Below are 144,179 nucleotides of genomic sequence, written 5' to 3'. Positions count from 1 at the left end.
CTGCCCTATTTTATGTTTGCAGTATAAGAAGTGCCCCAGGCCTCTACTGGGTTCTCGCCCTTCGAACCACTATATGGCAGACATCCACGTGGTCTGTTGGACATAGCCAAAGAGGAGTGGGAGCAACAACCCACGCCATATAAAAGTGTTGTTGAATATGTCACCCAGATGCAGGAACGTATGGAAACCGTGTTGCCGCTGGTAAAGGAACACATGGGGGCAGCTCAGCGAGCTCAAAGTCGGGTGTATAATCGCCAGGCTCAGGTCCGGATCTTTAACCTGGGAGATCGGGTTTTGGTTCTGGTACCGACAGTGGACAGTAAGTTACTGGCTAGGTGGCAGGGACTCGAAAAGGTTGGAGAAGTAAACTACAAGGTACACCAGCCAGGGCGGCGGAAGCCGAAGCAGGTGTACCATGTGAATTTACTCAAACCGTGGAAGGATAGGGAGACCAGTACTGACGATAGCCCGCGGCCGAGTTTTCTAGGGGGAGAGGTTCCAGCCCCTAAGTCTGATGTAAGGGAAGCGGTTGCCACAGTGAAGATTGCTGACTGCCTCTCCTCTAAACAGACTCAGGAGGCCAGGCAGTTCGTCAGCAGAAACACGGATGTGTTCTCAGACCTCCGTGGACACACTTCCATAATCCAGCATGACATTGTCACTGAGCCTCAGGCCAAAATCCGGATGAAACCATACCGGGTACCCGAGGCTCGGCGACAGGCCATCTCTGAGGAAGTACAACTAATGCTGCAACTAGACGTCATGGAAGAGTCTAGAAGTGAGTGGGCCAGCCCTATAGTACTGATATCCAAACCGGACGGGACGTTGTGTCTCTGTAACGATTTTCGAAAATTAAACGAGGTATCTAAGTTTGACGCGTATCCCATGCCCCAGGTAGACGAGCTGATTGAGAGGTTAGGACAAGCCCGGTACTTTTCTGTTTTGGACCTCTCAAAAGGGTACTGGCAGGTACCCTTAACGGAGGCTGCCAAAGACAAAACGTCTTCATCACACCGGAGGGGCTGTACCAGTATAAGGTGTTACCCTTTGGTCTGCCTGGCGCCCCCGCCACTTTCCAAAGGCTAATGGACATTGTGCTGTGACCACATCGTCGGTACGTTTCAGCTTACCTGGACGATATTGTCATCCACAATGCAGACTGGGAAAGTCGCCTGCCCAAAGTGCAGGCTGTAGTAGACTCCCTTCGAAAAGCTGGACTAACTGCTAACCCAAAAAAATGCGCTATAGGGTAAGCGGAGACAAAATACCTGGGGTATGTCATTGGGAACGGAGTGATCAAACCCCAAGTAAACAAAATAGAGGCGGTAAGAAATTGGCCCCGACCTGTCACCACTAAACAAGTAAAGTCGTTCCTACATTAGATTTGTTCCCCACTTTGCCACGATAGCCGTGCCCTTGACACAGCTCTTGAAGTGACAAAAATCAGTGGTGGTTTGCTGGGATGAGCGGGCGTAAAAGGCTTTTTCCACTTTGAAGTCGGCCCTGTGCGGGTCACCGGTTTTGGTGATGCCCAACTTCAATAGGGAGTTATGGTACAGACAGATGCCTCCAAAGTAGGCCTCGGTGCTGTACTCTCTCAGGAAGTCAATGGGGAGGAGCATCCCGTTGTCTTGTTAAGCCGCAAGCTCACCCCGCCGAAACCAGGTATAGTATAGTGGAGAGAGAGTGCCTGGCTATCAAGTGGGCACTCGAGTCTCTCCGCTACTATTTGTTGGGGAGAAAGTTCTGCCTGGTGACTGACCACTCCCCTCTCAAGTGGATGAGCCAGGCCAAAGAGATGAATGACCGAGTCACCAGATGGTTCTTGTCCTTACAGAACTTTAAGTTCTCCGTGGAACACAGGGCAGGCTAGTTGCAGGGAAACGCGGATGCCCTGTCCCGGATATACTGTATGGCAGGTGTTCACCCCCTCAGGGGTACCTGGAATCATCGTGGATGGAAGGTATGTGTCAGCGAGGTTCCTGGCCTCAGTGAAGTAAGAGCCAGTATTTTATGTGTCAGCAGCAGCTATTGCTAATTGACACCTTGAGAGTTAGCATGGCTGTCATAGCTGATCCGGGACGGATCTTACTGGGAGTAGTCAAAGTGATGGGTGGGTGACTATTCCCCATGTTCCAGGCCGGTTTTTGCCAGGCATAAAAATGCTAGGTGTGTGCATTTACCTCCCTCTGACAGTGGAGCTCAGGAGTCTGTGTGCTGTGAACTGTGCTGGGATTTTGTCATGGTCTTACCTTGTCCTCATGGTGGCAGCCATTTTGGACATGTGCTGACTGCAGTCTCTTATAACCTCTGAGTGCATCATCACTTGCCTGCTGCCTGGGCGTCGCACAGTGATGAGGTGGCAACACCTGACTAAATAAGTCTGCTCAGGCTTCAGGTTCATTGCCCTTGTGTTTTGTGCTCCAAGGTGCATCTCTGGCAGTCTAAGCTCCTTGTGTGTTTCTGTGTATGATCCGGCCTTGCTGACGTTTCTTCTGGCTCTCGACCACACATTAGCAGATGTACCCACTTTGGATCTGACCCCGGCTTGGGCGACTACCCGCTCTGGACCTGACCCTGGCTTGGATGACCACCCGCTTTGGACTTCACTGACTTCTTCCTAACCTCGCTGTCCCTGATTAATGTTTATTTATGTTCCTTTAAATAAACAACTTTATTTTACCTGCGTTTGCATGTGGTCTTCCTGATTTCGTTGCTCTCGGACAAGGCCTTGGCCTGGGCGAATCCCATATGGGAGAACGATAAACCTGTGATACCCGAGTTTTGTTGCCTCCTTTCGTAGGGTATTCGATGTACCTGCTCGTTCTGTATCTGCTGCAAAGCAGCTCCTGTCCATTCAACAGGGCATACGAACCGTAGCTGAATATGTAATTGAATTCCGTACCCTGGCTGCAGAGGTGGGTTGGAATAATGCACTGGTGGCTGCCGTCACGCATGGTCTCTCTGATGCATTGATGGACGAGGTTGCGGCTAAGGATCTCCCTGATGAGCTTGAGTCTCTCGTTTCCTTCCTGATTTTGATCGATACCAGGCTCAGGGAGAGGCCTTCGTAGGCCTCCTACCAGATTGGCTCCTACGTTTTCTTTCCCATCCATTCCTCCCTCACCTCCTGGGGATGGTGTATCTGGCAGTGAACCTATGCAGCTGGGATTCACTCGCCTTTCTGGGGCTGAGGGCCTTTAGGAGGAGGGAGTGTCGGTGCCTGTATTGCGGTCTCAGTGGGCATTTCCTGAAGTCATGTCCGACCCGTCCAGGAAACGCTCGCACCTAAGGTCCTGTCGGGGGCAGATCTTGGGTGGAGTTTCCTCGTCCCCGGCTTCAAGTAAAGATAAACCGCTGATCACAGTTGTCCTCTCCTGGAGAGGGGGCACAGCCATTGCTGCAAATTCCATACCCCTGCAGCCTCGTGTTACTCCACTGGCCATCGAGGCCATTGATGGGAGACCTCTGCGACTGGCGCAGGTTACCCACGAGACTGTTCCAGTCGATATGGCGATTGGGGCTGTTCACAGGGAATCTGCCTGTTTTCAGGTTATTTCATCCCCGCACTGCTCCGTAGTTTTGGGGTTCACTTGGCTTCAGCGGCACAATCCGACCTTTGATTGGCAGTCGGCCGAGATCCTCTCTTGGTCTCCACAGTGTGGAGCTGTTTGAATTAATGGGCCTGTTAAGGTACTTGGTCCCTCCTCGGATTCTGTGTTTCCTCCTGAATATCTTGAGTATCTGGATATATTTGACAAGATGCGCGCTGGTGCCCTTCCTCCTCATCGTCCCTATGATTGTGCTGTAGATTTGCAACCCGATGCCATTCTCCCTCGGGGCAGGGTTTATCCTCTTTCCGTTGCAGAGAATAAGGCGATGGAGGAGTACGTTGCGTACGCGCTTTTCCGGGGACACATTCGCAAGTCCACTTCTCCAGCGGGGCAAGTTGAGACCTTGCATCGACTATAGGGGTCTCAATCGCTTCACTGTCAAGAATGCATACCCGATTCCGTTGCTTACCGAATTGTTCGACCACCTCAAGGGAGCAACGGTCTTTATCAAGCTTGACCTAAGGGCAGCATATACCCTCCAAAGGATCAGGGAGGGTAATGAGTGGAAGACCGCGTTTAACACCAGAATTGGTCATTATAAATATCTGGTTGTGCCTTTTGGCTTGTGCAATGCGCCCTCTGTCTTCCAGGAGTTCATTAATGATGTCTTTCGTGATATGTTGCAGCAATGTGTGGTGGTCTATCAGACTCCATTGAATCACACTACCTGGATGTCAGACGGGTGCTTCAACAGTTGTGTAGGAATAGGCTGTTGTGGAAATTTTATTAGGATGTGTATTTAATATATTGTGTATTGTCATAATGTCTCTCAGTGTCAGGGTAAACCATTGGAGTGAATATCTGCCCGTGTATGTCCTGTCACAGCTGCTGGGCGCAGAGGTCTCCGTCGGCAAATGGTCCATGTGCTAAGCACTGGGCTGTGGGCCGGGGGAGACTGATGTGTTCAGCAGAGCAGTGTTTTGTTGGCTGAAGTATGGACGCCGGCTAGGGCCCCGCGCAAGACGTGGATTTATTGGCTTGGCGTGGATGCATTTGTTAAGAGAACAATATATAAAAGAAACGTGCGTTTGTTGTCTCTAGTGCGCCTGATCAGCCGCTGGAGATAATGACGTTGTCCTGTAAATAAACATGCATGAGGATCATAGTAATTTTATCTGGCATTGATCACTGAGCAAGGCTGGATAAAATTAGCTCCAGTGGTAATGGTAGGTTATAGTATACATGTGTTTGTTAGCTAGCTAGGTTATTCTAAATGATGGTGTCTTGTCTTCCTATGTCATCACTTCCTGTATGTCATCACTTCCTGTATCCTTGTCTTGGGCCAGCCCCTTTTACGCCTTTTGTTAGTAAATAAAAGACACAGACTGAGCAGGGCGGAGAGGAATTGCTCAGCAAGAATTCATTCAATATGGTAACACCTGGGTCTTGCTCTGACTGCGGCTGAGGGAAGAGAGATTTACCTATTTCTTTACACAAAGTTTGATGAGAGCGGATTACAACTATTAATATTTCTATAACAGTTTGGCGAGCTTGGAAGGATTCAACAGATTTTTTTCTCTGCACAGCAGGTAAAAGGGAGGGAATAGTAGACTGTAGTTTTATCTGCTGTGTCAGAGAAAATTTCTGCTTGTTAAAAGAACATTTTTCGCTCTATTTGTGTAAGGATAAGGTAAGAGTTTTTCCGTTGTGTAGTTTTTGGTGGATCTGAGTTGATTGTACAGAGATTGTATGATGAGATAGTGTGCTGAGCAGTACAGGGTATTGTGTTTTTTTGTAACTTCTTAACTTTTATGTTACTGTGATTTTGTAAGAGGCAATTTTATAGAGGTTTATAGAGGCAGCAATTGATTTTAGTGTTTGTACATTAGAGACAGCATTTAGAGAGTATTTTTATATTGTTAACCTGTAAATCACCCACAGAGTGGAGGTTTTGCTCTGGTTTCGGGGGTAAGGAACAGGAAATATAGAAACAGTTTCTATGGCTGGATTTTGTAGACACTATCTTGATTTCCTTTGTGTGATGACCATGTGCTTGTCGGCCATCTTTATGACCATGTGCTCTGTCGGCCATCTTAGATAGTTCGCTATGGAAAGCGATTTGATTGTTTTTGCAACCTTTCTATGTACAGTTTGATTTTGTTTTGATAAGTTTTGTGCTGGATATCAGTGGAGTGTTCGGTTATGGTATAGCGCAGTGACCAGTCTGATACAGGAATCATTCTGTGAATATTAGTGGCAGTTTAGCAGTGAAATCTTCCTATAGTTGATGATTCTGCTTAATGTTTGTATATATGTGGCTGTTACACTGAATTGTAGACTTGTTTGGCATAATTAATACGGGTATTACAGTGAAGAAAGGAGGTGCTCGGTACCAGTGTTTTGTTTTCTTGTGCAATGGAAAGTATTTTTAAAGAAGTAGCAAAGTTGAAGGACACGGTGGCCATTCTTCAGGCTATGCAGGGATCTACTGATCCATGTCTGCAGGCTCAGAATTGTGTAGCAAACCTGATCGGTATCAAAAAATGGCGCAAAAGGAAAGACAAGTATGCTCTGATTTTTGCTGCTGGGTGGATAGCGGATAAATATCAGGAGCCTTGTAGGCTGAAGCTGAGTTTGGAAGGAGAAGTGGAAGATTTAAAAGTGGAAATTGTTAAATTGAGAACTCTTGTCCAGCAGGCAGCTGAAGCTAGCGCTAATTATGAATGTACTGTGAGGTATAATACTGAGCTGCGCAAGGAAAATGAATGTTTATCTGAAAGTCTGACGCATGCACAGGGTGCTGTAAGGGAATTGTCAGAGTCATTGAAGCAACCGTTAGAGAGTAATGTGTCTAGGATTAGAGGCAATGTATGGGCTGTAAGCATGGAGGAGTCTGAGGACTGTGGTTCAGATAGTGGAACCAACTCAGGAATGGAGATGGACAATGTGTCTGACCCTGGAGTTGGAAGTGTTAACACAAGGCCAGAAGATTCCTCAGATGAGTCCGTGGTAAGTGGACTCAATACAGATAGTAGTGTGGGATCTAGTCATGCTAGGATGGTTAATGTTGTGCGCCAAGTCAAATCGCCATGTGCCCAGACAAGGTATTGTGCAGGGAGGCGAGCTATCCTTTGTTTTGCATGCAGGGAATACGGGCACATTGCACGATATTGTGACGTTGCTAATGGCAACAGACACAGGTATGTTAAGTACCCCAGAACTACACCTAGAAGTGAAGTGGTTTATTCAGCAAGGTGGGGTAATGGTCCCAGACATGCTTCTTTGCAAAGGCAGAGAACCCAGGGACAGCCAAGGTCTTTGATCAATGAAGCAGATTTTAAATCACAATATGAACGGTTAAAATGTGAAAATGTGAAGCTCAGAGAGGAAAGAGATCGGTTCAGTAGAGTTTCTAATTTTTGTGTGCCAAAGAAGGGTACATTAAGGTCTTTGTAAACCATTTTAACTCTTAAGACCTAATTTGAATAGAATCCCTTCCCCTAGGAAAAAACGGTTTTGGGACCTTGTAATGTTAAATCCTGCTTCTCTGGTAAAATGAATCTGAAGCTGTTTGGGGCTGGGCAAATTAACATTTCAATGACTGGGCGGGTAGAAATTCTCCTGTACGGTTTCAGGGGAACCCTCCAAGACATTGATTTGTTAATTCAGTCCTATACAATTGTATGTGTTCCTAAGGGTTTAGGTTTTGTATTTGAGTTTTGGGTTTTAAGTTAAAATTAACTTTTTACTGAATCTCAATGTATGTAACAAGACTGTCTTTAACTGAAGACAGGTCTTCTTCTACTAATCCATTTTTATTTTGTAGGTTTTTATTGAAGTTTCTTTCAGTTTTTCCTTTTTCATATTTTGGCATCTTTTTCGGTTTCATTTTCAGTTATTTTTGTTTGGGTATTTCTTTGATTATTTTACATTTACATTTTTCTTCTTTTACTAATCCATTTTTATTTTTTAGTCTATTGTAAATTCTTTCCTTTTTCATATTTTGGCGCTTTTTTCTTTCTTTCCCTCTCTCTTCTCTGTAGATTTGGTTAGGAGTACTGGGGGTCTCATGATATTGTGTGTGAACTACTGTCTGAATTCAAGGGTTGCTGCTGAGCGAGAGGTTTTTGATCAGTCACTGCAAAAAGGACTTTGTGTGCTGTTCAGCTTGACTATATAGAATCATATCGGCAAAGGAAAATGAGTTGATGAGCTTTTTTCTTTTAAGGAGACAAGGTGATATATATCACCCGGGCATACCAATAGCTGTGTGAGTAACCCTATTCCCCACAGGAGTACTGTGTGTTTGTTTCCTGTGCACCCCTCGTCCCCACAGAAGGTACTGTGTGTTCTCTGTGCACCCCTTTTTCCACTCCAGGTCAATTGGAAGCCCTATCCTGTGGTCAGGTCACTATTCAGAGCCAAAACCGAGGCTGGTATATCTCATTAGGAGACTCAGAGGGCCGCCGTGTGTCGGCGAGAGCCCTTTTCCTCACACTGATTACTCCTTTTCCTGAGGTCTAACTAGGGTGAACGGAGTCCGTGTGTCGGTGCCAGAAACCCTAGGGCAACTCAGAGGCGAACGAAGGGGAGTAGTAGCTGTCCAAGCGTGTGTCGCAGGGCAGTCCTAGTGTAGGTCGCATGACAATTCCTTCCGTAGGTCGTGGGAAACTGTATGATGGACGCATCTACTTTTAGAAGGCTCGAGCATGAGTTTAGGGAAATTTAGGGAACAGAAGGGTACCACTTCTGACTATAGGACAGCCAAGCAGTACATGAAATCCATCTATGGAGGAGGAGTTGTTAAGCCCCTCAAAGATTGGCACCAAGGGACTGTAGGTTCAGAGTGGACCATCCCAAAGAAGGGACCTTTGAGGTCTAGATTGGGAAAAAGTTTGTCCGTAAATTCCCCACTAGACTCCAAAGCCATGGTTTCCTCCAGAAAGCAGAACTGTGGCTGCACGAATCCATCGATCTCCAGCAACAGGCCCAGACAGTGCGAACTAACACTGTCATGTACTCCCGTCCCGCTAAGACTGCAGAGTCCAAGAGAAGCGCTTTTCTCTTTCTCTTCTCTCTCTCTCTATCTCTCCCTTTCTCTCTCATCCCTCCCTCATCTCTCCATCTAACCTTGAGACGATGCACCATGTTTAATCCAGCTTCTCTTTGTCCTGGTTTTAAGGACGATGAGAAGGGGGGAAAGTGGTGCAGAAAACAACGATCTTCAAACTTTCTAACTTCTGAAATGTCAATTAATTTCTAACCTAGTAGGGAATTACGTCGAGAACCATCACGACTGCCTTTTCCCTTTTCTTTGACGGTACTTGGGTCAGATTTTTGAAAAGAAGGTTAAAATCACGGCCGATCCATGGCCTGAATGTTCCGCTGTAACCCTTTTATTCCATCAGGTATGCCCCCAGGCAGCCCCACGGGTTATCACCCGATGTCCACCACCGGGTTCGGGAGTTTCTCCCGGACCCAGACTCAATAACCAGTGTTCATTCTAGTCAACCAGGTGATTGGGTCGTGCTAAAGAAACATCCGAGGACGGAACTAGAGCCGAGATATCTTGGGCCATTCCAGGTGCTGCTGATGACGCCAACCTCTCTGAAGTTCGAGGGACGAGACAACTGGATCCACACCGGTCACTGCAAGAAGCTGCTCAACTAAGTCAAAGAATGCAGAGTATCACTTTTGTTTATTTGTTACAAGGAGGCATTTGTTGATAGAGGGTAATATCAGCTATAGGTTTAATATTAGCTCTGGCTCCTGCTCCTCGCTTGTTAATCCTGTATGGGTGTCCGGGCAGCTAGGCGGCCCGTAGTTGTGGGATCCTCCAGTTGTGAGGAAAGTATACAGTTATGCGTGGCTAGCAGACACCATTGACAAGGGTCAGGCCCATACTGACAAGAGCAGGGCAGAGGCGGAGCTATGACTAGTGAGGGTTAGAATCCTTTTTAAAGCTTTGGGAGGTCTTGGGGCTCACTGGTTTTCCATTGGATCCGGGCGAAAGGAAATAGGACATATACTTATGTTTTTTTGTTTCCATTCCTTCTATACGCCGGAGTGAGATGTTCCTGATGTCTAATCGACTGAGTTACTGAAGCCCGAACAGACAAGACGCCCTGAAGACCAAACCATGGACCAGATGCAGAGGATCCCAAACCAGCCGGCGACCAACGCGAAACGCCACCTCCTAAGTCACCTCCCGAAGAAAAGAAGCTACGTGTCAAGATTGACTTTCTGTTTTCCATCATCTGTTTTGTTTTATGGATTCAGGACTTTTCGTAGACAAGACAGTTTTTTTTCAAAGAAGAAGATCGAGATTCGTCGAGGGACACTGGGGAGCATATAACAAAGAGGAGGGACTGTTGTAGGTCTCCGTCGGCGAATGGTCCATGTGCTAAGCACTGGGCTGTGGGCCGGGGGAGACTGATGTGTTCAGCAGAGCAGTGTTTTGTTGGCTGATGTATGGACGCCGGCTAGGGCCCCCGCGCAAGACGTGGATTTATTGGCTTGTCGTGGATGCATTTGTTAAGAGAACAATATATAAAAGGAACGTGCGTTTGTTGTCTCTAGTGCGCCTGATCAGCCGCTGGAGATAATGACGTTGTCCTGTAAATAAACATGCATGAGGATCATAGTAATTTTATCTGGCATTGATCACTGAGAAAGGCTGGATAAAATTAGCTCCAGTGGTAATGGTAGGTTATAGTATACATGTACAAAGAAAAGAACACAAATGCAATAGCACTCTGCAACCAGCACTCCGCCCTGCCTCCATGCTGGATGTTGAATGAGGCATTGGTGTACATTTTGGCCAAAGCGTAATAAGCCACTCACCACGTCAAGGTCGCCTCTATGAGTGGTCCCTAACACTAGTTCCTACCTGTTTATGGGCCATGACAGCCACACAAAGTCCAGGGAGCGCAGGTACAGCATGAACGCCAGGCACACTCTGCTTTTAACCCGTCCGGTGCCGTTACAGCTTTCATCGGATCCAGGGATGCAAGTACCAACATGCATGCTGAGCCCACTATATACTTCTCCTGGATCCAAATAGCTACTGGTAGGCCCTGTAGAAGTAGACTCAGTTTTATACTGACTTTAAAACCAGCCTCCAGGGCAGACTAGCTGGTCAGGTGTGCATGACTGCATGGAGATCGCCACGACTCCAATATATACTACAAAGAAAAAATGTGGGGGATTCAGTCAGCACAACCCTATATGCAGGTGCACATCGCTATGGCGAAATACATATACAAAGAAAAGAACACAAATGCAATAGCACTCTGCAACCAGCACTCCGCCCTGCCTCCATGCTGGATGTTGAATGAGGCATTGGTGTACATTTTGGCCAAAGAGTAATAAGCCACTCACCACGTCAAGGTCGCCTCTGAGTGGTCCCTAACACTAGTTCCTACCTGTTTATGGGCCATGACAGCCACACAAAGTCCAGGGAGCGCAGGTACAGCATGAACGCCAGGCACACTCTGCTTTTAACCCCGTCCGGTGCCGTTACAGCTTTCATCGGACCCAGGGATGCAAGTACCAACATAACGGCACCGGACGGTGTTAAAAGCAGAGTGTGCTTTTTAGTATATATTGGAGGCGTGGCGATCTCCATGCAGTCATGCACACCTGACCAGCTAGTCTGCCCTGGAGGCTGGTTTTAAAGTCAGTATAAAACTGAGTCTACTTCTACAGGGCCTACCAGTAGCCATTTGGCTCCAGGAGAAGTATATAGTGGGCTCAGCATGCATGTTGGTACTTGCATCCCTGGATCCGATGAAAGCTGTAACGGCACCGGACGGGGTTAAAAGCAGAGTGTGCCTGGCGTTCATGCTGTACCTGCGCTCCCTGGACTTTGTGTGGCTGTCATGGCCCATAAACAGGTAGGAACTAGTGTTAGGGACCACTCATAGAGGCGACCTTGACGTGGTGAGTGGCTTATTACTCTTTGGCCAAAATGTACACCAATGCCTCATTCAACATTCAGCATGGAGGCAGGGCGGAGTGCTGGTTGCAGAGTGCTATTGCATTTGTGTTCTTTTCTTTGTATATGTATTTCGCCATAGCGATGTGCACCTGCATATAGGGTTGTGCTGACTGAATCTCCCACATTTTTTTCTTTATAGTATACATGTGTTTGTTAGCTAGCTAGGTTATTCTAAATGATGGTGTCTTGTCTTCCTATGTCATCACTTCCTGTATGTCATCACTTACTGTATCCTTGTCTTGGGCCAGCCCCTTTTACACATTTTGTTAGTAAATAAAAGACACAGACTGAGCAGGGCGGGGAGGAATTGCTCAGCAAGAATTTAATATGGTAACACCTGGGTCTGGCTCTGACTGCGGCTGAGGGAAGAGAGATTCACCTATTTCTTTACACAAAGTTTGATACGAGCAGATTAAAACTATTAATATTTCTACAACAAGGCTTTTCTGTAAGCTTGAGAAATGTGAATTTTACCTGTCTCAGGTTGCTTTCTTGGGCTATATCATTTCTGCTGAAGGGTTCTCCATGGACCCTCAGAAGGTTTCGGCAGTTCTGCAACGGCCTCGCGGCAGTGGTCTCCGTTCCATTCAGCGCTTCCTTGGGTTTGCCAACTATTATCGGAAATTTATCAGGAACTTTTCCGCATTGGTCAAACCCATCTCAGATCTGACTAAGAAGGGCAGCGATCCCCACAATTAGACGCCTGCTGCTTCCCAGGCTTTTGAGGGCCTCAAATCTGCTTTCGCTTTGGCTCAGATTCTGTCTCATCCAAATCCTGGTTTGCCCTTTTTCCTAGAGGTGGATGCGTCTGAGACAGGAGTCGGCGCCCTCCTGTCGCAGCGTCGGACACCAGATGGACCCTTGCTTCCTTGTGGGTTCTACTCTAAGAAGCTGTCTCCAGCAGAATGCAATTATGAGATTGGAGACAGAGAGCTCTTGGCTATCATCCTGGCTCTCAAAGAGTGGAGATACTTGCTCAAAGGTTCTGCGGTTCCGGTTCTCATTCTCACCGACCATAATAATCTGACGTATCTCTCGGAGGCCAAGAGGCTTACACCCTGTCAGAAGGTTTCGGCAGTTCTGCAACGGCCTCGCGGCAGTGGTCTCCGTTCCATTCAGCGCTTCCTTGGGTTTGCCAACTATTATCGGAAATTTATCAGGAACTTTTCCGCATTGGTCAAACCCATCTCAGATCTGACTAAGAAGGGCAGCGATCCCCACAATTAGACGCCTGCTGCTTCCCAGGCTTTTGAGGGCCTCAAATCTGCTTTCGCTTTGGCTCAGATTCTGTCTCATCCAAATCCTGGTTTGCCCTTTTTCCTAGAGGTGGATGCGTCTGAGACAGGAGTCGGCGCCCTCCTGTCGCAGCGTCGGACACCAGATGGACCCTTGCTTCCTTGTGGGTTCTACTCTAAGAAGCTGTCTCCAGCAGAATGCAATTATGAGATTGGAGACAGAGAGCTCTTGGCTATCATCCTGGCTCTCAAAGAGTGGAGATACTTGCTCGAAGGTTCTGCGGTTCCGGTTCTCATTCTCACCGACCATAATAATCTGACGTATCTCTCGGAGGCCAAGAGGCTTACACCCTGTCAGGATAGATGGACCTTATTCTTGTCTCGTTTAAACTATGTAGTCTCCTATTTGCCCGGCTCCAAAAATGTTAAGGCTGATGCCTTGTCTCGACAGTATTCTAAGTTGTACAGGGAGCACTCCGTGCTGACGCCAGTCATACCTTCCGATCATATCCTGGCTGCTATCCACACCAACTTGACCTCTCCTCTTGGGGGAACAGATCTTGGCTGCTCAGTCCAATGCACCCACGGTGAGACCTGCTGGCAAATGTTTTGTGCCTGAGGGGTTGCGCATCAAGCTGCTGCGCACGTACCACAATTCAAGGACTGCCGGTCATCCTGGTAAGAACCAGATTTTCTGGGCTGTTTCCCATCAGTTCTGGTGGCTGTCTCTCCACACTGTTGTTGCCGCATATGTGGCTGCGTGTTCTGTCTGTGCGCAGAACAAATCTTCCCGCCGCCTACCCTTGGGTCTACTGCATCCCATTCCCAATGGGGAGCGTCCCTGGTCTCACCTGGCCATGGACTTTATTGTGGAACTTCATTCATCCCGAGGTTACATGGTTATCCTCATGGTTGTCGATTGGTTCTCCAAGATGTGCCACTGTGTACCGTTTAAGAAGCTGCCTACCGCTCATGAGCTGGACATCGGTGTTTGCCAGGGAAATCTTCCGTTTACACGAGTTGCCTAAGGAGCTTGTCTCAGACCGCGGGACCCAGTTTGTCTCTAGGTTCTGGTGTGCCTTTTGTTCTCAGTTGGGTGTTCACCTCTCCTTCTCCTCAGCCTACCATCCGCAGTCTAATGGTGCTGCTGAGCGTTCCAACAAAGCCCTGGAGCAATTTCTCCGCTGCTATATCTCTGACCATCATGACAATTGGGTTGATCTGCTGCCCTAGGCGGAGTTTGCGAGGAACTCTGCCATCAACTCATCCTCCGGAATGTCTCAGTTTATGGCGAATTTGCCACAGGACATTCCGGCTGTGCAGGATCATCTTTGTGCCCTCCGTTCCTCTTGGGTGCAGATTCAAAAGTCGTTACGGGTTTCTGCTCAGCGTCAGAAGCTCCAGGCTGACTGGAGGCGTTTGCCTGCTCCTTCGTACTGAGTTGGGGAGAGGGTGTGGTTATCGACTCGTAATCGCAACCTCTAGGTGCCTGCTCCGAAACTGGACTGCCGTTTTGTTGGACCTTTTCGCATCCTCTGTAAGGTGAACCCAGTTACTTATGCCCTTGACCTTCCTCCTGGCATGCATATCTCCATCTTCCACGAGTCGCCTATAAAGCCACTGGTTTGCAATCGTTATACCGCCTCACTACCTCGCCCTCGTCACCTTCCTGTGGGCAATCATGAGAAGTATCAGATTAGCAGCATCCTGGATTCTCATCTGCTCCGAGGTTGAGTCCAATTCCTGGTTCACTGGAGAGGTTATGGTCCTGAGGAGTGCTCCTGGGTTTCCTCTGCTGATGTTTGGGCGCCCGCCCTTCTCCGTGCTTTTCCATGCTCGCTTTCCGCAGAAACCGTTTTTGCTCTGCGGAGGAGGGGCCATTGAGGGGAGAGTACTGTCAAGGTCTTACCTTGTCCTCATGGTGGCAGCCATTTTGGACATGTGCTGACTGCAGTCTCTTATAACTTCTGAGTGCATCATCACTTGCCTGCTGCCTAGGCGTCGCACAGTTATGATGTGGCAAGACCTGACTAAATAAGTCTGCTCAGGCTTCAGGTTCATTGCCCTTGCGTTTGTGCTCCAAGGTGCATCTCTGGCAGTGTGAGCTTCTTGTGTGTTCCTGTGTATAATCCGTCCTGGCTGACGTTTCCTCTGGATCTCGACCCCGCATCGGCAGACGTAACCGGTTTGGATCTGACCCCGGCTTGGACAACTACCTGCTTTGGACCTGACCCTGACTTGGACGACCACCCGCTTTGGACCTGATTCCGGCTTGGACCACTACCTGCATTGGACTTCACTGGCTTCTTCCTAACCTCGCTGTCCCTGATTAATGTTTATTTATGTTCCTTTAAATAAACGACTTTATTTTACCTGCATTTGAATGTGGTCTGGTTTCCTGGCTCCTGTGACATATTTGAGGTTTTAGCTGGGCTGGAGGACTCAGGACCCTCTAAAGGCGAACAGGCCGCATATGGACTTGATGAGGCTGAACTGCTAATGGTGTGAATTAACACCTAGGAGAAAAGGTGACTTTTATTGTTTATGGACTTTGCTTGTGCGTGAACAAACACCAAGCCACCTGCGTTTTGTGATACAGCTTATCTGCATTTTGTTATACACCAATGTGTGAATAAACGCCGCTGTTTGATTCAAGAACTGTGTACTTCGCCTCTATACTGCATCCGCTAGTCCTAACTATCACAGCGAATCCCCCCAGAACCCTTACAAGTGCCAAAATAAATAACCACAGGTAACAATACTTTCTCTTTGACCACCTTGGGGAGAACCCTATCCTTCTGGGCATCAGGATGCGGAGATCTCCTGGAGGGAGGGATTTTAGGATATTGCCGTAACCAGTGATCCGATTCTCCGCAATAAAAGCAGGCATCCCTCTGACGTCTTTGATCCCTCATGGTCATTCCGAGCTGCATGGGTGTCACGACTGTGACTGATCCAGACAGGTCTGGGAGGAGAAGGTCGCAGCGACTTGCTACTCGCGATAGCTTGTGAGTTTGCTCCGTGGTTCAGGGTATGTCATCTGGGTTTTGCCTTGTGAACCTTTTTGTCCTGACTGGGAGTTTGTAGGCATCCTTCTCAGGTGAGCCCTGTCTGCCACTCCCAGCTACTATATTAGTTTCACTTTCCCTTGCAGTCATTGCCAGATATAGTCCTTACTTCCAGTTCTATTCTGACCTTTGAAGGAGATCGTTTGATGGTGTTGCTGTGGAGCTCTTGTCCGGCGTGGACGGTCGTGATTGGGATCGCCTTCTCTGCTCGTGACTGGATAAGTCTATCTCTGATATAGTTTGTTTGTTGCTGTCTTCCCCTGCTGTTCTCCTAGACATGAGTGATGGTGACTAGTGCTCCCATCGGCCTTTCCCCACTCCAGGCTTTAGGGTGACTGAGGGTTTAGGCATCCTGCTTGCCGCACGGGTTCACACCCCGTCTAGGGTATCAGGGCAGACAGGTGCCAGCTTAGGGTTAGTCAGGGGTGGCCATACGATTCCTATCCGTAGATAAGGGTTCCCCTTCCCCTCCGTCTGGTGCGACACGACTGCTGCTGGGGTAGCGGTCGTGACAGTATATCTGGCCTTTTAAAAAAAAAAAAAGTGACATTTCTTTTTTTTTTTTTGGTTTGCTGTTTTGCTTTTTTTTTTATTTTTCTGTTCCACTATGGATCCGGTTACGGTTTTGGCGAAACAATTACCGGGATTATCCCTTGAAGTGGCAGGATTAAAAGCAACAGTGCTGCAGCAGCAGCAGCCATCCTTGGGTTGCACCGTTGCTACGGGAAACCAAGGTACTCCTGAGCCAAAAGTGGCTTTACCTGATAGGTTCTCAGGAGGGAGAGACCAATTTGTAACCTTCAGAGAAGCTTGCAAATTGTTCTTCAGGTTACGCCCTAGATCCTCCGGCGGTGAGGAACAACGGGTGGGTATTGTAATTTCTCTCCTGCAAGGAGATCCGCAGGCTTGGGCTTTCTTCCTACCATCAGACTCTCTGGCCTTACGATCAGTGGAGGAGTTTTTTAAAAGCCCTGGGTCTCGTATATGATGACCCGGACAGGGTCTCACTGGCTGAGTCTAAGCTACGTGGACTTCGGCAGGAGAACCGGTCTGCTGAACTATATTGTTCCGAATTCCGTAGGTGGGCTACTGATACGTTATGGAACGACTCGGCCCTTAGGAGTCAGTTCTGCCAGGGGTTGTCTGAAAAATTAAAAGACGCGCTGGCGGTATACGAGGTCCCTGGGTCTCTGGAGGCTGCTATGTCTCTGTCCATAAGAATCGACAGACGACTCAGGGAGAGACTATTAAATTTTACGGAGGCCTCTATAGGGCAGGGATCGGTTTGTTATGATCCAGTCGAACCAATGCAAATAGGGGGCGCCACTAGACGGGTGAATCCTCCTAAGTTCCGCTGTAGGTCAGAGGTTTGTTTTCGTTGTGGGGGGAGGGGTCATTTTGTAAAGGTTTGTCCCTCAGAACCCAAGAGACCACAAACAAAGGAGCCGCCGGGAAATCTAGAGTCCCCAGATTGTGCGGAGGATAACAGTCTGGGCGTATTCGTTTCCTCCATACGCATGTCTCAGTTTTTGTTGTCCGCTACCGTTGAGGCGGGCAATAAGACTGAGATCTGTTCCGTCTTTTTGGACAGTGGGGCGGGGGTCAACTTGGTGGATTCACGGTTTGCTCAGGCTCTGGGTTTTACTCCAGAACCGATACGCAGAACTATTCCTGTTTTTGCCATCGACTCCTCCCCTCTTACTCAGAAAGAGTTAACTCAGATCATTCATAATATCCATCTGCAGGTAGGGGACCTCCATAAAGAGCATATCTCGTGTTATGTCCTGGACGGTCTTCCGGCTCCTATGGTATTGGGGCTTCCCTGGCTGGTGACTCACAATCCAGTGGTGGATTGGCAGGCCGGGGAGATTGTGGAGTGGAGTGAACATTGTGAGGACAACTGCTTGAGTAGTAGGTGCTCTACACTCTCTGTAACATCTTTACCTGCCTTTCTGTCAGATTTTATGGATGTGTTCTCTGAGAAGGGTTGTCAGGGGTTACCACCTCATCGTCCATATGATTGCCCGATTAATCTACTACCTGGGGCCAAACTACCTAAAACCCGGTTATACAATCTTTCCGGCCCGGAGAGGAAGGCTATGAAAGATTATATTTCGGAGAGTTTGGCTAAGGGACACATCAGACCCTCTTCTTCACCTGTGGCTGCAGGGTTCTTTTTCGTTAAAAAGAAAGATGGGGGCCTACGTCCTTGCCTGGATTTCCGGGAATTAAACCGGATAACTATCCGAGATCCCTATCCTCTTCCTCTCATTTCCGACCTCTTTAATCAGGTTGCTGGTGCTAAATGGTTCTCCAAAATGGATCTCAGAGGAGCCTATAACCTGGTTCGCATCAAAGAGGGGGATGAGTGAAAGACGGCTTTTAATACTCCGGACGGGCATTATGAAAATCTGGTCATGCCATTTGGTCTTACTAATGCGCCTGCGGTATTCCAACATTTTGTCAACGATATTTTTAGTCACCTTATCGGGAGATTTGTTGTGATATATCTTGATGACATCCTGGTCTATTCCCCGGATCTGGATACACATAAGATCCATGTGAGACAAGTACTGCAGATATTAAGGGCCAACAAATTGTTTGCTAAGTTAGAAAAATGTGTGTTCGCCGTAAAAGAACTGCCATTTCTGGGGTATGTGTTGTCAGATTCAGGTTTCCGCATGGATCCAGAGAAAGTCCGGGCGATTATAGACTGGGATCTGCCTGAGAACCTGAAGGCATTGCAACGCTTCCTGGGGTTTGCCAATTTTTATAGAAAGTTTATAAAAAACTATTCCTTGGTGGTCAAACCACTGACGGACATGACCCGAAAGGGATCCGATTTTTCCAAATGGTCACATGCAGCCAAAACTGCCTTTGCATCTCTGAAGGAGAGATTCACCTCGGCCCCTATTCTCGTACAGCCAGATGTCTCGCTTCCTTTTATTGTAGAGGTTGACGCATCAGAGGTGGGGGTGGGAGCGGTACTATCTCAGGGCCCGTCCCCTGGTGAATGGCGTCCGTGTGCTTTCTTTTCGAAGAAATTGTCTACTGCAGAAAGGAACTATGATATTGGCAACAGGGAACTTTTGGCTATTAAGTTGGCTTTTGAGGAGTGGCGTCATTTTTTGGAGGGGGCGGTTCATCCCGTCACGGTGATTACTGATCACAAAAACTTATTATATCTGGAGTCTGCTAAACGTCTCACCCCTAGACAGGCTCGGTGGTCGTTATTTTTTACTAGGTTTAATTTTGTAATAACCTATCGCCCGGTGGCAAAAAATACTAAGGCGGATGCATTGTCTCGAAGTTTTCCTGGAGGGGGTGATGTTGAGGTACCAGAGCCCATTTTGCAAAAGGGGGTGGTGGTCTCTGCATTACACTCAGGTTTGGAGGGGAGGGTGTTGGAAGCTCAGTGGGACGCCCCGGCCTCCTGCCCCTCGGGTAAACTGTTTGTGCCAGAAAATTTACGACTGGAGATACTAAAAGAACACCATAACTCCACACTGGCAGGACACCCAGGTAGTAGGGCAACCTCTGAGTTAGTGTCTCGTCGGTTCTGGTGGCCTAAATGGCGCCAGGAGGTGTTGAATTTTGTGTCTGCATGTGCTACCTGTGCTCGTTTTAAGGTAGATCATACTCGTCCGGCAGGGCGTCTTTTACCTCTGGCCATCCCCAACAGGCCTTGGACGCACCTGTCAATGGATTTCATTACGGATCTACCAGTATCAGCGGGGAAGACTGTTATCCTTGTAGTTGTTGACAGATTCAGTAAAATGGTGCACTTTATTGCTCTTGCCGCATTGCCTAATGCTAACACACTGGCTCAGGTTTTTATTGACCACATCGTGAAGCTTCACGGGGTCCCTTCCGATATTGTTTCGGATCGTGGTACCCAATTCGTTTCTAAATTTTGGAAAGCTTTTTGTTCTCGTTTAGGGGTTCATCTGTCGTTTTCTTCATCTTTCCATCCACAGTCCAACGGTCAGACTGAACGTACCAATCAAAACCTAGAGACATATTTGAGATGCTTTGTTTCCGAAAATCAGGAGGAATGGTCATCTTATTTACCGTTAGCCGAGTTTGCCATTAATAATCGTCGTCAAGAATCCACCGATAAGTCACCATTTTTTGGTGCGTATGGTTTCCATCCTCAGTTTTGCACGTTTAGTGAGGGGGGGCCGTCTGGGATTCCCGAGGAGGAACGATTTGCGTCTTCACTTTCTTCAGTATGGCAGAGTGTGCAAGAAAGTTTGAAGAGAATTGGTGGTAGATACAAACGTGCGTCTGATAGGAAGCGCTCTGAAGGTCTGGACCTTGGGGTGAATGACTTGGTGTGGTTGTCTACCAGAAATATCAAGTTGAAGGTTCCCTCGTGGAAATTAGGTCCGAGATTTATTGGTCCTTATAGGGTAATTAAGATTATTAACCCGGTGGCTTTTCGTCTGGAGCTACCTCAGACTCTAAGGATCCATAATGTCTTCCACAGATCTCTGCTTAAGAGATATGTAGAACCTCCTGAACCATTGCCACTACCGCCTCCACCGGTGGTTGTTGATGGCAGTCTTGAGTTTCAGGTAGAAAAAATTGTTGATTCACGATATGTTCGCCGCTCTCTTCAGTACCTGGTGCACTGGAAAGGTTATGGTTCCGAAGAGAGAATGTGGTGTTCCAGCATCAGAGATAAAAGCGGACAGACTCATTCGGGCTTTTCATAGCTCCCATCCGGAGAGGCCTGGTCTTGAGGGTCCAGGGGCCCCTCGTAGAAAGGGGGGTACTGTCACGACTGTGACTGATCCAGACAGGTCTGGGAGGAGAAGGTCGCAGCGACTTGCTACTCGCGATAGCTTGTGAGTTTGCTCCGTGGTTCAGGGTATGTCATCTGGGTTTTGCCTTGTGAACCTTTTTGTCCTGACTGGGAGTTTGTAGGCATCCTTCTCAGGTGAGCCCTGTCTGCCACTCCCAGCTACTATATTAGTTTCACTTTCCCTTGCAGTCATTGCCAGATATAGTCCTTACTTCCAGTTCTTTTCTGACCTTTGAAGGAGATCGTTTGATGGTGTTGCTGTGGAGCTCTTGTCCGGCGTGGACGGTCGTGATTGGGATCGCCTTCTCTGCTCGTGACTGGATAAGTCTATCTCTGATATAGTTTGTTTGTTGCTGTCTTCCCCTGCTGTTCTCCTAGACATGAGTGATGGTGACTAGTGCTCCCATCGGCCTTTCCCCACTCTAGGCTTTAGGGTGACTGAGGGTTTAGGCATCCTGCTTGCCGCACGGGTTCACACCCCGTCTAGGGTATCAGGGCAGACAGGTGCCAGCTTAGGGTTAGTCAGGGGTGGCCATACGATTCCTATCCGTAGATAAGGGTTCCCCTTCCCCTCCGTCTGGTGCGACACGACTGCTGCTGGGGTAGCGGTCGTGACAATGGGCTCTTCTAGACGATCCTCCAATTTGACTCTCAATGGTGAGGAGTCAGGTTTAGCTACCACCTGTGGAAACGTCAGTTGTTCTCTTTGTATTTCCCTTATTCATCGGTCTAGTCTAACAGCTAAAGTCATAGTCTGTTCTAAGGTGTCGGGGACGGGATAACTGACCAACATATCCTTCAAGTCTTCAGAGAGCCCTACCCTGAACTGACATTTAAGCGCTGGATCGTTACAGCCAGAGAAAACGCACCATTTCCAGAATTTAGTGCAGTATTCCTCCACAGGTCTGTCTCTCTGGCTAACAGACTTTAATTGAGACTCTGCGACAGCCGACCTATTGGGTTCATCATAGAGTACACTTAAAGCCTGAAAAAATGCTTAGACAGTAGCTAGGCAAGGGGAATCCGTGGGAAGCGAGTAAGCCCATTTTTGTGGGTCTCCTTGCAACAAAGAGACAATAATGCCTACTCTTTGTTTTTCGGAACCCGATGATTGTGGGCGTAGACGAAAATAAAGCTTACAGCTCTCCTTAAATGTCCAAAACTGCCTCCAATCCCCAGAAAAACGATCTGGCAACTTAACATGAGGTTCAAGATTCTGAGAGGAGGAGGCCGCTATAGGTGGGGTCTGAAGCAACTCCTGCTGCTGTAGCCTCTCTGCCATTTCCTGCACCATTTGGGTGAGATTATGTACCTGATCCATAAGGAGTCGCATAGGGTCCATGGTTTAGGTAAGGCCTGTGATTCTATCACAAAAAGGTAGGGATAAGTGCAGCCCTAAACTCCACCCACTCCTCTATCCCTACCTACTTGCACGGTCCATCCTAATTGACGGGGTACAACTGGGTGGCAGTCCCTAGCTTACGTACGTGCAGGGGCCTAAAGGAAGGAAATAACGAGGGAAGAAAACAAAAGACAAAGACAGAACAAACAGAAGCACAAAGTTTCCCAGGCTGGGGAAGTACCACAACAGGAACAACTGGAAGCCGAGGTCAAGAGGCAGGAGGTAACACAGGCACAAAGAGGTAGTACAAAATCGAAGTCAATACAAGCCGAGGTCAGGAACCAAGAGATTGCATCAGTACAAGGGGTAACACCAGGTCAAGGTCAAATACAAGCCGAAGTCAAACAAAGTCACACATGCAGAGAATGCTAGTGAGGTAACAAGACCAATCACAGGCAACCTGTGTTACCTGTTCAAATAGGTCTAATTGATGGTTCACGTGACGTGGCCAGCATCACGTGACCCATGTCCAGCAGATCTAAACCCCTGAGCGCCGACTCATTGCCATCGGCGCTCAGTTCCCCCCCTGCTTATTGTCTGGGGGATGAAGGACTCCGGCCACGCTGTGGAGGTGTGCGCGGCCGGTGTCCTCCCTACCTCCTTGTTACTATGGAGATGAGGACGCCGGCCACGTCCTCGCTCCCTTCTCAGGGATGGGATGCCTGTGGCTCTGCAGGGAGCGATCACGTTGCCGGCTCCCCTTTACAGGTGCGTCTCAATGAATACTTATTTATTTTACTCCCTTATATAGCGCTGACATATTCCGCAGCACTTTACAGACATTAGCATCACTTGCTGTCCCCAATGGCGCTCACAATCTAAGGTCCCTTTCAGTATGTCTTTGGAGTGTGGGAGGAAACCGGAGAACCTGGAGGAAACCCACGCAGACACGGGGAGAACATACAAACTCCATGCAGATGTTGTCCAAGGTCATGTCAAAAAGTGAAACTCATATATTACTGTATATAGATCAGGGATCAGCAACCTTCGGCACTCCAGCTATTGTAAAACTACAACTCCCAGCGTGCTCTTTCCACCTGTGTTTAGAGAGCAGCCAAGCAAGTGTGCATGCTGGGAGATGTAGTTTCACCACAGCTGGAGTGCCGGAGGTTGCTGACCCCTGATATAGATTCATTACACACAGAGTGATCAATTTCAAGCGTTTATTTATTTTAATGTTGATGATTATGGCTTACAGATAATTAAACCCAAAAATCAGTATCTCAGAAAATTAGAATATTATACAAGTAACATAGTACATAACATAAGGCCGAAAAAAGACATTTGTCCATCCAGTTCGGCCTGTTATCCTGCAAGTTGATCCAGAGGAAGGCAAAAAAAACCTGAGGTAGAAGCCAATTTTCCTCACTTTAGGGGAATAAAAAATTCCTTCCCGACTCCAATCAGAATATCTCCCTGGATCATCTATATCCTGTAATATTATTACACTTCAGAAATACATCCAGGCCCCATCCATACAAGACAAATAAAAAATTATTTTTTAATACAGAAATGTTGGCCTACTGGAAAGTATGCACTCAGTAGTTGGTTGTGGCTTCTTTTGCATGAATTACTGCATTAATGAATGAATCATAAATGACTCCATGTCACGCCGCATCAATGCGGCGTGGCATGGAGGTGATGAGTCTGTGGCACTGCTGAGATGTTATGGAAGCCTGGGTTGCTTTGATAGTGGCCTTCAGCTGATCTGTATTGTTGTGTCTGTTGTCTCTCACTTTCTATAGATTCTCTGTGGTGTTTAGGTCAGGAGAGTTTGCTGGCTAATCAAGCACAGTGATACTGTGGTTATAAAAAACGGTATTGGTACTTTTGGCAGTGTCGGCAGGTGTTAAGAAAATGAAATTAGCATCTCTATAAAGCTTATCAGTAAAGGGAAGCATGAAGTGCTGTAAAATTTCCTGGTAGACGGCTGCACTGACTTTGGACTTTATATAACTCAGTGGGCCAACACCAGCAGATGACATAGCTCCCCAAACCATCACCAACTATGGAAACTTCACACTGGACCACAAGCAACTTGGATTTCGAATCTCCACTCTTCCTCCATACTTTGGGACCTTGATTTCAAAAATTTAATGTAAATTTTACTTTCCTGAAAACAGGAATCTGGACCAATGAGCAACAGTCCAGTCCTTTTTCTCCTTAGCCCAGGTAAGACGCTTCTGGGTCATGAGTGGCTTGACACAAGGCATGTGACAGTTGAAGCCCATGTCCTGGACACATCTGTGTGGTGGCTCTTGAACCACTGAATCCAGCCGCAGTGCACTCCTTGTGAATCTGCCCCAAATTCTTAAATAGCCTTTTCTTGACAAATCTCTCAAGGCTGCGGTTATCCCTGTTGCTTGTGCACCTTTTTCTGCCAAACTTTTATCTTCTACCTAACTTTCCATTAATATGCTTGGATACAGCACCCCGTGAACAGCCAGCTTTTTTTTTAGTGGTCTTTGAGGGCGTCAATGACTGTCTTCTGGATAACTGTCAAGTCAGCAGTCTTTCCTATGATTGTGTATAGCCAGACTGAAGGACCATTTAGGCTGAGATCACACGGGCGTGACGGATTTGTTCAGGATGCGTCCCGGGTGTACTGCGGCAAACCCGTGCGAGTAGGTACCCAATTTCAGTCCGTTTTGACTGCGATTGCGTTCTGTTGTTCAGTTTTTATTGCACGGGTGCAATGCGTTTTGCACGCGCGTGATAAAAACCTGAATGTGGTACCCAGACCCGAACCTCTTCACTAAAGTTCAGGTTTGGGTTCGGTGGTGTGTATATGTATTTATTTTCCCTTATAACATGGTTATAAAGGAAAATAATAGCATTCTTTAATACAGAATGCTTAGTAGAAGGTCAATTGAGGGTTAAAAAAGAAAAACCTCCTCACCTCCTCCAATTGATCGCGTAGCTGCCGGTCTCCTGTTCTTTCTTCAGGACCTGTCAAAGGACCTGTGGTGACGTCACTGAGATCATCACATGGTCCATCACCACGGTGATGGACCATGTGATTGTACCATGTGATGTGATGTCACCACAGGTCCTTTAGCTGGCAGCTCATGATTAAAGAAGTAAGAAGAGATCGGCAACAACGCGATCAAGAGGAGGAGGTGAGTTAATTTTTTTTACATTTTTTAACCCTCAATTGACCTTCTACTATGCATTCACCTCACGCATTGCACCCGCGCGGAAATCTCACCCGTATGAACTCAGCCTTAGGCAACGCAACGCAGGCCCCATAGAAGTGAATGGGGCTGAGTGAAAATAGCAAGCATCCGCAATCAAGTGCGGATGCGGTGCGATTTTCACACATTATTTCACTGTATTATTTTCCCTTATAACATGGTTATAAGGGAAAATAATAGCATTCTTTAATACAGAATGCTTAGTAGGTGGTCAATTGAGGGTTAAAAAATAAAAAATAATTAACTCACCTTCTCCTCTTGATCGCGTAGCTGCCGGTCTCTTCTTACTTCTTTAATCATGAGCTGCCGGCTAAAGGACATGTGGTGACGTCAGATCACATGGTCCAATCACATGATCCATCACCGTGGTGGTCCCATTCGTTTCTATGGAGCTGTGAAAAAAAACTGATAGTCCTCCGTTTTTTCTCCACGTCCTTGATCCGTGATTCCAGTCCATCAAAAAAATATAACCTGTCCTATTCTTGTCAGTGGAAAATGGAGGACGGACCCATTCAAGTCAATGGGTCCGTCAAAAAAAACGGATGCACAACTGTTATGTCATCCGTGTCCGTTTTTTTCTACAAGACCTTGGTGCAATAAAATTACACTTTTCATTAACCTTCCTTTTTTTCCCCTGTCAGACAAAAAAAGGAAGGCACAAGGAAACACAACTGAAGCAAAATCGGACACGGACCACTGAAGCCAAATCACTGACAGTGAAAAAACACTGTCGTGTGCATAAGGCCAAAGATAAATAATTTCAGAACTTTTTCCACCTTTAATGTGACCTATAAACTGTACAATTGAAAAAAAAAACTGAAATATTTTAGGTGGAGGGAAGAAAACAAAAAAAAACTAAAATAATGTGGTTGCATAAGTGTGCACACCCTCTTATAACTGGAGATGTAGCTGTGTTCAGAATTAAGCAATCACATTCAAAATCCTGTTAAATAGGAGGCAGCATACACCTGTCATTTAAAGTGCCTCAGATTAACCCTAAATAAGTTCAGCTGCTCTAGTTGGTCTTTCCTGAAATTTTCTTAGTTGCATCTAACAGCAAAAGCCATGGTCCACAGAGAGCTTCCAAAGCATCAGAGGGATCTCATTGTTAGGCCTCATGCACACGACCGTTGTGTGCATCCGTGGCAGTTGTGCCGCTTTCCGTTTTTTTTTCGCGGACCCATTGACTTTCAATGAGTCCGTGGAAAAATCGGAAAATGCACCGTTTTGCAGCCGCATCCGTGATCCGTGTTTCCTGTCCGTCAAAAAAATATGACCTGTCCTATTTTTTTGACGAACAACAGTTCACGGACCCATTCAAGTCAATGGGTCCGTGAAAGAACACGGATGCACACAAGATTGGCATCCGCGTCCGTGATCCGTGGCCGTAGGTTACTTTTTATACAGACGGATCCGAAGATCCGTCTGCATAAAAGCTTTTTCAGAGATGAGTTTTCACTTCGTGAAAACTCAAATCCGACAGTATATTCTAACACAGAGGCGTTCCCATAGTGATGGGGACGCTTCTAGTTAGAATATACTGAGAACTGTGTACATGACTGCCCCCTGCTGCCTGGCAGGTGCTGCCAGGCAGCAGGGGGCAGGCCGCCCCCTCTGTAGTTAACACATTGGTGGCCAGTGCGGCCGCCCCCCCCCCCCCCTCCCTCGTAGTTAACTCATTGGTGGCTAGTGGGCCCCCCTCCCCCGTAGTTAACTCTTTGTTGTCCAGTACGGCCGGCCCCCCCTCCCTCCCCTGTAGTTAACTCGTTGGTGGCCAGTGGGCCCCCCTCCCTCCCCTGTAGTTAACTCTTTGTTGTGCAGTGCGGCCGGCCCCCCTCCCTCCCCTGTAGTTAACTCGTTGGTGGCCAATGGGGGGGGGGTCTGCCCCCTGCTGCTTGGCAGCACCTGCCAGGCAGCAGTCATGTACACAGTTCTTTTAGTATATTCTAACCTGAAGCGTCCCCATCACCATGGGAATGCCTCTGTGTTAGAATATACTGTCGGATTTGAGTTTCACGATCTAACTCATAACCGACAGTATATTCTAACATAGAGGCGTTCCCATGGTGATGGGGATGCTTCAAGTTAAAATATACCATCGGATTGGAGAAAACTCTGATCCGATGGTATAAAAGGGACTCCTGACTTTACATTGAAAGTCAATGGGGGACGGATCTGTTTGCAATTGCACCATATTGTGTCAACGTCAAACGGATCCGTCCCCATTGACTTGCATTGTAATTCAGGACGGATCCGTTTGGCTCCGCACGGCCTGGCGGACACCAAAACGACTTTTTTTTCATGTCTGTGGGTCCTCCAAAAATCAAGGAAGACCCACGGGCGAAAAAACGGTCACGGATCACGGACCTACGGACCCTGTTTTTGCGGACCGTAAAAAAAACGGTCGTGTGCATGAGGCCTTAAAAGGTATCAGTCAGGAGAAGGGTACAAAAGAATTTCCAAGGCATTAGATATACTATGGAACACAGTGAAGACAGTCATCATCAAGTGGAGAAAATATGGCACAACAGTGACATTACCAAGAACTAGACGTCCCTCCAGAATCGATGAAAAGACGAGAAGAAAACTGGTCTATGAGGCTACCAAGAGGCCTACAGCAACATTAAAGGAGCTGCAGGAATATCTGGTAAGTACTGGCTGTGTGGTACATGTGACAGCAATCTCCCGTATTCTTCATATGTCTGGGTTATGGGGTAGAGTGGCAAGACAAAAGCCTTTTCTTACAAAGAAAAACATCCAAGTCAGGCTACATTTTGCAAAAACACATCTGAAGTCTCCCAAAAGCATGTGGGAAAAGGTTATGGTCTGATGAAACCAAGGTTGAACTTTTTGGCCATAATTCCAAAAGATATGTTTGGCGCAAAAACAACACTGCACATCACCAAAAGAACACCATACCCACAGTGAAGCATGGTGGTGGCAGCATCATGCCAAGGGGCTGTTTTTCTTCAGCTGGAACTGGGGCCTTAGTTAAGCTAGAGGGAATTATGAACAGTTCCAAATACCAGTCAATATTGTCACAAAACCTTCAGGCTTCTGCTAGAAAGCTGAACATGAAAAAGAACTTCATCTTTCAGCATGACAACGACCCAAAGCATACATCCAAATCAACAAAGGAATGGCTTCACCAGAAGAAGATTAAAGTTTTGGAATGGCCCAGCCCTGAATCCAATTGAAAATCTGTGGGGTGATCTGAAGAGGGCTGTGCACAGGAGATGCCCTCGCAATCTGACAGATTTGGAGTGTTTTTGCAAAGAAGAGTGGGCAAATATTGCCAAGTCAAAATGTGCCATGCTGATAGACTCATACCCAAAAAGACTGAGTGCTGTAATAAAATCAAAAGGTGCTTTAACAAAGTATTAGTTTAAGGATGTGCACACTTATGCAACCATATTATTTTATTTTTATATTTTTTCTTCCCTCTACCTAAAAGATTTCAGTTTGTTTTTTAATTGAGTTGTACAGTTTATAGGTCACATTAAAGGTGGAAAAAGTTCTGAAATGATTTAACTTTGTCTCATTTTCTTACAGCACAGAAACCTGACATTTTAACAGGGGTGTGTAGACTTTTTATATCCACTGTATCTGTATTTTGCAGATCCGTGGTTTGTGCACTGAAGTACAGACATGGGCATGTGCATGAGGCCTCAAATGACCATGGTCAAGATGGTCAGTGGATCATCCATGAAGGATCTGTGTTTGATCAGTGTGTCATTTTTTTGCCCTCCGTGTTCCACAGACACTGCCAGGCTGACAATACATTTCTGGCACATCTCCTACCAATAGCCAGTAGAAACGACAGACAAAACATACATGCTATCCATGTTGTGTCTGTGGTTTTCACGAACCCATAGACTATAATGTGCATGAGGGTTCCGTAATCAGGGACAAATATAGGGCTTGTTTCTTTGGTATCACCATGGACCCACATCTGTGGAAAACCACTGATGTGTGAATGCACAGAATAAAGTCAATAGACACGTGAACAGTCCTTGGAGACTGGTTGCCGCAGACGGCTGCAGAGCAATTCAACTTGAATGGATCCGTGATCCGTCTGCACCGTAAAAAAAAAGAACATGTTCTATTTTTTGCAGTGCCGAGGCAAGGAGAAAAACCCCACTGTGGGGTTCCGTGCCTCAGTTCCGCACCGCTCTTTCCAGATTGTGAACCCATTCAAGTGAACGGGTCCGCATCCGTAATACGATGTGCACACGGCCGGTGCCCGTATATTACGGCCGTGTGTATGAGGCCTAAAGGGTGTATTTAAATGTAGCTTGGTGCGATTAAAACTGTATGAAAGAAGGTTTATTTTCCAGCATGTTGTAAGGGGTGGGTTTCAGCGCAGATTTGGTGCTGAAAACCGTGTCAAATCTGTGCTGAAACGGCCTCCAAATTTTTTCAAAAGGAGGCCGCACCACAGTTCATGCTGCTAAGGATGGTTTTCCAGACAGAGACTGGGGCGCAGTTACCCCATTGTCCCCTCACATAGCCGCAACGCTGGAGCTAAACCCAGAGTGGGTACAAGCTCCATACAGAATGATAATCTGCAGCATATCCGCTAAGTGTGAACACATCCTACAGGTGAAGTATAAGGGTTCGGCTACACAGCAACAGCAAGACGGAGAATAGTCGAGCGACACAAAAATATACGTGACTTCTCTGCAACTTGCTGTTGCACCACCATTTTATAACTGTGGGACTTAGGCCCCCGTTTCATGGACGTGTGCTGTCCACATTTCCCAGACAGCACACGTACCCATTGATTTAAATGTGTCTGTTCAAACATCAGTATTTTTGTACTGAGCGTGGGTCAGTAAAAAAAAAAACACGGAGACATGCACTACTTTGGCCTATGAGGCGGACCATTGAAGTCTATGGGTCCATGAAAATCACAGACACAACACGGATGGCATCTGTGGTGCGTCCGATTTTCATGGAATACAGATAGGAAATGCTTTTGAAATTCATTTTCAGCTGAGCAACATCCGTGGATTACGGATGACACACGGAGGGTTAAAACAGAAACACAGACCATCCACAGATCCTTCACGAATTAAATAAGGAATGTACGTAATACTGACACGGAAATGTGAACGAGACCTTACATTAAAAGGGTTAGCCGAATCTAGAAATGCCCCCCCCATATGCCCAGGCCCCTCACACTGATTCTACTTAACTGGCTCCCCGCACCTCTGCCGCTGCTTCTCCCTGTGCGTGGATGAAAACATCTAGTGTCGGGGACGAGCCTCCCTAGCGTTACCACCTGCCCCCTCCCCCCCGACACTGGATCAGGGACCAGGAGCAACGCGGAGAGCCAGGTATGTATATTGTATGTGAGGAACCTAGGCAACATGGTGGCTCAGTGGTTAGCACTGGTGCCTTGCAGCGCTGGGATCCTAGGTTCGAATCCGACCAAGGACAACATCTGCCTGGAGTTTGCATGTTCTCCCCGTGTTTGCTTGGGTTTCTTCCGGGTACTCTGGTTTCCTCCCACACTCCAAAGACATTTTGATAGGGAACTTATTGTGAGCCCCATGGGGGACAGTTGAATGCTAATGTCTGTAAAGTGCTACGGAATATAGTAGTGCTATATAAGTGCATAAAATATGGGGGGTTCATTTCCATGCTCGGATAAAAGTCGTGCAATGCAAAATTCAACATGTTTGTCGCATTGACAAACATTATGTGGATTTTCACACGACAAGTGTTTCTGCTGTAAAAAGGGGCAGCATGGTGGCTCAGTGGTTAGCACTGGTGCCTTGCAGAACTGGGGTCCTAGGTTTGAATCCGACCAAGGACAACATCTACGTGGTTTGTATGTTCTCCCCATGTTTGTGACAGTTTCCTCCCACACTCCAAAGACATACTGGTAGGGTCCTTAGATTGTGAGCCCCATTGGGGGACAGTGTGATGCCAATGTCTGTAACACGCTGCGGAATATAGTAGTGCTATATAAGTGAGCAAACTAAATAAAAATAAATAAATAAAAAAAACACAACCGATCCTATTAGCTGCACCTCAACCGCTGTGTGTTTTAAAATAATTGCTAATTGAGCACAATAAATAAATAAATAAATATATAAGTTTAAAAACAACCTATTAGACTTGCTGGCCTTTTCAGTCTGCAGTGCGAGGACCTAAGCTCAGCCAGTGCACTGCTAACCGCACAAGCCCCTGAGTCAGCTCTGCACTGAAAAGACACAGGCATCACATTACACCAGCCCACTTGATTTGAAACCCTGCCAAGGTAGGTGAAAGACCTCATAAATATGCAAAGCAGGAAGTTTTCGCCTGGCATATTCATGTAAATCCGCCATGACTGGCAGCTGATCACATTCCTAGAACAATGGTCTGCCTCTGGAAAGTTTCAGCTCTTGTCACCAGAATGGAGGATTTTTTTTTTTTTTGTGTTTCTTTTTGCACTTTTTTTTCTCTCTCTCTCTCTAGGTGGAGGGGGCTGATCCACATTGTTGATCTTCACCACTTCCCAGGGAGAGAAGGGAGGGGCAGGGGGAGGGTTTTCACAACTCACTACCATGGCCATTTTGTTTGTGGGCAGCATGCTATTATCTTGCCAGTAAGTGAAAACTAAGCTTGGTGCACCATATCCTTTAGATTTGACCCCAGGAGCAGGTTAGTGTTCCAATCCAGAGGGAAAGGTAAGTCAGCATTCCCTTCTCAACACGGCTCATGTATCAAATAATAAACAATGCCTGATCAGATATTGTTACATTGTAACAACTTGTCTCTTTTTCCCCCCCTCCTCCATGATGACATCACTGCAATCTGATTAAATGGTGGAAGTGTGATTGATTCAGGCGTTATGTCAACAGATCAATCTGCTGGGTCAGATCGTATCGTGAACAAAGGTTGTGAGCACAGTAGGTGCCATAGTTTGGCTTTCACATGAAAGCAGGTTGGTGTTCGTATGATAGGAGTTTTAAAATGGCACACTGCCTTTTTTCCAGGCTGCAGAAGGAGGAGGAGGGGGGAGGAGGAGGAGGATAGTGCAGACTGGAGGGACACTGCCCTCCCATCCAATCACAATCCGCCTGTTTGCCATTGCAAAGTTGTTAACCCCAGAGTCTTGTGGTTATGCCTCTGCTTCTATAATCTTCTTTGGCTTTTTTTTTTTTTCTTCTTCTTCTTACAAAGCTTGAAGATTGAGGAAGAAAACCCCTGTGTAATCAGACATCATGGAACTAAGTAGGACTTCTCGCCTGCCTTGCCATTTCGAGACGTTTGAAAAGCCATCTGCTGCTTGGAAATTGTTTGATAGAACCCAGGTCATCATCATCTTCTTATATTGTTTTAATAATTTCTCCCGATGGCTTCTCGCCGCCTGGCAAAGAGGTGAGTTCATCGTGAATTTTAATTCAAGTTCTCGCCAAACTGTTAGTAAAAAGTGGGTGGGTGGGTGTCCTAGGAAAATATATATATATTTTTTTTTTACTGTATACTTTTTGTAACTCCCACAATGCAGATTGTTATATTGTGTTGATAAACAGCGACGTCTTGTTACATTGTGTATATCTTCCATTAGCGTGGGGACATAGTGCTGTTATACAATGTACCTGTATTTTTCATATTTTATTTCTTTAAACCTTCATCCTGTGGAAATATTACACCCATGTCTGTAAATATCGACTAACCTTTTTAATATTAGACTATTCTGCAGCCTACACCATAATACAGCACATAAAAACCTTCTTCAACCTTGGGTCTATATAGATATAACATCTACTTTTTATTTCTAAATGAACGTATCAACAGATTAATACATTTTCTGCTGGGCACGTCTGCTGTATGTACATAGCGTTAAATGATCTGAATCGTTTGTTCAATGCAAAGTGGAAGGAAGGAGGAGACAGTGACACAAGAGGTTTATTATATTCTAAGTTATGGCTGGTACTAAATGGTGGCTGTTCTTATTTGTGAAGATCAACTCCCTCTATGGCGATGACTGGGTGTAGAATGACACTGGAGGGGGATGATATATTAATATATACTCCCCTCTAGGCCTGATTGTTATTGAGCCGGAGACATTTAGGAATATATTGTAGGTTTTTAATGTTGCTTTTTGTAATAATTTTTTTTTGCACACGGTGGGAGTTTTTTTTTTTTAATACATTGATCTGTGTTGGTGGCGCTGTGGTGCTCTTAACCAATTTTATATGTCAGTTACACTAAGAGAAAGGGTAGAGAGGTGGGGCAAGGCTTGATCTGCTCCGTGTACATTATGTGCTAAAGATATGTCATTGTGTCTTCGGAAATAACCATAGAAAGTACCGGTATATACATTATATTTCCTATTAATGATTGCATTTTTGTAAAAAATAAAATAAAATTATCTGCGGATTCTAATACAAAACCTGATCTAATCGGTATTTCTGTCCAGACAATGCTAGGACAACGAGAACAGTCTGGTCCATTTTGTAGCTCGCCATTACGGGCTAGGTCAAGTGATTTGATATAAATGTGTATATATAATATATATATTTCACATTTTATTGTCTAGTTGTACTATGTTTCTATAAATGCTGAGTGTATATATATGATAATAAAAAATAGGACGCTTTCTTTAGAAAGTGCTCTGATGTAAAGTGCCTTTCAAAAAGTTCTCACTTTGTGTGGGTATAAGTGGCTATTGGTGGAAAATTCCAGCAAAAGGCAAAAAAAAAAAAAAAAGTTTTTTTTTTTTTTGGGCTTTTTTGAAAAGCTACATGGCTAATCTGTCTGGTGAGCCCTCCCCTCAATGAACAGGCAGGCAAAGGCATCAGCTTTTTTTTAAAATAAAAGTTGCACATATCTAATGCTGGGGACAAAGCACCCAAATCCCTAGTTATTTGCATCGTTCAGTTTTATACATACATTATGTGTGTGTGTATATATACTATATGTGTGTGTGTGTATTTGGTGCACTGCAGGTTTCCTTTATTCAAAAAACACTGAAGCACGATGTGATATATTAAACTGCATTTTTTTTTTTGTATTATGCCCCCTCCCCCTTCTGCTGACAAAATGGCTGTTCATTTAATTGGAATCCTCTATGTGAGAGTCCTCTACCCAGCGTAATCCTCAGATTAATTTGAGACATGCGGAGGACTGGAAAACACTGGTGTTTTGTAGCTTTTGGGAAATTAGATTGCGTATTTTTCGTTAATCGCTCGCTAATTTAAAATCACTGGTGATTAATTCCAAGAAAAAAAAAATCGACCACATGTTCACGAATTCTATCTATCATCTATCTTCACTGCAAAGATACAAATGTTTTAATTTTAAATTTGAAAAAAAAACTGGCATCTACTGATCGAAGCTTGACAACCATACACACGACACACATGTTGGTTCAACTCTGGTTCATCCAACTTTCTAAAGTGTATGGGGATCTCCTAACTTTCCTCGAGGCAAAAGAGGGACTTGCATGGTGGATTTCAAGATGTCTCGGCTCTCCTCCAAGCACAGGGCCTCCTTTGTTCTTGTGATTGGTGGGGATCCCATCAGTTGATATACCATCAGTCTCATGTTGATAGCATATTCTTAGACTATGCTATCATTCAATATACGGTACCTACAGAATCTCTTTGAGGCTACGTTCACACGACCGTGTCCATTTTGCGGTCTGCAAACTGAGGATCCGCAAAATGCAGATACGGACTGCGTGCATCCCGTACTTTTCATGAGCCCCATTGTCAAAATGCCTGTTGTTGTCCACAAAATGGACAAGAGTAGGACATGTTCTATAGTTTGCTGTCTGCATTTTTTGCAGCCCCATAGAAATGAATGGGTCCGAGTGCGATCCGCAAAAAATCTGGATGGGACGCGGGCCAAAAATATGGTCGTTAAGGAAATTTTTAATCAGAAGATGACCTATTATTTAGGCCCCTTGCAGACGAGCGTGTCCGAATGTGTTGCGGATGCGTTCAGTGAAAACTGCGCGATTTTGCAATTTCATTCAGTTTTGTTTGCGATCGCATTCAGTTTTTTTCGAACAGGGGAAATGCGATTTAATGCGTTTTGCACACACGTGATAAAAAAAACTGAATGTTTACAAACAACATCTCTTAGCGACCATCCGTGAAAAACGCATCGCATCCGCACTTGCTTGCGGATGCGATTTTTTTTTTTTTTTACGCAGCTTCATTCACTTCTATGGGGCCAGTGTTGTGTGAAAATTGCAGAATATAGAACATGCTGCGATTTTCACGCAACGCACAAGTGATGCGTGAAAACCAATGCACATGTACACAGCCCCATTGAAATAAATGGGTCCGGATTCCGTGCAGGCCCAATGCGTTCGCATCGCACCCGTGCGAAATACTCGTTCGGGTGAAAGGGGCCTTAAATCACGTTTTTATGTTAAACTTTTTTATTATTAGAATTTTTGCAGTTTAAAAATTTTTTTTTTCAATCCATGTCACCATCTATATTTTTTTAAAATTCACACTGGCCACGAGGTCTAAAAAATGTTAGGACTTCCTGTCTTTTGAGAGGAGCCACATGGGCCATAGACACAATAGTCTGGATGGGACCCAATGACTTCTATGGAAGAGTTTTTTGGGCATGTTCTGTGACCTGTGCAGAGGTCAGGAGGGAGTAGATAAGCTGTGATATCACCTATTGTGAATGGTGGATCCTGTGTTATCTGTACAGATGTGTTACTTGACATTGTAATCCTGCCTGTGGTGATAATAGCTACTGAAAAGTTAGACCGTTTAGGGCAGGGCTGGCCAACCTGTGGCTCTCCAGCTGTTGTAAAACTACAATTCCCACCATGCCCTGCTGTAGGCTGATAGTTGTAGGCTGTCTGGGCATGCTGGGAGTTGTAGTTTTGCAACAGCTGGAGAGCCGCAGGTTGGCCAGCCCTGGTTTAGGGGATTTAGCTGCCTGGATTTTGTCAGGCCCAAACCGTCAATTTAGTAAATACTAGCAGAATGACCCCCATAACGGTGCCGTCCACGGCGTCCCCATAACGGTGCCGTCCACAGCGCCCCCATAACGGTGCCGTCCACAGCGCCCCCATAACGGTGCCGTCCACAGCGCCCCCATAACGGTGCCGTCCACAGCGCCCCCATAACGGTGCCGTCCACAGCGTCCCCATAACGGTGCCGTCCACAGCGCCCCCATAACGGTGCCGTCCACAGCGCCCCCATAACTACCACATCCACTGTACTCCCCAAAACAGTAAAGAAAAATGTCAGGGTTGTTATAGAATCCTGCAGACACAGTACATGACGATATATACCGCTGTCTACGTACTAAAAAGTACACTTTGACCTAAATAATTGCTTCTACTTTTGAAATGGTGTGTGTATGTGTGTACCGCCAACCTAAAATGTGATGCACCAGAGAAGTTTATATAAGGCTCTCTAGTGTGCGAAGAAATGTAGAAAAAAATAAAAATACACTGACATATGATTACTTGAGGTTACAGGCCCAAAGCCTGAGGCTGCACTACTGAGGGACTGGTAACGTTACCTTCTGATTTCTGTCTCCTGCAGTCTTGTTCTGGAGACCTTGGGTGGATTCAAGTCGCCGTCTATGTCGTTTTCTACATCTAGCTTGTAATGAGTATTGTGTGGCTGATATATGTATGCCCAGTGATTTATTGGTGGTTTTATTCTATACATGTTTTTTGTTACCACGTATCTTTCAGATATTGTGCCTGGAGCTTCAGCTTCATATTACCATGGTGCCAACAGTCCAATTTGCAGGGACTGTGCTTCATTTTCAGAGCCTGTCCCTGCAAACGAAAGCTGTCCCAGGCCAGAAGCGTACGGGGCTTGTAAAAGCCTCGCCCATAAGTGGGCAGTCCTGGTGGGATTTGGGCGTTTTTCCCAGACGAGCTTACATGTCTCTAATTTACCAACTACACTAATGGTAAGTATGTATCGCCACATCATATCCTATATCCGTTTTTAAAATCTCTCTGAAGCAAGTCACATAAGATAGGCTGCTCCTTTGGCCAAGGGCCACGTGTGAGGCACTGCTGGCTGTCACGAGCTTGGCGCTCCCTGTGTGGCCCAGGTGAATACAGTGTTAGGATTGGGGTCACACATGGATTTTTAGCAGCATTTTGCAGCCCTTATGATGAAGTAATGGGATTCTGCTTGGCTGAGATACAAAGGTCCCCATACACAGAGTATTGTGGACTGATCCGGCCATTTTTAGCAGGGCTAGCCAACAATCTATTGTGTATGGGGGGCTCCTGAAACTCCCCCAACAGGGGAGAAAACGTTGCATTTCACCGCCCAATCCTTTTTGTTCTCCCAGGAGATAAGCTGCCGCCCAAGGGTCAGTGGCTCTCCCCTGACTATGTATGCAGGACAGATGCCAGCTGAACGAGCCTTTTGCCAGCAGATTTGTCCCTATGACACCGGCTGACCTGTTACATGTGCGCTTGGCAGCTGATGACATCTGTGTTGGTCCCATGCTCATATGTGTCCGCACTGTGGAGAAAAATGATGTTTTAATATATTCAAATGATCCTCTAGGAGCAACGGGGGCATTGCCATTACACCTAGAGGCTCTGCTCTCTCTGCAACTACCACGCCATCTCCACTTTGATTGACGTAATGACTTTTTCACTGCCTCTCCCTGTCAATCAATGTGGAGAGGACACAGCAGTTGCAGAGAGAGCAGAGCCTCTAGGTGTAATGACAACGCCCCCGTTGCTCCTAGAGGCTCATTTGCATATATTACAACATCATTTTTCTCAGTAATGCGGGCACATATGAACATGGGACCAACACAGATGTCTTCAGCTGCCAAGTGCACATGTAACAGGTCAGCCAGTGTCAAAGGTACAAATCTGCTGACAGATGCGCTTTAAGGGCTCATTTAAATAGGCAGATTATCAGGCTAATTATTGGTAACGAACGTTTATGGAAATGTTCCGCTGATCAACTGACCTGTAAGTGCAGCTAAATGAGCAGGCAAGAATCTGGTCTTTGCCCATAAATGGTGTGATTCGCTGTCTGGAGGTTCCTACATTCGTGAGGTTCATTTAGTTTTATTGCAAAAAAAACCCACCAAGCTTCATGCGAGTAAGGCCGAATGCACACGTGTTCCACGGCCGAAAGCGGTCCGTGGTATGCCGGGCTGGATTACTGTTCAGAGCAGGAGCGCACGGCGTCATTGGTTGCTATGACGCCGTGCGCTTCATGCCGCCGCTGCACTACAGTAATACACTCGTATAGTGTATTACTGTAGTGCAGCGGCGACATGAAGCGCACGGCGTCATTGCAACCAATGACGCCGTGCGCTCCTGCTCTGAACAGGAATCCAGCCCGGCATACCACGGACCGTGTGCATTCGGCCTTAGGCTCGGTCTACAGGAACAAGTGCAGTGCTACATGGCAATCGCTGCTCACACGCCTGGTATCGCGGTCATAATCGTCACATAGCCCCATCATAAAGTTGGATAGTGGCCATAGCTATTAGAACCCCAGGATACTCCTTTTGCCACCCCCTCCCCCTCAAAAGCCAAATCTGGGTTTACACACAAACCTCTTGACCCCCTGCAAGGGATTATGCAGGCGGTATGGTCAAATCACAACATTTTGCCGTCATTTAAAGAGGACCTGTAGCCTCTCCTGACATGTCTGGTTTAGTAACTACTTGTATTCCCCATGTAATAACTATTCTGTAGCACATATTCTTATAGCTCTATGCTGTGCTATACCTGCATTATTCCTGCTAGAGCAGTCAAGGTACTGCTGGGTGTTACCAAACAAAAAGGAACAAAATGGTGTGGCAGCACACAAACAGAACAATAAGGGGAGTGTCCTTTCTCGGGGCGGGGGGTGCAATTTTTTTGCTGTAGCTCTCTCCCTATCAGTTGAAGGATAGGGGTACTTTCACACTTGCGTTGCTAGATTCCGGCAGGCAGTTCCGTCTCCGGCAATCTGTATGCAAACGGACAGCATTTGTAGACGGATGCGGATCAGTCTCACAAATGCATTGCAATACCGGATCCGTCTCTGCGGTTGTCATCTGGAAAAAAGGATCCGTTTTTCCGGAACACTTAGGGCCGGATCCAGCATTAATGCATTTCAATGAAAATAATGTCAGATCCGGCATGTGTTCCGCAATTTTGGACGGAGAACATACCGCAGCATGCTGTGGTATTTTCTCCATGCAAAAACCGTACAGTGACTGAACTGAAGACATCCTGATGCATCCTGAAAGGATTGCTCTCTATTCAGAATGCATTAGGATAAAACTGATCAGTTTTTTTTCCAGTATTGAGCCCCTAGGACAGAACTCAATGACGGAAAAGTTTAACACAGGTGTGAAAGTACCCTAAAACTGAGCATGTGCGACCTTCTCAGTAAGTAGGACAAAGACATAAGAAATAAACAAACAGCAGTTGGCGCTATAAAGATACATTTTATTAAATAACTCGGCTATACTAAATGGAATTACAAAAGTATTCAGATGCTGGTGCTGGTTTGAAAATTGTAGAACATTTTTCGTGGGGCAACCCCTTTAAAAAAAAAAAAAAAGTAAAAAAATGTTTTTGAAAAAAGCATAGAGTAAAAAACAAAAAAACTTTTACTCTTATCTGTTCCTTTTTATTATTGGGAAAATTTGAATAAAAATAATATACTACTAGTTATATCTCACACTGAATGCAGTAAAAAAAGAAAAATTAAAACACAGTGACAGAATTGCAGTTTATGGTCATCCCATAAAGAATGGCGATTAAAAATGTCATGCATCCGAAAAAAACAACACACAGCTCCACCTCAGAAAAATAAAAATGGTTTTCGATTGGGGACAAAAAAAAAGGTGGATTTTTTGTAAAAGTAGTAAAACATCAAAAATACATAAGTTTGGTATAGTACTAATAAAAAAATAATAATAATGAACTTATCATGACATGAACCCCCATAAAAATTAAAAAACACTGACAGAACTGTTATTATCTGGTCATCTTGCCTCCCAAAATATGTAATAAAAAGTCATAGGTACCCCAAAAATGGTACCAGTAAATACTACATCCCGCCCAATAGTCATACTTATGAAGCCCTGTGCTACGTTTTCTGACCAATATTATAGTATAGTGCAGTGATGGTGAACCTTTTAGAGACCGAGTGCCCAAACTTCAACCCAAAGCCCACTTATTTATCGCAAAGTGCCAACACGGTAATTTAACCTGAATTCTACAGTCAAACATAGTATATCTTCCATGTACTTTATAACTTAGCTATGGACTCTTTCACACCTGCGTTCTTGTCTTCCGGCATAGAGTTCCGTCGTCGGGGCTCTATGCCGGAAGAATCCTGATCAGGATTATCCTAATGCATTCTGAATGGAGAGAAATCCGTTCAGGATGCATCAGGATGTCTTCAGTTCCGGAACGGAACGTTTTTTGGCCGGAGAAAATACCGCAGCATGCTGCGCTTTTTGCTCCGGCCAAAAATCCGGAACACTTGCCGCAAGGCCGGATCCGGAATTAATGCCCATTGGAAGGCATTGATCCGGATCCGGCCTTAAGCTAAACGTCGTTTCGGCGCATTGCTGGAGCCGACATTTAGCTTTTTCTGAATGGTTACCATGGCTGCCGGGACGCTAAAGTCCTGGCAGCCATGGTAAAGTGTAGCGGGGAGCAGTGTACTTACCTTCCGTGCGGCTCCCCGGGCGCTCCAGAGTGACGTCAGGGCGCCCCAAGCGCATGGATCATGTGATCGCATGGATCACGTCATCCATGCGCATGGGGCGCTCTGACGTCATTCTGGAGCGCCCCGGGAGCTGCACGGACTGTAAGTATACCGCTCCCCCGCTCCCCACTACTACTATGGCAACCAGGACTTTAATAGCGTCCTGGGTGCCATAGTAACACTGAAAGCATTTGGAAGACGGTTCCGTCTTCAAATGCTTTCAGTACACTTGCGTTTTTCCGGATCCGGCGGGCACCTCTGGCAAATGGAGTACACGACGGATCTGTGAAAGAGGCCTATAACAGCCTGCCTACATTCAGTGCGCTGCCTGTGCTGTTCATAGTGCGCCCTGCGCTGATGAAGGGCAGGAAAAATCGAAGTCCTATTAGTACGCCATAGACTTTTTACAGGGTGCAGGTGCCCACAGAGAGGGCTCAGAGTGCCGCCTCTGGCACCCGTGCCATAGGTTCGCCAACACTGGTATAGTGTCATGAAAAATAGTTGGGATGTCCATTTCGCAAAGCCCAACTTAGGCCAGGCTGTTCCTGCATAGAATGCCGGGAATCAGCTGGATCAGTCGTCCGCGGGATTGTTCGTACGAATGATCCCATGAAAAAAACTGCCAGACCGGGGAATCTGTTTTTATTTTATTTTTTTTTAAACTGACTCCCTGATGCTTGAGCACAATGGCAAGTGGTCGGCTGAATTCACCCGATCATGCCATCAACATGCAGTTTAAGCTGATGAACGGCCAAAGTTTTTTTGCACTCGTTTTTCAAACGACAGTCGGCCAGCATTGTCGAAATCAGCCACCTTAAGCCAGTTTTGATAAATCTCCCCCACTGAAAAATAAACAAAAAAATATAAAAAAAACTCCTGGGGCAAAGTCCGCAGTGTTTAGATTGGGAGCACATAGTACAGTATAGTTGCCTGAAGCCACCGTCATCACTAGTGAAAATAATACCGCGGGTCCTTGACTCGAGCCTACCGTCTCAGTGTATCTCAGCCACTTTTGCAGACAGATGTATTGCAATGCAATCACCTGGATAAGATATATTGTTACCTAATGGCGGTAGATATTGGGGGTTATTTACAAAGACCAGGGTTTTACGCTGGTCTCTGCTTCCTCCCCCTGCGCTTGTAGAGAATGCGCCTAATTTGACGAGGCTCGGGCTTGTAATACAATGAGGTGCACTGCTGGCAGTCTGTGCACCTGGAGTAAAAACAACTCCAGCCCCTGACTGGAGTCCTTTTCACTCTGCTTTTACGTTTGCTTCCAGGCCTAAATGTGTCAGGGGTGCTGGCTCAGACCCCCACCACTCCCAAGTGGCGAGCACAGCACAAAAACACCCTGCTACAAAATATTGTTGCGCGGGCATTTAAAAAGTCGCAAAAAGGGGTCTTGTGACTTTTTTTTTAGGGCAAAAACTGACGCAGCACCAGTTGTAAATGACCCCCATTCTGTTGCCATATAGCTCCCAACTTTCACACTACTCTAGAACAGACTAAGGGCACATGCACACAAATAGCAGTCCGCAATGCACAAGCACTGTCTGCGTGCGCGCCGTTTGCGGACCCATTTACTTGAACGGGTCCTCGATCTGCAAGATACGTTCCGCACCACAAAAAAATAGAACATGTTCTATTTTTTTTGCGGTGCGGAGGCACAAACTAAAATCCCACAGAAGGGCTTCGTAGTTCTTCCGCTCCGTGTCTCCGCTCCATATCTTACAGACTGCAGACCCATTCAAGTCTGTGGGTCTGCACCCATGATATGGAGTGCATACGTCTGGTGCCCATATAATGCGGATCCGCTGTTTGTGGTCCGCGATACAGGCACGGGGCACACACGCTCGTGTGTATGGGCCCTTAAAGTGGATCGATCACCATATGGTGCAGGTGCACAGTTAGTCTGCTATATTCTTTAAGACTGCGCTCTCACCGCCCCTCTCACCATAGAGGCATATACAGCAGCCGTCACACACACACGTCATGCGAAACCGGGAAACCGGACCTTCCTGATATCGCATCTCCTGCTGCCAGCGGCACATTTTGGCAGCATATGCAACTGCAGCTATCAGGATGGCCTTGGTGCTTCAATGCTTTTACTATATGGTTCATTGTGACCATTGTGTGGTCGTTTTATTTTTTTCTTCTTTCTTTTAAGAAGACGTGGGAGGAAGAAGAATGTACTTTTTCCTTTGCTGGGAAAACTTCTCATATTTAGTAAAATGGCATTATCAGCAGACAACTGCCTTGGGAGACGTCTGGCGGCCATGCAGAGATTATATCCTATTCCTCTAATTCTACTCTTTAGAAATAGATTTATTCTTCTCATTCAGTATCGGAGACAATCTGTGTCTGTGTATTACAGCACTACATACAGGTATATTGTGCTGATACAGATTATGACGTCATATGTCTGCATTAGGCCTCGTTCACGTTTCCGTGTCAGTATTAGGCCTCATGCACAAAACAGTAGTTTTTCTCTGCCTCCGTTCCGTTTTTTTGCGGATAGGATGGGGACCCATTCATTTCAATGGGTCAGCAAAAAAATGCTGATAGTTCATCCGTTTGTGTTCAGTGTCAGTGTTTCCCTTCAGCAAAAAAAAATAGTGCATGTTCTACTTTTTTTCACATTTGAGGACAAGTATAGGCATTTATTACAAGGGATCTGTGGAAAAAAACTGATCCTCCAAAAAAAAAAAAACGGATGCCGCATCCGTTTTTTTGGGCGGACGTACAATTTGCGGACGCAAAAAACAACTGTTGTGTGCATGAGGCCTTATGTACGTGAAAAAAAGCATCCTTATTTAGGCCTCTTTCACACTACCGTATGGCTATTTAAGTGTTTTGCGGTCCGTTTTTCACGGATCCGTTGTTCTGTTTTTTTTTTTTTGTTTCTGTTGTGTTTCCGTTCCGTTTTTCCGTATGCCATATACAGTATACAGTAATTACATAGAAAAAATTGGGCTGGGCATAACATTTCAATAGATGGTTCCGCAAAAACGGAACGGATACGGAAGACATACGGATGAATTTCTGTAGGTGTTCCGTTTTTTTGGCGGACCCATTGACTTGAATGGAGCCACGGAACGTGATTTGCGGGCAATAATAGGACATGTTCTATCTTTCAACAGAACGGAAATACGGAAACGGAATGCATACGGAGTACATTCCGTTTTTTTTGCGGAACCATTGAAATGAATGGTTCCGTATACTGACCATATATGGAACGCAAAAAACGGCCCGCAAAACGAAAAAACAAAACAAAAACTGTAGTGTGAAAGAGGCCTTAATCAGTGACGGATCAGTGGATGGTCCATGTTTCCGTTTTTACATTCCGTGTATCATCTGTAGGCCTCTTTCACACGAGCATGACAGATTGGCTCCGGATGCGTTCAGTGAAACTCGCACCATTTTGCAAGAAAGTTCAGTCAGTTTTGTCTGCGATTTGTGTTCAGTTTTTCTGCACGCGTGAAATGCGTTTTGATGCGTTTTTCACGCGCTGGATAAAAAACGGAAGGTTTACAAACAACATCTCTTAGCAACCATCAGTGAAAAACGCATGCAACTCGCACTTGCTTCCGGATGCAATGCGTTTTTCACTGAAGCCCCATTCACTTCTATGGGGCCATGGCTGTGTGAAAAACGCAGAATATAGAACATGCTGCGTTTTTCATGCAACGCAGAACTGATGAGTGAGAAAAAATGCTCATGTACACAGACCCATTGAAATGAATGGGTCAGGATTCAGTGCGGGTGCTAGGCGTTCACGTCACGCATTGCACCCGCGCGGAAAACTCGCTCGTGTGAAAGGGGCCTAATCCACGGATGTGGCTTAGCCAAAAATGAATTTCAAGAGCATTTCACACCTGTGGTCGGTAAATCAGGTGTGTTCCGGCAAAGTAACAGACTACTGGAGTTACTGTATTTACCATAATCGGACACCGCCAGGCACCGCTGGATCCACTATAATGGGAGCCAGCCGCTTTCCAGCAACAGTGCCTGCTTTCTGCCTGAGAAAAACTGCTGCGTGCCGAGACAGACTAAGGGCTCATGCACACAAACGTATGTATTTTGCGGCCTGCAAAACACAGATCCGCCAAAAATATGGATGACATCCGTATTGCATGCGTTTTAGGCCTATTGCACATGACCGTATGGCTTTTTCAGTGTTTTGCGGTCCGTTTTTCACGGATCCGTTGTTCCGTTTTTTGTTTTAGTTTTTGTTCCGTTTTTCCGTATGGCATATACAGTATACAGTAATTACATAGATAAAATTGGGCTGGGCATAACACTTTCAATAGATGGTTCAGCAAAAAACGGAACGGAAACGGAAGACATACGGATGCATTTCCGTATGTGTTCCGTTTTTTTTGCGGACCCATTGACTTGAATGGAGCCACGGAACGTGATTTGCGGGCAATAATAGGACATGTTCTATGTTAAAACGGAACAGAAAAACGGAAACGGAATGCATACGGAGTACATTCCGTTTTTTTTGCGGAACCATTGAAATGAATGGTTCCGTATACGGAACGCAAAAAACGGCCAGTAAACGGGGGGAAAAAACCGGCCGTGTGCAATAGGCCTTATTGTGGATCCATTGTAACAGAGCCTATCTCTGTCCTCAAAACGGACAAGAATAGGACATGTTCTATCTTTTTTATGAAACTGAATGGACACTGAGTCCTTTCCGTTTTTATGCATACCCGTTGGAGTGGTTCTGCATACATGCCGCAAAAGAAAACAACTGAACGAACACAGGGAAAAAATACGTTCGTGTGCATGAGCTCTAACATAGCTGGAAAATGGAGATGTGACCCTAACCCTATGTATACTAACTAGTAATAAATGTACTGTAGTACAATGGTAACATCAGCGATACGGATGGTGTCAGGATCTGTACAGAATAAAACTGATGGTTTTGCACACAAGTTCAATCAGTTCTGTCTGCAATTGTGTTCAGTGCGTTTTTTTCCGTACGGATTGCATGCGTTTTTCACGAGCGGGAAGAAAAACTGAAGAATAACAATCTACATCTCCTAGCCACCATCGGTGAAAAACACATTGCATCTGGAGGCCTTCCGTTTTTCACACAAGCCCCGTTCACTTCTATGGATCCAGGGTTGCGTGAAAAACGCTGAATATAGAAGATGCTGCGATTTCTCCTGAACGCAGACCCATTGAAGTGAAGGAGTCAGGATTCAGACCAGATGTTGTCCGATCACAACACCTATCACATCCAGACAGAAATCTCGCTCGTGTGAAAGAGGCCTAAATAATCAACTTGGATCATAAAATGTTTACTGCAATACAATATTTGAACAACAAAACTTTTCTAAATGCTGATATTCTTCCTGTTCTCTCTGGCGGTTCTGAGGTTACTGCAGGCACGCTCAGCGGTGAACGTCCTCCTGTGGCCTTCAGAGGAGGAACTTCATTACTGAGAATGTGCAGCATGAAGATACGTGATCTGGCCGCACACGTTAGATTGGGCATGTTGGATTCAACTGTCTGATCATTCTCCACTCTCCTATTCATTACATATTCATGCTTGGCTGAGCATATAAATGTATGGGAGGATTGGAAGAGATAGTGGTCATCACTGTTTTTTGATAAATTGGTGGTCTTGGGCTTCGTTCACATCTCCGTTTGGAAATCCGCCAGGCTACTCCAGCACAGAGCAGCCTGCCAGATCCTCTACTCCAGCACAGAGCAGCCGGCCAGATCCTTTACTCCAGCACCGAGCAGCCGGCCAGATCCTCTACTCCAGCACAGAGCAGCCTGCCAGATCCTCTACTCCAGCACAGAGCAGCCTGCCAGATCTTCTACTCCAGCACAGAGCAGCCTGCCAGATCCTCTACTCCAGCACAGAGCAGCCTGCCAGATCCTCTACTCCAGCACAGAGCAGCCTGCCAGATCCTCTACTTCAGCACAGAGCAGCCTGCCAGATCCTCTACTCCAGCACAGAGCAGCCTGCCAGATCCTCTACTCCAGCACAGAGCAGCCTGCCAGATCCTCTACTCCAGCACAGAGCAGCCTGCCAGATCCTCTACTCCAGCACCGAGCAGCCTGCCAGATCCTCTACTCCAGCACCGAGCAGCCTGCCAGATCCTCTACTCCAGCACCGAGCAGCCTGCCAGATCCTCTACTCCAGCACCGAGCAGCCTGCCAGATCCTCTACTCCAGCACAGAGCAGCCTGCCAGATCCTCTACTCCAGCACCGAGCAGCCTGCCAGATCCTCTACTCCAGCACCGAGCAGCCTGCCAGATCCTCTACTCCATCACAGAGCAGCCTGCCAGATCCTCTACTCCAGCACAGAGCAGCCTGCCAGATCCTCTACTCCAGCACAGAGCAGCCGGCCAGATCCTTTACTCCAGCACCGAGCAGCCGGCCAGATCCTTTACTCCAGCACCGAGCAGCCGGCCAGATCCTTTACTCCAGCACCGAGCAGCCGGCCAGATCCTTTACTCCAGCACCGAGCAGCCGGCCAGATCCTCTACTCCAGCACAGAGCAGCCTGCCAGATCCTCTACTCCAGCACAGAGCAGCCTGCCAGATCCTCTACTCCAGCACAGAGCAGCCTGCCAGATCCTCTACTTCAGCACAGAGCAGCCTGCCAGATCCTCTACTCCAGCACAGAGCAGCCGGCCAGATCCTTTACTCCAGCACCGAGCAGCCGGCCAGATCCTCTACTCCAGCACAGAGCAGCCTGCCAGATCCTCTACTCCAGCACAGAGCAGCCTGCCAGATCCTCTACTTTAGCACAGAGCAGCCTGCCAGATCCTCTACTCCAGCAGAGCAGCCTGCCAGATCCTCTACTCCAGCACAGAGCAGCCTGCCAGATCCTCTACTCCAGCACAGAGCAGCCTGCCAGATCCTCTACTTCAGCGCCGAATCCACAATTGACTGCAATGAGGTCCGGCTATGATCCAGCTGATTCCCGCGTAAAAGCCAAGTTTAGGCCAGTCAGAAACCGCTGCATGCGACAGGTTTTTATCCGGCCTGCATTTGCGGCGGATCAGGCAACTGGATCTAAAATTTCATAATCTATAATATATATTTCTAAACTTTTCTAAGGGTACTTTCACACTTGCGGCAGGACCGATCCGACAGGCTGTTCACCATGTTGGATCCGTCCTTCCGCTATTTCGCCGCTCCATCCCCATTGACTATAATGGGGACGGAGCTCCGGCGCAGCACGGCAGTGCACAGCGAAAGCCGCCAGACTAAAAAGTCCTGCATGTCCGACTTTTTAGTCCGGCGGTTTTCGCCGTGCACTGCTGCGCACGGCGAAATAGCGGAAGGACGGATCCGGCATGGTGAACAGCCTGTCGGATCCGTCCTGCCGCAAGTGTGAAAGTAGCCTTAATCCCTATTAAATGAAATATAAAAGTAATGCATTTAAAGGGGTTCTCTGGATAGGTCATTAATATCAGATCGGTGGGGTTCTGATACCCAGCACGCCCGCCGATCAGCTGTAAGAAGGGAAGGCGCGCACAGTGTGCGCAAAAAAAATGGAACACATACGGAATGTACTCTGTATGTCTTCCGTATCCGTTCTGTTTTTGCGGAACCATCTATTGAAAATGTTATGCCCAGCCCAATTTTTTTCCATGTAATTGCTGTATATGCCATATGGAAAAATGGAACGGAAACAAAAAACGGTTCCCTGAAAAACGGACGCAAAACACTAAAAAAGGCCTCATGCAAACTACCGTTTTTTGGGTCTGCATCCGAGCCGCAGTTTTTGCGGGCTCGGGTGCGGACCCATTCACTTGGGGCCGCAAAAGATGCGGACAGCACTCCGTGTGCTGTCTACATCTGTTGCTCCGTTCCGAGGCCCCGCAAAAAAATATAGCATGTTCTATTCTTGTCCGTTTTGCAGACAAGAATAGGCATGTCTACAAATTGCGGAAGGCACATGGGCGGCGGCTTCCGTTTTTTGCGGTCCGCAAAAAAACAGCACGGTTGTGTGCATGAGGCCAAAGTCACACGTTCGTGTGCTGAAGGCCTTGCGCCCCGTGGTCATGCTGTGCAATGCACGAACACTGTCCGTGGGGCAGCGGATCGCGGACTCATTCACTTTAATGGTTCCGTGATCCGGCCGTTCCGCAAAAAGATAGGACATGTTCTGTCTTTTTGTGGAACGGAAGTACGGGACGAAACCCCACGGAAGCACTCCGTAGTGCTCCGTTCCATATCTCCAGATTTGCAGACCCATTGAAGTGAATGGGTCCGCATCCGTGATGCGGAATGGCCACGGAACGGCGCCCGTGTATTGCGGATCCGCAAATGCGGTCCGCAATACGGCAACGGGAAGCACATTTTGACTGATTAAATGTATGACGAGAACCACAAGAGGAGCCTGCAACAGAGATGTGAACTCATCCTAAGACCTCATGCACATGACCGTTCCGTTTTTTGCGGTCCGCAAAAACGGAAGCCACCTGTGTGCCTTCCGCAATTTGCGGAACGGAACAGGCGGGCCATTGTAGAAATGCCTATTCTTGTCCCCATTGAAGTGAATGGGTCCGCACCCGAGCCGTAAAAACTGTGGCTCGGATGCGGACCAGAACTACGGTCGCGTGCATGAGGCCTAAAGGACATCTAACTGAATACTAGCTTTTTTCATTTAGTGCTACTGCCACCTCATTTTTTATATGTAGGAAAAGTGATTTTAAGGGTTTTATTTTATGTTTTGGGGTACTTTCACATAGAGTTGTTGCGATACCAAATTTTTGATTCGGTTTCGATACCATGAAAAAGTATTGCGATACTCGATACCATTCGATACCACGCGAAAAAAATAAACAAAAAAAGCCACGTGCATTCCTCATTTTTAAAAATGGCGAATCGCGCAGTTTTTATTTTATTTTTTCTGTTCCGGCATTCACCACCTAGATTTTTTTTTTATATTTTAATAGTTTGGACTTTTCTGACGTGGCGATGTAATATGTTTATTTATATATTTTATATGTGAAATTGGGAAAAGGGGGGTGATTTATACTTCATATTTTAGTGTTTTTTTTTTTTTTCACTTTTTATTTAATAACTATTTCCCCCCTTAGGGGCTAGAACCTGGGATCTTTCATCCCTTTTCCTATTCACCCTGATAGATCTCTATCAGGGTGAATAGGACTCCACACTGTCCCTGCTGCTCTGTGCTTTGTGCACACAGCATCAGGGATGTTACCATGGCAACCAGGGCTTCCTGGCTGCCATGGTAACCGATCGGAGCCCCAGGCTTACACAGCTGGGGCTCCGATCAGAAGCTGCCACTGCACCACCAATGAGGGGGAGTGGAGAGGTCCCTGTGGCCACTGCCACCAATGATTTTAATACTGGAGGGTTGAGAGGGGCCGGCGCACTGTGCCACCAATGATTTTAATGGGATGGGGGGATTGAGGGGGGGGGGGGGGCACACTGCACCACCAATGATTTTACCCCTTTATACAGGAGGCGGGTACTAGCAGATCAGCGGCAGTTAACTGCCGCTGATCGCAGCTCCCTGTCAGGGGCAGGGTGCCGGCAATGCGATTCTGCTGCCGGCACCCGCCTCCTGTATGTGTTAAAGACTGACTACTGTATATGAGTCCAGACTTTCACTATTAGGCCACACAGAGCGGCGCCCAGCGATGTCTCAGCACTCACCATTTAGTCCTGGGCGCCGCTCCGTTCGCCCGCAGTGCCCCATTACTGTCTCCTCTCCTGCTCCACATGCTGCTGATTACTATCGGAGCGATGGGAGGAGACATCAGCTTCACTAGTGGGCGTTCCTTCTCCCTGGCTGTAGCGCTGTCCAATCGCAGCGCAGGGAAAAGGAACGCCCACTAGTGAAGCTGATGTCTCCTCCCATCGCTCCGATAGTAATCCTATCATTGGTGGCGCAGTGCGCCCGCCCCTCCTCCGCCCCTCTCTTCTCATTGCCGCCCCTCCTCCACCCCCTCTCTTCTCATTGCCGCCCCTCTCTTCTCATTGGTGGCAGCGGCAGCAGCACAGGGGGAGGGAGGACAGCTTCCTTCTCCCCGTGCTGCTGAGAGAGAACATGAGCGCGCCGATAGCAGCGCGCTCATGTTCAGAGATACTAGACTGCGCAGAAGCGCAGCCCAGTATCGAAAAAAACGGAAATCCCGGTATCGTATCGATACCGGGACAAAAGTATCGATTGGGTATCGAAATTTCGATACCCGCAACAACCCTACTTTCACACTAGTGTTATTCTTTTCCGGCGCTGAGTTCCGTCCTAGCGGCTCAATACCGGAAAAGAACTGATCAGTTTATCCTAATGCATTCTGAATGGAGAGAAATCCGTTCAGGATGCATCAGGATGTCTTCAGTTCAGTCTTTTTGACTGTTCAGGACGGAGATAATACTGCAGTATGCTACGGTTTTATCTCCGGCCAAAAATCCGGAACACTTCCGGAGCATTTCTTTCCATAGGAATGTATTAGTGCCGGATCCGGCATTCAAAATACCGCAATGCCGGATCCGTCCTTCATACGCAGACCGAAAAAAATAAATGCCAGATCCGTTTTTCCGGATGACACCGGAAAGACTGATCCGGCATTTCAATACATTTGTAAGACGGATCATGATCCTGATCAGTCTTACAAATGCCATCAGTTGGCATACGTTTTGACGGATCCTGCCTGCCGGATTCCTCTGCTGCAAGTGTAAAAGTACCCTTATTAGGGAATTTTATAAACGTTAATTAAAAGCAGCCTCTAAAGTGTCCCCTGAAGTGTCTGAGCGTTGCTAAGAAGAATACGTCTTCAGCCTGTTCTGTACATTAAATATGGCAAACTGTAAGAAGCAGGAACAGGCTTCTCAGCCTGCCTCTTCTCTCCCTGGCCGCTGCTTCCCTATATTTGTCTTTTTAACCCCTCAACCCCCCTTTTGCCTGTGTTCCTGTTAACACCTGTTATCCCACAGATAATCGCTAACAGGTGTTCATAGGAATGCTCGTTATCGATTATCTGGTGACGCCGATTACCGAAACGCTCTTTAATCAGGTAATAGATCATTTATGCGGACACAAATATTATCGCCGGCAGCAGATAGTGCTGTGTAAACAGCATCTGCTGCTGGCAAACAACATGTCTTTATTGGGAAAAGCGATGGCATTAGCGAGTGCTCCTCCCCATACTGTGGAGGAGATCGCTGCATGTAATAGCCGCGGTCTCCTCCACTGACGAGCAGACGCTTGACAATCTGCTGCTGTATCGTCCCATGTAAAGGGACCTTAAAAGATGAATCATAGACAGCCCCCCATAGACAACACTCCTCTATTTCTCAAGCATGTGGGAACACTGCATTAAAAGTATGTGTGTGTGTATATATATATATATATATATATATATATATATAGAAGAAAAATGGCGGCACTGACTATAAACTGATAAAATTGGGTGCACGTTCCTAGGGAATCAACTTCTTACCCCACAAGTAAATCCAGAAAATGGACGGCACTCCAGTCAGATGAAGAAAAAAAAAAAAAAGTGATTCCTTTATTCAACCATCCGGTGCAACGTTTCGGCTCTAAATAAGCCTTTTTCAAGCAGAGACTCTGCTTGAAAAAGGCTCTTTTAGAGCCAAAACTTTGCACCGGATGGTTGAATAAAGGAATCACTTATTTTTTTCATCTGACTGGAGTGCCGTCCATTTTCTGGATATATATATATAAGTGTCAGTATGTGAGTGGGTGTATGTATGTCGGCTAAAGGAATCCACACCGTCGCATTTACAATCCAGAAATTTGGCACACAGGTACATCAGGTGTCCGGGAAGGTTTTAGACCAAGTCTCCGCTCTCTAGCATGTACAGTTCCTGAGATATTCCCAAAAAATGCTATAGCTAATAGAAGCCTGGTCACATGACCCTTATCGCAGGTCCTTAGTCTCCACATACTGTTTTACACCAGGTTTCCATAACAACCCAGCCATTTTTTCTTCACTGCTGTAGGTCAGCTTTAAAGGGAGTCTTTCACGCAGATTCACCCTATTAACCTAATAACAGTGTTATGTCCACGGCATCCCCCCTATTAAACCTGTGCTTACCGTTAGTTCCCTGCTAGCATCGTTCTGCAGAAAAACACTTTTAATCCGTATGCAAATGAGGCTGTGAAGGTGCCCAGGGGCGGCGTTACAACGGCTGGTGCCCAGGCCCCTGGGTCATTTTCATACTAAGCCACTTTCCCTCCGCCGCGTCTGCCCGCCCTTAGTCTTTGCTCTAACCTCCCGTCCGTAATCCCGCGCATGCGCCGATGAACGCGATATCTGAGCGTGTGCGCATTGAATGAGCACAGTTGGGCCGGGGCATCGCAGTTTACCGTGCGTTATCGCGTTATTGTAACGCCGCCCCTGGGCACCTTCACAGCCTCATTTGCATACGGATTAAAAGTGTTTTTCTGCAGAACGATGCTAGCAGGGAACTAACGGTAAGCACAGGTTTAATAGGGGGGATGCCGTGGACATAACTCTGTTATTAGGTTAATAGGGTGAATCTGCGTGAAAGACTCCCTTTAAAGGAAATCTGTCACCAGGATAATCGCTGGCCTCATAGCACTTAGTACCTTATTACCAGATGTTTCTTTGTTTCAGCAACAGATGTTTTTTATTCTCTGAAAATCCAGGTTATTTGGTATGCAAATGAGCCAGTAAGGTGCCCAGAGGGGCGTCACTCTTGCAGGAAGGTGCCCAGAGGGGCGTCACTCTTGCAGGAAGGAGCCCAGGCACGCCGCCTGCCACAATGTGTCCACCCACCCCTCCTACAGCACATTCAAGCCATAACTCTGCCCCCCTTTTCCCTGCTTCCAGCATGAGGGCGGGCTTGGGCACTAGCAGGAGGTGTGCCTGGGCACCTTCCTGCAAGAGTGACGCCCCTCTGGGCACCTTCCTGCAAGAGTGACGCCCCTCTGGGCACCTTACTGGCTAATTTGCAGACCAAATAAACTGGATTTTCAGAGGATAAAAAACATCTGTTGCTGAAACAAAGGCAGATCTGGAAATAAGGTACTAAGTGCTATGAGGCCATGGCTTTACTGCAATAGCGATTATCCTGGTGACAGATTTCCTTTAAAGGGGCAGGCTGCTGTGGATGACACTGTTAAGGGAGCGGAGTGCTGTGGAGGTCACAGTTCAGGGGCCAGGTAGGGTGGCCATTCAGGCCACCCACAAAAGACTGACTTAAAAACCCTGCCCCCAGGCCCCACCAAGACACGCCCCCCAAACCAGTTAGGCCACGCCCCTCCCACTCTGCAGCCGATGGGGATTGAAAAAATGAAGGTAAAAATCAACTTCTGTCAGCTGCAGGGGTAGGAGCAGGCCTTTTTTTCTGGCGGAACGCCCCAAAACGGCGTTCAGCCACCTATTTTCTGCCGACTCGCCCCGCCCCCCTTTAGTTACTGGGCCCAGCCGGCCTGCTGCTTACTTACAGCAATGCTCAGTCCCTGCAGCCTCCGGCACCTCCGGCTCTCCACTGGCTCAGGCCCGCCCAACACTGACAGCGGCGGAGAGAGTGAGAGAGGAGACGCAGATTCTGTGGCCCCAAACCCCGCCCCCAGGCCGACTCCATTGCTGTCTGCGGCCCCAGACCCGGGACCCCCCGCCTCCACTGACAGGCCCGTCCAGCAGGCAGGGCGGCTGCTGGAGGCGCGGGCGGCAGTTTAGTGTCGTGGCATACCACTTCTGGTAAATATTTATTTTGCGTACAATCTACTTGCTGTACAAGTTGTTGAAATGTAGAACTACAAGGCTCAGCATGGACTGGCAGCCTCCTGGTGCAGGCTGCATATGGCTGGCAGTTTAAATGTCCTTATTTCTTCTGAGAAATCCTCACTTCCTGTTCTTCTGTCTGTAACTCCACACAGTAATGCGAGGCTTTCTCCATGGTGTGGATGGAGATTTGCAGATAGAGAAAGGATTAGTGGGCGTCCTGACACTCCTGCTCGCCCCCTCAGGAGGCTTTCTCCACACCATGGAGAAAGCCTCGCATTACTGTGTGGAGTTACCAGAAGAACAGGAAGTGAGGACTTCTCAGAACTACATAACCTTTTTTAGTTTATTCATATGACCTGACAACTTAGTGCTTTACAATATACGAAGCCATTACCTTCGTTGTTAGTTCGTTTTCATCTATATTTTCAGATCCTCTATTTAAATCATCTATTATTTAATTCCATACATTTACTTTTATAGCCCCCCCAAATTTTACTTGCATCCCTGTTCTCTAAAGGGGCGGTCCTAGGGGTGGGTGAGTTCCACCACCTTTTCTCTGAGAAGAAAAGCCCTGGGTGGGAGGGAGGGTGACTTTCTCCCTGCAGCTCACGCTCAGACAGCACAGTGCTGCTGTCTGAGCGTGAGCTGTTCAAAAGAACATCCCTGTGTCCGTCCAGGCCCTGTGCAGGACGGAGGACAGGGAGTCTGAAAGCCGGACTGTCCTGCCTAAAACCGGACCTCTGGTCACCCTAGGGGCAGGCTGCTGTGGAGGTCACAATTAAGGGGACGGTCCGCTATGGAGGTCAGTGTTAAGGGGCAGATTGCTGTAGAGGCCACTGTTAAGGAGACTGGGTATTGTGGAGGTCACTAATAAAAGGGCAGGCGCTGTGCAGGTCAAGAGGAGGGCGCCGTGAATGTTACTGCTAAGGGGGAAGGCCACTGTGGAGGTAAATGTTAAAGGGGTGGGCACTGTGAAGATCACTGTTAAGGGAGAAGGGGACTGTGGAGGCCACTATTAAAGGGGCAGCGGGGTACTGTGAGGTCACTGTTAAGGGAGTGGGGTACTGTGGCAATCACTGTTAAAGGGGCAGTCGCTGTGAAGGTCTCTGTTAAGGGGGCCGGGAATGGTGGAGGTCACAGTTAAGGAGACTGCAACCTATGGTCAGTGTTAGGGATCGACCGATTATCGGTTTGGCCGATATCGGCCGATATTGAGGATTTTGAACGTTATCGGCATCTATTTTGCCGATATTCCGATAACGAATGGGGAACACAGAACGCGCTGCTCTCAGCGCGTTCTGTGTTCCCTCCGCAGCACAGGGGAGAAGGAAGCAGTGTCTCCTCCCCCTGTGATGCTGCTGCCGCTGCCTCCAATGACAGGACGGAAGACAAGAGGAGGGGAGGGGCTGAGGCCGCTGCGCCACCAATGAAGATGAGTCTTTCATTAATTCAAATACAGGAGGCGGGAGCTGGCTGCAGAATCACATAGCCGGCTCCCGACCTCTATGAACGGCAGCTGCGGTCCGCGGTAGTTAACCTCTTAGGTGCCGCGGATCGCAGCTACCGCTCATAGAGGTCGGGAGCCGTCTATGTGATTCTGCAGCCAGCTCCCGCCTCCTGTATGTGAAAGAGAGGTATCTTCATTGGTGGCGCAGTGCGCCCCCCCCCCTCAAGCAGTGCGCCCCCCACCCCAATAGTAAAAACATTGGTGGCGCAGTGCGCCCCCCCCCTCAAGCCCCCTAGTATTAGTCATTGGTGGCGCAGTGCGCCCCCCACCCCCATCCCAATAGTAAAAACCTTGGTGGCGCAGTGCGCCCCCCCCCCCCAGTTCTAATCATTGGTGGCAGTGGCCACAGGATCCCCTCTCCCCTGCTCCTCCGATCAGAGCCCCAGCAGTGTAAGCCTGGGGCTCCGATCGGTTACCATGGCAGCCAGGACGCTATTGAAGCCCTGGCTGCCATAGTCAGCTCCATGCTGCTGTGTGCACAGAGCACAGGGCAGCAGGGAGAGTGCGAGATCCTATTCACTCTGATAGAGATCTATCAGGGTGAATGGGACAAGGGTTCTAGTCCCTAAGGGGGCTAAAAGTTAGTAAAAAAAAAAAAACACCAAAATATTAAGTATAAATGAAAAAGATTTACAAAATAAATAAATTAATAATACACGTTAACAATAAACATTAATTTTCAGCAGATTTGTGTAGGAATTTTTTATTTTTTCCTCAAAAATAAAAATACCCAGAATATCGGTATAAATTATCGGCGATCGGCCTGAAAGTTGACAAATTATCGGTATCGGCCCTAAAAAATCAATATCGGTCGATCCCTAGTCAGTGTTAAGGGGGCGGGCCCCTGTGGATGTCGCTGTCAAGGGGGTGGGGTGCTGTGGAACTTGCTGTTAAAGGGGCAGGCTGCTGTGAAGGTCAAAGTAAAGGGGGTGGGCTGCTGTGGAGGTCCCATTTTAAGGAGACGGGGCACTGTGGAGGGGGTCAGTGTTAAGGGGTGGGCGGCTGCGGAGGTCACTGTTATAGTGGATACTGTCTATCTTTTAACGACACACACAAACATTAAATGAAATAGATTAAATAAACCCGTGCGAAGCCGGGTCCTTCTGCTAGTGTGTGTATGTATATGTATATATATACACATACACAGCGCTGACCACTGAGGAAGTAGGAAAATAGGGGGGAAAAAATTGTGCTATCTGGGCTCCATATACTACTCCAGTATTTCCCCAGTTAATAGTCCAACTATTCTCTCTCCCCCTCTATCTATCAGTGCTCAGATTTGCCCTGAAATAAGTTGTCAGGACTGCAGTGCATGCTGATGAGTCCCCTCGTTAGTACAGCAGTCCAGACCATGTATTTCAGCACAGCTTTGAGACCTGACAGTAGGGGGAACGGGAGGAAAATAAAAAATAGTGATCTGGACTCCTCGTGTGTAATGGTCCAAGATTGTAGCGACCGATTCCAATTAAACTATGTATACAATGTGCTCTATTCAGCAAAACTAATGTCTTATGTAACCCTGCAAACAGGAAGGTCAGTCCATCGGTCCAGGTTATGACCCTAAGCATGGAGCCCCCACACCGACTCATCCAGCCAACTGTAACTGATAGGTGCCAGATCATCAGTTGTTGTTCTTTATTATCCGCCATCAGGGGCACAAGCCCACTGTACCACGCCCCCATCCTTCAGTGAATGGGGGACTGCTGAAAGGGGTTTATAACTGCTGTGAAGGGCCTAACCGTCTGGGCAACCTCACAGATTATCCCCCCACCCCCCTTGTACTTGTTCCGCTGATCTGCTACTTGCGGGCTGCGTGGGCATGAGTTCAGGCACTTGGGTGCGCAATTCCATCCTGCGGCGCGTGATCCCGGGTCTCACGGGATCACGCGCCGCAGGATGGGATTGTGTACCGAAGTGACTGAACTCATGCCCGCGCAGCCCGCAAATAGCGGAACAAGTACAAGGGGGGTGGGGAATAGCCAAATTATTTTTTTTAAATGCTACCAGGCCAGCATAACATTCGGGGCACTGGACAAAACATCCGGGACTCAAGCTCCGAATGTTTTGACCTAACGACGCCCCTGTCCCCCCATTCATAGAAATAAAATATACTGTACTTGTACAAACAGAATAGACACCACCTAGGGCTAAGTTCACATCTGCAGCGGATGTTCTGGCCGTATACTCCTTCACAGATTGCGGCATACGCTGCATGTAATGGTATAATGTTCAGCAGAATGCTGGTATTCACGCCGAACACCTTATAGATCCCCATTATAGTGAATGGGATCCGTGCGGCACAGGCATATGCCAGATCCGTTATTCTCTTTCAATACTGGAATAGAATACTAGAGATTAGACACATGTGAACCTGTGGGGCCATGTGGGAAGGGGTTGGCCTACTGGGAGATTAACTGGCACCAGTTTACTCTATAAAGTGGAGAGGCATGCTAAATCTTCCAGGGGTTACTTTTTTATTTCAAGATGGTCTGCGGAGACAGTATGTGCCTGCAGCTCTCTGTCCACAGGGGGGCACTGTTGTGTTGAGCAGGTGCAGCACACATGAATATAAAGCTTCATACAACGCAACAGCACACAGAATATACCGTATAATGTTACAATCACTATAAGAATAAACAAGAGGTTCTTAGCATATTCATAGAGTGAGTACGACCGTATTTCTGTTCTGCATCCGATCCACATTTTTTCCGGAATGGATGCAGAGCCATACATTTCAAAGTGATAGAACATGTCATATTCTTGCCCGTTTTGCGAACAAGAAAATACCGAGTCTCTGAGACTGCTGAAAAAATACTTGGCACCTAAGTGTCAATTAATGTTTACATATGATTTCTGATGGGCCATTATTAAAGTTAGTAGTTATCCGTACTAACTAAGACCCTCATGTTAAAGGGGTTATCCAATACATATAATGTCCCCCAAAATGCCCGGGCACCTCATACAGGTTATACTGCCCTGTTCCCTCCCTCGCGGGTGACAATAGGGAGGCTCGTTCTGGTTGCGGCCTGCTATTGGCACGCCCCCCCCCCCCCCCCCTCCTCCCCCGGATGTTTTTATCTGCGTGACGGGGAGATGCAGCGGCGGCTGTGTGGGCATCAGGAGCAACGTGGGTGCCAGGGAGCGGGGTAAGGGCACTTTCACACTAGCGTTTTTCTTTTCCGGTATTGAGTTCCGTCCTAGGGTGTCAATACCGGAAAAAAATGATCAGTTTTATCCTAATGCAATCTGAATGGAGAACAATCCGTTCAGGGATGCATCAGTTCAGTCACTCTTACGGTATTAGGCCGGAGAAAATATTGCAGCATGCTGCGGTATTTTCTCCGTCCAAAATTCCGGAACACTTAACGGAATGCCGGATCCGGCATTATTTTCCATTGAAATGCATTAATGCTGGATTCGTCACCAAGTGTTCCGGCTAAACGGAACTGGTTTTCCGGTCTGCGCATCCGGTGTTTCATCCGCATCTGGATTCATCTACAAATGCTATCCATTTACACACGGATTTCCGTATCCGGGAGGCAGTTCCGGTGACTGAACTGCTTTCTGGATCTTCACAACGCAAGTGTGAAAGAACCCCTAGGGTCCATTCACACGTCCGTGGTGTATTGCGGATCCCTCCGTGTGCTCTCCGCATCCATTTAACGGGTCCGCACTCGTTCCCGATATTGTGGAACGGATGCGAACCCATTTGCAGACATGTGAATGGACCCTTAGGCCTCCTTTTTTCCGTTTCAGTTCCATTTTTTTGCGTTCCTTATATGGACCATATACGGAACCATTCATTTCAATGGATCCGCCAAAAAAATCGGAAGGTACTCTGTATGCCTTCCGTTTCCGTACCGTTCCAACATAGAACTTGTCATATTATTGTCCGCATTACGGACAAGGATAGTACTGTTCTATTAGGGGCCAGCTGTTCCGTTCCGCAAAATACGGAATGCACACAGATGTCATCCGTATTTTTTGGGGACCGCAAAACCATACGGTCGTGTGCAGGAGGCCCTAGCCAGATTTTCAACTGCAACTTTTTAAAGTTGCAAAAATATTTGCAACCTTACTCCAGTAAAAGGGTGCCTTAGAAAGTGGAACAATAGAAGTGTTAGGCCTCTTTCAGACGGGCATTGCGGGAAAATGTGCGGGTGCAATTTTTCCGCGCGAGTGCAAAACATTGTAATGCGTTGCAAATCGCATCCGCACTTGCTTGCGGATGCTTGCGATTTTCACGCAACCCCATTCACTTCTACGGGGCCTGCGTTGCATGAAAAACGCAGAATATAGAGCATGCTGCGATTTTCACGCAACGCACAAGTGATGCGTGAAAATCACCGCTCATGTGAACAGCCCCATAGAAATGAATGGGTCGGGATTCAGTGCGGGTGCAATGCGTTCAACTCACGCATCGCATCCGCGCGGAATACTCGCCCGTGTGAAAGGGGCCTTAGGGCCAGTTCACACTAAGGCCTAGTTCACACGAACGTATGGCTTTCATAGTTTTTTGCGGTCCATTTTCACGGATCCGTTGTTCCGTTTTTTGTTTCCGTTGTGTTTCCGTTTCTGTTCCATTTTCCGTTCCGGTTTACTATATGGCATATACAGTATACAGTAATTACATAGAAAAAATTGGGCTGGGCATAACATTTTCAATAGATACGGAAGACATACGGATGCATTTCCGTATGTGTTCCGGTTTTTTTGCGGACCCATTGACTTGAATGGAGCCACGGAACGTGATTTGCGGGCAATAATAGGACATGTTCTATCTTTCAACGGAACGGAAAAACGGAAAGCTTACGGAACACATTCAGTTTTTAATACGAAACCATTGAAGTGAATGGTTCCGTATACGGAACACAAAAAAACGGCCCGTACACTCGCAAAAAAAAACGTTCGTGTGAACTAGGTCTAAGTTTGTTGGTGCTGAATTTGAAGTGTTTCTGCCTTTCAATGGGAATTCATTTCATTCAATTCATTTCAATGGGGAGCAGCACTTGTTTGTTTGCTTTTTAAAGAAGCAGCACTTGTCCTATCTTGAGGCAGACTCAGCGCTGAATTCCCCATTGAAATGAATGCGTTTTGGTGCATTTTCCGAGCATTTTCTGGTGCAGAAAACTCAGCTATGTATTGAACCCACTGGTTAAAAAAATGCATCAAAAATCACATGAAAAAATAGGTTTTTTTGTCCTGGAAAAAAGACACGTGGATTCCACGCTGCTTTTTTTTTTTTTTAACCGTGTTTTTCAAAATCTGCTATGTTAACTGGCCCTTAGACTTAAAGAGGCGCCAAATGTTTCAAAAATTGTGTGACATTTGATAAATTTGGTACAAATGACAATGCAGGCTGTGGAAAAAACGGACTTAAAAAATTCCCGATTACAAATCTCTCCCAAAGGCCTCTTGCACACGACCCTATGCATTTTGCGGTCCGCAAAAAATAGGGATGACGTCTGCGTGCACTCCGTATTTTGCGGAACGGAACAGCTGGCCCCTAACAGAACAGTCCTATCCTTGTCAGTAATGCGGACAATAATAGGACATGTTCTATTTCTTTGCGGAACGGAAATGGAATGCACACAGATTACTTTCTGTTTTTGTGGCGGACCCATTGAAATGAATGGTTCCGTATACGTCCGCAAAAAAAACCCGGAATGGAAACGGAATGAAAATACGTTCGTGTGCAAGAGGCCAGTTTGAGGCTTCGGTCTACTTTTTGGTACACATACACCTACACTTGCATATGCTTTGCAATGAAAAAGTACATGCGTTAGAGAGAACCTGTCACCGGGATTTTGTCCATAGAGCTGGGGACATGGGCTGCTAGATGGCCGCTAGCACATCCGCAATACCCAGTCCCCATAGCTCTGTGTGCTTTTATTGTGTAAAAAAACGATTTGATACATATGCAAATTAACCTGAGAGGAGTCCTGTCCCTGACTCCTCTCACGTACAGGACTCATCTCAGGTTAATTTGCAAATGTATCAAATCGTTTTTTTTTACACAATAAAAGCACACAGAGCTATGGGGACTGGGTATTGCGGATGTGCTAGCGGCCATCTAGCAGCCCATGTCCTCAGCTCTATACCCCAAATCCAGGTGACAGGTTCCCTTTAAAACCTCTGATTCTACCAAAAAGTTATTAATAATGTAATGGTGTAATGTATGGGAACATGAGGAATTGCATCTCTATAGTCATCTGTTCACTGTAAGGTATGAGCTGATGTAAGGGACTATGTTTGTTTGGCTCATTAAAGTCATTGGATGCACCGCAGAAAACATTTATATCCTTTTTTTTTTTTCTCTATTCAACAATTTGCACTTGGTGACATCATCACCAGTGATGGCCAGTTCGCATTGTTCGCCGGCAAACACATGCGGGCTGCCATCTTAAATCGCAAGTCCGGCTATGCACAGGTAAGCCCTTACCTGTGCCTGCACCGCGAGCCGGTCTGAAACAAATGCGGTCACCGGGAGCAGGCAGTTCCGAGAACAGTCCGATGAAGGCCCCCGGCGACTGTTCTCGGAACTGCCTGCTCCCGGTGACCGCATTTGTTTCAGACCGGCTCGCGCACAGGTAAGGGCTTACCTGTGCATCGCTGGACTTGTGATTTAAGATGGCAGCTCGCATGTGTTCGCGGGCGAACTGGCCATCACTGATCCTCACACCTGCTGAGCTGATCCACTCTTTGGGGGTCCATTTTAAGGGCGCATCATATTGTGTGAGGGTCACTTAGGGCTCATCCACATTACCGTAACCATTTTGCGATCCGCAAATCGCGGATACGGGCCGAGCACTTGGTGCCATTTCTTGACTCCTGCAGAATTGTCCCACCGTTGTTGTTTTTGCAGGACTGAGGAATGGGCATACGGATGCGCACAGCACGGTGTACCTGTAAAGTATTAGACTAGAAAAATCTCATGTTCGCTTTGCATTTTTTATTCCATGCTAATTTCTTTCTTTCTGCGGATTTCACTCTTTTCAATACAAGGGTGACTCTGCGTAAAAACAGCGTCAAAATGGGGTCCGCAATCCGTTGAATGGGGTCCGCAAACCGTCCGTTCCGCAAAAAGATAGAACAAGTTCTATATTTTTGCAGAATGGAACACCACGGAAGCACTCCGTAGTGCTTCCGTTCAGTGCTTCCGTTCCGCACCACATCTCCGGATTTGAATGGGTTTGCATCCGTGATGCGGAATGCACACGGCTGGTGACTCGTGTATTGCGGAACCGCCGTATGGATTTTCCAAGGAGATTAAAAAAAAAGGGGGGGGGGGGGGCTATAAAATCAAAAAGAAGCATTAATCGCCTAAACCCATCGCCCACCGCTACCATTCTGAAGCTGCTCCCGTTCCCAGTGACCTCCACTTCCCATTTTGACATGCCAGGCCTGCCCAACCAGTCGCTGGACACTGAGGAGATGTCTGAACTGTTGGTTCCCTGCCACAGTCATATGAGGGGAATGATCCCCATCGCTAGGAGTAAAGACCAAGGAACCATCAACAAGGTGGAGAGGTGCAGTGGCGGCCATTTTTTTTTTTTTACACACTTATATAAAGCTTATTATATTTATACTTATTACATTCTATCTAATATCTATAGACTGTATATTATACTTATTCTGCCAAACCTTACAGATATTATCATCATTCACTGTCCCCAGTGGGGCTTACAAGCTAGTTATACTTCAGTTTTAGAATGTCAGGCAACTTTTTAATACCTTTGTGATATTGTGTATGGAGAAGGCAGTGGCCGGGACTCAGGGGTCACCCAAAGAGCAGTCCTCGGCTCTATTCGCTGGCTCCATAGACCAGTACACATGCCCGACTGCCGCTCCATTCAAACTTATCCTGTGAGGAGGAACACGGGGTCTTGGGACCCTGTTCTAGTGACCGGTGGGGCCCCCAGGGACGTTATCACCTATCCTGTGTATAGGCAACAAATATGCCTTTTAATGAAGTCCCATTTGTCAAGATTAATCGCTGCTGAAAAGACGCTGCATATACCGCAATTAGTACCAGCTTATAAGAGAGCTAGGAGAACCCTCCCAAAGTCATAGGAGGTGTATGGACCTATCCTGTACAACTAGGTAAGTTCAGGAGCCTTGGAAAAACTGTGGGACACGTAATGGTGGCCGTATTGGGTTGTACCCAGGTTTACCAGAAGGAATCCTAAGGTTTTATTCACACTGCTTTACTATGGCTGTACTAAAGGGTGTGTGTCACCTCAGACCGGCCCTATAAACCACTGAATAGGCCACAGGTTGGTGAGCTCAGATCACTAATTCTCACCCCTGTTCCTCCAGTGTGCGCCCGATCGGGAGTCCTCTCTAATGCGCGCCCGATCGGGAGTCCTCTCTAATGCGCGCCCGATCGGGAGTCCTCTCTAATGCGCGCCCCGATCGGGAGTTCTCTCTAATGCGCGCCCGATCGGGAGTCCTCTCTAATGCGCGCCCGATCGGGAGTCCTCTCTAATGCGCGCCCGATCGGGAGTCCTCTCTAATGCGCGCCCGATCGGGAGTCCTCTCTAATGCGCGCCCGATCGGGAGTCCTCTCTAATGCGCGCCCGATCGGGAGTCCTCTCTAATGCGCGCCCGATCGGGAGTCCTCTCTAATGCGCGCCCGATCGGGAGTCCTCTCTAATGCGCGCCCGATCGGGAGTCCTCTCTAATGCGCGCCCGATCGGGAGTCCTCTCTAATGCGCGCCCGATCGGGAGTCCTCTCTAATGCGCGCCCGATCGGGAGTCCTCTCTAATGCGCGCCCGATCGGGAGTCCTCTCTAATGCGCGCCCGATCGGGAGTCCTCTCTAATGCGCGCCCGATCGGGAGTCCTCTCTAATGCGCGCCCGATCGGGAGTCCTCTCTAATGCGTGCCCGATCGGGAGTCCTCTCTAATGCGCGCCCGATCGGGAGTCCTCTCTAATGCGCGCCCGATCGGGAGTCCTCTCTAATGCGCGCCCGATCGGGAGTCCTCTCTAATGCGCGCCCGATCGGGAGTCCTCTCTAATGCGCGCCCGATCGGGAGTCCTCTCTAATGCGCGCCCGATCGGGAGTCCTCTCTAATGCGCGCCCGATCGGGAGTCCTCTCTAATGCGCGCCCGATCGGGAGTCCTCTCTGTAGCAGGGCTGGTGTGCGAGTGCACTATGGGGGCGGTAGGGTTTAAAGAACCCAGACAACCCCTTTAAAAAGTTATTCTCACCTGTGACCTGTATCCCAGCCATGTGCTCCCTGCACTTTCCTGTTCTGCACATCCCGCCCTGTGTTAAAATGCCTAGGAATTATTTTTTTCTGGGATGTAGAAACGGAAATACATATGGTTTTTGTGGCCCCCACTGAAATGAATTAATCCTCATCCGATCTGCAAAAAATGCAGATGAAAAATACAGTGACGTGTACGGAGCCTGATCCACACATGTCTGAGAACATGGGTCCCCCAACACTGTCCAGGAGGACGCCGCATCCAGACCACAGCGCTCAATGAATCCGATCCAGGAACTGCACTGTGTTTTATTTGCTGTATGCTGAAAAGTTCTTCGGTTTTCTAATTCCTTGCTGTTTTCAAGATCTTTGCTAGTTGTAAGTGAATATGCCCTAAAGAAGTTCTCCAGGATTTTCATATTGCTGGACTAGGCAGGCATGCTGAACTTGCGGCCCTCCAGCTGTTGCAAAACTACAACTCCCAGCATGCTCGAACAGCCTACAGCAGGGCATTGTGGGAGTTGTAGTTTTACAACAGCTGGAGGGCCGCAGGTTGAGCATGCCTGGACTAGGCCATGTGACGTCACTGACCCAGGAAGAGGCCTTTTCATACAGCTAATTGTGGGGGTGGCAGGAGTCAGACCCCCGCCAATCTGATATTAATGACCCATACTGGGGATAGGTAATCAATATCAACATTCCAGAGAACCCCTTAGGCCCCTTTCACACGGGCGAGTATTCCGCGCGGGTGCAATGCGTGAGGTGAACGCATTGCACCCGCACTGAATCCGGACCCATTCATTTCTATGGGGCTGTTCACATGAGCGGTGATTTTCACGCATCACTTGAGCGTTGCGTGAAAATCGCAGCATGCTCTATATTCTGCGTTTTTCACGCAACGCAGGCCCCATATAAGTGAATGGGGTTGCGTGAAAATCGCAAGCAAGTGCGGATGCGGTGCGATTTTCATGCACGGTTGCTAGGAGACCATCGGGATGGGGACCCGATCATTATTATTTCCCCTTATAACATGGTTATAAGGGAAAATAATAGCATTCTGAATACAGAATGCATAGTAAAACATCGCTGGAGGGGTTAAAAAAAAAATTAGTCCACTTGATCGCGCAGCCGGCATCTCGTTCTTTGCTGATTGTAGGAACAGGACCTGTAGTGACATCACTCCGGTCGTCACATGGTCCGTCACCATGGTAAAAGATCATGTGATGACCGGAGTGACGTCACCACAGGTCCTGTTCCTACAATCAGCAAAGAAGGAGACAGAAGGAGATGCCGGCTGCGCGATCAAGTGGACTAATTTTTTTTTTAACCCCTCCAGCGATGTTTTACTGTGCATTCTGTATTCCGAATCCTATTATTTTCCCTTATAACCATGTTATAAGGGAAAATAATACATTCTACAGAACACCGATCCTAAACCCGAACTTCAGTGAAGAAGTTCGGGTACCAAACATGGGCGATTTTTCTCACGCGGGTGCAAAACGCATTACAATGTTTTGCACTCGCGCAGAAAAATTGTGCGTGTTCCTGCAACGCTCCCGCACATTTTCCCGCAACGCCCGTGTGAAAGAGGCCTAAGGGTTCACCTGCAATAAAGAAGTGGCAAGTACTTACTTGACAGATGCCACTCAGTTTGCCCAGCCGCAGTGCTAACATCATGTCGGTGACTGCTGCAGCCAATCGCTGGCTTCAACAGTGCAGCTGATGAAGCCAGTGATTGGCTGCAGCGGTCATGTGTTGTTGATGTGACGTCACTGGTGCAGCTGGGTAAATAGCTTGGCTGGGAGAACCAAAGTGGGATCTGTCAGGTAAGTACTTAAAGGGGTTGTCTCTCTTCAGCAAATTGCCTTTATCACATAGAAAAAGTTACTACCAGGCACTTAACTAATGTATTGTGATTCTCCATATTGCCTCCTTTGGTGGCTGGATTCATTTTTCTATCACAATATACACTGCTCGTTTCCATGGTTACGACCACCATGCAATCCATCAGTGATGGTCGTGCTTGCACACTATAGGAGAAATCACTGGCTGATGTGCACTCCCGGCCACTAGAGAGGCCGGTGCTTTTTCCTATAGTGTGCAAGCACGACCATCACTGCTGGATTGCAGAGTGGTCGTAACCATGGAAATGAGTAGTGTTTAAAATGTGATAGAAAAATAAATCCAGCCACCAAAGGAGGCAACATGGACAATCACAATACATTAGTAAGAGCCTTGTAGTAACTTTCTCTACATTATCAATGTCATTTGCTAAAGTGAGACGACCCCTTTAACACGTATTTATTGCAGGCAGGGTTGTCTGTATTCCTCCTGAAACTGGACAACCCCTTTAAATGGCTTGTTTGACACCTACACAATGTAAGGGGTAACCAGGCATGGGTTAAAAAAAAACACACACCTGGTTCTAGCTCCGCACCGTGATGTGCTGTCGCCATGCCCGTCACTGCTGCTGGCCAATCACAAATCACTGCTGAGGCCATTTATTGGGCGGCAGAGGGGAAGCGCATGTAGATGGCATGCCCCACTTCTCGCTGGCAAGGTGAGTGTTTCTTTTTTTTTTAAGTGCATCCCCAACCCCCTAACCTTTTTATGTCTCTGACAACCCCTTTAAATAGTGCTGGACTAGCTGGATGTAATCAAGACCAATCTACAACCTCTGGCTGTAAACCAATCTATGCTTCCATTCACTGACAGCAAGCAGAAACGTTGAGAATGTAAGATACGGTGTAGAGGATCCCTGGACAGGGGCTCTGAGAGGAGAAGGATGACACGTAACCCCCCGGTATCTCCGTCCATCACCTCCCAGTAGTCCGGGCTCTAGTATGAGGCGCGCCCCCGCCTGTCCGCTGCGCGCTCCCGGCCTCTGCGGCTGGCCCGGGCCCGGCGGACGCGCAGGCGCGCTATGCACTCTGGGAATGGCTGCGCAGCTCGGGTTGGCTGGGGGAGCAGACAGCGGAGTTTTAATGTCCGCCATGTTGGCCATGGCGTATTGAAGAGGGAGGGCGAAAGAGAGACACCGGAGCGCATAGAACCCCACAAAATAACACCCCGAACCGAGCTACGGATAACCCGGAGCACCGGGAAAGGCGCCATTTTGATCACGGCGGCTGGTGGGAAAGCGGCGGCAGAGCACGGAGACCCCCCATGAGAGCATCGCGGCACGGGAGGATTTCCCCGCTCGTCGGTCGCATGGCTTTGTTGTGGTAGACAGAAAATGAGCAAATTATCGTTCCGGGCTCGGGCGCTGGATGCGTCCAAACCGTTACCCGTCTTCCGCTGTGAGGATCTCCCGGACCTGCACGAATATGCCTCCATCAACCGGGCCGTGCCCCAAATGCCCACGGGCATGGAGAAGGAAGAGGAGTCGGTAATAATTCTCATTTTCTTTACTGCCGTAGCCCGGTATCGGCTCTGCGCAAGCTTGCACAAAATGGCCGCCATTTTCTCCTCACGGCCGCCTGAGGAGGAGGGGGGAGGCGAGGGTGGCGCAGCTGCCGCTCTCCTTGTGTCTGCCGGCCCGCCAGCACCGGCCTCCGTTAGCCTGACTCCTCTATAACGTACACGTGCCTTCCGTTGTGGTGACCGACCGCATTATTGGGGTGAATTCCGAGCCGAAAGGCACAAAGGGGGTCACGTGACGGGGCCGCGGTCCGCCATTTTGTTGTGTGGGTTCCTGTCTTTGGGCTGGGCCTGTTTCTCGCTGTTTTGTTGAGGGGCGCGCAGTAGCGGCTAGAGGCCGCCGGGGGGAGCCCGAGAACGCGCTGTGCTCCTCACCTTGTGGGATTGTTTGTGTACATCCAGGCTTGACAGCTGAGGCCTGGCCGCCGCCTCCTGGATGATGGGGGTTTGTGAAGAGATTCAATGGAGGCATCATTTATGGGGACGATGCGACTGAATGAAAAGTGATCGGGCTAAACGATTGCCTCATGTTATTAGTGGAATTAAACTGGCATAATGTAAAGTCAGCGTTACTGCAGGGGCCTCCTATAGGAGTTGTAGCTGATCACAGCCTCCTATGTAATACATGCTGTCCTGTGGTGTGCTGCTGCCGATTTCTATGTAAACTGCCCTAATGGTATGTGAAATAAAATTGCATTAGAATATATTATGTCTTTTTTGAGTTATCTGCTTGTATCTATGTGGGGCAATGCGCAAGATGCAAGGCCTTTCCTAGGTAGCACATCTGTAACCACCTCTGTCTTATGATACTGTTACAGCGTGTAACTCGTTACAACGTGTCGGCGACGTTTCCTACCATTGATGGAATATGCCCTAAATGTATGAGTTGGGATCTGACATCTGAGGTCTCTCCCGCTCAGCCCGCACCTCCGGCGTATATGTATCGGCCGCACTTGACGTTTCCAAAAAGGCGTCGGATGGACCGGTTAAGCCTCATTCACACGTCTGTGTTCAAATCTGTGCGCAGATGGTCAGTGATGCATCCGTGTGGGGCGAGGGTCTGTTTTTTGCTGTCCGTGTTTCACTGACCCCGCACAGCTGAAAAATAGAGCATGCGTCCGTGCCGTAAACACGGATAGCGGTAAAACACTGATGTGTAAATACATTAAAATGAATGGGGACGTGTGCTGTCCGTGGAACACTGACATGTGAATGAGGCTTTCCAGTCAGTGGACCAACCTGGTGTATTTGATCCAATGTCAAGCACAGCTGGGAGGTCCGTCCCAGGACCCCCCCCCCCCCCCACTGATCATATATTTTTAGGTTATCCCATCCATATGCCAGAGAAGTTTGTGATGGGAAAACTGTTGCTCAGATTGCATCTTCCGATTAAAGGGGTTATGCCAGTGAGGGAGATTTATCAAAGCTGGTGTAAAGTAGAACTGGTTGCCCATAACAACCAGTTAGTTGCCCATAACAACCAATCAGATTCCAGCTTTCATTTTTCAGGGCTCCTTTGGAAAATGAAAGGTGGAATCTGATTGGTCAGTTTTCCTTTACACCAGTTTTGATAAATGCTGCTCCATTCAGTGTCTAGGTGATGACCGGAGCAGTACTCCGCTATCTTTCTTAGGGCTCATTCACGCGACTGTATGAACGAGTCCGCAATTTTGCAGAATGGGTGCGGACCCATTCATTTCAATGGGGCCACAAAAGATGCTGAGAGCAGACTGTGTGCTGTCCACATCCGTAGTTCTGTTCTGCGGCCCCACAAAAAATATAGAGCACGTGCTATTCTTCACAACTGCGGACAAGAATAGGCATTTTCTATGATAGCGGCGGCCATATGCGGTGCGCAGATTGCAGAGTGCACATCGGTCCGTATCCGTGTTTTGCGGATCCGCTAAACACTACGGTTGTGTGAGTGTAGCCTTCGTCCTAGTGACAGGACACAAGCCTTACTCCATTTAAAGGGCTTCTGTCACCCCACAAGTCTTTTTTTTTTTTTTTTGGATAGTTATATTCCTTATAGCGCGATATAGGAGAATATAATAGTCTTACTTACTTTCATGCGGCCGTTTCTTTAGAAAACAAAGTTTTATAATATGTAAATCCGGTCTCTACCAGCAAGTAGGGCGTCTACTTGCTGGTAGCCGCAGCAGAAAACCGCCCCCTCGCCGTGTTGATTGACAGGGCCAGCCGTGATCTCCTCCTCCGGCCGGCCCTGTCAGTATTTCAAAAATCGCGCGCCTCTGTTCATTCGGCGCAGGCGCTCTGAGATGAGGAGGCTCGTCTCCTCAGCACTCCCTCAGTGCGCCTGCGCCGATGACATCACCGAAAGAGAAGACGTCATCGGCGCAGGCGCACTGAGGGAGTGCTGAGGAGACGAGCCTCCTCATCTCAGAGCGCCTGCGCCGAATGAACAGAGGCGCGCGATTTTTGAAATACTGACTGGGCCGGCCGGAGGAGGAGATCACGGCTGGCCCTGTCAATCAACACGGCGAGGGGGCGGTTTTCTGCTGCGGCTACCAGCAAGTAGACGCCCTACTTGCTGGTAGAGACCGGATTTACATATTATAAAACTTCGTTTTCTAAAGAAACGGCCGCATGAAAGTAAGTGATAAGATTATATTCTCCTATATCGCGCTATAAGGAATGTAACTATCCAAAAAAAAAAAAAAGACTTTTGTGGGGTGACAGAAGCCCTTTAAAGTTCTCCTCGCTGTGGTTGTGGGGCCGCCGTCCATCAGACATTTATTATCTAATGGTCATTGTGGGACCACCCCTTTAAGAAAGGCCTGTAAGAACGAGCGTGAGCTGACTGGCTGCTGGGGGCATCAACGCCACGTTGTCCAGTTTTGTCCCTGTAATGTGTGGTTTTCATCCATTGTATAGTTCTCAGCCAGGCCTGGTCCCTTTACTGGTACCGAATGTGGGATTGACCAGCAGCCGTCTCCTCCGTAATGGCTCTTCAGATCTGTCCAATGATCGTGGTATTTCTATCATGTAAGCACAATAAATGGCTGTCAGTCGTATCTAAGGCATCTGTTTATTGGGGAAGGGGGTGACTATAGGATCTGATGGGGAAAGCTGGAAATTTTCACCGCCTTTCCCCAATGTTAAAATTGCTGGTAAAATAGAATCCAATTACAATGGTAACTGTCAGCCTTTAGCCCCCGAATTGTACTGCCAGAGTCCAGCTCAGCCAGTGGGAAAAGTAGTGAGCGGGGGGGGGCTGCTTTAGATGCTGCTATCTCCTGAAAGGTAGCAGCTAGAAACATGCAACTGGTCTTGTTTGAAAGTTGGCATTCCAGGCTCCTACACAATGACAGCTAAAGTCCAAGCAACAGAGGAGAAATCACTGTTAGGCTACTTTCACACTAGCGGCAGGGGAGTCCGGCGGCTGAACAGCCTGTCGGATCTGTCCTGCCACTAGTTCACGTGTGCCCTCGCACTGCCGCTCCATCCCTATTGACTATAATGGGGGGCGGGGGCGCTGTTCAGGCGGCAGCGCACGCCGAGAGGCAGCTGGACAAAAAGTACCTCATGCAGTACTTTTAGTCCGGCCGCCTCTCGGCGTGCGCTGCCGTGCTACCGCCAGAACTCCGTCCCCACCTCCATTGTAGTCAATGGGGACAGAGCGGCAGTCTGGGGGCACACGTGAACTAGCGGCAGAACAGATCAACAGGTTGTTCACCCGCCTGCTGGACTCCACTGCCGCTAATTTTAAACTAGCCTAAGAAATCGAGTCACTAATAATCGCGGGTAAAACCTGCTTTTACTTTCACTTTCAGCTTCATTCACTGCATCCAGATTTCTATCAGTGATATCTTCCCCTGTACTGAAGATCATTCCGTCATTCTGGCCAGCTTTCAAACAAGACCAGTTGCATGTTTCTAGCTGCTACCATTCACAAGATATAACCATCTAAAGCAGCCCCCCCCCAGTTAGCTACTTTCCCACTGCTGGAGCCGGACTCCGACAATACAGTTGGAGGTTTGGTCACTACAGGTCCTGTATACACAGCGATTAATGGCAGGAGGAAATGGATTTAGATCAGCAGAAGAACATTTTGCAAGCAGAGCTGTGTTCACACTGGTGTCATGGCTTCTCACAGGATCTCAAACAGATATTATAGATTTGTAATGATCTCTTCTCCCTATTCAGTTTTATAATGGGCTGGGCTCACACATGCACTTTGAACTCTGGCGGAGTACCATACTGCCGGCATAGCCGGACACCACCATGCACCACGAGATCCCCACTCACTGTAATGGGATCCGTCCCCAAATGATGCTGTGTATTTATTTATTTTGGTCCGGCTGAAAGATGGCATGTATGAGTGAACGCCGGCAGAATGTTCCTCCACCGGAGTTCAAAGCACATGTGTGAACCCAGCCTAACATACTAGTCCAGTGATGTGAAACTACTACTACCAGCATGCTCCATTCATTTTTATGGCGTTCTGAGAACAGCCAAGCAAGTGTACATGTTGGGAGTTGTAGTTTTACCACAGCTGGAGTGGCGGAGGTTAGCCATCACAGTACTAGTCCATTGTCATCAGTAAGCAACAACTGTGATCCTGTCGTTCATGCAAGAGCCTAAATTATCTGGGCAGCAGGTAGTGGTGTGTAAACGGCGATCTGCTGAACGAGGACGAGCGATCACAATAGCCATCGTTCGTTATCATACTGTGGAGGTGATCGGTGCAGGTAAATACAGGCTTCACCCCCTCTGAATGGGTAGCCGACTGTCGGGAAGGAATGCTTTCTTCCCCCCAATAAGCTGCTCCTTGGCACGTTTAAATCCACCTTAACACAAAAGGTCTTAAGGGTGTATTCGGGTGCCTTCACATGTGTCAGAAAATTCTGCAACTGAAAATCAGTTCCATTCCCCTTAATGGAGCTTGCAGAAATCTAGGGGTGAAGACACCCCTAGACTGGCAGATAATCTGCCAGATCATCGCTAACGAAAGTTCGTAGTAAAGCTCGTTAGCAGTGTAATAATACTGCCATCCATGAACAAGCAAATGCTCAGTTATTCCTACCAGAAGTTGTAACTGGGTCCCAGTAGTTGGGGGCTTTCGTGCCGATTCTGAAACTGTCCCATCCGTGCCATCCTCTTTATATACAGACATCATTGTTGCTGTGGATGAATGGTTGTTTCTATCTTTACTTTTGAAATGTGCTGCTGACTAATGAGTATTTTTAGTACCACATGAAAGATGCGATAATCTGAAGAATAAGGTTACTTTCACACTGGCGTTTTGGCTTTCCGTTTGTGAAATCAGTTCAGGGCTCGCACAAGCGGTCCAAAACGGATCAGTTTGCAATCTAATGCATTCTGAATGGAAAAGGATCCGATCAGAATGCATCAGTTTACCTCCGTTCCGTCTCCATTCCGCTTTGGAGACTGACACCAAAACGCTGACACAATGTAAGTCAATGGGGACGGATCCGTTTTCTCTGGCACAATAGAAAACGGATCCATCCCCATTGACTTTTAATGGAGTTCATGACGGATCCGTCTTGGCTATGTTAAAGATAATACAAACGGATCCGTTCATGACGGATGCATGCAGTTGTATTATTGTAACGGATCCGTTTTTGCAGATCCATGACAGATCCGCCCAAAACGCGAGTGTGAAAGTAGCTTCAGTGGTTGGGTGATCAGGGGCACATTTACATGGGACAGTTCTTGAAAATTAGTGTTTATAGGGAGGTTTTTCCTCTTCAGTTGGCCCCACATATAAGCCATAGCAGCTTACAGGGGTTGTGCAGCCAGTACATATTGATGACCTATCCTCAGGGTAGGTCATCAATATCTGATCGGTGGAGGTCCGACTCCCAGGACCCCCGCTGATCAGCTGTTTGAAGAGGAATATGGTGCTGGCGCAAGCCTCGGCGTCGCAGTGTGATTACAAGTGCTTGTTCCAGTCAGTAGAATGGGATGAGCACTTGTAATTACACTGCGCCACCGCTGCAAGGGAGACAATGTGCAAGCACTGCTTTCCTCTTCAGTGTCAGACCCCCACCAATCAGATATTGATCACCTATCCTGAGGATAGGTTATCAATACGTACTGGCTGCACAGACCCTTTCAGGCCTTATTCACTTGTCAGTGTTGGGCCTCATGCACACGGCCGATGTTTTGGTCCACATCCGGTCGCAGTTTTGGCGGCTCAGATGCGGACCCATTCACTTCAATGGGGCCGCAAAAGATGCAGACAGCTCTCCGTGTGCTGTCCGCATCCATTGTTCCGTAGCCCCGCAAAGAAAATATAACCTGTCCTATTCCCATCTGCGCTTTGCGGACAAGAATAGGCAGTTATATTAAAGGCTGTCCGTGCCGTTCTGCAAATTGTGGAACGCACACGGACGCCATCCGTGTTTTGCGGATCTGCGATTTGCAGACTGCAAAACACACAACGGTCGTTGTTGGGACAAAACCAGATGAAGGTATAAAACACAGAGCAGGCGCAAATATTTCATTATACCTCGTCTCTGTGTAGCCTTCACTCATGTGTGAATAAGGTCTCGTTCACATTTCTGTTTTCCACTGCCGTGTGCTGTCCGTGTTTTCCACGGACAGCACACGTACCCATTTATTTTAATGTCTGTGCACAGATCAGTATTTTTCTTTGCTGACCACGGTCAGTGCACCATTTTGGTCCGTGATGCAAACCAAACACTCCCATTGAGACAGACACAGAAATGTAAACGAGGCCTAAAGCCTTAAAGGGGGTTTCCGAGTTTTTAATACTGATGACCTATCCTCTGGATAGTTAATCAGTATTTGATTGGTGGGGGTCCGACATTCTTGTGACCACTGCGGCCTTATCACAGCTTCCTCTAGGCAAGTGACGTCACGTTCATTGATCCCTGTGGTCTAGGAGGAGCTGAACTCCGATACCATGTACAGCGCTGGGCTCGGATTGTTGAGAGCAGGCCGTGGCACTCCGACGTCATCCGTATAAAAATCCTGAAACCCTTTTAATAGGGCTCATTCAGATGAGCGTATGTGTTTTGTGGTCTGCAAATTGCAGATCCGCAAAAAAAAAAAAAAGATACCAGCCGGAACGCACACAGCCAGCCCTATGATAGAAATGCCTATTCTTGTCCACAATTATGTACAAGAATAAGACCTGCTCTATCCTTTTTGCTGAACGGAAGTACAATTGTGAACGGCACCCTGTGTGCTGTCCAGATCTTTTGCGGCCCCATTGGAATGAATGTGTCCGCATCAAACCCACAAAACTGCGGAACAGATGCGGACACAAATACGGTCGTGTGAATGAGCCCTTTAATAAGACTGAGATGTGCTATCAGTGTAGTTTATCATTACAGACCAACATCATCCTGTCGACCATTGACCTCTATGATACAAAACCAGATCTTAAACCTACTTGTGACAGAACTGATGTAAAGCATTTTGGCATCAGTTTGAGTGAAATAGAAATGACCAGTCTCCATCTGCTGAAAGTGCAGATTAGGGCTGCAGTAAACTAATATTTTAGTAATAGAGTATTCTATCGGTTATTTCTTACAATTAATCGAGTAAATTAATAAGAAAAACCTTCTTAAAATAACGTATTTCTTTATAAAAACAATATTTTTATTTATTACATCTGATTTTCATCAGAACAGATATCAGATCAAACTACACCCCCCCCAAATCAGACTATCACAGATCTCAGCCACAGATAAGCCCCCCCTTCACCCAAAGTCAGTCAGCCTTGCCCTCAAATCAGTCCCCCCATGCCACCATGATCAGACCGCCTGCCACCATGATCACACCCTCCCTTGCTGCAGTGCAATCAGAGCCAGACCCCCATGCCATCCATTGCCATGTCCCCCACTCCCCCAGTGCTATCAGATCAGCAGCCGCTCCATGCCATGGCCCCCATGATGGCACTGCCATCAGCCCCTCCATGCCATCCACCATGTCCCCCACTCCCCCAGATCAGCCCCTCCATGCCAAATCACAGGTGCCCCCATTAACCCCTCTCCAAACCAATAATGTTATACATGCCAAGGCCCTGCGGTGCCGAGTCGGGAGGCCATGGAGCGGTGAGTGAGAAGCTTTATTTCAATCCTGCTCCGTGGTCATGTGATTCAAATGATTCCTCCATGCAGGGAAACTGCATTGAGGATTTTTTTTGCCTTAATTTAATTGATTGATGAATCGTTTCTGCCCTAGTGCAGATTGATATATAGATTTGTGGTAAAGGATTCCGTAAAACCTGTAATTTGTACATTTAAATGTCTGTTCTTTGCGTTTACTTGTAATGACTGGCATTCTTTGTGGAAGTGCCAGTCACTGATAAGACACCCCCTGTACAACTGAATTCAGAGCAGAGATTTAAAGGGGGTTCTCTGGTAATAATGCCATTTTACCAAGTGCCAACAGCCTGCCCCTCTGAGCTAAGGATTCATAACTGCCTGCTACTCCAGCTCTCCTCGCTGTCTCAGTCTTCCGGTTCCCGCACTATTTTCTTCCAGTGCTACGTGGTCACATGCTCCACTGCAGCCAATGACTGGCTTCATCGGTGCCTTGACCACAAGTAGCACATCACCGCTAAAGCTAGTCATTGGCTGCAGTGGAGCATGTGACCATGCCCATGCAGCGCTGGAAGAATACCGTGCAGGGATCTGGAGAACCCCTTTTAGGCTGCATTCACACGTCTGTGCTGTGTTGCGGACCCGCAAATTGCATATCCGCAACACACCCGCCCGGCACCCCTATAGAAATGCCTATTCTTGTCCGCAGCTGCGGACAAGAATAGGACATGCTCTATCTTTTTGCGGAGCTGCGGACCCAAAGATCGGGGCCGCGCTCCGCAAATGCGTGCTGTCCGCATCCATTCCGTGCTGTCCGCATCCATTCCGTCCCCATAGAGAATGAATGGGTCCGCACCCGTTCCGCAAAATTGCGGAACTGATGCGGACCCATTTTGCGGACGTGTGAATGGAGCCTTAGGGTACTTTCACACTTGCATTGTTTGATTCCGGCAGGCAGTTCCGTTGCCTGATCAGGCAAACTGTATGCAAACACATGTAATTTTTCAGCCTTGTGGTGCTTTCACACCAGGGCTGTGGAGTCGGTAGATAAATGTTCCGACTCCGACTCCTCAGTTTTATGTACTTCCGATTCCGACTCCTCTGTATTAATATGCGAATGTATTTTATACATTCCTTGAGGGAAAGAAACGCAACCTACCACAGGACTACTGGCTGGGAAGCCAACAGTCTACTGTATTGCACAGTTTAAGCAAAAGACAAACACAATGAAAACAAAGGAGGATCCAGGAAGGGGCATTTATTCTAAAACATGATTTTCCTAGGAGAATCCCATAGTCATGTTTAAAGTTTAAGCTAACAATCTGAGTTTACAAGTTTTTATAGCCTTAGCTAAATGACAGCAGTTTTTCCAATGGTTTACAGCTTCAGTCTTGAGCTATTGGCCCTCCATTCCCTTCACTTATACAAGTGTCTCACTCTCTAGTCCTGCAAAAAACATATTTATTTAATCCCTTATCAGTGAGAGGCTAGGTTACACATGGACGCGCTGCGTTCCCTGTAAAAGCAGAACACAACACTATGGAAAGTATAAGTATTGCAGCTCCTAATTGTGCGTTGCGTGCCATATAGTGAAGCACATGAAAAGAATGCTTCTTCACGGTCACTTAACGTGTTCGTTTTGCGGTTACGTGAGGCACTGCATGCATTGGTCTTTATTCTTACAGTAGAGAAGTCATTAATTATAACTTTTTGTGAATTGGGACATTTAAACTTGCTTTTTTTAATTTTTTTTATTCCAATCTAAATTTAGTAGGAGTCGGAGTCTGAGTCGGTGCATTGTTTGCCGACTCCGACTCCAGGTACCCAAAATTTACTCCGACTCCTCGACTCCGACTCAGACTCCACAGCCCTGTTTCACACTTGTGTTTTTCTTTTCCGGCATAGAGTTCCGTCCTTGGGGCTCTATACCGGAAAAGAACTGATCAGTTTTATCCCCATGGATTCTGAATGGAGAGCAATCCGTTCAGGATGTCTTCAGTTCAGTCTTTTTGACTGTTCAGGACGGAGATGCTACGGTTTTATCTCCGGCCCAAAAAACTGAACACTTGCCTGAATGCTCGATCCGGCATTTTTTTTCCATAGAAATGTATTAGTGCCGGATCCGTCCTTCCGGTCTGCGCATGCAAAAATGTGAAAAAATAAAAACTGATTTGTTTGTCCGTATGACAAACGGATAGACTGATCGGTTCTTGCAATGCATTTTTAAGACGGATCAGGATCCTGATCAGTCTTAAAATGCAATCAGTTGCTATACGTATTGCCGGATCCGGCAGGCAGTTTTGGTGACTGAACTGCCTGCCGGATTCCTCTGCCGCAAGTGTGACAGTAGCCTTATCAGGATCCTGATTAGTCTGCAAAATGCCTGATGAGTTAGAAAAATACATTGCAATACCGGATCAGTTTTTCTGGTGTCAGGCAAAACGGATCCGGTATTTATTTTTTTCACATTCTTAAAGGTCTGCGCATGCGCAAACCGGAATACCGGATCCGTCAATGTGGCACTAATACATTCCTATGGAGAAAAAATGCCGGATCCGTTATTCTGGCAAGTGTTTTGGATTTTTGGCCGGAGATAAAACCGCCATGCTGCGGTATTATCTTCGTCCTGAACAGTCAAAAAGACAACTGAAGACATCCTGATGCATCCTGAACGGATTGCTCTCCATTCAGAATGCATGGGGATAAAACTGATGTGTTCTTTTCCGGTATTGAGCCCCTATGACAGAACTCTATGCCGGAAAAGAAAAAAGTGTGAAAGTACCCTTAAATGTACAAATTACAAGTTTTATTGAATCTTCCTATAAAACTATGCATCAGTCTGCTCCGCTCCTTCCGCTCTATAATGTGCTGCCTGCAGATTGCATTACATTTCATGGTATCAGTTTTTTTAAGTTTTCATATTGTATAAAAAAATAAAATAAAATGTGTCTTTAGCTGTTATAATAGTGCGCAGCTCTTTGATGTGTCTTAGGTTTCGTCCACATGTATTTTAGGGTATTGCAGAACTCTGTTCCGGCAGAGGTTCAGATTGCCAGAATCACCAGAAACTTAATAGATGCCATTATAGTGAGTGCATTCTACTTTCACTTTGTGCCAGTCATCTAATAACCCTTATCGCACATGAAAAGAATGCTTCTTCACGGTCACTTAACGTGTTCGTTTTGCGGTTACGTGAGGCACTGCATGCATTGGTCTTTATTCTTACAGTAGAGAAGTCATTAATTATAACTTTTTGTGAATTGGGACATTTAAACTTGCTTTTTTTTATTTTTTTTATTCCAATCTATTTTTTGGGGAGGGCTTTGAGGGGAGGGAGTGTCACGGCTGTGTCATGGTCTGGTGTAGTGGGCCATGACACTTTTGCCGTGAATGCTTGTTGCTGGTGGCAACATGTTGTTTAGGTACTGAAGTCCTAAACACTTACTTAATCCACATTTCTATCAGTAAGATAAGAATTGAGCTTTGAGTGTTTATAATGTCTGAGAATTCAGATCCTGCTAGTAGAGCATCTCAGCCCTGTACAGAGAATAGGACTCCATAATTTTTAATAAACACTACGGATGAGCGAATCGACTTTGGATGAAACATCCGATGTCGATTCGCATAATACTTTGAATACTAATAGTATTAGAATGTATTGGCTCCTATGAGCTGAAGTTATTACTTCGCAAAGTCTCGCGAGACTTTGCATAATAACTCCATAAATCAATTTCTACTGTAAAAAAAAAAAAAAAATTTCCCGAACTCTGGTTCGGTTCCAAGTGGTTGCCCAGCAGTGTGTTGGTGACGTCACCAGCTCTGATGGGCGGGCTTTAGCGCTGCCTTAGCCGTTTTACAGGCTAGGTCAGCGCTAAAGCCCGTCCATCAGTGTCGGTGACGTCATTGGGCTCACTGCTGGGCTAAAGCCTCTGCCTCGCAGCCCTATGGAGAGGCCGGTTCGTCACCGGAACTCCAGAAAATACCTTTAACCTGCGCGATGTAGCGCAGAGCAAAGGAGAGCATCGAAGCTTGAACTGCTCCGATGCTCAAGTCAGGGGGCTGCCTGTGTGAAAATGGGGATACGTCCGGGTTCACCTCTGAACCTGGAAAACCCCTTTAAATGCAGACCATTGTCTTGGTTTGTGATTTATTGTACTTTCTTTTTTTCCCTTCATGGAGAACTTGAATATTCAGACTGCCATACTTGCCAGTGTGAACAAGGCCTTTGAAAAAGCCTATGAGGCAATTCTCCCCTGGAGGAGCAGTTGAGAGTTCTGCAGAGTGAGGGCTCATGCACCCGACCATTGGGTGTTTTGCGGTCAGCGGAATGCATACAGATACCGGCCGGATGCATCCTGCATTTTGCAGTATGGCATGGCCGGCCCCAAATACAGTAGTCCTATCCTTGCCCGTAATTCAGACAATATTATGATTTGTTTTATTCTTTTTGCGGAATGGACACAGAATGCACGTGGACTAATTTCCGTTTTATTTCCGGCCCTATTGAAGTCAATGGTTCTGCATACGGGCCGCAAAAAAACGGAACAGACGCTGAAAAAAATACGTGCGTGAGCAGTGAAGCACAGACGGCTGTTTCTGGAATTCCCATAGCGCCCTGAGAGCAGCCTTGGGATGTCGATCAGTAACCAAGAAATACGACCCCAAATGGAGCTTGTGTGCACGTGGTCAGATGTATGTTCATCATTGTATTTCCCATGGTAATTATCATACATGTCTGATAGAGGTGAGCACTAATCAGCCCATGACTGACACAATACCTGGTCTGGAAAAGGTTTATCCACTGCTTCATAAACCCTGAAAGCTGGGTGGGATTTTTATTTCTTTAAAGAAAATATGTCACCAAAAATGTTTTCTGCCAGTCAAAACCAGATAGTAACACTTCTCCTTTTTTCTAATGTTTTTATTTTTTGACTGTAGATTTTTTTTATTTTTATCTTCTAAATATATTATTATGGAGGCGGCCATCTTGCCTGGGCTGTTCTTAACAACATTAAGAAAATAGCTTTACGGCAGCTCCATGGTCCATACACACCATGGTCAGCAGGGGACCTCAATGACTTCTATGTCAGTTTTCTAGGCCGCTCTGTGACCTGTGCAGAGGTCATTGTACAAGGAAAGAAGAGATAAGATGTGACCGTCACCTATTGTAAATGGTGAATCTTGTCTCGGGCTACTTTCACACTGGCGTTTCTGGGTCCGCTTGTGAGGTCCGTTTCAGGGCTCTCACAATCGGCCCAAAACGGGTCAGTTCAGCCCCAATGCATTCTGAATGGATAAGGATCCGTTCAGAATGCATCAGTTTGGCTGCGTTTGGTCTCCGATCCACTTTTGAGGCGGACACCAAAACACAGCTTGCAGCGTTTTGGTGTCCGCCTGACGATGCAGAGCCAAACGGATCCGTCCTGACTTACAATGTAAGTCAATGGGGACGGATCCGTTTTCACTGACACAATATGTTGCAATTGAAAAATGGATCCGCCCCCCATTGACTTTCAATGTAAGTCAAGACGGATCCGTTTTGACTTTGCATTATTCTCTCAAAAAAAAGTCTAACAAATCCGCTTTGAACGGATACAAGCGTTTGCATTATTGGTGCGGATCCGTCTGTGCAGATACAAGACGGATCTGCACCGAACACGAGTGTGAAAGTAGCCTAATCTGTACACACAGGTGATATCATTACAGGCAGGATTAGAATGAGTTAACTGCAGTAAAGTGATCTGTACAGACAAAGAACAAAACTGCAGTATTTTAGGTCTGTTTAAATATAAAAAGTGACATTTAAAATATATTAAACATAAAAAAGTGATTTAGACAGCAGGTCATCTTCTGATGACACATTCCGTTTGAGGGCTCATTCACACGGCCATGTGTTGGCTCAGCATCCGATCTGCATTTTTTGCTGGTCGGATGTGGACCCATTCCCTTTAGTGGGGCTGCAAAAAGTGCGCAAAGCATTCCCGAGTGCTGTCCACATCTGTGTGTCCGTCCCATGGCCCCACTAAATAGTAGAACATGTCCTATTAAGTAAGTGTTCCGTCCTGATAATTGGCTGCTCATCTGTGGAGGTAAAAAGCTGCATTTACATGCAGTGATCACCTCCATTTTATGGGAATGAATGATCGCTACTGCCACCGCTTGTCCTCATACATCATGATCTGCTGCCCAGAAATGATTATTGAGCTGTCAGCACAAAAGATTGTTTCACCTCCTCTATCAGGTGACCTGCGGCTCCTTTACACGGTCGATTCTTCTCAAGAACGAGCTTTCATATGAATGTTTGTTACAGATAATTGGCTTGAAAATCCATGTTGTGTAAATCATCCACTGGTTTTTAAATTTAACATCTGATTAAGGGTCCATTCACACGTCCGTAGTATATTGCAGATCCGCAACACCCCCGGCCGGCACCCCCATAGAAATGCCTAGTCTTGTCCGCAATTGCAGACAAGAATAGGACATGCTCAATTTTTTTCCAAAGCTGCGGACTGGAAGATCGGGGCCGCGCTCCAGAAATACGGATGCGGAGAGCATGTAGTGTGCTCTCCGCATCCATTCCTTCCCTATAGAGAATAAATGGGTCCGCACCCGTCCACAAAATTGCGGAACGGATGCGGACCCATTTGCGGACGTGTGAATGGAGCCTTAAGTAGTCGTTTTAGATGAAAGCTGATTTCTCAGTAAAATTGTAGCCGGTGTTCTCTTACGTCTTTTCAGACAGCTGGTGTAACTGCAATTTTGAAGCTTTTAGATTTGTTTCGAAAGCTAGCCATACACATGAAATCAAAGTCCGTCAGAATTTGCAACTTTTTAGGCCTCTTGACACTTTTTTCCAAAGTGGTGAGGAAAAAGAGGTAAGGCTTTGCTTGGCCCACCAGATTTTCTATAACTTTCGCCAGAAACTGATGGAAGTTATAGCTGTAGTCCCTGGCGGACGTAGACCTGTGTCTTAAACTCGTGTTTGGGAATGCCAGTCTTGATAAATCTCTCCCATTACAAACATAGGGGGGGAGTCGGGAGAGATGGCAGTCAGCTGGCAGACAACTATTGATATTGTATGGCTGGCTTGAGTGCCTATAAAATAGGTTTCTAAAATGGGGTGTGATGGCCGTGCCGTACTGCAATAGTCAGTCTATGTCTAATGCTTATTCCAGTAACAGACAAGCAAATCTCCGCGCAGCAGAGCCCAGTGAGCGCCGCTCTGACCTCCTCTCCTGATTTCAGTCAGTTTCATCACTTTGTTTTAGATTGTAGGCTATGCTGGTAATTGGCCTATAGCGTCCTTCCCCAGGTTCAGCTCATGGCCCCATCCTCCGGTGTCCCAGGAACTGCACATTACTTTAGGATTTATTCCCTAATGAACGATTAGCAAACGTTTCTTCTTCACTTGTGCTCAGATCTAATCCTCCCTTTGATCAAAAAGAAAATATAGGACAGTAAGTAACCTGAATATTATGTGCAAGGGACCTTACCAGACCCGCTCGTTTCCCCAGGCAGAATTTGTCATGAATGTGATAAAGAGGTTAAAGTAGTATTTTATTGTTATATGAGAATAATATGGTACGTGTACAACTTCAGTTTTGTGCAGTTCCATGTCTTGGATTGTCCTAAAATTTAAGATGATGTTTTCAGAGGGGCCAAATTCAGCTTCAACAGAAGCTAGAGCGGTTGCTACATTTGAATCCACTATCCTTGTGCCTTGGGGACCTATCCCCTTCAGATGAGCGGTTTTCAATAGGCTTTTCCTCTTGATAAATGAAACGTCAAGGGACCTGTCACCTGCACTTTGCTCTCACTGAGGGCAGCATAGTGTAGTGACGGTCACCACTGGGGTGGCAGTGAGTACTCTCAGCTGGCTCACACTTCAGAGGAGACAAGTCTGAGGATTCATTCCTATGTGTAACAGAAAAGAGAAAAGGCGGTAGCAGTGAGACTCCTCTGACTAGCAGTGCTGGTGTACACTGTGGAGTTCACACATCACTACTATAGAAAGTCAGAAGTGACAGAAGTGTCAAACCTCTGAAATCCGTGGGGGGTTTGTCAGTACACTATGCTGTCCTCAGTGCAGGTGGCAGGTCTCCTTATGTGGACTGACAAGTTCTCATAGACCTCTGTTGATGACACCTTCTGACATGTCTGCATGACTAGTCGGGAAATGTCCTAAGGTGAGCTCCCACTTTAATTGTGCCGCATCAGAGTTTGCAGGAGCAGTGAAGAATGCCTGCTGCCATCATACATAATGTGGAGACTCAGAGAACCAATATCTGGTATCTGACATGGCGTTCAGCTACCACGGTCATTCCTGTCTGGTATTTGCGGAGTAAACATTGACCAGTCTGCAGTAGGTCTGGGACCAGTCCTACTGCCTTTTTTGACTCCTTTAGAAGTTGTGGCGTTCCAACGCATGTCCACACTTCAGGTCCAAGTTGAAAGAGCTTGGAATGGAAAAAAAAGGATGATATCCAGCATCTGTGTGACCATTACCATGCCAGGTTGCCATCCTCTATCACAGCAAGGGGAGATGCCACCCAGTACTAATGTGACCCTGACTCCACATATACACTGGTGTAGAACCCAAAAATAAGGGGGGCACCACTTTGTGAGATCATTGACCAAGCACCACTCACTACCAGTTTATACCTTTGTCAATCGCATTAAAGGGGTATTCAAGTGTCCTGTTTTTTTGTATATATAATAGGAAATCATACAATTTTCTAATACATGTATTTTTAATTTTTCACATATACCTTTCTTATATCTGGCGGTTGACCCCCTATGTGCAGTAGAATGGTATAGCCCATATATCAGTCCTGTGTAATGTATCCATGTCCTACCAAAAATGGCATCAGTCATATGACACTCTTCACATCATGTAATCCTTGATATTCGGTAAGCAGCAGCGTTACATGAATTACATGTGTGCACACAGGACACTTATCAGGACACATTCATATGATAATTGTATAGGACTAGTGGTGGAATCAAGCTTTTTATTGTGGTTATTACAATAACTACATCACTTTGTATTTACAGGGCTACTTGTCTGTAGGTGATTTGTCAAATGGCTGCCTGTCTCTAGGTGATGTTGTCATGTTAAAGTTTAGTGTAAAAAAATAAATAAATAACAGATCTGTTTTGACTCGGACGAGATACTGCTGCAGGCAGTAATACTGTGTATACTATATATGTTCTGTTCCTCAGTACACTACTATTCACCTGGTCAGTTAACTGAAAGCCAAGAAGCATGATACTTGTGAGGGTCACATGACTGACTCCATGTTTAATCCTATCCAGCTATCCTATGGATGTATATTACATAACTAAAATGGGCTGTATTTTTATTTTTTTCAAGAAGGTTACAATAGATATAATAAAGGTCTGCAAGCAAAATTTTAAATGTATATTAAAACAAATTGTTCAACATCCTGTTCTCTAAAATAAATGTAATCATTTGTGTTGTTGTTTTTTTGTTTAGTTTTTTTTTCAGTTTAGTGTTTTTTTCACTTTAGTGTATCAGTAGAGTAGATGAAAACACATAAATACATACAGCAGGCAAGAGATCAGAAAAAGACATGTTAAAGGAAACCTGTCACCAGGATTTTGTCCATAGAGCTGGGGACATGGGCTGCTAGATGGCCGCTAGCACATCTGCAATACCCAGTCCCCATAGCTCTCTGCTCTTTTATCGTGTTAAAAAACCTTTTTGATCAATATGCAAATGACCTGATATGAGTCCTGTGTCCGGAGATGAGTCAAGCGGAAAGGAGCCCAGCACCGCCCCGCGTCCTCCGAATCTCCTCCTTGCTGGCTGACGTCACAGAGCTGGAGCGCCGAAATCTCGCGATGCGCCAGCTAGCGCATGCGTAGTTCATTCCCTGTGCTGATGCCAGCACAGGGAATGAACATGATGCCGACACTGCGCATGCGAGATTTCGGCGCTCCAGCTCTGTGACGTCAGCCAGCAAGGAGGAGATTTGGAAGACGCGGGGCGGTGCTGGGCTCCTTTCCGCTTGACTCATCTCCGGACACAGGACTCATATCAGGTAACATAGTAGTAACATAGTAACATAGTACATAAGGCCGAAAAAAGACATTTGTCCATCCAGTTCGGCCTGTCATCCTACAAGTTGATCCAGAGGAAGGCAAAAAAAAAAAACCCTGTGAGGTAGAAGCCAATTTTCCTCACTTTAGGGGAATAAAAATTCCTTCCCGACTCCAATCAGGCAATCAGAATAACTCCCTGGATCAACGACCCCTCTCTAGTAGCTATATCCTGTAATATTATTACGCTCCAGAAATACATCCAGGCCCCTCTTGAATTCCTTTATTGTACTCACCATCACCACCTCCTCAGGCAGAGAGTTCCATAGTCTCACTGCTCTTACCGTAAAGAACCCTTTTCTATGTTTGTGTACAAACCTTCTTTCCTCCAGACGCAGAGGATGTCCCCTCGTCACAGTCCTGGGGATAAATAGATGATGGGATAGATCTCTGTACTGACCCCTGATATATTTATACATAGTTATTAGATCTCCCCTCAGTCGTCTTTTTTCTAACGTGAATAACCCTAATTTTGATAATCTTTCAGGGTACTGTAGTTGCTCCATTCCAGTTATTACTTTAGTTGCATTTAGGTCATTTGCATATTGATCAAAAAGGTTTTTTAACACGATAAAAGCACACAGAGCTATGGGGACTGGGTATTGCAGATGTGCTAGCGGCCATCTAGCAGCCCATGTCCCCAGCTCTATGCACAAAATCCTGGCGACAGGTTCCCTTTAACTATGTTGTGTAAAGAGTGTATTACACCTGCCAATCGGCAAACACTTGTTTATCGGGCAATCAAATCTTTTTACAGGTAAAAAAAATAGTGCAGTGTAATCGTGCCCTATACTGAGGAGCAGACAAGTGAGTAAGGCTACTTTAACATTAGCGCTTTCAATTCTGCTATTGAGATCCCCATAGGATCTCAATAGCGGAAGAAAACGCTTGTTATGTCCCCATTCATTGTCAATGGGGACAAAACTGAACTGAACGAAACTGAGTGCACCAGAATGCATTCCGTTCCGTTTGGTTGCGCTCCCATCGCGGACAGAATATTGCTGCAAGCAGCGTTTTCTGTCCGCAATGTGGTGTGTAGCAAGACGGATCCATCCTGACACACAATGTAAGTCAATGGGGACGGATCCGTTTTCTCTGACACAATAGAAAACAGATGCGTCCCCCATTGACTTTCAATTGAGTTCATGACGGATCTGTTTTGACTATATATGACCTAATACCACCGGATCTTTTCATGACGGATGCAGACGGTTGTATTATGGTAACGGAGCGTTTTTGCAGATCCATGATGGATCCGGAAAAAAAACGCTAATGTGAAAGTAGCCTAAAGTAGCATATTTTTTATTTATTTGCTGTATGATGGTATTTCAGAGCTGTTTCCAATTATTATTAAATTGCTCCACTTGGCTGCAGTGAGTTCACAGCACATTTTCAGCGTTTTTTAAGACAAAAAAAATCTTGGTTCAGCTTAAAAGATGCGAACAGCCAACAAACAAGTGTTTGCCGACTGAAATGCAGCTAATTAGCAGGATATAATGTTCCAGTGAACGTTTGTTTCCTTGTAATTGGCCCGAAAATTGGGTAGTGGAATATACTGTAATATATTCACTTGTGTGCAAGTCTTTCCGGTTTTCTGCTCCATTCAGGATAGAAATGGAAGTGCCAGAATCGAACTCCACCCAACAGGCCCCAAGGACTATTGTCCTCTCTTACCATCTGGGAGTCCAGCGTTTTACTGGACAGAATAGTGCAGCACGGATGCCCTTAAGCTTAAAGGGGGTTTCTGGTCATTGTCATTTATGTAATGCCTGCAGTGTGCCTCCTAATAAAAATAAAATCCTACCTTCTCCGTGCCGCTCCACTCCTTCGCTGTCTCGGTCTTCTGGTCCCCGCACTGTTGGTCAGATGCACCACTCCAGCCAATGACTGGCTTCAGTGGTGATGTGCTGTTTGTGGCCACTGGTGGTCATTGGCTGGAGTGGTGCATGTGACCATGCATGACAGGAAGAAGGGGGCAGGTATGTATGAATCTTCTTTTTCAAGAAGCTGGCTGGGGACATTACATAAAATATATAGTTATTACTGGAAAGCCCCTTTACCCCATGCCCCTTTCCCACAAAGTCCTCATGCACACGACTGTAGTTGCATTTCGGTCTTCAAACTATATTCTTGTCCACAGTGTGGACCACAACAGGACAGGGTCTATAATTTGAGGAATGGCCACATGTATCCACAAAAAATACATACCTGTGCATAGAAAGTAATGGGTTAGTGTGCTATCTGAAAAAATGCGGACAATATGGTCCTGTACATGAGGCGGAAGCCATGCAACCTCTGTGAACAAGGTAAAGTTAATTCATAAATACGGTATGTTTTTAATATGAAATTCACCAAATTATGGCACAAATTATACCACAATTCAGCCACAATAGTATGCTCATACATAATTGCATCAAGAACTATGCATGTATGAGAGCCACAGCAAGGCTTAGCCCTCCAACTGGTTCTTCTCCCCTCCAGGGTGGAAACCGATTTCTGTTTTATGGGCGCTACAAAATGTTCAAAAATTGTTTTAGGTTATGATACAATTTTTATCCACAAATAAATATATATTTTTTAAATCCTGTCCCTGGGAAACTTTTATCCATTGGTTTGTGATTCGATTTTCAAACATCGATATGTGAAAATTACATTTGGTAAAAGGGGTTATCTTCCCTGCAGCCTGTCTGTACCCCTTTACTGCAAGGTTTCTGCAGATGTTCAGAAATCTTCTCACTCTTTATCCCAATACTAAATATAAGATCGAGAGGAGGGGTGCAGCTGCAGTTTTGTCTTCTCCTCAGTGTGTCTGTGAGGCTGTTAGGCTCCCGGCCTGACCTCCCAGCACTGACGGGGTCACATAGCATTATATTGATTTATGATGCTATGTAGCCCTTACAGTTCTGGAATGTATTAGAGGACACTGACATAATGCCGTTAGTGTCATCAAATACATTGTGACGACCCCCGTCACGCTCGTCTGCAAGGGGCCTTAGTGTGTGTGTGTGTGTGTGTGTGTGTGTGTGTGAAGACCAGAAATAGAAAAGCTCTGATTTTGCACCACAAGGAGCACAACCACTCGGCAAGCATGGGAACAGAAACTGTACAGACTGCCGGAATTAAGGACGCAGATGTGAACCCAGCCTGGGCATTATTTGTCATGTTTAGGCTACATTCACATCCGCACTGCCAAATCCCCATTGACTACAAGGAGATCCGGCTGCTTTCTGCAGGACAAATATCGCTGCGTGCATTTATACTGAAAACCCGTCTGATCCCATTATGGTCAGTACTACTGGATTTACCTGACAAAGATGTGAACATAGCCTCAGGGTGTATTCACACGACCATATGTACTTTGCGATCTGCAAAAAAAATACAGATGACGTGTAGCATGGTATTTTGTCTTTTGTGTGAACCCCTTGTAAAAGTGCCCATTCTTGTCTGCAAAACCGTTTACAATAGGACATGTTCTATCTTTTTTGTGGGGCCACAGCACAGAACGGACATATGGATGCAGACAGCACACGGTGTGCTGTACGTATTTTTTGCGGCCCCATGAAATGAATGGGTGGGCGTCCAGTCCACAAAACAATGTACAGTCGTGGCCAAAAGTTTTGAGAATGACACAAATATTAGTTTTCACAAAGTTTGCTGCTAAACTGCTTTTAGATGTTTCTGTTGTTTCTGTGATGTAGTGAAATATAATTACACGCACTTCATACGTTTCAAAGGCTTTTATCGACAATTACATGACATTTATGCAAAGAGTTGGTATTTGCAGTGTTGGCCCTTCTTTTTCAGGACCTCTGCAATTCGACTGGGCATGCTCTCAATCAACTTCTGGGCCAATTCCTGACTGATAGCAACCCATTCTTTCATAATCACTTCTTGGAGTTTGTCAGATTAGTGGGTTTTTGTTTGTCCACCCACCTCTTGAGGATTGACCACAAGTTCTCAATGGGATTAAGATCTGGAGAGTTTCCAGGCCATGGACCCAAAATGTCAATGTTTTGGTCCCCGAGCCACTTAGTTATCACTTTTGCCTCATGGCACGGTGCTCCATCGTGCTGGAAAATGCATTGTTCTTCACCAAACTGTTGCTGGATTGTTGGAAGAAGTTGCTGTTGGAGGGTGTTTTGGTACATTCTTTATTCATGGCTGTGTTTTTGGGCAAAATTGTGAGTGAGCCCACTCCCTTGGATGAGAAGCAACCCCACACATGAATTGTCTCAAGATGTTTTACTGTTTGCATGACACAGGACTGATGGTAGCGCTCACCCTTTCTTCTCCGGACAAGCCTTTTTCCAGATGCCCCAAACAATCGGAAAGAGGCTTCATTGGAGAATATGACTTTGCCCCAGTCCTCAGCAGTCCATTCACCATACTTTCTGCAGAAGATCAATCTGTCCCTGATGTTTTATTTTGGAGAGAAGTTGCTTCTTTGCTGCCTTTCTTGACACCAGGCCATCTTCCAAAAGTCTTCGCCTCACTGTGCGTGCAGATGCGCTCACACCTGCCTGCTGCCATTGCTGAGCAAGCTCTGCACTGGTGGCACTCCGATCCCGCAGCTGAATCCTCTTTAGGAGACGATCCTGGCACTTGCTGGACTTTCTTGGACGCCCTGAAGCCTTCTTAACAAGAATTTAACCTCTTTCCTTGAAGTTCTTGATGATCCTATAAATTGTTGATTGAGGTGCAATCTTAGTAGCCACAATATCCTTGCCTGTGAAGCCATTTTTATGCAACGCAATGATGGCTGCACGCGTTTCTTTGCAGGTCACCATGGTTAACAATGGAAGAACAATGATTTCAAGCATCACCCTCCTTTTAACATGTCAAGTCTGCCATTTTAACCCAATCAGCCTCACATAATGATCTCCAGCCTTGTGCTCGTCAACATTCTCACCCGAGTTAACAAGACGATTACTGAAATGATCTCAGCAGGTCCTTTAATGACGGCAATGAAATGCAGTGGAAAGGTTTTTTTGGGATTAAGTTAATTTTCATGGCAAAGAAGGACTATGCAATTCATCTGATCACTCTTCATAACATTCTGGAGTATATGCAAATTGCTATTATAAAAACTTAAGCAGCAACTTTTCCAATTTCCAATATTTATGTAATTCTCAAAACTTTTGGCCACGACTGTACATCAGATGCGGAAAAAAAATACAGTTGTGTATCTGGACCCTTAGCCAGATGTTCTGACTACAGCAGCCTCAAAGCACCTACACGTGTTTCCTTGTGCGGGAATAGATTTCTTCTATAACATGTGATGCTGCTGTCCCTATAAGCAGCACAATGCAGTGATTACAGGTTTGGCTGAAGTGTATTTGATAGTTTTCTGTTTCCTAGTGCATCACAGTATCTATTCCTTCTATAAAGAAGACCCAAAATAAAGTAGTTTTAATTAGGTCAGCGTACTTGTTGCTTTATTTACATTATATTGTTTCGGTCAGGATACTCTCGTTCTGCTTCAGAATAGTCAGTCTACAGAGAATGGTCTGTCTCGTCTGTCCTTGCTTTTCATTTTAATCTCTGTTCTTTCCGAGTGATATTAAACAGTAGTCCTTACTATTCTTCCGACAGAGAAAATGACCTATAATTTGACTTTAAGGGCTTGTCAGGATTTCTTTCTGAAAACCGCTAGATAGAAAGCTTGTCTAACCCTAGCATCAACTACAGGTTTATATAATGTATACAAACAGTAGAAGAAGCATCTTAAAGGGGTTGTCCAACCGAACCTGTTTTGCCTTTTTTCTGTGCCGCAACTTCTCCTATTGCCAACCGGTTCAGAAGTGGCTTGGTCCCACGACTGCTGCCAGTCACCAGCAGCGAGATGTCTAGCACGTGACTGCTGAGGCTAATGATGGGGTGGCTCGGTCCAGTGAAGGCTACGACCAATGTGGCCAGAAACTACTGGACTACAGACAGGTGGGCACAGGCTCCAAGGATTGGTCTGGTCAGATCCTAGGCCAGACGCTCCTTTTACCATTTTTGCTGCCAGGTCAGGTTTAACATTTTGCATTGAAGCATGAAGTTTAAAAGAAAAATGCATAAAGATTTATGTTTGTGGCTAAAAGTCTGATTCAAGTATGAGACACATCATCTAATAACTAAGGCTACTTTCACACTTTGGGCAGATCCATCATGGTTCTGCAAAAAAACGGTTCAGTTGCCATAAAACAACCGCATGCATCTGTAAAACAAACAAACGTCTGCATATGTTCAGAATTGATCCGTTTTGTATTATCTGTAACATAGCCAAGACGGATCCGTCATGAACTTCATTGAAAGTCAGTGGGAGACGGATCTGTTTTCTATTGTCCCAAATTGTGTCAGAGAAAACGGATCCGTCCCCATTGACTTACATTGTGTGCCAGGACGGATCCGTTTGGCTCAGTTTTGTCAGATGGACAGCAAAAATGGAGCGGATTGGTGATGGAACGCAGGCATTCTGAGTGGATCCTTTTCCATTCAGAATGCATTAGGGCAAAACTGATCTGTTTTGGACCGCTTGTGAGAGCCCTGAACGGATCTCGCAAACGAAAAGCCAAAACGCCAGTGTGAAAGTAGCCTTACATTTCATGGTGTGCAGAGGTCAGCTCTGCCTAAATGCACATATTTACAAGAACTAAATGGACCAGAAATCTCTGTGATCCAGGAGCTGATGTCTGAGTCTGTCAACAAATGTTTCTAGTAAAATTTGCCACTTGCATCTCTCCCTGGAAACATGGCAATCCAGGAAGCAGACCTTTTCATGCTGCGCCCTGAATGTTGTGACGCTGCAGCCCTGATTATTCTAGCTCACGGCAAGTATTAAAATAGGACATGTCAGCACAAAATGCAATGTAATCTGCAGGCAGGAGGAGCTGAGCATTTTAAAGGGCATCTGTCAGCAGGTTTGTACCTATGACACCGGCTGACCTGTTACATGTGCACTTGGCAGCTGAAGGCATCTGTGTTGGCCCCATGTTCATATGTGTCCGCATTGCTGGGAAAGTTTTAATATATGCAAATGAGCCTCTAGGAGAAACGGGGACGTTACCGTTATACCTGGAGGATCTGCTCTCTCTGCAGCTGATGCGCCCTCGGCACTTTGAAAGGACCAGACGGTGAAAAGGTGATCACAACCGGCCCTGTCAGTGCAGAGGTCTGGAGTGAACTGTAGTCCTTGGACTGGGTTTGAGTTTTTAGTAATTGAATTTAACTATAAACCTTTTGAAGAACTACAATTGGTAGAGAAAATCCATGTTGTTTGATGGTTGACCTATATTTTGTTAGTATATTGACTGTCTATATTATTCAGAAACATTAGATTACAGTATGTGCTCGACAGTTTGTAGAATGTGGTGATTACCATTTTGTTAGTAGAGCATCTGGCTGCAGTAGGCTACTTTCACACTAGCGTTCGGGTGTCCGCTCGTGCGCACCGTTTGAAGGGGCTCACGAGCGGCCCCGAACGCATCCGTCTGGCCCCAATGCATTCTCGGTGGAGGCGGATCCACTGAGAATGCATCCGCCTGCCAGCGTTCAGCCTCCGCTCAGTGAGCGGACACCTGAACGCTGCTTGCAGCGTTCGGGTGTCCGCCTGGCCGTGCGGAGGCGAGCGGATCCGTCCAGACTTACAATGTAAGTCAATGGGGACGGATCCGCTTGAAGATGACACAATATGGCTCAATCTTCAAGCGGATCCGTTCCCCATTGACTTTCAATGTAAAGTCTGAACGGATCCGCTCAGACAACTTTCACACTTTCACAATTTTCTAAGTTTTAATGCAGACGCATCCGTTCTGAACGGATGCGAACGTCTGCATTATCGGAGCGGATCCGTCTGATGAAACATCAGACGGATCCGCTCCGAACGCTAGTGTGAAAGTAGCCTAAGGCCATCTGTGCAGAATGCCGCAGCGATCAGAGCAGATATTTTATTGACTTGTTGTGCCATCTTACCAACGCTTCAGCCTCTGTCAATCTTATGGCTCTAGGTGTCAAAATATCTAATATAGCATTTTCTGAAGTTGGACAAGTGGGCAAAAAAGGCAATAACTACCTTTAAAGATTCCTCCAGTCTCATTCAATGACACTTAACAGGTCCCTGCAAGTCCCGTCTTAAAACATTCAGCCAATCGCTGTGAGTAGCGGTGACCCCGCGTCCTTCAGCCGGTGATTGGCAAAGCAGCCATTTGCTGTGTGACGGGACCAGGAAGCAAAGACAGGGACCCGGCAAGTGTCTGAGCATATGGGAGTCAGTAAGGCTGGAGCTACATGTGTCGCACCAAAGTTGTGCAACATTTTTTATAGTGATTGTCAATGGTGTCGCACGGAGACACGCCGCAACTGCGACACAAGTCGCAAAAATTCCATTCAAGTTGGAGTTTTTCAATTTGGATTTCTGTCATGTTGCAGTCGCAGTGTAACGCCATTGACAATCATTATAAGAAAATGTTGCGAAACTTTGGTGCGACATGTCACAATGCAGTTGTAAACTTCTTGTTGCCGTTGCCGTGTAGCCCTAGCCTAAGACTTCAACAACTCTGAGCATTTTGCCAGTATTTGCCCACAGGACAACCCCTTTAAGAGTATGTTTACGCAGGGACGCTGTGCTTCCTACTCCATTAAAAGTGCTTGTTCCTGTGCCGGAGGCTGAATATTAAAGGGTTTCTACCACCAGAAATACTGTTATGTAGCTGACTGATATAGCGATGCGCTAATGTCAGCACTACATAACAGTATGTTTCTAACATTAGTCCCTGCAGCCGTTTTTGTTAAAAAAGCACTTTCATTATATGCTAATGAGCCTCTAGGTGCTATGTGGGCGTAAAATCAGCACCTAGAGGCTCCGTCCACTCATGCTTTATCCCGCCCAGGTCCAGTGTTCTGCCTGCCCCGCTCCTCTTGATTGATGCCACTGTTACCTGCATCGTTGGCGAAATCCGTTCACTTCTGTCTTCGGCGCAGTGAGTGAATGATGCGATCCTGGTGCCGGATTCCTCACTGAGCCTGCGCCAACTACGTCACAGTGAGGAAGCCGGCATCAGGAGAGCGGCCTTCACTCACTGCGCCGAAGACAGAAGTGAACGGCGCAGGTGCGGGATTTCGCCAACAATGCAGGGAACAGTGGCATCAATCAAGAGGAGCTGGGCGGGCAGAACACTGGACCTGGGCGGGATAATGGGTGAGTGGACGGAGCCTCTAGGTGCTGATTTTACACCCACATAGCACCTAGAGGCTCATTAGCATATAATAAAAGTGCTTTTTTAACAAAAACTGCTGCAGGGACTAATGTTAGAAACATACTGTTATGTAGTGCTGACATTAGTGCATCGCTATATCAGTCAGCTACATAACAGTATTTCTGGTGGTAGAAACCCTTTAACCTCTTAAGGACATAGGGCGTACAGGTACGCCCTTGTGCCCTGGTACTTAAGGACACAGGGCGTACATGTACGCCCTGTGTATTTTCGATCACTGCCGTGCGGCTGGCAGTGATCGGAACCCGGTGCCTGCTCAAATCATTGAGCAGGCACCTAGGCTAAATGCGCGGGGGGGTCCCGTGACCCCCCCCATGTCGGCGATCGCGGCAAACCGCAGGTCAATTCAGACCTGCGGTTTGCTGCGATTTCTGAAGTTTCTGGTCCCCGCAGTCCCTGACCGCAGGGATCAGAAACTTTATATGCCAAAAAAAAAGTTTTATTTACCCCCCCCTGCACCCCCGAATGATTTTTATGGTGGCGGGAGGTGCAGGGGGAGGGTTGTGGGCGGTGCGGGAGGCGGGCGGTGCGGCAGGCGGGATCGCGATCCCCCGCCCGCCTCCCCTTGTGGTGTCTAGTGGGGATACCAGGGTGCCAGCACATTGCTGGCACCCTGGTATAAACGGCTGACATCTGCGATGCGATGTCAGCCGTTTAACCCTTTCCATACAGCGGTCCGTACGGACCGCTGTATGGAAAAGGTTAACAGCGCAGGGAGCTCCCTCCCTCTCCCATCGGGGGGCTGCTGTGCCTTTGCAGCCCCCCGATGGGGAGGGAGAGAGCCCCCCGAGAGATCCCCTCCTTACCCTTCCCCGTCTGCGAAGTTCTGAGCAGACGGGGAAGGTTCCCATGGCAACAGGACGCCTCTCAGGCGTCCTGCTGTCCATGGTGCTGAACAGATCTGTGCTGAAAGCATAGATCTGTTCAGTGTAAGTAAAATACAGTACAGAACAATATATATTGTACTGTACTGTATTATTCAGACATCAGACCCACTGGATCTTCAAGAACCAAGTGGGTCTGGGTAAAAAAAAAGTGAATAAAAGTGAAAAAAAAGTAAAAATCAAAAAACACATTTATCACTGATAAAAAATGAAAAAAATAAAATTCCCTACACATGTTTGGTATCGCCGCGTCCGTAACGACCTGATCTATAAAACGGTCATGTTACTTTACCCGAACGGTGAACACCATAAAAATAAAAAATAAAAAACTATGATGAAATTGAAATTTTGCCCACCTTACTTCCCAAAAAAGGTAATAAAAGTGATCAAAAAAGTCGCATGTACGCCAAAATTGTAACAATCAAACCGTCATCTCATCCCGCAAAAATCATACCCTACCCAAGATAATCGCCCAAAAACTGAAAAAACTATGGCTCTTAGACTATGGAAACACTAAAACATGATTTTTTTTGTTTCAAAAATGAAATCATTGTGTAAAACTTACATAAATAAAAAAAAAGTATACATATTAGGTATCGCCGCGTCCGTATCGCCCGGCTCTATAAAAATATCACATGATCTAACCCCTCAGATGACCACCGTAAAAAAATAAAAATAAAAACGGTGTAAAAAAAGCCATTTTTTGTCATCTTACGTCACAAAAAGTGTAATAGCAAGCAATCAAAAAGTCATATGCACCCCAAAATAGATGCCAATCAAACCGTCATCTCATCCCGCAAAAAATGAGACCCTACTTAAGATAATCACCCAAAAACTGAAAAAACTATGGCTCTTAGACTATGGAGACACTAAAACATTTTTTTGGTTTTAAAAATGAAATCATTGTGTAAAACTTACATAAATAAAAAAAATTGTATACATATTAGGTATCTCCGCGTCCGTGACAACCTGCTCTATAAAATTACCACATGATCTAACCTGTCAGATGAATGTTGTAAATAACAAAAAAAAAACGGTGCCAAAAAAGCTATTTCTTGTTACCTTGCCGCACAAAAAGTGTAATATAGAGCAACCAAAAATCATATGTACCCTAAACTAGTACCAACAAAACTGCCACCCTATCCCGTAGTTTCTAAAATGGGGTCACTTTTTTGGAGTTTCTACTCTAGGGGTGCATCAGGGGGGCTTCAAATGGGACATGGTGTCAAAAAAAACCAGTCCAGCAAAATATGCCTTCCAAAAACCATATGGTGTTCCTTTCCTTCTGCGCCCTGCCATGTGCCCGTACAGCTGTTTACGACCACATATGGGGTGTTTCTGTAAACTACAGAATTAGGGCCATAAATAATGAGTTTTGTTTGGCTGTTAACCCTTGCTTTGTAACTGGAAAAAAAATATTAAAATGGAAAATCTGCCAAAAAAGTGAAATTTTGAAATTGTATCTCTATTTTCCATTAAATCTTGTGCAACACCTAAAGGGTTAACAAAGTTTGTAAAATCAGTTTTGAATACCTTGAGGGGTGTAGTTTCTTAGATGGGGTCACTTTTATGGAGTTTATAATCTAGGGGTGCATCAGGGGGGCTTCAAATGGGACATGGTGCCAAAAAAACAGTCCAGCAAAATCAGCCCTCCAAAAACCAAACGGCGCACCTTTCACTCTACGCCCCGCTGTGTGCCCGTACAGTAGTTTACGGCCACATATGGGGTGTTTCTGTAAACAGCAGAGTCAGGGCAATAAAGATACAGTCTTGTTTGGCTGTTAACCCTTGCTTTGTTAGTGGAAAAAATGGGTTAAAATGGAAAATTAGGCAAAAAAATGAAATTCTCAAATTTCATCGCCATTTGCCAATAACTCTTGTGCAACACCTAAAGGGTTAACGACGTATGTAAAATCAGTTTTGAATACCTTGAGGGGTGTAGTTTCTTAGATGGGGTCACTTTTAGGGAGTTTCTCCTCTAGGGGTGCATCAGGGGGCTTCAAATGGGACATGGTGTAAATAAACCAGTCCATAAAAATCAGCCTTCCAAAAACCAAACGGCGCACCTTTCACTCTACGCCCCGCTGTGTGGCCGTACAGTAGTTTACGGCCACATATTGGGTGTTTCTGTAAATGGCAGAGTCAGGGCAATAAAGATACAGTCTTGTTTGGCTGTTAACCCTTGGTTTGTTAGTGGAAAAAATGGGTTAAAATGAAAAATTAGACAAAAAAATGAAATTCTCAAATTTCCTCCCTATTTGCCAATAACTCTTGTGCAACACCTAAAGGGTTAACAACGTATGCAAAATCAGTTTTGAATACCTTGAGGGGTGTAGTTTCTTAGATGGGGTCATTTTTGGGTGGTTTCTATAATGTAAGCCTCGCAAAGTGACTTGAGACCTGAACTGGTCCCTAGAAATTGAGTTTTTGTAAATTTCGGAAAAATTTCAAGATTTGCTTCTAAACTTCTAAGCCTTATAACATCCCCAAAAAATAAAATATCATTCCCAAAACAATTCAAACATGAAGTAGACATATGGGGAATGTAAAGTCATCACAATTTTTGGGGGTATTACTATGTATTACAGAAGTAGAGAAACTGAAACTTTGAAATTTGCTAATTTTTTTCAAATTTTTGTTAAATTAGGTATTTTTTGGTGCAAAAAAAATTTTTTTTTTGACTCCATTTTACCAGTGTCATGAAGTACAATATGTGACGAAAAAACAATCTCAGAACGGCCTGGATAAGTCAAACCGTTTTAAAGTTATCAGCACTTAAAGGGACTCTGGTCAGATTTTCAAAAAATGGCCTGGTCCTAAGGTGTAAAAAGGCTGTGTCCTTAAGGGGTTAATGACCTATCCTGATAATAGGTCATCAATATGAGGAGCCTGGAAACCCCCATTTAGCCTGACCTCAGGCTGGACCCATCACTTTTTGCTTCAGCCATTTTTACTCTTTAAAGTCTAACTGCCGTTTCATTTTTTATTCCCTAATGGTATAGTTACACCCTGCTGTATAAGTGCTTTTGTGTTTAAAAATGTAATCATTTTCAGTTTTACCTGCTAATAACTCCCACAAATGCATGCTACTTTCCTATTCAGCAGCTCTCCTCTCACAGCGTTGCCTGTGCAGTCCGACTTCTCAGTATTATAACAAGAGACGGGTGAGCTCAGCCCTGACGGCCTGGAGCTGGGCTGAGGCAGAAAGTGGAGGGGGAGGCCTGCTTTAGATGGTGATATCTTCTTAATGGTAGCAGCTAGAAATATGCAACTGGTCTTGTTTGAAAGCTGACAGTCCAGGCTTTCATACAATACCAGAATGACAGCAACAGAGGAGAAATCACTGTTAGAAATAGACGTGAATAATCGCGGGTTAAATCTGCTTTTACTTTCAGCTTCATTCACAGCATCCCGATTTTCTATCATTGATATCTTCCCCTGTACTGAACAGATTTGTCATTCTGGTTATTGTCTGAAAGCTTGAAATGTCAGATCTCAGACAATACAAGGCCCATTTCTAGCTGGTACCAAACCAGAGATATAATCGGCTAAAGCAGCCCCCCTCCCTGTCAGTCTGGAAGAGAATGAGGGACAGCTGGCTATTAAGAGGTTAAAATAAATGCTTACTGATTTAATGTAATTGCAGGGCATGTCTCTGGTTAGCTGTATGTGAGGATACACACTGCTCTGGGTACTGTGGGAAGTTTTCTGCGTTCTGATTGGTCCTGTTAGTTCATGTGAGGAGAGCAAGGGCTTATGGGACGTGAGGGAAATACAGGATGGCCTCAAGGAAGTGCAAAGATCATCACAGGAAGAGCAGCAGAGGCCATCTTAGGAAGTTGCTGAAATAGAGGCACAAAGAAATATGGTTGCTATGGGCTAAATACAGACATCAGAAAGGTGAAATTAGCTGAAAAATGCAGCTTCATGAATATCTTCCCTTCAGCATCACATGTTAGGAATTTCATTTTTTTGGAAGTGAAATGTTAGTTACACTTTAAAGGGGTTCTTCAGGATTAGAAGAACATGGCTGCTTTCTTACAGAAACTGAACCACACCTGTCGACAGGTGGTACTGTGGCCTTGTCACATTTCAGTGATGCTGAGCTGCAGTAACCACAACCTGCAGGATAGTTGTGGCGCTGATGTCTTCATAATCTTGTCCCAGGAGAAACATGCACTTGTACATCAGGAGTTAAATGGAGCATCATATAATGAAGGGGGGCAATGAACAGCTGCAAAATACATAAAACTGCCCACCATTTATACTGTGCCAACTTACAGTGGTGCTTGAAAGTTTATGAATTCTTCAGAATTTTTTAGATTTCTGCATAAATTTGACCGAAAACTACATCAGATTGTCACACAAGTCCTTAAAGTAGGTAAAGAGAACCAAATAAATAAAAAAAGAGACCAAAATTGACTGTCATTTATTTATTGAGGAAAATGAACGTCTGTGAGTGAATAAACCTGTTGTACTAGAAGTTTAAATAAAGATATTCAAATGTATTCCTTGACGGAAAGCCTAGTGGTGGGCTACAGCGCAGTGTGATCCCAGCCTTACCACCGTGGTAACAGTCCTCGGCTGTGAATACCTCGACTTTACAATATGTTGTTTGGCAATTTTAAATGTCCTCCAGTGAATGTTTGTTTTTAGAATTGTTTTCCCTGTGTAGTAGGGCATTACCTTAGTATGTGAATGTTACCCAGCAGAAGAGGATGTGGCAGTGGCAGATAACACATTCTCCTTTATATTAACCCCTTCAAGATCTTGCGATTTTTGTGTTTTCATTTTTACTCCCTGCTTTCCCAGAGCCATAACTCCCCCCCCCCCCCCCCCCCCCCCCTTTCACATAGCCATATAAGGGCTTGTATTTTGTGGGACAACGTACACTTTCTAATGTCTTCATTTCATATTGCATACAATGTGGTGGGAAGCACAGTTTTATGGCCTGTTCCCTTAATTTTCTGGGTCTGTCCAGTTACATTGATACCACATTTACATGGTTTTTCTTATGTTTAATACTGGGAGAGAAAAAAAAAAACTTTGGGGGAAAAATGCCTTTGCATTGCCATTAGAGATGAGCGAATTTTCACATTAAGAAATTCATTCACACTTCGTTTACTGGTAAAAGGTGAAAGGCATTCCATTATGCATTCAGACATAGAGTTGCGTTATGGTCAGTGGTAATGGAATCCATAACGCAATTCACATTATACCAGTAAACAAAGCGTGATACCTTTTTATATTTTAATAGTACGGGTGATGCGAATGATCTTTATTTTTTATATTGTTTATATACTTTTAATGTCATGGGAGTGATTTGAGTTTTTATTTAGTTTTATTTTTTTAAACTACTTTTTTACTCCTTTAGGGGACTAGAATATCGCGAAGGTTTCACTGAACGCACCCGGACATAATCCGGACACGCTCGTCTGCAAGGGGCCTTAAATCGCTTGTCCCATACACTGCAGCACCACAGGTGGAGCCATGGAACCAATTGATCACATTAATGTCCGTGATCGGCCTTATTGCCAGTCACATGTTCCTCCTTTGACACTGGAGTAGATATCGGTTAATTTTGTAGGTCCAATTCAGATGATAAATTATCAGAAACAGGAGAAAATACATCACTTCCCCCATTTCCTTATGCAGTTTTAAGATAGTTAAATTAACTATTTAACCCAAAAGTTGGCGTAGCAATCCCAAATATGTGTGCATTGTGTATGACAATGAAAGAAAACCCTGTGCTAGCTGTACATGCAGCCTCTGTACATGTACGGGCCATGATGGTTTAGTACAGGCCAAGGTAAACCACACAAAAATAGTTGTTTATTTTGCTTGATAGAAATGTTTAAAAGAGTTTGTCCCATTTGGACATTTACAGCATATATCCACAGAATACGTGCAATCCCACTTCTAGGCACATAAATGTCCAAGGTGGGACAAACCGTTTTAGAGTCCCAGGCAAAACCTGCTGGTGTCTTGCAGAATAGATGGTGACATGCACTATATATATATATATATATATATATATATATATATATATATATATATATATATATACTCAAGCTCCCGATCCTCCTTGGATTTTTATATTCTTTTTTTCAAATTCATTTACAGTTTTCTCTTATCTGACTTTTGATTTGTCATGTGGCCACTGTCCCATCATGCCTTAGGGCAGTGAGATGTGTCCTGACATCAGATCATGTGACACTAACCACGCCCCTTGTTCTCACCAATGATTCCTGTGCGTCCAATGCAGGATGTAACCTGCAGCATGTGAATATCAAAACAGGTTTGCCACAGGCTGCAATAGTAGGATCTAATGACTTTTGAATAGGGCAGTTTTGGTAAATGGTGGTATTTGGGGAAAGTGATGTAAGAGGGATTTCTATTGGGCAGAATACATTTATATTAGTGGCACAACCCCTTTAATTAGAACTGCTGACCTATCAATGATCACATTTTTAGCTATGCAAAGAGACTTCATATATAATGTCTGCGCCGGGCGCGATTGTAAATTGTGCTTGGTAAAGAATTTGGTAATAAATGTTACCTGTTCTGTTCCCAGGAACATCATCTCCAGCGAGCCATTTCAGCACTGCAGGTATATGGAGAGAAGCGGGATAACATGGTTATTCCAGTCCCAGAGGCAGAAAGTAACATCGCTTACTATGAATCTGTGTACCCAGGGGAATTTAAGATGCCAAAGCAGCTCATTCACCTACAGCGTAAGTAGTGCACTCTAATCATATTGTCAGATGACGTTCATTTTCAATGTGCTTTCTTACTGACTACATTTTGGAGCTGAAGTTAGTTGCAAGTAAGTTCTGTTAATTTGATTTAGCCTTTTACAAGTAAATAAATGTTTAAAATTTCACTTAAAGGGGTTATCCAATATCATAAACTGCCAGGCCCCTCACAGGTAATATACTTACCCGGATCCCTGCTTCCTGTGCCGCTCCTGGTCCCCGCACCACCGCTGCTGCTTCTTCTCCCTGTACATGGATGAAAACGTCCTGTGTCGGGAAGGGGAGCAGCCAGTGGCAGACGGTGAAGAGCCCCCGCGACTCTAGAGAGGCTCGGCCCCGAAACCGGATGTTTTCAGCTGTGTACAGGGAAAAGCGGCAGTGCGGGGACCGCGGTAAGTACCATATTTTTCAGCCTATAAGACACACCTAGGTTTTAGAGGAGGACAATAATAAAAAAATATTTTTCATTACACCTCAGGTCAGACCCCCAATATTAATCGGACCTCAGCTCACAGTCCTCCATGTCTCATATCAGCCCCCAGCCACATATGATCAGCCCCCAATCATATGTAATAATAATAAAATGTATTTATATAGCGCCACCATATTCCGCAGCGCTTTACAAATTCATAGGGTTCTATATCTATATCGGCCCCCCCCCAGCCATTATTCAGAAGCCCCCAGCCTTAGATAACAAAATAAATAAACCACTTACCTCTCCTGCTCCTGGACGCCGCCGCTCCTTTTCTCCAGCGCGATTTTCTTCCTCCTGCTGTCGGCTGTGCTGTGAACTGGTGCGCACAGTGTGAGATCACAGAGCGCCCTCATGCTCTGCACAGCTGAGGACCAGGAAGCGGTGAGTACAGAGCCTTCACCACTTCCTGGTCCTCCAGTACTAATGAGCGCTTCCATAATGGAAGCGCTCATTAGTATTCGCCCCATAGGACGCAGGGGCATTTCCCCCCCAGTTTGGGGGGAAAAAGTGCATCTTATGGGGCGAAAAAAACGGTATATTACCTGTGAGGGGCCCGGCACATGGGGGGGCTGTTTATGATATTGGATAACCCCTTTAAACGAACGCGTGCTTCCCGTTGCCATATTGCGGACCGCATTTGCAGATCTGCAATACACAGGTGCCGTTCTGTGGGCATTCCGCATCACGGATGCGGACCCATTCACTTGAATGGGTCCGGAGATGCGGAATGGTACGGAACGGAAGCAAGGAACGGAACCCTACGGAAGCACTGTCCTATCTTTTTGCGGAACGGCCGGATCGCGGACCCATTCAAGTGAATGTGTCAGCGATTCGCTGTGGCTGTCCCACGGACTGTTCGTGCATTGCGGCCCGCATTTTGCGGGGCGCACACGTTCGTGTGCAGGGGGCCTTAAGCAAAAGGCATTTATCATGTAGAGAAAGTTAATTCAAGGCACTTAGGGCTCTTTCACACCTGCGTTCTTGTCTTCCGGCATAGAGTTCCGTCGTCGGGGCTCTATGCCGGAAGAATCCTGATCAGGATTATCCCAATGCATTCTGAATGGAGTGAAATCCGTTCAGGATGCATCAGGATGTCTTCAGTTCCGGAACGGAACGTTTTTTGGCCGGAGAAAATACCGCAGCATGCTGCGCTTTTTGCTCCGGCCAAAAATCCGGAACACTTGCCGCAAGGCCGGATCCGGAATTAATGCCCATTGAAAGACATTGATCCGGATCCGGCCTTAAGCTAAACGTCGTTTCGGCGCATTGCCGGACCCGACATTTAGCTTTTTCTGAATGGTTACCATGCCTGCCAGGACACTAAAGTCCTGGCAGCCATGGTAAAGTGTAGTGGGGAGCGGGGGAGCAGTATACTTACCGTCGGTGCGGCTCCCCGGGCGCTCCAGAGTGATGTCAGGGCGCCCCACGCGCATGGATGATGTGATCACATGGATCACGTCATCCATGCGCATGGGGCGCTCTGACGTCATTCTGGAGCGCCCCGGGAGCCGCACGGACTGTAAGTATACTGCTCCCCCGCTCCCCGCTCCTACTATGGCAACCAGGACTTTAATAGCGTCCTGGGTGCCATAGTAACACTGAAAGCATTTTGAAGACGGTTCCGTCTTCAAATGCTTTCAGTACACTTGCGTTTTTCCGGATCCGGAGTGTAATTCCGGCAAGTGGAGTGCACGCCGGATCCGGACAACGCAAGTGTGAAAGAGGCCTTACTAATGTATTGTGATTGTCCTTATTGCCTTCTTTGCTGGCTGGATTCATTATTTTATTTTATTTTTCTAATCCGTAAATTTTTATTGGCTTATAATATATTTTAAGGTTACATTTACATTACTTTCTTTTCATGTAATAAATGAATAATGGGTCAATAAACAGGAACTTTTAGAACAGTTTCTTGGCATTGTCGTTATTTGTAAATTTGAGGAGTTAAATTGTAGAGTATTAGTGAATGATGTAAATATGAAGAATAATTTGTCACTATAATACCTGTGTGTGTGTATATATATATATATATATATATATATATATATATATATATATATATATAATATATATACACACACCCATACATTCATGTTAGAATATACATACATTGATCTTTAATAAAGGGTTAGTTATTCAGATATATAATTTTTGATAAAATTATTGATATCGTTACATTGGAGAAGATCTATAAATAAGGGACAGTTCAGTTTGGTATAGTACTTGCATAGTTTGGATTCCATAGGGACCAATAGTTTGTGGTTTTCCTCAGGGATTTTTACATCACATTATACACTGCTAGTTTTGACCACGGACCATAACTTCTTCGATATCCCGAACATTGTACGCCAAACTTAAAAACACAAGTTCACTCAACACTAGATACGATCACTGCACGCTATAAAAGTGCCGGCCTTCCTGGTGGCGGGGACCATAGGAGCACACAGGCCGATACTTTTTCCTAGTGTGCAAGCACGGCCGTTGATGCTGGATTACAATGTCGTCGTAACCTTGGAAACGAGAAGTGCAAAATGTGATGTGAAAATGAGCCAAACTAGTAAGTGCCTTTATCTACATGATAACTGCCATTTGCAGAAGAAGTCAGACAACCCCATTAATGGTTGCAGTTATATAAAGTTACGGGCAGGTGTTCCTTACTATGGGTTGTACAAGGCTAAAAACATTAAATTTTGGGACACACGGGTGATTTATGATGAGAAGGAGATAAAGATTGTGTATGTATAGATGGATGTATACACACATGGAATTCCCTGCAGCCTTGGGGAGGGAGCGAGTTCAGGTTGCTGATGTGAGTTTTAGTATTTGAGGTTTTTAACGATTTGAGTTAACATCTATATTTGGCTCCGATTTCCATTTCGGTCTGTATTGTGTGACATCAAAAGCACAAGTTGCTGTGAAAGAATAGTCATTGGGAAAATCGATATGTTCTTACACTGGCATATCCTTCTTCAGCTTTTAGTTTGGATGCAGAGCAGCCGGATTATGACATTGATTCTGAAGACGAGGTTTTTGTAAACAAGCTTAAGAAGAAGATTGAGATTTCTCCTCTTCAATTTGAAGAGATGATTGACCGATTAGAGAAAGGCAGTGGACAGCAGGTAAGTGATGTGATGTCTTTCCTTCTACTCTGATGCTTTGATTTTGTGTACATGTCTAAAAACTTCTTTTTTTTTTTGTTTGTTTTGTTTTTTACTCCAGCCAGTTAATCTCCAAGAGGCTAAACTGTTGCTGAAGGAAGATGATGACTTGATCACAGAAGTTTACGACTATTGGATCAAAAAACGGAAAAACTGTCGTGGCTCCTCCCTTATACCAGCAGTGAAACAGGAGAAGCGGGATGGATCAAGCACCAGTGACCCTTACGTCGCTTTCAGAAGACGTACGGAGAAGATGCAGACAAGGAAAGTAAGTAAAAGTGAATTTGTGGTTCTATGCAGTGATTTAGAAACCATTAACGTAAAATTATATAGAGAACCTGTCACCATGAACATGCAATGCAATCTGCAGGCAGCGTAGTTTTGTGGGAAACGATTCAGCAAAACTTGTAAATTATTCGTTAAGATGTCTGTCCTTTCTGAGGTCAGTAGACAAGTAAGGCTTATCAGTGGTTGCCAGCTATCTCTGACAGCCTTCCCTTCACAACTGATAGGACTGTACACCTGATTACTAAGCTCAGAGCATACAATTGAATGAATAAATTGCTGCAGGTTTTGCTGAATTCCTCATCACCAGCAAAGCTATATATCAATCTGCTAAGCTGCTTCTGCAGGTTACCTTTTAAATTGTAATGCAAGAGTAAGGAGAAATGCATTCCCAGTAAGTTTGTTTTCCTCTATGTAGACTACATTTAGGTAGTCTTGCCAAATAGCTTAAAAGTGCTGCTAGAGAGTTACGTTCAATACAGAAGGCAGGACATGCATTGTGCAATGCGACTCCTATATCAATTTTCAAGGTATAGCCCTTTAAATGTTTGCTGCTTTGCTTTGTAAGACTACTTTCACATTAGCGTTTTTGTGGATCCGTCATGGATCTGCAAAAGTGCTTCCGTTAAAATAATACAACCGCATGCTTCCATCATGAATGGATCCGGTTGTATTATGTCTTCTATAGCCATGACGTATCCGTCATGAACACCATTGAAAGTCAAAGGGGGACGGATCCGTTTTCTATTGTGCCAGAGAAAACTGATCCGCGCCCATTGACGTACATTGTGTGTCAGGACGGATCCATCTTGCTCTGCACCACATTGCGGACAGAAAAACACAGATTGCAGCATTTTTCTGTCCGCGATGGGGGCGCAACCAAACAGAACGGATCGCATTTTGGTGCTTTCTGTTTCGTTCAGTTTTGTCCCCATTGACAATGAATGGGGACAAAACAAGCGTTTTGACAATATCAATAAAAAATGTTTACATTGGTTAATCCATAATTAACCCCTTAGTGACCAGCCTGTTGTGTGTCTTGGTGACCAAGCAGTGTTTCATATTTATTTTTTTCATTGTTGCATTCCACGAACTATCCTTATTTTATTATTTTATTTTTATTTATTTTTTATTTCTATTGATGTAGCCATATGAGGGTTTTTTGTGGAGAAGTTGTAGTTTAAAAAAAAAAAAAATACTCATTAAATAACTTTTATTAACTCTCTCTTTCTTGGCGGGGTAAGACATCGACACTGCCATTTGAGTTTTGACCATGTAAATTTTGTGGCGTTGTTAATATAATGTTGTTCTTTGGGTTGGTACAATTACAGCAATACTAAATAAATAAAAAATAAAAAAATATATATATATATTATATATAAAGTGTATTTAATGTTTTTGCATCACACAGCATCTAAGGGGATAAATGGCTGGTATATGTGCTTCTGCCAACTTGGCCGTTATACCAGAAGCCCAGCTTACATGCGAGTGCTGAGCTTCTGTTGACGTATTGGCAGTCACTAAGGGGTTAACACTTAGGGGGAGTTTTATCGAAACTGGTGGAAAGGACAACTGGCTCAGTTGACCATAACAGCCAATCAGATTCCACCTTTCATTTTCCAAATGAGCTCTAAAATGAAAATTGGAATCTCATTGGTTGATTTGGGCAACTAAGCCAGTTTTCCTTTATACCAGTTTTGGTAAAACAGACACTTGGTTTAATAGACATTGATTAGTGTCGCCTGCATACATTAGCAAAGTATTTGTAAATGAGGTTTTGTTACAGTTTCCATAACGCAGCAACTCTATTTTACACAGAATCGAAAGAATGATGAAGCTTCGTATGAGAAAATGCTGAAGTTACGTCGTGACCTCAGCCGAGCGGTGACGATACTAGAAATGATTAAACGACGGGAAAAAAGCAAGCGCGAATTACTGCATCTAACACTGGAAATAATTGAGAAGAGGTCTGTATTTTCATTTTTTATGTCTTTATTATTAAAGATTTTGTTTTACGTTAGTGGTGGTGCGGCTGTGGTTACGTGTGCAGAACTGGACTGATGCTAGTAAGGCTACTTTCACACTAGCGGCAGGACGGATCCGACAGGCTGTTCACCCTGTCGGATCCATCCTGCCGCTATTTCGCCGGACCGCTGCTCCGTCCCCATTGACAATAATGGGGGCGGAGCTTCGGCGCAGCACGGCAGTGCACGCCGGACTAAAAGTACTGCATGTCCGACTTTTTAGTCCGGCGGCCTCTCACCACGCACTGCCGTGCTGCGCCGGAGCTCCACCCCCATCCCCATTATAATCAATGGGGACGGAGCGACGGCAGGACGGATCCGACAGGGTGAACAGCCTGTCGCATCAGTCCTGCCGCTAGTGTGAAAGTACCCTAAGCTAATGCATCTAGAAACCTGCTACTGTCATCTATGTTTTGTTGTGGGGAAATCCTCTTTAGATACTTAATTGTGGAAATTTCCAGGGTGTTTTAAACACAGCTTTTTGTGGTTTTTATGCACTTTTTTGAGCCAAAGTTGAAAGTGAATCCAGCTCTACTCTGCTGTCCAGCTCTACCATAGAAATGAATGCACTTTTTTGACCAGCAGCTCTGTCCATTTCAGGGGGGGTGCCACAGGGCTACAACCTGGGATCTTTTGATCCCTTGTCCTAGAGATCTATTAGGGTGAATAGGATTTCCACACACTCCCTGCTGCCCTCTGATTTGTGCACATCTAAGCAGGGAGGGTACCATGGCAGCCATGGAAGGTTTCAGAAGAGTCTGGGCTGCCAAGGTAGCCAATCAGAGCCTCGCGATTTCACTGTGAGAGCGCCACATTCCTCTGCCTTACCTCACAGATGCCGCAATCGCTGTTAATCGGCCGGGTGCCTGCTGCTACCTGCCGCGTATAAAGTGGACTCGCTGCAGCAGCGCGCTCTATACATTCCCTCAACTACACAGTGCTTGAAGGGGTTAAAGAGCATCTGTCACCACAAAATGCAGTGCTATCTGCAAGCACAGAGCAGAAAAAGCTGAGCAGATTTATATATATTTTTGTGTAAAAGATTCAGGAAAAATATGTAATTGATACATATATATCAATATATGTATATCAATCTGCTCAGCTCCTCCTGCTCTATAACCTGCAGATTGCGTTGTCCACACCACTTTGAGCAGTTTGGTTAGGTTCCAATAGTTTCCTGGGTCCCATATTTTCAAAGTACGCATAGGCCTGGTGGAATGCATCCGAACACTGAACTGAGAAATACATGCAGGAACTGCAGTGTGTAAACAAGGGTTAATTGTTACTTCAGTTTAACACGCATTAGCAAACTGTTTGGACACATTTAGATACATCATTCTTTGGGTTCCTGACAACCTTTGGGATATTTTTTGCCCAGAAGCTACGTTATTAGCAGTTCACATAAATGGCAGTTTCCTAAAATGCTGCTATGGGAACTGCCTCAGGTGGCTAGCATTTGCATGGCATAGTCTACTATTTTCTATTTTGTTTGATGAAATTATATACTTGTTCACTTCTTTCATACAATATAATTTAGTGCTTTCATTCTCTCCTTGCAGGTATAACCTAGGTGACTATAATGGAGAGATCGTGTCAGAGGTAATGGCACAACGTCAGCCATTGAAGCCCACCTATGCCATCCCCATCATCCCTATTTCTAGTCCGTTTAAACATCAGGATACAATAGAGATTAAGATTAACAAGGTAAAACAGATCTATAGTAAACCATACATTGCTAATAAAACACAAATTTAATAGTTATTCATGTACCTGGAGGTAGCCATGGGTAACTGAAAGCATAATTATCCACTGGTTACATTGCTTGTTTGCATACAGAAAAAAAAGTATTTTTTGCAAGTTAATGGGTGCTCTTTAACCAGGATAACATGCAAACCCACTTGCATACCTTGATGTAACTACGTCCAAGATGCTCAAGGGGAGCATGGAGAGGTCTCACTATGTGAGCCAGCTCCATATGTTCTGCTGTGTAATGCATCTGACAGTCCCCACAGTGTTTGATACTTCAAGGCCCCAGACTTCCATAGCAACTAATTGGCACCCTGTGATTTAGCTGCAGGGGTGCAGATGAGAGGTCAACTAGCCTTTTAGTTGCTGCAACTGGTATTGACCACAGCATCTGAGACGTTAGTCTGACCTCTGATCGTCATTCCCGTTGTGAAATTGCCAGTCATTTGCCTAAGGCAGCGCTTAATAGGTAGTATGGAGAATCCTCATATGCTATTACTGTATTAGCAGTGAAACAATTCCATGTTCAAGTCTCTCAAGGGAGCTAAAAAAATGAAATGTTTTTAAAAAGTACTAAAAAGAATTACAAATTCAAATCCCCATTTCCTATTTGTACCTGTAACTATATGATAGTCTATGGTGTTGCACTGCGACGTGTGACATGCTGCAATGCGACAATCGCAGAAAAATCCATCTTGGATGGATTTTTTGCAACTGTCGTATCGCAGTCGCACGTCGCAATGCATCACCATAGACAATCATTATAAAAATTGTTGAGACAAAATGTCGCGTGTTGTCGTGTAGCCCTAGCATTAAAGAGTCAGGGAGCTGTGGAGGTCACTGTTAAGGCAGAGGGGTACTGTGAAGGTCACTGTTAAGGGGGCGGGCCCCTTAGGAGGTCACTGTCAAGGGAGTGGGGTGCTGTGAAACTCACTGTTAAAGGGGCGGGCTGCTGTGAAGGTCAAAGTTAAGGGGATGGGCTGCTGTGGAGGTCCCATTTTAAAGTGGCAGGGCACTGTGGGGAGGGGGGGTTGGAGGGTTATTGTTGAGGGGCGGGGTGCTATAGAGGTCACTGTAATGGGGGATACTGTCTATCTTTTAACGACGCACAAACATTAAATGAAATACATGAAATATACCCGTGAGAAGCCGGGTCCTGCTAGTATAAAAATAATTAAGGAATAAACATATTTTGTATCGCCATATTCAAACTATCAGCAAAAGCATTTATCCCGCATGGTGAACACTGTAACGGAAAAAAAAAACTAAGTTGGTCACCTTGCTCCTGAAATAAAATGTGACCAAAAAGCTGTGTGTACCCCAACTTTGAAGCAATAAAAATTACAGATCTGTCTATAGACCGAAATAATGGGTGTTAGAATATGGTGATGCAAAAATTTTTTTATTTTTCAAAGGTTTTACATTTTTAAAAGTAGTAAAGCATAATGGAAAATGTTAATTTGGTATCACTGTAATTGTACTGGCGCACAGAATGAGGTGGTAGTGTCATTAAAAGATTTGAACAATTTGTCCCTCAAAAACAACATGAAGAAAGAGTTCTGTCTCTTAGAAGGTGGCGAGAAAAAATGGAAATGGGTCTTGTCCCATAGAAATTAAGGCTCAGTCTTTATGCCCATATAGATTCCTTTGTTTGCTCGATTTTAATTATTAGTTTTTTTTTTTTCCTCCTGAACGTCTTTTAGCCAGAGAAATCTGATGTTGTACGACCGAAACGGAAATATGAGAAGAAGCCCAAAGTCTTACCCTTATCTCCTGCTGCTCAGACAAGCCCTGCTGCACTGCCAGTGTTCAATGCTAAAGATCTGAATCAGTATGACTTTCCAAGCTCTGATGATGAGCCCCTCTCACAGGTATATGTGCTGTTGTGTTTTAAAGCACTGGATGCCTTTTATTGGTTATAGTCAATACTATGCTAGCAACATTGAACTCTTGTGTTAAAGGGGTATTCCAGTTACATTGTTATCCCCTATCCAGAAGATGCGCAGCCGCCCTCCATTCATTTCTATGGGGCTACCAAAAATAGCTGAGCGCTGGCCATTTTCATTGGCCCCATATAAATAAATGGGAGCGGTGGCCAAACATGCGCAGTGCTCTCCCATTCAATCTATGGGGAGAGCACTTGGCCGCGGCCACCACCTTTCCCCCCCGCTCCATTCTCGGTGTAGGTGCGGGTCCCAGAGGTGGGACCCGCACATATTAGACAATGGGGGCATATCCTGGCGATATGCCCCCATTGTCTGAGATGGGAATACCTCTTTAATGTAACTAGTATACCCCTTTAAGGGTGCATATCTTTTACTAGTAAAACTGGTGTGGTTTGTTTTTTGTTTTATTTTATTTTTTCATCTGATTTAAAAGTGGCAAGGTATATTACCTGTGCTGTATCATCTGAATAAGTGTGTGTGTGTGTGTGTGTGTGTGTGTGTAATATATATGTGCAGGATTTAATTTTGTTTTCATACCAGACCTTTTGTCTTATTAGGTCATGTCTGGTTCATCAGAAGCTGAGGAAGAGAATGATCCAGATGGTCCCTTTTCTTTCCGTAGGAAAGCTGGCTGTCAATATTATGCTGTAAGTACGAAGACCATTGTTTTATTTCGTTTTTACTGAATTGTTTGTTACTTTGTCTTAACTACTCTTTTTTTTTTTTTTTTTTTTCTTTTTTTTTATAATTATTTTAGCCACATTTGGACCAAACTGGCAACTGGCCATGGTGTAGTCCAGAGCAAGGAGGATTAGGAGACATTCGCTATAGATACTGCCTCACTACCCTCACTGTTCCGCGCAAGTGCATTGGGTTTGCACGAAGACGGGTTGGGCGTGGAGGAAGGTGGGTTTGTGTTTTTTTGTTGGCAAGTTTTGTAGCTACAAATGTGTATGTATATTTTTAAGAGAATACTTTACTTTTTTAAATAATCTACATAAGTGTATTCTGTGATTACTATATTTAAGCAGTTAAGTATTCTTTTTGTTCTAAATGGGTTTTTTTTTTTTTTCTTTTTTCCTTGTCATTTTCAGGGTACTTATTGACAGAGCGCATTCTGACTACAACAGTGCTTTTCGTCAATTGGATGTTGATATGCTTTCCTCTCCAGAACACACTTCAATCAACTTATTTGCCAATACCTCAGAAACGAATACCTCGGATAAATGTTTCTCTAAAGACCTCAGCCAGATATTAGTCAATATAAAATCATGTAGGTGGCGCCATTTTAGGCCTCGGACAACATCCCTACATGACAGTGACATTGTTGACTTTTCCTGTAGAACGTTTCACAAGGGTATAACACGAACAGGCACAGCACAACCTGGGACCCAGAATTGCAGTACCTCGACATCAAGTAAAAGTAGCAGTGGTTCAGCACACTTTGGTATGTGGTCTGCTGCCTTTTATTATGTTTACATGGGGATGTCCCTCCAGGGATCGATGTGTTTGTATTATAGCAGTTTGTATAATAATAATAATTTTTAGACCATTTGCTAAAACTGGCATCTATTTGCTCACTTTATGAAGCATATTGTTATGTTTAAAGGGTACCCTATCATTTTCAAAAAATGTTGCCGTGTCATAGCAACATGTCATAAGCTTTCCTAAATCGTTAGTACTGGCGGTTCTCAGAAACTTTTATAAAATATCTTATCACTTGTCAGGCTTTTTCCTTCTCTCCTTTATATACTGTTCACTCACATTAAAGTCGCTGCTAAATTCTTTTTGGGATATGAGGTGAACTTCCTGCCCACTAAGGAATCGGACTACATGCTGCCCTTATAGTTTTATGGTGAGGAGAGAGGGTGTAGGAATTGAGAGAAAAGCAGAGAGACACAGATATTCTGCTACTGCAGCAAATGGTGACTTGTACATTGCTCAATATTTCTCTGTAATGTCATCCATGCTGATTCTGTATAGAGAAAGCAAGTGATAAAGGAGCAAAATCTCCTTTACTTTGTGTGCAGTTTGTAGGAAACATCATAGCGGCTATGCTTTAAGTGTTAAAGGGGTTTCCAGGAATTGCCAAATGACCCATCCTTAGAATCGGTCACCAATATCAGATTGATGGGATCCAACTCCTGGTATTCTAGCTTCTCAGGTGTTTTGGTGAGCTGTTGCACCTGAACCAGGCACTGGAACTGCACAGCTTTGTACAGGGTGTAGTGGCCGCGCCTGGTTATTGCAGTGCTGCTCCCACTCACATGAATTCATTTGAATGGGAGCAGCACTGTAGTAACCAGGCAGGCCAGTACACCGTGTACAGAGCTGCGTAGTTGCACCCAAGCGTGGGGTCCTGGGAGTCTGATCCCTGCAGACCTGATATTGATGACTTCTCCTAACTGTCAATAGTTCACTCTTGGAAAAAGCCCAAGACCACTACTGAACTGACCATTAATTGCTTGCTGTAACTGAGCTAAATAGCAAATAATGCTTAGCAGATAAGCCCGAATTATTTCACAAACTGTGCCAAAAAATCTGCATACATGCCATGTGCCAAATTATGTTTGACACTTTATTTTTTCACTAGACAATTTTGAAAAGTGTCTAGAAAAGGTGGCGTGTTTATGTGGAGTTTTTATGACGCGCCAGATTTAGTGATAGAATGTCCCATTGATTTGGCGCACAATTTATTGGTGTTAAGTAAATTAACCAAGGAGAAAAGGGTTTTGAGATGCATCAAATGGGTCTCCAGCGTCCTCTGCTGTGATAAATTTGCAACAGTTTCTGCTTGTCTGGTCTAATTTTTATGATGTCTAAATTAATGCCAGCATTGATAAATCTGCCCATCAGTATGTTCGATTTTATTTATTTGGAGGGCCCTCTGAAAATTGGTAGTTCATTCAGGAGCAATATTTATAGATTTTTATAAAAGCACGTATTCTGGAAATGCTGGGTGGAATTTTGTGCAGTCTTATATAACAAAAAACCTCAATCACTGTATTCTGAACAGTTATGCAGCTTCCTAATATATACTATTTTCAATTCCTCACCATTTTGAGGATCATGTTCTTCCCACTGTAGGTTGTTCAAGTCCGCTAAGAGGACAAGAGTCAAGAGCATGCAATTATGAGGTTTAGAGAAGAGCTGTCGCCTTGCTCCTGACATGTCTGTTTTAGTAAATACTTGCATTCCCCAAGAAATAATTCTGGACCATCTGTGTTTTGTACTGATAGGGCTCATTCCCGTTGCCCCTCCGTTGTCATATTGCGCCCTGCATACGGCGGGTCTGCAATAAACGGGGCACCGGCTGTGTGCATTCCGCATGCGGACCCATTCACTTGAATGGGTCCGGAAATGCTGAACAGAAGCACGGAACGGAACCCTACGGAAGCACTACGGGGTGCTTCCGTGTGTTCCGTTCCGTGCCTCCGAACTGCAAAAAGATAGAGCAAGTTCTATCTTTTTGCGGAACGGCGGATCGCGGACCCCATTCAAGTGAATGGGGTCGCGATCCGCATGCGGCAGCCCCACGGCCGGTGCCCATGCATTGCGGACCGCAATTTGCGGTCAACGGCACGGAGAGGTAACAGTCGTGTGAACAAGCCCTTACTCTGCTGTTCCTCTTAGGGTACTTTCACACTTAGGGAGCATTCACACGACCGTCTTGGTTTTGAGGTCCGCAAATCACGGATCCATGTGTTCTGTATGTCTTCAGTTATCTTTCCGTCTCTGTTCCGAAAGTCCGTATAATACAGACGTGGTGCTTCTGTGTGTCATCTGTTTTTCACGGTCCACAAAAAACTGAAATGGGACTAAAATGGGGTTTCCTAGAATGTTGTCTAAAAACGGATGACATACGGATGCATTTCCAATGACTTTCTATAGGGCCACGGACCGCAATTTGCTGCCAAGTATAGGACATGTTCTAAAATTAAAGCAACGGACACACGGAACGTACAGCACACGGGTGACAATGAAAGGCATTCCGCAATTTTTGCGGACCCATAGAAATGAATGGGTCCATGCATTGTCCGCAAAAATTGCGGAACAGACACAGAAAAAAAACACGGTCGTGTGAATGCTCCCTTACGTTAAAGTTTTCCGGTATTGAGTTCCGTCCTAGGGGCTCAATACCTGGAAAAAACACATCAGTTTTATCCGAATGCATTCTGAATGGAAAGCAATCCGTTCAGTATGCATCAGGATGTCTTCAGTTCAGTTCCTCTTGCGGTATTTTGGCCGGAGAAAATACTGCAGCAAATTGGCCAAATTTCCGGAACATTTGTATTAATGCATATTGTATTAATCCGGTACTAAGTGTTCCAGAAAACCGGATCCGGTTTCCCGATCTGCACATGCGCAGACCTTTTAAAAATAAAAAAAAAAAATACCGGAACATTTTTTTCCAGATGACACCAGAGAGACGGATCTGGTGTTTCAATGCCTTTGTCAGCCGGATCCGGCAGGAATCCAACAACGCAAGTGTCAAAGTACCCTTAGAAATGTGAATAATAAATTTGACAGCGGGAAAGAGTCTAACTGCTGGTGACCGTGAGGCTTCCAGAAGGAGGGACATTGGTGCTGTCCTTGAAAGATAATTTTTCTGGCAATAACTACTAGTCTGTGCTGGGACGTACCCACAACGGTAACAAACTTGTCACTTCATAAATGTCTAGAAGGAATAACAGCGGTTTGGCACAACAGAGTTTCAAGAAAAGATGATTCAAAAATGTTTGTTGAATGAAATAGTTACTAAAACGGACGGGTCCTCATTTTAACACCCCACTCCCATTCTGATCATGCACATCTGCATATCAGTCACATCTCTGCAATTATTTTAGTTTTTTGAGAATGATTTTCCCATAAGTGACTCATAAGAGAAACACGGAAAAGGCGTCAAACTATGAATATTCATGACATCAGGCAGGAACGTTCTGCCCAAGGGCAGACTGTACTGTAACATGGCCCATACTGGGCAGTGATGAAGTGAACACACAATTGTCCAAAACTGTGTGCAAGTTGAATTCTCACTATGTTGTAGATGGAGTTGCCTTTCTGTTACAGAGATGGACATTTTTTGAACAGTCAAAGGGGTTCATTTATGAAAGACTAGCGTTTTATGAGGCGCTGGGAGAATTGTGGGTCAGGTGTTTTTTGGGCTTTTCTAAAGTCTTTCTCAGCCATGTTGTCTCCTGTTTTCAGATGCACAGCTATAGAAGCTGGGGGCATCTCCCTTTTGTGCAATCTTCCAGCACTGTATTCCTGTGACCTCCTTTCTCTTACTTCCCACTGCTTGTTTTCAGCTCTGGATCTCACAGAACAGGCAAGGAGGGGGAAATCACATTTCCGCTGTTGCTTGGCCGTTCCGTGCATTGGGACCGCAATTTGCGGTTCCCAATGCATGGGCACTATCTATGCAGCTGCCTCGACAGATCTGTTCAACTTGAATGGGTCCGTGATCTATCCGCACCACAAAAAATTGAACATATTCTATTTTTTTTTGCAGTTCGGAGGCACGGAGAGAAACCCCATGGAAGCATTCCATAGTGCTTCCGATTCGTGCCTCCACATCTCCCAGATTGCGGACCCATTCAAGTGATGCGGCCGGTGCCCGTGTATTGTGGACCCTCTGTATGCGGGCCGTGTGCATGAGCCCTTATAATCTCAGCTAGCTCTAACATGCCCCCATTAACTGTGAGCCATCTTCTGACAACAAGCGGTGGACGGCAAATTAGGTAGAAGTGATTCCCCTAGTGGCCATGACTTTACAGCTTTTTTTTTTTTTTTTTTTTTTTTTTTTCAGTTGGATACAGACAGATAATTTTTTTTTTTAAATTAAGTGATTTAGAAATTTGCTAGTTACACCATTCTCTATTAAATGAAATTGTGTGAAAGTACAGGGACTCTGTAACATTTATAAAGCTCACGTTTGTAGCAAGAACCCTGCCTGTTACAAGGCAGTACGAGGGTTTGAAAGGTTTTTGTTGCTGACTTATTCCTCTTGGCAAAGCTGTGCGTACTGTGATTCTGAAGAATACAGGGAAACGAATCAGAAGCCAGAACTGGGAAAGGACAAATTTCCATTTTTGGATAAATATTTTACTTTCCAAAATGTTGTGGTTTTATACGCTATGGACATTTTGGCAGATTATAATTTTTTTTTTTTCCCCTTTGTTCATTTGTTTCCTAAATGCATAATTAAGCAACTTTCTAAATAATAATCAGTAATAATGTCTTGCTAATTTTACTGGTGTGCTAGTGTTCCTCTTATAGGTGTGGACAGCACTCTGCTCCAGGCTAGCACCGTGTTTTAGAGGCCAGCAGGGAGGACCCCCCTGATTTCAGTGCATGTGAATTTCAGTGGCACGTCAACAGTTAGCCACCCTGCAAATGAGTTACAGTACTTAAGGTGGAATATTGAGGATTAGCCTCATTGATTGACAGTAGGTGCTTATTCTCCTGCAGATCCAAGACATTGCAGCTGATTTTTGGGGAAATTTCATATATCTGAAAGATGTTTTAGTAGCAAGGCACAGAAATTCCTACAACTAATCTGCCATATTACAGATTCCTTTTTTTGTCTATTGAAAAAAAAAAAAAAAACATGCCAATACATCCGTACTGGGTACAGTTTTTATCCCATAGACCAGGGATGCCCAACCTGTGGCCCTCCAGCTCTTGAAAAAAACTACTACTCCCAGCATGCCCGGGCAGCCTACAGCTATCGGGGCCTGTTGAGAGTTGTAGTTTTGCAACAGCTGGAGGACCACAGGCTGGGCATCCCTGCCATAGACATCCTGGGAGAATTTAAAAACTCAAACTGTATTTGATCCATGTATCATATGCAAATGTAGAAAGTCAGGAGAGGACCCACAGCAGTGTCCCCTGTCCCCAGAGTCCCCTGGGGTAGGGAGAAAGTCACATACAGTCGTGGCCAAAAGTTTTGAGAATTACATAAATATTGGAAATTGGAAAAGTTGCTGCTTAAGTTTTTATAATAGCAATTTGCATATACTCCAGAATGTTATGAAGAGTGATCAGATGAATTGCATAGTCCTTCTTTGCCATGAAAATTAACTTAATCCCAAAAAAACCTTTCCACTGCATTTCATTGCTGTCATTAAAGGACCTGCTGAGATCATTTCAGTAATCGTCTTGTTAACTCAGGTGAGAATGTTGACGAGCACAAGGCTGGAGATCATTATGTCAGGCTGATTGGGTTAAAATGACAGACTTGACATGTTAAAAGGAGGGTGATGCTTGAAATCATTGTTCTTCCATTGTTAACCATGGTGACCTGCAAAGAAGCGCGTGCAGCCATCATTGCGTTGCATAAAAATGGCTTCACAGGCAAGGATATTGGGGCTACTAAGATTCCACCTCAATCAACAATTTATAGGATCATCAAGAACTTCAAGGAAAGAGGTTCAATTCTTGTTAAGAAGGCTTCAGGGCGTCCAAGAGAGTCCAGCAAGCGCCAGGATCGTCTCCTAAAGAGGATTCAGCTGCGGGATCGGAGTGCCACCAGTGCAGAGCTTGCTCAGGAATGGCAGCAGGCAGGTGTGAGCGCATCTGCACGCACAGTGAGGCGAAGACTTTTGGAAGATGGCCTGGTGTCAAGAAGGGCAGCAAAGAAGCCACTTCTCTCCAAAAAAAACATCAGGGAGAGATTGATCTTCTGCAGAAAGTTTGGTGAATGGACTGCTGAGGACTGGGGAAAAGTCATATTCTCTGATGAAGCCACTTTCCGATTGTTTGGGGCATCTGGAAAAAGGCTTGTCCGCAGAAGAAAAGGTGAGCGCTACCATCAGTCCTGTGTCATGCCAACAGTAAAGCATCCTGAGACCATTCATGTGTGGGGTTGCTTCTCATCCAAGGGAGTGGGCTCACTCACAATTTTGCCCAAAAACACAGCCATGAATAAAGAATGGTACCAAAACACCCTCCAACAGCAACTTCTTCCAACAATCCAACAGCAGTTTGGTGAAGAACAATGCATTTTCCAGCACGATGGAGCACCGTGCCATAAGGCAAAAGTGATAACTAAGTGGCTCGGGGACCAAAACGTTGACATTTTGGGTCCATGGCCTGTAAACTCCCCAGATCTTAATCCCATTAAGAACTTGTGGTCAATCCTCAAGAGGCGGGTGGACAAACAAAAACCCACTAATTCTGACAAACTCCAAGAAGTGATTATGAAAGAATGGGTTGCTATCAGCCAGGAATTGGCCCAGAAGTTGATTGAGAGCATGCCCAGTCGAATTGCAGAGGTCCTAAAAAGAAGGGCCAACACTGCAAATACTGACTCTTTGCATAAATGTCATGTAATTGTCGATAAAAGCCTTTGAAACGTATGAAGTGCGTGTAATTATATTTCACTACATCACAGAAACAACTGAAACAAAGATATAAATGCAGTTTAGCAGCAAACTTTGTGAAAACTAATATTTTTGTCATTCTCAAAACTTTTGGCCACGACTATAGACTCATTAACCCGAGGCAAGATCTCCAGTACTGAATGGGACACAACCACATGAGAGAAGTCTGAAACTAGGGGCAGGTTGCAAATGGAGTATCAGGGTTTAAAAATGAGGAAAGGCGTGAAGATTGCAGCCTGAAATACAAGGTTAACCCCTAACCTGAAAGAATAATGTTTCTATGACAAAGGTGTCCATAGGCTTTAAATGTGTATTATCCTTCCTTTGGCTAATATGTGGTCTCTACTAAATGTGTCCACCATCCTAGCAGGCCGCAGTAATGACCACGTTCAGCGCTGTAACTAGATGTACGACAATATAATGGGGAAACTGAGGAAACACTCAGCCTGGTTACCGCAACAATGTAAAATAACAGCCCCCTTAGTAATTTGAGATACCGACACGCATTCATGCCGTAATGCCACTCTTTTTCCAAAACTCCTCTTATTTTGTGAGTAGGGTCGTGCCCTGTTCTAGTTTTTGTTTAGTTAGTTTTAGGGCTGATTCACACAATCCAGGAAATGAGTGACTAGTGTTTCATGATACAGTCTGCTCCTGTGGTGGGTCTATTGTACTGTACTCATATCCTCACCGAGAGCTGATCGGGAATGAATGGTTGTTTGTCTGATTGTTGCCCTGTGTAAATTAGGCTTTAGTAAGGAGGTTCAGTGTATACAGTGACATATAGATTCAGTATTGTTGGGCGCATTGAAATAAATGTATTGACTGTTGCAAGGCTTTAAAGACTTCTGACCCACACATGTAACGAGCCGTGGTCCTGTGTGTCACTCCGCTGCAGCCAAGTAAACACAGACTGGCACAAAGGGGAGTTATCCATGGATTACGTTTTATTTTATAGCATTTGTTTGTGCAAATTTTCTAACAATTCTGAAAACCCCTTTTAGGGTCCATTCACACATCTGTGTGTGTTTTGCGGATCCGCAAAACACTGACACCGGCAATGTGCATTCTGCATTTTGCGGACCGCACATCGCCGGCACTTAATAGAAAATGCCCATTCTTGTCCGCAACTTGCGGACAAGAAGAAGACCTGTTCTATTTTTTTCGGGATCGGAAGTGCGGCCCCATAGAAATGAATGGGTCCGCAAAATGCGGAACGGAATTGCGAACGTGTGAATGGAGCCTTAATCTTGAAGATGCTTCAGTATCAGCATTAGAGAGTATTCCTATCTTTATTAGACCTACATTTTACTTAAATAATTGTCACTGAGTGTGTGAGCAGCATCTACCCTGCAGTGAACTGGCTTGATCCACGCCGAGTCCCATTATAGTCAATGGGGTTTGGCGGTGCTCTGACTGGGCCGGATATAATGAACTCTGCCGGATAATTTTCACACAGGTGTGAAACTACTGTTACATAAGTGTCAGTATCTTTTCTGCGGTGTGGCAACTGTGGCTAGAAGTACAACCATTATTTTAGTTTAGTGTTTTTTTTTGTTTTTGTTTTTTCTCCTACTACTGCTTGGACAGATATGCAGGAAGCAGGCGCAGCATATCGATTATACAGCGCATTGAGTAAAAGGTTATTTAGCTGATTCAGTCACCAGCATGCTTGTTGCATTCATCAAATGAAAACCGCTTTGCAATGCTAGGGAAATTGCGCCAGAAAAATGGCTTTCAAAAGTTGCATGCTGTGTTTGACTTTTTAAATAAGACGCAGGTGCCTCTTCTTTTTTTTTTCTTTTTTTTTTGCCACTTTCACCCTTGCCACTTTTCCAAAATAAAGGACAGAAAAGGAGCGTGGCCAACATCCAAGATAAATTTATATTCATTTGCAATAAAGCCAGAAATCTATGGCAGCTCAGAGCTGCTGTAAGGCTACTTTCAAATCTGCATTTTTAATTCCGCTATTGAGATCCGTCATAGGATCTCAATAGCGGAAGAAAACGCTTCAGTTTAGTCCCCATTCATTGTCAATGGGGACAAAACTGAACTGAATGAAACAGAGTGCATCAAAATGCATTCCGTTACGTTTGGATGCGGCCCCATCGCGGACAGAAAAACACTCCAAGCAGCATTTTTGTGTCCGCGATGTGGTGCGTAGCAAGACCGATCCGTCCTAACACACAATGTAAGTCAATGGGGATGGATCCGTTTTCTCTGACACAATAGAAAACGGGTCCGTCCCTCATTGATTTTCAATGGTGTTCATGACTGATCCATCATGGCTATAGAAGACCTAATACAACCAGATCCGTTCTTGACGTCAGCGCAGGAGATACCAAGACCAGTGCAGAAAGAACTGGTCTTGTTAAATCTCCCCCAAAGTGTGTGTGTGTGTGTGCTGCCCTGAGATGGTCTTGCACTCCTTGGTTTCGGGAAAGATTTTCCTACTTCTGCTTGATTTTGGCACAAAGAAGGAGCAAGTACCTTACTTACGGTCATGTCAGTGTCATTCAATATCCTATTTGTTTTAAGGGTTGCGATCATATAATTGACTTCTAAGACTAATAGACTCTTGTTCTGGTTAAGGAAAGAAGAATAAAGCTAATTTTCCTGTCATACTCTAATGCATACGACTTTCATTTTCAGTATTTACAGCCGAACAATACCAGCAACATCAACAACAACTGGCACTAATGCAGAAACAGCAACTTGCTCAAATCCATCAACAGCAGGCAAATAACTCATCTGCCAACACATCACAGGTAATGCCACACTCTTCAATATACTGATATAGTCTACAAATTTGTTTGTGCCTCCCTCACTTTTTTTTTTTTTTTACCACTTGAGAACCCAAAGAATTTTTTTGTTTTTTGCATTCCTACAGTTATAATGTACAGCATTTGTCACATAGCAGGATTAAAGGGATTTTCCAACATGAGAAATTTTAACAGTGGTACCTAAAAGATCCCCTGCTGCTTCTGTTCAATCGCTGCTTAGGTCCCTGCTGCTTTATACTTCCTTCTCCCTCCTTGACATGCAGGAAATACAGGCTCGGACAATCGGCGTATGAAGTGAGTTACTGCTGTGGCCAGGAATTGGCTGAGAGGGCATTTCCTTCATTTCGTGACGAGAGCAGACGGAACTTGGGCAGTGACTGAACAGCAGCAGCACGGGATCGGTGACTTATCTGATCTTTTGTTTTTAACCACCTAACTGTTCTGCCGGAGCTCAGCCTCGGCTGTGGGAGAAGTGCTTAACTGAAGTGGAAGGGGGAGGACTGCTTTAGCTGCTGATATCTCCTGAATTGTAGCAGTTAGAGGCATGGAACTGGTCTTGTTTGAAAGCTGGCGTTTCAGGATGACCGCATTAGTCCAAGCAACAGAGGAGATATCACTGTTAGAAATTGAGTCAGGTAAAACCTGCTTTTACTTTAAGGCCTCTTTCCCCCGGCGCGAGATTTCCGCGTGGGTGCAATGCGTGAGGTGAACGCATTGCACCCGCACTGAATCCGGACCCATTCATTTCTATGGGGCTGTGCACATGAGTGGTGATTTTCACGCATCACTTGTGCGTTGTGTGAAAATCGCAGCATGCTGTATTTTGTGTGTTTTTCACGCAACACAGGCCCCATAGAAGTGAATGGGGCTGTGTGAAAATCGCAAGCAAGTGCAGATGTGGTGCGATTTTCACGTATGGTTGCTAGGAGACTATCCGGATGGGGACCCGATCATTATTATTTTCCCTTTTATAACATGTTTATAAGGGAAAATAATAGCATTCTTAATTCAGAATGCTTAGTAAAATAGTTATGGGAGGGGTTAAAAAAATAAAAATAAAAAATTTAACTCCCCTTAATCCACTTGTTCGCGCAGCGCGGCTTCTCTTCTTTCTTCTTCTTTGAGGAAAAGGACCTATGGAAACGTCACTGCGCTCATCACATGGTCCGTCACATGGTGATGGATCATGTGATGGGCGCAGTAACGTCACTATAGGTCCTTTTCCTCAAAGAAGAAGAAAGAAGAGAAGCCGCGCTGCGCGAACAAGTGGATTAAGGGGAGTTAAATTTTTTATTTTTATTTTTTTAACCCCTCCCATCACTATGTTATAAGGGAAAATAATAAAATCTACACAACACCTAACCCAAACCCAAACTTCTGTGTAGAGTTTCGGGTTTGGGTACCAAGCATGCCGATTTTTCTCACGTGCGTGCAAAACGCTTATTCACTGCATCCCGATTTCTATCCGTGATCTAGATGGTACCAAACCAGAGATATGAGCAGCTAAAGCAGTCTGGAGGGGGAGCATTTACAGAGCTGAAAGGCTGCAGGAGAAAAGGAGATATATATATATAAATAATATTATAGTGGTATTATCATCACCCAAATAATAAAGTTATGTTACTTTTACCACTAGGTGAACGCCATAAATAAATTCCACAAAATAATGTAAAAACTGCAGTTTTATTTTAAATAAAAAGTTATTTAATTCACTATATATACCCCAAAATGGTTCTTAAAAAACCTACGACTATTCCCGCAAAACAAACATTTTTTTAGAAGAAAAAATTTAAAGTTTTACCTGCTGGAACACAAAAGGGGAAAATATTGGTCCTTTAAGGTTAAAATGAATTATGTCTCTAAGGGGTTAAAAATGCAATCGTGTCCCCTAAGTTGTGCGCCAAAAGGATTTACTGCAGACACACATTAAAAATCTACAATAAAAAAGTGACATTTTTGGGAGGGTTTTTCCAAATTTAACATGACTGGTTTGCCCACTCTGAACCAGCTGCCACCAATTTTGTGACAAGTTGTTGTGTTTTTTTTTTTTTTTTTTTTTTTTTCTTTAAAGAGAAGCTTTCATTAAATAATTTGCAATATTATTTGAGGCAAAGGAGGATTTACATTCGTCCTCTGGCAGATTTGGTATTCTGTATCTGCTGGATTGTTTGATAGCCTTGACGCCCCCTTGCCTCTTTAGTTTCTATCTATCCATCACTTCCCACCAGTATTGTAGGCATTATCTATATACAGCCCTGTGTTTATGGAACTGCATTTCAAGCAGATATATTGCTAGACAGATTTTCTTTATAGATACCCTTGGGGTACAGCCACATGGGGCAGAATATCTTGTCGCATATTTCACCCTATGCATTGCAAGGGTGAAAACTGGTTGAATTAATTTCTATACTGCAGGTCAAGTTCTGCAGATTTGTTTTCACAGCGCTTGAATGTTTAAAGCTCATCCACTTTGCTGCTCCTGATGAAAACCCCCATGTGGCCAAACCCCTAAAGTAGATGTCTGCTCTTGAGCACCATTCAGTTTTCAATTTCATTTGTAGATCCACCACTCTCATACACATTATAGTGCTTAGAGCTCCATTTTTCCGATATGGAGCTCCAGCCCTCTTATTTGTTCTTCTCCAGACTGCACTAGAGGGGAGTTAATAATAAAACAGTACCTAATAAGCTCACCCTTGTAATGTCGTATTATTTAACCCTGTCTTTAGCTCTTGATACAGAGTTTCAGATCCCTTGCATAGACCTATTTAAAGGGGTTCTGCACTTTGTTTAAACTGGATAGATCATCAGCATCTGATCGGCGAGGGTTGACACCCGGGACCCCTGCCGATCAGCTGTTTGAGAAGGCAGCTGTGCTCCAGCAGCGACGGGGGGGGCCTTCTCACTGTTTACAGCAGGCCAAGTGACGTCACGACTAGTATCCCTGGCCTGGGCGCGACTAAGCTCCGTTCCCTTGAATGGAGCTTAGCCCCGCCCAGGCCAGTTGATACAAGTCGTGATGTCACTCGGCCAGCAGTAAACAGTGAGAAGGTCGCAGCGCTCCTGGAGCGCCGCTGCCTTCTCAAACAGCTGATCGGCGGGGGTCCCGGGTGTCGGACCCCCGCCGATCAGATGCTGAAGATCTATCCAGAGGATAGATCATCAGTTTAAACAAAGTGCAGAACCCCTTTAAAAAAAAGTGTTTAGACCTAAAAATTAATAAAAATGTTGACATTCACCTCAAAGAAAAGCAAGTGTGCAAACTAAAATTGGGAAGCTGCTGATGATCTTCTGGCTTAAGAGGCGCAGCAGTGTAGGATCTTGGTGAAATGACAGCAAAAGTGGAAGGAAGGGCATGATGCAGAGGTTTGTAGTTCTCAGCAGCCCTGTATAGTAATGGATTCCCTTTTAATGTTGAGGTTCATATTTATTGCGTTAGTTGCTTTCATATTTTCAGTAGTAGTTCATTTTTGTCTTTTTTATGAATATGCTCAAGTACTGTATTTTAAGACTCTCCCTTTAGCAAGAAAAAATCCTGCTAAAAAGTGCCTGCGTCTTATAGGCCACAGTCAGGCTGGTACTGCAGTGCCAGACCTCCCTGACTGCTCCCTTAGGCCTCTTTCACACTTGCGTTGTCCGGATCCGGCGTGTACTCCACTTGCAGGAATTACACGCCGGATCCGGAAAAACGCAAGTGTACTGAAAGCATTTGAAGACGGATCCGTCTTCAAAATGCTTTCAGTGTTACTATGGCAGCCAGGACGCTATTAAAGTCCTGGTTGCCATAGTAGGAGCGGGGGAGCGGTATACTTACAGTCCGTGCGGCTCCCGGGGCGCTCCAGAATGACGTCACAGCGCCCCATGCGCATGGATGATGTGATCCATGCGCTTGGGGCACCCTGACGTCACTCTGGAGCGCCCCGGGAGCCGCACGGACGGTAAGTATGCTGCTCCCCCGCTCCCCGCTCCACTTTACCATGGCTGCCAGGACTTTAGCGTCCCGGCAGCCATGGTAACCATTCAGAAAAAGCTAAACGTCGGATCCGGCAATGCGCCGAAACGATGTTTAGCTTAAGGCCGGATCCGGATCAATGCCTTTCAATGGGCATTAATTCTGGATCCGGCCTTGCGGCAAGTCTTCAGGATTTTTGGCCGGAGCAAAAAGCGCAGCATGCTGCGGTATTTTCTCCGGCCAAAAAACGTTCCGTTCCGGAACTGAAGACATCCTGATGCATCCTGAACGGATTTCTCTCCATTCAGAATGCATGGGGATAATCCTGATCAGGATTCTTCCGGCATAGAGCCCCGACGACGGAACTCTATGCCGGAAGAAAAGAACGCAGGTGTGAAAGAGCCCTTAAAAGGGTTGTATAACCTTGGGACATTGGGTGCATATCGCTAGGATATGTCCCCAATGTCTGTTAGGCGCAGTTCCCGGCCGGCTGCAGTGCTCGTCTGATGAGGAGATTGAGCGAAGTGCGCGCATGCGCACTTCGCTTAATGAGGCTGATTGTAAATGTCCGCACGGGCGCATCAGGCACAGGCCTGTGCGCACGCGCGGGATCTTTTAAAAGGAGGGGGCACTGAGCGAGAGCCGGAGGCGTATTTCATTATATTCAGGCGGCGCTGAAAGCATCAGGGGAGGAGCTGGGCACCAACAGCGGCGGCGGCGGGCGGCAGCTTGAGACCAACAGAAACGCCCTGGGCACCTTATCAAGAAGATTGACAGGTTAGATAAAAGCTCTTTTTATCAAAAGGAGACGGCGAATTTATCTTCTAACAACACCTTTGTAATCACAGGGGCGCCATGGAGATAACAATACTTTTAAAAGGGGGGGTTAGAAAGTGGTGACAGAGTCCCTTTAATACAGCACTTTGCTGGATAAATGAGAGAGCTGTGCGACTGCACACTTCTCTCTCCCTGCCTGACACTGATCTGTGTGATCGTTCAGCACATGGAAGGGACTGTTAGAAGCACAGCCCTCTCCATCTTGAAGGTCTCAATGCTGCAGTAAATGAACCAAAAAGCTGTGATTTAAACTGCAAGTGAAGGATCTTTAATGTTACAAGAGGGCAGGGCCAAACCAAGAAGACAGTACAGTGCTTGTAAGTGTCAAGAAATTAGTTTTATATTAAAGATAATGGGATATGTAAGGCCTGTTTCTAACAGCAGGCAGGCTGTTCCAGAATAGAATGCCGGGAATCGGCCGGACCAAAACCGCTTATTTTGTCATGCTGTCTATCGGCATATTTGCCAGATCAGGACCAGTACCCATTATAGTTAATGGGGCTGGATGATATTCTGGCAGCGTCCAGCAATGTTGTCTCTGGCAGGCTTTTCCCGTCCGGAACAGCCTGCTGATTTGGCAAACACAAGTATGCAACAAGCCTCAGATAATATATATATATTATCTGTGTCTAATGTATGTATTGCAGAGCTGTGTGTGTATAATGTGCGTACTACACTGCTGTGTCTGTAGTAGGAGTGCTGTACAGCTGTGTGCCTGTACTTGTATAAGCTCATGATCATGGAGAATAAAAACAAAAAACCTAAAAATTAGCGGGACACTACAGAGCAACGACAGGAGACTCATTTACTTGAATACATTTAATGAGGTGACCACATGCACCATTGCTTTTTTTTTTTTTCAGTGCTTGGCAGATGACACACTAAGGCTCCCTTCACACGTCCGTATAATGGGAACTCATCCGTTCTGCAAATTGTGGAACGGGTGTGGACCCATTCATTCTCTATGGGGACGGAATGGATGCAGAGAGCACACTAAGTGCTCTCCGCATTTTCGGAACGCGCCCCTGATCTTCCGGTCTGTGGAACATGTACTATTCTTGTCCGCAATTACGGACAAGAATAGGCAGTTCTATGGGGGTGCTGGCTGGGTGTATTGCGGATCCGCAATTTGCAGATCTGCAATACACTACGGACGTGTGAATGGACCCGAAGGTTAAAAGGAGCTGACCTAAACTATTAACCACCTCTATGCTAGATCCTAAAGTTAGTGACCTTGACCCCCTCCACTTCATTTAACCACTAGGGAAAGTTGAAGTAGAATTTTTTTCTAATTTTCTGTAGACTTGTGGTGCCCCTTTTTAGTCTATAAAATTTGGCATTTATCTTTTTCTCTCTATATTAGGGTTTTGTTTCGAAGACATTGGACTCTGCGAGCGCTCAGTTTGCAGTCACAGCATTGGTAACATCTGAACAACTGATGGCCATCAAAATGAAGGATGATGTTGTCCTTGGAATTGGAGTAAATGGCATTCTTCAAGCCTCAGGTTTGACACGATTGCTGAAGTCTTAAAATGTTGTTGTATCATACGTGTCTAATTGCTTACACTGTTTGCCCTTTCTTCACAGGAGTATACAAGGGCTTACACCTCAGTAGTAATACGCCTGCAGCACTCGTACACACAAGTTCATCATCAACATCATCGACTGGTTCAGCCTTGCTACAGCCTTCCAATATAACACAGACTGCTACTTCCCACAGCACTCTGAGTCACCAAGTAACTGCTGCCAATTCTGCAACAACTCAGGTTCTGATTGGGAATAACATCCGATTAACTGTACCCTCCTCCGTTGCCACTGTAAACTCTATAAACACCCTCAATGCACGCCATTTACCCAGGACTTTAAGTGCTGTTCCCCCATCTGCCTTAAAGCTCGCTGCAGCAGCAGCAGCGAACTGTCAGGTACCCAAGATTCCAGCAGCATCTTCTGTGGATGGAGTACCGAGGTAAGAATTGCTGAGCATTTGCCAGAAAATAATTAACTGTGGTTTTGTAAATTTCAATCAACTTCGGTGTCCGTTTATCACAGGTTCATACTGTTCTTGTTAGAGCGTAACTTTAATATGGCAACAGACGTAACATTTGCCATGACTTTGCCATTGTCTCTGCAGGGTTGCTTAAAGATACAGTTTACTGTATTTTGGTATAAAAAATGGATGAAAGCGGTTCTGACCTGCACTTCATGGATATGAGTTATAAATTACATGCTCAATAAGCTTCTTATAATTTGTAGAGGTTGTGCACTAACTCAATAAAACATTTGGAAAATGACTTCTGTATGGAACCTAGCAGCATATCCTCAGGATAGCCCAAAACGATCAGATCATTGGGCTTCCAACTCCTGCCAATCATTGGCTGTCTGAAGGGGCTCGCACGAGTGCTGCATCCTCTTCAGTTTATACCTGCATGTTGTCTACAGTGGTGTAGTGATAATGCCGGGTAATTGCAGCTTCCTCTTCCATTCAAGTGCATGGGACAAAAAGCTGTAATTACACTGCACTACTGATATAACGTTCAGTAGATGCATGCCGAGGACACAGCACTCAAACAACTTACTGGTGGGGATGCTGGGAGTCGATCCCCCAATGATCTGATATTGATGACCTTGGTATTGCGAAACTGAAATACCAAGCTGGAACACAAGCTAAATGAGTGGGGGGGGGGAAAAGGCCCAAATCTGACCCTAGACCAATTTGGACCTTGCAGTACTATGAAAGAGGCTAGTTCATATTTGTGGTTTTCTCATGGTCTTGTAGATTTCCTGGTCTCCAGGTTTCCTCCTACACTCCTGTAACATACTGATCGGTATAGAGTCTCTCACCCCCCCAAAAAAAAATAAAACTTTAGGAACCAATGTGTTGTATTATACAGTATTGAGGAATACATTTACACTATCCAAAGTGTAATAATAAGCACTAAACGACCATAAGGGAGTTCTCAGGCTCCCAAAAATAAATTAGTGACTGGCAGGAAACCGCTAAAAATGAAAAATCTAATTAAGCCCCTCCATTCCGGCTCCATGTTTCTCTTCTCGGATGTTTCTGGTTCCTGGAATATGTCGTAATATGACTGCTGCAGGCAAAGAGTGGCCTCCACAGTGAAGCCTGGGCATGTACTAGTGCACACTGAGCCCAGTGATTGGCAGCAGTAGTTACATGACCACAGACTTTCTACCAGAAACAGCAGGGATGGGAGCAGGGTCTCTAGAATGAAAGGGTTTTCAAAAGACTTGCGTTTAGTTTTTTTATGTTTCTAGCCTGCAACTCTTTGCAATCTAAGGATACCTGTGCACAGGTGCATTTTTACAGATTCTCTGCATTTTGACGGGGATTTGCAGCGATCTCACCTTTTTACATTTCAAAGGGTGAAATGCACAGAAACAATTGACGTGCTACAGATTTCAAAATCCGCACGGCAGTTCTATTCCTGAATGTAAAAAATAAGCAGAGTACAAAGATTTGTCGAATCTCAGTTCCTTTTGCTGGTACTGTATTACGCTGCACCTTTCCTTACCTGAAAATTCACACGGAAAAACTGCACCTAATCCGCAACATGTGCTGTTTCTGCTGCATTTATGTTGGCCTGTATCGCCAGTTTCATCGTTTTTTTTTTTGTTTTTTTTTTGTGTGTGTATTATTTAATTTGTGAAATTTATAAAAAACATAATTTCATTTATTATTTTTGTCTTACAGGGAAAACCATGAAACAGAAAAGCCAGCATTGAACAGTATAGCAGACAACACAGTAGCTATGGAAGTGACGTAGTTTTGGCAGGAATGGGACTGCAGCCTTGGGAACTTGTTTAGGTGCTATGCATCAGTAGCATTATGAATGCAAGGGATGACGGGAAGCGGCACACTGCGTTTCCTCGGCAGCTGTGGGGACTCAACAGCAATGCACATCTCTCATGCTTTGATTTCTTTTCTCTTTTTTTGTACTGTTAATAGGAAAGAATAAACATCTGTAAATTATGAATACAGCAATTATCTGTACAGTACTGCATATTTGTAATACCCTTGTATATATGTTACTTGAATACAGAACTGTTCATTTGTGATGCTTTGCACTGGGGGGGAGGGGAAATGGGGAATACAAAAAACTGCAACAAAGTAAGAGTGTGAGATTGTATAGAGATGAGAAGTGTCATCACATCATGTGCATGGTGCGGAACCTGCTGTTTTATCTATTTATTGTGCCGTGTTTACAGTTTTTTGTACACTGTACCTTCATTGGTTCCTGTGCTGTAGTAAATGTGCTAGGTAGCTGTGGACTCCTTGGTATTTTGTAAATGGTATAACATAACTTGGTTCCCCACCGGGTCCCTGAGTTCTCTGTATCATGTGAAGAAATGGTGACATAATACAGAATCTTAAGAAAAAAAGGCATCAGTTTTTTGTTTTTTTTTGAATAATGGGAATGTACTAATGCGGATCTTCCTGTTCCAATATCAGAAGTGACAAGATAATAATGAAGTCTCTTGAATCTTCCCTTTCCCCGTTCACCTGTACGTCATGTGGGTGGTTACTGGTACTTCAGGCACTAAGGTTTTGTTGCTGCTTTACAAATGCCCCCCACCCCTCCCCTCCTGCCCCATCTCCTCCTACACCAAAAAAGTGTTAAATCAAGTATGCAAATGGAGTCCATTCAACTGGAGTTTTTTTTTATTTTTATGTTGTCTGCCCTTTTTTTTTTTTTTTTTTTAAAGAAAAAAAAAACACTTTAAAAAAAAATTGTATTTTTTTATGGTGTAATTGTTAAAGACTTCATTCTTTACTTGTTCTTAAGAAAACAAAAGGACATAAGGGAGAGGAATGCAGTAATTGCTGTACGTGTATCATCATTCCAGTTTCTAGAACAGCCAGCTTTTTTTTTCCTTTTTCCGAATTTTCTCCAGAAGGCTGCAGGGCCAGAACCACAACTATCGGGTGCCTTCCTTTGGAAATATGAGCTCTCTTCTGTGAAGAGCATGGTACTTTACAGACTACTAATGCTTTGTCAGTACCGAAGTCTGAATGCCCAGTCCACTGGCATACATTATCCTTGAGGTTTTTTAATCCCACTTGGAAATACATTGTGAATGATTTCTCACAAGATAAACCCAGGGCATTACATGTTGACAGACGAAAATGTGTGGTGATGTTTCTTCTTTTTTTTCTTTTCTGTATTAATTTCCGCTCTAAGTTCATTGTCAATTTCAATTCAATGTTCTGCACTTGTTTCTTAAATGGAAGGAAAGAAAAGCTCCCACTAAATTAAGGAAATATTAAAATACATAAAAAAAATATATATACTGGCTCGTTGTGATTTCAGTGTGGTTTTCTTTAAATATTTTACAGGGATCACAGGTGCATGGTACGTACTGCAGTGTGTGTGTGTGTGTATATGTCACGTTCCCATTTTAGCCAATGGTTTATTGGGAGGAGGGGAGAGGGGGTTGAAGATATCTTCCAGGAGTACACCCTATGGTAGGACGTGTGGGTTCAACCATCAGAACCTTATCAGCAGAACATAGGCATAGCAGTGACTCCGTACATGCAGCCTCACCTAGTATTACTCAGCCCTTCTCACTTGAATGGCCACCTTGTTCTGCTGGTCAGTTGTGCAGCAGGGGTCAGACTTTTTTGGGACTGCTGTGCTTGATAAATTCAAGAGGTGCATCCAGCAAGGTTCATAATGCATCTGGTTATTTTAGTGGGCTATCCTGTCATGCTGTGTATGACGTGAAGCATTGAGTCATGGAGTCATCATTAAAGAGGAGCTGTCACCTCTCCTGACATGTCTGTTTTAGCAACTACTTGTATCCCCCATGCAATGGCAATTCTGGAGCATCTATCTTTGTCTTCATGATGTGCTTTCCTGCTGGAAGTTATGAATGAATTACTAGCAGTTTTTAAGGTCCCAATGGGTGTTACCAGTTGGGGATGTGTCCCTGCACAGTCTGACATTATCCAGTCTCCAGAATTATTACATGGGGCATGCAAATAGTTACTAAAACAGACACGACATTAGAGGTGACATCTCCTCCTCAGAGGGGTTGTCTGAGAATTACAGAAATTACATTTGTTGCAGAAGAAAAAGGAAAAAAACATTTGCTGTGACATCCACCGCCGCTCCAGTAACCGTTTTACAGTCATCCCTGCTGTGTGAACTGCTGCAGCCCATCTCTTGCCGGAGTCATCCTGTGCCCTACAAGCTATTGTCAGTGCTGAGGCCAGAGTTTAGCAGGCATGTGGGTCTTCGGCTTATCACTGCAGGAAAGTACAAGACCGGCGGGGACCACTGGAGTGGTGAAGGATTTATCAGGTAATGTTTGGTTTTATTTTATATAGTTTCCTGTAAAAAAAAAAAATAAAAATCTGAAAACCTTGAGCAACCCCTTTGACATTGCTTTTTACATAGATGCAGCAACATGACTTTAGCCAATAGGCTTCTGGCAAAGAACAGCAGTTTGAAACTAGGCAAGTTCTAAAACTTTCTTAAGGGGTTCTCCAGCCATGAAAAATTATCTTGAATACTGCTTAGAGTGTTATAACAGACTGGGCCATGTCCACCTTAGCATAGGGTCACATCTGCGGCAGGGAAATACGGTAGTCTGTTCTGGCAGAGAAGCAAACTGCCGGAGTTACTGTATCTGGCATAACCGGATCCCCATTAACTATAATGGGATCTGGCGAGTCACCAGCAGAATGCCACATAACCATTCGATCTCATTCTAGTGAATGGGGATCTGGTGGTGTGCTCCTCTCCCAAAACAGACCTCTTACCACAGATCTAAACTACCCTTACTTATTCCATCTGCAAGTTTATACATCCAGATCCTTCTTGACACAGACGTGAACATTGCAGCTAATCACTGGATATACAAGGTTATCGCTGAAGGTGATTGGTTGTCCCTGTCACATGTCTGTGTGGAGAGGGATCAGAAAGTAGAGACCAATAGGGGAACCCAAGCAGTAGGTATTGGGCAAGGTGAGTAAGGCTTTGGTGAGTTATTTTGTAACATTGTAAGCAGTGTTTCTTTCTTTTCCCAGTTCTGCTGAATTCAATATAACCTACACTCCAGTATGTGACATTGAGTTCTTAGGGTGCCTTCACATACAACTGATTTTGTAGCAGAAAATTTCTGCAAGTGAAAATGTTCCATTTTTCTGAATGTGGCATGCAGAAATGTTTGCTGCCAAAACAACTCTATTAGTATAAATGGAACTTATTTGCAGTTGTAGAAATTTCTGCTAAAGGCCAGAGTGATAAAGTTCAAATAGAAACAAAAGGGCAGGAAATGTTCCACTTGTTCCAAGTGCAGTAAGCCGGATTGGGGTTATCCACTCTGGCGCTATAATATGCAATGACTGGTCAGGTGTAGGTTATAGTTAATAGTTTTGTTCGTGACGCCAATTGCAGCATGCGCAGGGTACAGTCTCAGGGCCCTTTAAGGTGTTGCAACTCACGTACCAGGTTAGGAATGTCAGAGTGGGGTAATGTCTCTGTGTAGTAGTAGGTATAGTGTCAACGGTGTCTCCTACCTAGGTACGGCTGGACTCCTGGATCCTGGCTCACTTGCAATAAATGAGTGCGTTGCTAGTAGGAGTAATTGAGGGATTTGGTAGCAATGAATGAGATCCAGACTTGGGATATAATTCAACTTGTCTTTACTGGAGGCAGCATTAATCCGTATGAGATACAGCAATAATCTTGGGTCCCAGCAGGTATTGGCAATATGTGTCAGGGATCAATAGCTCCTCTGCTTCTATCATGTGCCCGGAGAATATGGCAGGAATCTGTCTTCTGCTCTTTCTATCTTCTGCGGTGTATGGGACTGACTAGCTGAGGAGGAATCTGGCTTCTCCTGGTCTCTGAATAGTACTCAGTTAGCTCACAGGGAATGGCTCTTCCTGGAGTTCTGGAGGTGCTGCTTGCTTGTTACCAGTTGAGGCTGAAGGCTCAGACTGGGAATGGTGATCTTTGGTTTCAACGAGACAAGATCCTGGGTTGGGATCCCTATTTCTGGGAGCTCCTACCAGCACAGCCTTCCCCTAGCCGGGGTGGCTGACACACTCAACTGAACTTCCTTCCCTCCCCATGAGACAGGACATGGGCCAGCCCACTTCTGCTCATAGAGGGGGAGCTAAACTGGAATGCACTATTCCAGTCTAGAAACACTAAACTGAACTAAGGCCCTGATAACACATTGCTGCCACCTGCTGGTGTACATGGAACAGGCTTAGAATATGCACATTTGTGAGGATTATTAAATAAAATCACATTAGATGACAAGGCACATGTTACCAACAAATAGTAGCGGGGAGAAAGAGTTTAGTAACATAACTCTGGGATGTTACACAAGCGTTTACAGGACGCCTGTAATGAAAGGTTCTCTCTGGACTGTATAGCAAGAGTAGTTAAGGAAAAGCAGCCCTCCTGCCAATCAGATCTGAGGCTGATGTTCCAGGTAGAGGTACAGGTGTCTATGTCTATTTTGGCTTCCCAGGCCAGCTCCACCACCTCGAGCGAAAAGCTAGACCAGAACTAGAAGGTGAGATGGAAGGTCACTACTTCTCTGAAGGGCAGTTAGAAGAAGAGGAAGGAGTGTTCCCTTCGGCAGAATGAGAGCAAGATATTCATTCTCAGAATCCATAGACAATCTGTTATCTGCAATTGGAGAAACTGGATAAATAAGTGACCCAACCGAAATCTGTACACGACTAAATGTGTGTACGATAGACTTCAGAGACATACTACTGTCCGTCCAGATTTTCAACAGTTTCTTCATTTTGTGTTCCAAGAAGGGGACAAGATCGATCATTTTTAGTTTGTGTCTCCCATTGTGGACCTCCTCTGCTCCCCATCTATTTACAAAGTTGGTATTGGAAATTATGTCCTTCCTCAGGCCAAAACAGATAATCCTTGTTCCATACTTGGATGATTTTATCTCAATAGTGGAATCTTCCTCATGTCTTCAGACCCACCCTCAGTTGGTTCTTGAATCGATTTCGGAATTGGGCTGGATTATAAACGCAGAAAAATTGGACTTTATCCCAGATACCAAAAATTCTAGGCACTCTGCTAGACTCAAAAACTTAAACACTCCTTGCTGCAAACCGAGAAACAAGTGTCCTTCAGAAGAAGAATCCCTTGCATCCCTTGGAGTCAACATCATTCTTGGACCCTTCAGAGGTTAATATCCTCCTGAAATGTAGACCACAGGACTATGAAACTTCCGGGAACTCCAACCAGTATGGAAGTCCACAAAACAGTGGGAATCAGTTTTGAAAGGTTGCCATCTAGAAATATCATCAAATGTGAAAATGGTGCCTTTCCTCAGACATCACCATATTCTGACCCTTTTTTACTTTTATGTGTACGTTGCCGTGTGAGGGCTCATTTTTTGCGGGGCAATCTGTACTTTTCATTGCAACACATTTTGGGTGTGTTTATTTTATATTTTTTATTTTTTTTTGTGGTAGGTAAAGCGACCAAAAAATGGCGAATCAGCCATTTTGACATTTATTTATTTTTTGCTGTTTGCCATATGGGATAAATATTTTTTTATCTTAATAGTATGGGCATTTTTTTCTTTTTACACTTTTTACTAGTTCCTATAGGGAACTATAACAAGCAATCATTAGATCCTGCCACAAGCAGGAGCTCTGTAGGAACTAATGGGTGTCAGGCACCTGGCGGCTATGGTGCTCGCAAGTGGGCGTTAGCTTTAAAGTCCCAACTGCTGATGTATATATGCATACGGCGGTCGGGAACAGGTTAAGGGAACAGAAATTGACAGGGTGGATTCTGAGAGGGAAATCTTAAAGGCCTAGAGCCTCTCGGACACTGTAAATTTTTACCATACAACACAGTCAGAAATAAGTTTCTGGTGTCTTTCAAAAAACCAAGATCAATTCTCTTCTAAAATCTGTGATATTTTGGACTTTGTTCAAGCAGGGTACCCTAAAGATACAGATTTCAGCTTTTTGGATCTGCCGCTTGCAGGAGACGGGTTTATAAAAATTAAAAAAAAAGGTTTATAAAAGCCATGGTTCGCATCAGACCAACCATATGTATCACCAGTCTATCCCCTCCTGGGACTTGACAGTGGTACTCAATGGCTTTTGTAATCCTCCCTCTGAATCTAAGGGCTGTATTACACAGCCTGATTCTGCAGGCGATTGTTGGGAGGGAAGCATTCCTTCCAGGCAATCGCCTGCTTGCTAGCGGAGTAGACCGCTGCTATGGGATGCAGCAATCTCCTCCACAGCATGGGGAGAAGCGATCGTTATGCCATTGCTTGTGCTCATGCTGTGTAGTAGTTTGCCAGCAGAAGATCATTAGACACCACAATCTGCCACCTTCAAACAAAGATTTTTAAGCATGCTGAAAGATTCCGATTGCCCGATGAATGGTAATCTGTGGCAATATTAGACTGGCAGATCATCCCTAACGAGCGTTCCTGCGAAAGATAAACTGGCCAACAATTGGCCACTCTAATACAGGCTTAAGACTCTTATCTCTAAAAACGGCCTTCTAAGGCTAGTTTCACACTAGCGGCAAGGAACTCCGGCAGGTGAACAGCCTGTCAGATCCGTGCTGCCGCTAGTGCACATGTGCCCCCGGACTACCTCTCCGGCCCCATTGACTATAATGTGGGCGGGCCGGAGTTCCGGCGGCAGCACGGCAAACATGCCGAGAGGCGGCCGTTATAAAACTACGAGAGCCATGGCAGTCTCGTGGGTAGAGCGAGCAGAAGCCTTTTGCAGACATTATAGACTGGACATTCTTTCCTCTCAGAACTCAACATTTCGATGGAAAGTCCTTCAGGCAGTAGTCCCAACCTAACTGTTGGTTTAATTTGGTATCGCACCTGTGGTGCTGTCATGGAGGACATCCTGGAAAGTAAGAGTTAATCCTACCGTTAATTGGTTTTACAGGTGTTAGACACGGTAGTACTCTTATTACCTTTCCCATGGTTTTTATTCTTTGGCTTGTGAATTAACAATGCTAAAAATTAATAAAAAAGTTTCATCCATCCTGGTGTAGTAATTAGGAAAACACTGGTGAGTGGTGGTGGTGGGAGGGGTCTTTTAACCTCTCTCGTGTTCCTGTCCCTACAGAGAATTAGAAATAACAACCTCCTGTGGTGCCGTCACGTTGGACTCATAAAAAACCAATTACCAGTTGGACTGATTCCTACTTTTGAGCCTCTGTAGCAAATTCTAGCAAATTTCATGGGAAATATAGAGCTACATGCAGAACAATTCTTCCTGTAAAATGATGGAACCTAAATGACTCCAACAGAATTTAAGCTAAAGGACCTAAATGTTTGTGAGAGTTTGAGTGATCGCTCAGCTCTGATCTAAGTCCTTTTCCTGTGTTGGGTGATCACTAAATACAGGGCAACGAGTGGAAACCAATAGGTTGAAGCTGCCCCCCCCCCCAACTCCCAACAGTTTTGGTTTACTTCTACTGAGTGCAGGTATGTGACATGATGTTGAGTGGTTTATCTTTATGATTTCCTTCTATTAGGGCTCATGCACTCAACCGTTGGATGTTTTGCGGTCATCAAATTGCGGATCCACAAAACACGGATACCGGCTATGTGCATTGCATATTTTTCAGAAAGGAGCAGCTGGCCCCTAATAGAACAGTCCTATCCTTGTCTGTAATGCGGACAATAATAAGACATGTTCTATTTTTTGGTGGAACGGCCATATGGACATACGGAAACAGAATTCACACAGTCATTTCAGTTTTTTTGCGGCCCCATTGAAGTGAATGGTTCCGCATAAGGGCCACAAAAATCCCAAGGTGCCTGCTCAATGATTTGAGCAGGCACCTTGTTCCGATCACCGCCCGCCGCGGTGATCGGAAATACACAGGGCGTACAGGTACGCCTTGTGTCCTTAAGTACCAGGACATCAGGGCGTACCTGTACGCCCTATGTCCGTAACAGGTTAAGGGCTCATCAAAACAATTTTTTTTTTCCGTGTCCATTCAGGTTTTTTTGTGGCCCTTATGCGGAACCATTCACTTCAATGGGGCCGCAAAAAAACTGAAATGACTGTGTGCATTCTGTTTCCGTATGTCCATATGGCTGTTCCACCAAAAAATAGAACATGTGGTCCTGTGACCCGCCGTGTCGGCGATCGCAGCAAACCGCAGGTCGATTCTGACCTGCGGTTTGCTGCGTTTCCGGGTTATTCGGGTCTCTGGTGACCCGATAACCCGGAATAGGATGGTGCTCGTTGTGGTATAATACACCACCAATCACTGTCCTGCGATCCTGAGAGGTGGCGGTCACGCCACCTCTCAGGATCGCTGCTGATTGGTCGGCTGGGCACGTGGGCGGGCGGAGCGGCAGTTTTGAATTGCCGGAGCTCCTCTCCCCGCTCATACCGGTCCGTGGAGCGGCAGAGAGAGGAGCCCGGCTGTTGTGTGAGTTTTTTTTGTGCCATCAGGCACACATAGGTGATTTTTTTTGTGAGGTAAGGAGAGGTAGATTAGGCAGGGAGAGTTAGGGGGGAAAATTTAATTTTTTTTTTTTTACTGTGGTGTAGCTGACCCTAGACCCCCCAGGTGTGCTGCAGCTTGCCCCCCCCCCCCCCCCCCCCCCTTCCACCCCCTCCACACATGTTTTTGGGGCGCAAGTTTTTTTTCCTTTTTTTTTTCCATGCGCTGACTGTGGCCGGCACTCTTAGCGCATCGCCCACCCCTGATCAGCGCGTTTGAATCTTTTTTATTTTTTATTTTTTTTACTTTTTGGGATCTTTTTAGTTATTTTTTATTTATTTTTTTCTGTTAGGTCTAGGGCAAAGTCCGTGTACACCAATCCCCCCCACACACACACGCGCACACACACACTCCCCTATAGCCCGCCAGACGTTCTCGGCCGAGGAGGCATACGGCCTGCTTGTCTCCGACTCCGAGAGCCCCAGTGAGGACGAGGATGACCCCACTTTCCTTTTGTCATCCGCGTCCTCCTCATCATCTAGCGATGAGACGCCGCCAGACAGAGCAAGGGGACCGCCATGCTAGGGACCCTGTGTCCCACACTAGTAAGAGAAGCTCTGGGGCTCGTTCTAGTTTTCCTGCCCACCAATTAAGTCCACCTGAGCCCCCTACCGGTGAACTTGTCTGGTGTACCCCAGAGCATTTTGAGCCTGTGATTCCTGATTTTGTTGGCCAAGCAGGAATCCAGATTCCCACAGTGGGCTTCACTGAATATGACTATTGTAGTCTTTTTTTCAGTGACCACTTAGTGAACCTGATGGTGGAGCAAACGAACCTGTACGCCCAACAGTTCATTGCTCAACACCCGGGCTCCTTTTTGGCTAGGGCCGGTGGCTGGACTCCGGACAGTGCAGCCGAGATGAGGACGTTTTGGGGCCTCATGCTGCACATGGGCCTAGTCAAAAAACCTAGTGTCAGGCATTACTGGAGTGGGGACGTCCCCTACCAGACCCCACTTTACAGTACGGCTATGACACGTACCTGGTTTGAGGCCAGATAATGCAGCATGTCCCCCCCCAAATTTGGGGCCAAATTTTTGGAGGCCTATGTACCTGGAAGGGAGGTCGCGGTTGATGAGTCTCTCATTGCTTTCAAGGGGAGACTCCTTTTCTGCCAGTATGTTCCCTCTAAGCGGGGGAGGTATGGCGTGAAGCTGTACAAACTTTGTGAGAGTACCTCAGGGTACACTTACAAGTTTTGTGTGTACAAGGGGCGAGATTCCCGTATTCAACCCCCAGAATGTCCCCCCACTCTGGGTGTTAGCGGGAAACTTGTGTGGGACCTTATGCACCCACTGCTAGATAAAGGTTACCACCTGTATGTGGATAACTTTTATACTAGTATCCCCTTGTTCCAGTCCCTCGCTGCCAGATCCACGTTCGCTTGTGGGACCGTGCAGAAAAATCAACGCGGCCTCCCTACCCACCCCCTCCAGGTACCTATCCCCAGGGGTGAGACCTGTGCACTTACCAGTGGAAACCTGTTGCTGGTCAGATATAAGGACAAGAGGGATGTCCTTGTACTGTCCACAATTCACAGTAACGGCATCACCCCTGTCCCTGTGCGAGGTACCGCGGCAACGGTCCTCAAGCCCGATTGTATCGTCGACTACAATCGGTATATGGGAGGAGTTGATTTCTCTGATCAAGTCCTCAAGCCATATAATGCCATGCGCAAAACCTGGGCATGGTACAAAAAATTTGCGGTCTACTTGGTACAGGTTGCCTTGTACAACTCTTTTGTACTGTCCCGGAGCCCTGGCAACACAGGGAAATTCCTGCAGTTCTATGAGGCAGTCCTCAAGGCCCTGATCTTTTCTGACCGGGAAAGAGCAGGCCGGAGTACCTCGGGAACTGGAGGCACCTGGCCAACACTTTCCAGGTATTGTCCCCCATACTGGAAAGAAGGGACGGTCCCAAAAAAAAGTGAGTGTGTAACAGGAGGGGGATACGGAAGGACACCACCACTCAGTATGACACGTGCCCTAATCATCCTGGCCTCTGCATTATTTGTTGCATCAAAGAGTACCACACTTCCATGGAGTACAAAATTTATATTCCCCTTCCCCAATTTAGCCACTGACAATCGGAAAAAAAAAAAACTGACTCTTAGACTATGGAGATACAAAGATTATTATTTTTTGTTTATAAAAGGATAATATAGTGTAAAACCTAAATAAATA

At 45.5% G+C, this 144,179-nt stretch overlaps 1 protein-coding gene and 1 long non-coding RNA gene across 6 annotated transcripts; one reads left to right on the top strand and one right to left on the bottom strand.

Moving 5' to 3' along the window:
- The first annotated feature begins 31,510 nt into the window (after positions 1-31,510).
- EPC1 (enhancer of polycomb homolog 1) lies at positions 31,511-133,471 on the top strand. Of its 5 annotated transcripts, none has more exons than XM_040434268.1 (15): positions 31,511-31,527; positions 32,436-32,633; positions 103,706-103,865; positions 107,335-107,480; positions 107,581-107,787; positions 109,623-109,771; positions 111,388-111,532; positions 113,278-113,445; positions 114,078-114,167; positions 114,278-114,426; positions 114,615-114,967; positions 124,557-124,672; positions 130,840-130,981; positions 131,064-131,442; positions 133,189-133,471. In XM_040434268.1, exons 3-15 carry the CDS (start codon positions 103,766-103,768, stop codon positions 133,259-133,261), a joined length of 2,217 nt encoding a protein of 738 aa, XP_040290202.1. In that variant the 5' UTR covers positions 31,511-31,527; positions 32,436-32,633; positions 103,706-103,765; the 3' UTR covers positions 133,262-133,471. The 5 variants fall into 5 exon arrangements, 4 of the variants coding, with proteins under 4 accessions (XP_040290202.1, XP_040290200.1, XP_040290201.1 ...); XM_040434267.1 differs by lacking the exon at positions 31,511-31,527 and adding an exon at positions 31,923-31,939; XM_040434266.1 differs by lacking the exon at positions 31,511-31,527 and having other exon boundaries at positions 31,887-32,633.
- LOC121002750 lies at positions 80,787-100,645 on the bottom strand. The gene is made up of 4 exons (XR_005779321.1): positions 100,633-100,645; positions 97,960-97,966; positions 97,200-97,212; positions 80,787-80,896 (listed from the first exon to the last, which is right to left on the bottom strand). It is a non-coding gene; the product is annotated as an uncharacterized LOC121002750 (long non-coding RNA).
- Positions 133,472-144,179: the final 10,708 nt, after the last annotated feature.

The sequence above is a fragment of the Bufo bufo genome, chromosome 5 (assembly GCF_905171765.1).
Source record: "Bufo bufo chromosome 5, aBufBuf1.1, whole genome shotgun sequence".
NCBI lineage: Eukaryota > Metazoa > Chordata > Amphibia > Anura > Bufonidae > Bufo > Bufo bufo.
Note: the sequence above shows the minus strand (reverse complement) of the source record. Positions and strands in the feature narration are given on the sequence as shown.

Excerpts from the sequence above, each read along its gene's own strand:
- EPC1 (XM_040434265.1), top strand. The coding sequence starts at position 68,624 with ATGAGCAAATTATCGTTCCGGGCTCGGGCGCTGGATGCGTCCAAACCG. Across the intron at positions 103,866-107,334 it reads GCAGCTCATTCACCTACAGC|CTTTTAGTTTGGATGCAGAG; the intron begins GTAAGTAGTGCA and ends ATCCTTCTTCAG. Across the intron at positions 111,533-113,277 it reads TAGAGATTAAGATTAACAAG|CCAGAGAAATCTGATGTTGT; the intron begins GTAAAACAGATC and ends AACGTCTTTTAG.